Source organism: Triticum urartu, chromosome 1A (genome assembly GCF_056163025.1).
Source record: "Triticum urartu cultivar PI428250 chromosome 1A, HENAU_Tu73, whole genome shotgun sequence".
Classification (NCBI taxonomy): domain Eukaryota; kingdom Viridiplantae; phylum Streptophyta; class Magnoliopsida; order Poales; family Poaceae; genus Triticum; species Triticum urartu.
The window spans coordinates 44,359,494-44,467,501 of NC_141873.1; the positions used below are offsets into that span (position 1 = coordinate 44,359,494).

Sequence of the window (108,008 nt, forward strand, 5' to 3'; positions counted from 1 at the left end):
AGAATCGGGACTTCAAAGACGTTTTGAACGTCATGGATCATATGAGATGTTCCAAGAGTTGAAGTTAATATTTCAAGAAAATACCCGAGTTGAGAGATATGAAGTCTCCAACAAGTTCTATAGCTAAAAGATGGAGGAGAATAGCTCAAGCAGTGAGCATGTGCTTAGATTGTCTGGGTACTACAATCGCTTGAATCAAATGGGAGTTAATCTTCCAGATAAAATAGTGATCGACAAAATTCTCTAGTCACCATCACCAAGTTAGTAGAACTTCATGATGAACTATAGTATGCAAGGGATGACGAAAATGATTCCCGAGCTTTTCATGATGATGAAATCGATAAAGGTAGAAATCAAGAAAGAGCATCAAGTGTTGATGATTAACAAGACCACTAGTTTCAAGAAAAGGGCAAAGGGAAAGAAAGGGTACTTCAAGAAGAACGGCAAGAAAGTTGATGCTCAAGTGAAGAAGCCCAAGTCTGGACTTAAGCCTGAGACTAAGTGCTTCTACTGCAAAGGGACTGGTCACTGGAAGCGGAACTGCCCCAAGTATTTGGCAGATAAGAAGGATGGCAAAGTGAACAAAGTTATATTTGATATACATGTTATTGATGTGTGCTTTACTATTGTTTATAGCAACCCCTCAGTATTTGATACTAGTTAGGTTGCTAAGATTAGTAACTCGAAACGGGAGTTGTGGAATGAACATAAACTAGTTAAGGGTGAAGTGACGATGTGTGTTGGAAATGGTTCCAAGATTGATATGATCATCATCGCACACTCCCTATACTTTCGGGATTAGTGTTGAACCTAAATAAATGTTATTTGGTGTTTGCGTTGAGCATGAATATGATCTGATCATGTTTATTACAATACAGTTATTCATTTAAGTTAGAGAACAATTGTTGTTCTGTTTACATGAATAAAACCTTCTATGGTCATACACACCAACGAAAATAGTTTGTTGGATCTCGATCGTAATGATACACATATTCATAATATTGAAACCAAAAGGTGCACAGTTAATAATGATAGTGCAACTTATTTGTGGCACTGCCGTTTAGGTCATATTGGTGTAAAGCACATGAAGAAAATCCATGCTGATGGGCTTTTGGAGTCACTTGATTATGAATCAGTTGATGCTTGCGAACCATGCCTCATAGGCAAGATGACTAAGACTCCGTTCTCCGGAACAATGGAGCGAGCAACTGACTTATTGGAAATAATACATACTGATGTATGAGGTCTGATGAGTGTTGGGACTCGCGGCGGGTATCGTTATTTTCTGACCTTCACAGATGATTTGAGTAAGATATGGGTATATCTACTTGATGAAACATAAGTCTGAAACATTTGAAAAGTTCAAAGAATTTTAGAGTGAAGTGGAAAATCATCGTAACAAGAAAATAAAGTTTCTACGATCTGATCATGGAGGAGAATATTTGAGTTACGAGTTTAGTCTTCATTTGAAATAATGCGGAATAGTTTTGCAACTCACGCCACCTGGAACACCACAGCGTAATGGTGTGTCCGAACATCGTAACCGTACTTTATTAGATATGGTGCAATCTATGATGTCTTTTACCGATTTACCACTATTGTTTTGGGTTATGCAATAGATACAACTGCATTCACATTAAATAGGGCACCATCTAAATCCGTTGAGATGACACCATATGAACTATGGTTTAGCAAGAAACCAAAGTTGTCGTTTCTTAAAGTTTGGGGTTGCGATGCTTATGTGAAAAAGTTTCATCCTGATAAGCTCTAACCCAAATCGGAGAAACGTGTCTTCATAGAATACCCAAAGGAGACAGTTGGGTACACCTTCTATCACAGATCCGAAGGTAAGTTCTTTGTTGCTAAGAATGGATCCTTTCTAGAGAATGAGTTTCTCTCGAAAGAAGTGAGTGGGAGGAAAGTAGAACTTGATGAGGTAACTGTACCTGCTCTCTTATTGGAAAGTAGTTCATCACAGAAATCTATTCTTGTGACTCCTACACCAATTAGTGAGGAAGCTAATGATGATGATCATGTATCTTCAGATCAAGTTACTACCGAACCTCATAGGTCAACCAGAGTAAGATCCGCACCAGAGTGGTACGGTAATCCTGTTCTGGAGGTCATGTTACTTGACCATGACGGACCTACGAACTATGAGGAAGCAATGATGAGCCCAGATTCCGTGAAATGGTTTGAGGCCATGAAATCTGAGATGGGATCCATGTATGAGAACAAAGTATGTACTTTGGTTGACTTGCCCGATGATCGGCAAGCCATAGAAAATAAATGGATCTTCAAGAGGAAGACGGACGCTGATAGTAGTGTTCTATCTACAAAGCTAGACTTGTCGAAAAAGGTTTCGACAAAGTTCAAGGAGTTGACTACGATGAGACCTTCTCACCCGTAGCGATGCTTAAGTCTGTTCGAATCATGTTAGCAAATTGCCACATTTTATGAAATCTGGCAAATGGATGTCAAAAACTACATTCCTTAAAGGATTTCTTAAAGAAGAGTTGTATATGATGCAACCAGAAGGTTTTTGTCGATCCTAAAGGTGCTAACAAAATGTGCAAGCTCCAGCGATCCATCTATGGATTGGTGCAAGCATCTCGGAGTCGGAATATACACTCTGATGACTTGATCAAAGCATATAGTTTTATACAGACTTGCGGTGAAGCCTGTATTTACGAGAAAGTGAGTGGGAGCACTACTGCCTTTCTGATAAGTATATGTAAATGACATATTGTTGATCAGAAATGATGTAGAATTTTCTGGAAAGCATAAAGGAGTGTTTGAAAGGAGTTCTTCAAAGAAAGACCTCGGTGTAGCTACTTACATATTGAGCGTCAAGATCTATAGAGATAGATCAAGACGCTTGATAAGTTTTTTCAATGAGTACATACCTTGACAAGATTCTGAAGTAGTTCAAAGTGGAACAGTCAAAGCAAGAGTTCTTGCATGTATTACCGGGTGTGAAATTGAGTAAGACTCAAAGCCTGACCACGGCAGAAGATAGAAAGAGAATGAAAGTCATTCCCTATGCCTCAGCCATAGGTTCTATAAAGTATGCCATGTTGTGTACCAGATCTATTGTGTACCTCACCAAGAGTTTGGCAAGAGAGTACAATAGTGATCTAGGAGTAGATCACTAGACAGCGGTCAAAATTATCCTTAGTGGAATAAGAAAATATTTCTTGGTTATGGAGGTGATAAAGAGTTTGTCGTAAAGAGTTACGTCAATGCAAGCTTTGACACCGATCTGGATGACTCTAAGTCTCGATCTAGATACATATTGTAAGTGGGAGCTATTAGCTAGAGTAGCTTCGTGCATAGCATTGTAGACATAGAAATTTGCAAAATACTTACGGATCTGTATGTGACAGACCCGTTGACTAAAATTATCTCACAAGCAAAACATGATCACACCTTAGTACTCTTTGGGTGTTAATCACATAGCGATGTGAACTAGATTACTGACTCTAGTAAACCCACTGGGTGGTCACATGTCAATGTGAACTATGGGTGTTAACCACATAAAGATGTGAACTATTGATGTTAAATCACATGGCGATGTGAACTAGATTATTGACTCTAGTGCAAGTGGGAGATTGAAGGAAATATGCCCTAGAGGCAATAATAAAGTTATTATTTATTTCCTTATTACATGATAAATGTCTATTATTCATGCTAGAATTGTATTAGCCGGGAACATAATACATGTGTGAATACATAGACAAACATAGTGTCACTAGTATGCCTCTATGCTACCTCTTGAGCACTGCGTTGGTTTTCCCCGAAGAGGAAGGGATGATGTAGCAAAGTAGCGTAAGTATTTCCCTCAGTTTTTGAGAACCAAGGTATCAATCGAGTAGGAGGCTACGCGCGAGTCCCTCGTACCTGCACAAATTAAATAAATCCTCACAACCAACGCAAGTAGGGGTTGTCAATCCCTGTAAGGCCACTTACGAGAGTGAGATCTGATAGATATGATAAGATAATTTTTTTGGTATTTTTATGATAAAGATGCAAAGTAAAATAAAGGCAAAGTAAATAGCAAAGGGAATAACTAAGTAGTAGGAGATTAATATGATGAAGATAGACCCGGGGCCATAGGTTTCACTAGTGGCTTCTCTCGAGAGCATAAGTATTCTATGGTGGGTGAACAAATTACTATTGAGCAATTGACAGAATTGAGCATAGTTATGAGAATATCTAGGTATGATCATGTATATAGGCATCACGTCTGAGACAAGTAGACCGACTCCTGCCTGCATCTACTACTATTACTCCACTCATCGACCGCTATCCAGCATGCATCTAGAGTATTAAGTTAAAAAACAGAGTAATGCCTTAAGCAAGATGACATGATGTAGAGGGATCGACTCATGCAATATGAAGAAAACCCCATCTTGTTATCCTCGATGGCAACAATACAATATGTGCCTTGCTGCCCCTACTGACACTGGGAAAGGACACCGCAAGATTGAACCCAAAGCTAAGCACTTCTCCCATTGCAAGAAAGATCAATCTAGTAGGCCAAACCAAACTGATAATTCGAAGAGACTTGCAAAGATAACCAATCATACATAAAAGAATTCAGAGAAGATTCAAATATTATTCATAAATAGACTTGATCATAAACCCACAATTCATCGGTCTCAACAAACACACCGCAAAAAGAAGATTACATCGAATAGTTCTCCACAAGAGAGGGGGAGAACATTGTATTGAGATCCAAAAAGAGAGAAGAAGCCATCTAGCTACTAACTATGGACCCGTAGGTCTGAGGTAAACTACTCACACTTCATCGGAGGGGCTATGGTGTTGATGTAGAAGCCCTTAGTGATCGATGCCCCTCCGACGGAGCTCCGGAACAGGCCCCAAGATGGGATCTCGTGGATATAGAAAGTTGCGGCGGTGGAATTAGGTTTTTGGCTCCGTATCTGATCGTTTGGGGGTACGTAGGTATATATAGGAGGAAGGAGTACGTCGGTGGAGAAACAGGGGGCCCACGAGGGTGGAGGGCGCGCTTGGGGTAGGCAGGCGCGCCCCCCTACCTCGTGACCTCCTCTTTTCTTTCTTGACGTAGGGTCCAAGTCTCCTGGATCATAATCTTCCTAAAAATCACGTTCCCGAAGGTTTCATTCCGTTTGGACTCCGTTTGATATTCCTTTTCTTCGAAACCCTAAAACAGGCAAAAAACAACAATTCTGGGTTGGGCCTCCGGTTAATAGGTTAGTCCCAAAAATAATATAAAAGTGGATAATAAAGCCCAATAATGTCCGAAACAGTAGATAATATAGTATGGAGCAATCAAAAATTATAGATACGTTGGAGACATATCAAGCATCCCCAAGCTTAATTCCTGCTCGTCCTTGAGTAGGTAAATGATAAAAACAAAAATTTTGATGCGGATTGCTACTTGGCATAATTTTAGTGTAATTCTTCTTAATTGTGGTATGAATATTCAGATCCAAAAGATTCAAGACAAAAGTTCATATTGACATAAAAATAATAATACTTCAAGCATACTAACAAAGCAATTATGTCTTCTCAAAATAACATGGCTAAAGAAAGTTATCCCTTCAAAATCATATAGTCTGGCTATGCTCTATCTTCACCACACAAAATATTTAAATCATGCAAAATCCCGATGACAAGCCAAGCAATTGTTTCATACTTTTGACATTCTAAAAACTTTTTTTCAATCTTCACGCAATACATGAGCGTGAGCCATGGATATAGCACTATAGGTGGAATAGAGTGGTGGTTGTGGAGAAGACAAAAAAGGAAGACAGTCTCACATCAACTAGGCGTATCAACGGGCTATGGAGATGCCATCAATAGATATCAATGTGAGTGAGTAGGGATTGCCATAAGTATATGAAAGCTCAAAAAGAAACTAAGTGGGTGTGCATCCAACTTGCTTGATCATGAAGATTTAGGGCAATTTGAGGAAGCCCATCATTGGAATATACAAGCCAAGTTCTATAATGAAAGATTCCCACTAGTATATGAAAGTGACAACATGAGAGACTCTCTACTATGAAGATCATGGTGCTACTTTGAAGCACAAGTGTGGTAAAAGGATAGTAACATTGTCCCTTCTCTCTTTTTCTCTCATTTTTTATTTTTATTTTTTATTTTTTATTTGGGCCTTTTCTCCTTTTTTTATGGCCTCTTTTCTCTTTTTTTCGTCTGGAGTCTCATCCCGACTTGTGGGGGAATCATAGTCTCCATCATCCTTTCCTCACTGGGACAATGCTCTAATAATGATGATCATCACACTTTTATTTTTCTTACAACTCAACAATTACAACTCGATACTTAGAACAAAATATAACTCTATATGAATGCCTCCGGCGGTGTACCGGGATATGCAATGACTCAAGAGTGACACGTATGAAAGAATTATGAATGGTGGCTTTGCCACAAATACAATGTCAACTACATGATCATGCTAAGCAATATGACAATGATGGAGTGTGTCATAATAAACGGAAGGGTGGAAATTTGCATGGCAATATATCTCGGAATGGCTATGGAAATGCCATAATAGGTAGGTATGGTGGCTGTTTTGAGGAAGGTATATGCTGGGTGTATGATACCGGCGAAAGGTGCATGGTATTAGAGAAGCTAGCAAAGGTGGAAGGGTGAGAGTGCGTATAATCCATGGACTCAACGTTAGTCATAAAGAACTCATATACTTATTGGAAAAATCTACAAGTTATCAAAGCAAAGTATTACGCGCATGCTCCTAGGGGGATAGATTGGTAGGAAAAGACCATCGCTCGTCCCCGACCGCCACTCATAAGCAAGACAATCAATAAATAAATCATGCTCCGACTTCATCACATAACGGTTCACCATACGTGCATGCTACGGGAATCACAAGCTTCAACACAAGTATTTCTCAAATTCACAACTACTCAACTAGCATGACTTTAATATCACCATCTCCATATCTCAAAACAATTGTCAAGTATCAAACTTATCATAGTATTCAACACACTCATAAGAGAATTTATTATTATTAATCTTGCATACCAAGCATATTAGGATTTTAGGAAAATTACCATGCTATTAAGACTCTCAAAATAATCTAAGTGAAGCATGAGAGATCAATAGTTTCTATAAAACAAATCCACCACCGTGCTCTAAAAGATATAAGTGAAGTACTAGAGCAAAATTATATAACTCAAAAGATATAAGCGAAGCACATAGAGTATTCTAACAAATTCCAAATCATGTATGGCTCTCTAAAAAGGTGTGTACAGAAAGGATGATTGTGGTAAACTAAAAATCAAAGACTCAAATAATACAAGATGCTCCAAGCAAAACACATATCATGTGGTGAATAAAAATATAGCGCCAAGTAAAGTTACTGATAGAAGTAGACGAAAGAGGGGATGCCTTCCGGGGCATCCCCAAGCTTTGGCTTTTATGTGTCCTTAGATTATCTTAGGGGTGCCCTGGGCATCCCCAATCTTAGGCTCTTGCCACTCCTTATTCCATAATCCATCAAATCTTTACCCAAAACTTGAAAACTTCACAACACAAAACTTAAAGTAGAAAATCTCGTGAGCTCTTTTAGCGAAAGAAACTAAAAGACCACTTCAAGGTACTGTAATGAACTCATTATTTATTTATATTGGTGTTATACCTAATGTATTCCAACTTCTCTATGGTTTATAAACTATTTTACTAGCCATAGATTCATCAAAATAAGCAAACAACACACGAGAAACAGAATCTGTCAAAAACAGAACAGTCTGTAGTAATCTGTACCTAGCACAAGATCTGGAACCACAAAAATTCTAAAATAAATTGCTGGACGTGAGGAATTTATCTATTAAATATATGCAAAAATAATTAACTAAATATAACTTTCCAAATAAAAATGACAGCAGTTCTCGTGAGCGCTAAAGTTTCTGTTTTTTTACAGCAAGTTCAACAAGACTTTCCCCAAGTCTTCCCAACGGTTCTACTTGGCACAAACACTAATTAAACACAAAAAACACTACCAGAACAGAGGCTAGATAAATTATTTATTACTAAACAGGAGCAAAAATCAAGGAATAAAAATAAAATTGGGTTGCCTCCCAACAAGCGCTATCATTTAACGCCCCTAGCTAGGCATAACAAGCAAGATTAGATCTAGGTATTGCCCTCTTTGGTAGGAAATACATAAGTGGCTCTCATAATAGATTCATAAGGTAATTTAATTTTCTTTCTAGGAAAGTGTTCCATGACTTTCCTTAACGGAAATTGGAATCTAATATTTCCTTCCTTCATATCAATAATTGCACCAATCGTTCTAAGGAAAGGTCTACCAAGAATAATAGGACATGAAGGATTGCAATCTATGTCAAGAACAATAAAATCTATGGGCATATAATTCCTATTTGCAACAATAAGAACATCATTAATTCTTCCCATAGGTTTCTTAATAGTGGAATCCGCAAGGTGCAAGTTTAGAGAGCAATCATCAAAATCACGGAAACCTAACAAATCACACAAAGTTTTTGGAATCGTGGAAACACTAGCACCCAAATCACATAAAGCATATCATTGATGATATTTAATTTTAAAAGTTGGTTCCCACTCATCATAAAGTTTTCTAGGGATAGAACTTCAATTCAAGTTTTTCTTCATAAGATTGCATCAAGGCATCAACGATATGTTTAGTAAACGCTTTATTTTGACTATAAGCGTGAGGGGAATTTAGAACGGATTGCAACAAGGAAATACAATCAATCAAAGAGCAATTTTCATAGTTAAATTCCTTGAAATCCATAATAGTGGGTTTAGCAACATCTAGGGTTTTAATTTCTTCAATCCCACTTGTATCAAATTTAGCATCAAGATCAACAAATTCCGAATTCTTGGAACGCCTTCTAGGTAAATATGGATCATATTCAGTCCCATCATTATCAAGATTAATATTGCAAAACAAAGATTTAATAGGGGACACATCAATAACTTTTAGATCTTCATCTTTATTTTCATAGGAACTAGAAGAACACGCTCTTATAAAGGCATCTTTCTTAGCACGCATCCTAGCGGTTCTTTCTTTGCACTAATCAATGGAAATTCTCATGGCTTTGAGAGACTCATTGATATCATGCTTTGGTGGAATAGATCTAAGTTTCAAAGAATCAACATCAAGAGAAATTCTATCAATGTTCCTAGCCAAATCATCAATCTTAAGCAATTTTTCTTCAATCATAGCATTAAAATTATTTTGCGAAGTAATAAATTCTTTAATATTAGATTCAAAATCAGAGGGCATCTTATTATAATTTCCATAAGAGTTGTTGTAGGAATTACCATAATTATTAGAGGGATTACTAGGATAAGGTCTAGGGTTGAAATTTCCTCTATACGCGTTGTTACCAAAATTGTTCCTACCAACAAAATTCACATCCATAGATTCATTATTATTCTAAATCAAAGTAGACAAGGGCATATCATTAGGATCAGAAGAAACACTCTTATTAGCAAATAATTTCATAAGTTCATCCATCTTTCCACTCAAAAACATTAATTTCTTCTATCGCATGCACCTTTTTATTAGTAGATCTTTCAGTATGCCATTGAGAATAATTAACCATAATATTATCTAGGAGTTTAGTAGCTTCTCCTAAAGTGATTTCCATAAAAGTGCCTCCCGCGGCTGAATCTAAAAGATTTCTAGAATCAAAATTCAATCCGGCATAATTTTTTTGTACAATCATCCACAAATTTAAACCATGAGTAGGGCAATTACGTATCATTAGTTTCATTCTCTCCCAAGCTTGTGCAACATGTTCATGATCAAGTTGCTTAAAATTCATAATGTCGTTTCTAAGAGAGATGATCTTAACGGGAGGAAAATACTTAGAGATAAAAGCATCTTTGCACTTGTTCCAAGAATCAATACTATTTTTAGGCAAAGCTGAAAACCAAACTTTAGCATGATCTCTAAGCGAAAAAGGAAATAGCTTCAGTTTAAAAATATCATTATCCACATCTTTCTTCATTTGCATGTCACACAAATCAATGAAGCTATTTAGATGGGTAGCGGCATCTTCACTAGGAAGGCCGGAAAACGGATCTTTCATCACAAGATTCAGCAAAGCAGTATTAATTTCACAAGATTCAGCATCGGTAAGAGGAGCAATCGGTGTGCTAATAAAATCATTGTTGTTGGTATTGGTGAAGTCACACAATTTAGTATTATCTTGAGCCATCGTGAAAAGAAAGCAAACTAACACACAAGAAAACAAAAAGCAAGCGGGCAAAAAGAGGCAAATAGATAAAGAGAGGGAGGATAGAGAGAGAGGGCGAATAAAATAGCAAGGGTGAAGTGGGGGGAGAGGAAAACGAGAGGCAAATGGAAAATAATGTAATGCGGGAGATAAGGGTATGTGATGGGTACTTGGTATGTTGACTTTTGCGTAGACCTCCCCGGCAACGGCGCCAGAAATCCTTCTTGCTACCTCTTGAGCACTGCGTTGGTTTTCCCTGAAGAGGAAGGGATGATGCAGCAAAGTAGCATAAGTATTTCCCTCAGTTTTTGAGAACCAAGGTATCAATCCAGTAGGAGGCTACGCGCGAGTCCCTCGTACCTGCACAAAACAAATAAATCCTTGCAACCAATGCAAATAGGGATTGTCAATCCCTATAAGGCCACTTACGAGAGTGAGATCTGATAGATATGATAAGATAATTTTTTTGGTATTTTTATGATAAAGATGCAAAGTAAAATAAAGGCAAAGTAAATAGCAAAGGAAATAACTAAGTAGTAGGATATTAATATGATGAAGATAGACCCGGTGGCCATAGGTTTCACTAGTGGCTTCTCTTGAGAGCATAAGTATTCTATGGTGGGTGAACAAATTACTGTTGAGAAATTGACAGAATTGAGCATAGTTATGAGAATATCTAGGTATGATCATGTATATGGGCATCACGTCCGAGACAGGAAGACCGACTCCTACCTGCATCTACTACTATTACTCCACTCATCGACCGCTATCCAGCATGCATCTCTAGAGTATTAAGTTACAAAACAGAGTAACGCCTTAAGCAAGATGACATGATGTAGAGGGATAGACTCATGCAATATGAAGAAAACCCCATCTTGTTATCGTCGATGGCAATAATACAATACATGCCTTTTTGCCCCTACTGTCATTGGGAAAGGACACCGCAAGATTGAACCCAAAGCTAAGCACTTCTCCCATTGCAAGAAAGATCAATCTAGTAGGCCAAACCAAACTGATAATTCGAAGAGACTTGCAAAGATAACCAATCATACATAAAAGAATTCAGAGAAGATTCAAATATTATTCATAAATAGACTTGATCATAAACCCACAATTCATCGGTCTCAACAAACACACCGCAAAAAGAAGATTACATCGAGTAGTTCTCCACAAGAGAGGGGGAGAACATTGTATTGAGATCCAAAAAGAGAGAAGAAGTCATCTAGCTACTAACTATGGACCCATAGGTCTGAGGAAAACTACTCACACTTCATCGGAGGGGCTATGGTGTTGATGTAGAAGCCCTCCGTGATCGATGCCCCCTCCGGCGGAGCTCCGGAACAGGCCCCAAGATGGGATCTCGTGGATACAGAAAGTTGTAGTGGTGGAATTAGGTTTTTGGCTCCGTATCTGATCGTTTGGGGCTACGTAGGTATATATAGGAGGAAGGAGTACGTCGGTGGAGCAGCAGGGGGCCCACGAGGGTGGAGGGCGCTGCTACGTCTTGAGCTTGCGTTGGATTCCCCCGAAGAGGAAAGGATGATGCAGCAGGGTAGCGTAAGTATTTCCTTCAGTTTTTGAGAACCAAGGTATCAATCCAGTAGGAGGCCACGCTCAAGTCCCCCGTACCTGCACAAAACGATAGCTACTCGCAACCAACACGATTAGGGGTTGTCAATCCCTTCACGATCACTTACGAGAGTGAGATCTGATAGATATAATATTTTTGGTATTTTTGGTATAAAGATGCATAGTGAAAAGTAAAAGCAAAGTAAAAAGTAAAGCAAGATTAAAGTGATGGAGATTGATATGATGAGAATAGACCCGGGGGCCATAGGTTTCACTAGTAGCTTCTCTCAAGAGCATAAGTATTCTACGGTGGGTGAACAAATTACTGTTGAGCAATTGACAGAATTGAGCATAGTTATGAGAATATCTAGGCATGATCATGTATATAGGCATCACGTCCGTGACAAGTAGATCGAAACGATTCTGCACCTACTACTATTACTTCACTCATCGACCGGTATCCAACATGCATCTAGAGTATTAAGTTAAAAATAGAGTAACGCCTTAAGCAAGATGACATGATGTAGAGAGATAAATTCATGCAATATGAAATAAACCCCATCTTGTTATCCTCGATGGCAACGATGCAATACGTGCCTTGATGCCCCTTCTGTCACTGGGAAAGTACACCGCAAGATCGAACCCAAAGCTAAGCACTTCTCCCATGGCAAGAACTACCAATCTAGTTGGCCAAACCAAACGGATAATTCAAAGAGACTTGCAAAGATAACCAATCATACATAAAAGAATTCAGAGAAAATTTAAATATTATTCATAGATAAACTTGATCATAAATCCTCAATTCATTGGTCTCAACAAAGACACCGCAAAAAGAATATTACATCGAATAGATCTCCACAAGAGAGGGGGAGAACTTTGTATTGAGATTCAAAGAGAGAGAAGAAGCCATCTAGCTACTAACTATGGACCCGAAGGTCTGAGGTAAACTACTCACAATTCATCGGAGAGGCTATGATGATGTAGAAATCCTCCGTGATGATGGCCCTCTTCCGGCGGAGCTCCGGAACAGGCCCCAAGATGGGATCTCGTGGATACAGAAAGTTGCGGCAGTGGAATTATGTTTTTGGCTCATGTTCTGTTCGTTTGGGGATACGTAGGTATATATAGGAGGAAGGAGTATGTCGGTGGAGCTCCGAGGGGCCCACAAGGCAGGGGCGCGCCCTAGGGGGGCGCCCCCACCCTCGTGACCGCCTCGATTGTTCCTTGGATCAGGGTCCAAGTCTCCTGGATCACGTTCGGTGAGAAAATCATGTTCCCGAAGGTTTTATTTCGTTTGGACTCCGTTTGATATTCCGTTTCTTCGAAACACTGAAATAGGCAAAAAAACAACAATTCTGGGCTGGGCCTCCGGTTAATAGGTTAGTGCCAAAAGTAATATAAAAGTGGAAAATAAAGCCCAATATAGTCCAAAACAGTAGATAATATAGCATGGAGCAATCAAAAATTATAGATACGTTGGAGACGTATCAGGCATCCCCAAGCTTAATTCCTGCTCGTCCTCGAGTAGGTAAATGATAAAAAGAGAATTTTTGATGCAAAGTGCTACTTGGCATAATTTCAATGCAAATCTTCTTAATTGTGGTATGAATATTCAGATTAGGGAGATTCAAGACAAAAGTTCATATTGACATAAAAATAATAATACTTCAAGCAAACCAACAAAGCAATTATGTTTTCTTAAAGTAACATGGCCAAAGAAAGTTCATCCCTACAAAATCATATAGTTTAGTCATGCTCCATTTTCGTCACACAAGAATGCTCTCATCATGCACAACCCCGATGAAAATCCAAGCAATTGTTTCATACCTTAATAATTTCAAACTCATAAACTTTCATGCAATACATGAGCGTGAGCCATGGATATAGCACTATAGGTGGAATAGAATAATGATGGGGGTTATGTGGAGAAGACAAAAAATGAGAAAGTCTCACATCAACGATGATAATCAATGGGCTATGGAGATGCTCATCGATTGATGTTAATGCAAGGAGTAGGGATTGCCATGCAACAGATGCACTAGAGCTATAAATGTATGAAAGCTCAACAAAATAAAACTAAGTGGGTGTGCAAGCCAGCGGGGAAGTGGATTCGGGCGGGCAAGCAAAGAAGATGGCGTGTGTGGCCGAGCAGTGAGCGGGGGGATATGGTACACGCGAGCTACCAAGGAAGATGGTGCGGGCGGGCGAGCAGTGAGCGAGGGGAAATGGTGTGCGGCCGACGATGGGGAAGAGAGGAGGAAGAAGAGTGAAAGACGGGGAAGAAAGTGCATTAAGTCTCAATTCTACTAGTACTACTACCAGGATATACCGTCCTTCAGAGTGTAAATAGTTACGCCGATGACATGTGGGTCTACCTCAAGAGGGCCCATATGCCAGTTAATGGAGGAGAGAGGTGCGTAGTCGTATTTGCGGAAGCGTGCTCCACTGGCAAACATGATGGCACTACTAGGTAAGGCTGATTTAGTAACACCAACAAGCTGGTTCAGCTTCTTAATTAAGTGTCCCATCTACTGCGGCGTGTATTATCATTTCACTGTGAAGACTAGTTGAATAGTTCTCTCTGACCGAGATGGGGAATAATGGATCGCAAAGACTTCCAACCTACAGTATCCCTATGCCTATACGCTCAGGCCCCTCCCAATGCTCTGCCTTGTACATGTGCTAAGGCTGCTTGTAATGGGAGTATCATAGGTAGTATCATCCGTGCCAACTAAGCAATTTTGATGAGGTGACATAGAATTAAATGAAAAAAGAGAGGCTTGAGTATCATATCATGATACCATATCATATTAAATGATGTTCTATTTTGTGTCATGCATGGCAATAAATGTAATCAACTATGATACTATGCATTACGGATGAAGTATCATAAACTAGTATCAGTACATGATACTAGTATATGATACTCCCCATTACAACCAGTATAAGGCTGCCATGTAGGAAAAAAGTCTGATGTGGCAAGGTAATTAAGAGTAGAGAGATAAGTGTGGTGACCCCAGTACTAAGCGCGAGAACCTAGACAAAAGACTTAAATGGAAGAATCCCACCAATGCATGAAGAACTTTAGTTATAAAATCATTAAATAAAGGATGTTTAGCACCAACAAGTTAAGCACCTATGCATTGAGAGCTTTAAGTTGCTAAAGTTTATAATGTGCTTAGCACCCCATGTAAGTACCGATGCATTGCAAGTAGCCTCATCCTGTCCAACGAGATGAAACATTGGCCAAGGCACCCGACGCCAATAATGTAGGAGTACTAGTAGTACTACCTCATTTCCGGTTTATAGGGCTCAATTCAAAAATCTCATCAACCAAGGTAGATGATGAGTGGTGGAATAATTTTTCTAGTTTGCGAAAACACTCAATTAATGCACTCGTTTTCCTCAAAAAATTATGTTTACCAATGCATTAATTTTGTGTCAAACTTTGACCATCTACTCCCTCCATCCAGGTGAATAAGTCATCTTTGGATGTGCACGTGTACTATGTGGGACATCTTTGGTCCCACATCCAGGTGCATCGCACCATCTACTCCCTCCATCCACGTGTACTATGTGGGACCACCCTCCATCACGCCACCCACCAAAGATGACTTAACAAAACTCCTGTCGCGCATGCGTAAAGTTTTGTTAATTGATTTCTTTGCTCTGCCAACTGACAGGTGGGACCCAGAAACCAGGTGACAATTTAACCAGTCAACAAAGTGCCACGTACACTATGTGGTCGGTCAGTAGGGTGCAATACGGTGCTCTACGATGAGCTAGTGATTGTATAATCACCGCAAAACTATATATAATGACCGTAAATAGCATATTGTTACATACATTGACCGTCGGTGTATTTTTCTCATTTCAAATCAAGCCATATTAACAGGAAAGGACTAGTACTAGTACTGATTTGATGTGTCCCGTCAACTCGCCGAACGAGGAGAAGCTTGCTTACTACGGCTCTCCCTCGCCCACGCACGCAGTGGCTCACAGGACGAGGAGAGGGTTTTGACTACAACGCCCTCTCCCTCTCCCTCTCGCTCGCCATCGCCCACGCGGTGGACCTGCAGCAGTTCAATCGGTGTCAGATTGCCAGAAGCATATTGTATTGTAGTATCATCATTGTTGGACCTTCCGAAGAGGAGAAGAGCCAAGTGCAAGGTTCACGAGAGTACGAACTGTTGAACCTCCCGAAGAGGCAAAGAGCCAAGCGCAAGGTTTTATAGGAGTTGTCGTCCTAGTAGGAGTATTACAACTATAGCGAACGATGCTATTGTATGATACCACCACGTCACCTATATCCAAAGCTGTGCCACCTTTTTTCTCAAAGAGCATGTTGGAGCCAGTGCAACAACCACACAAGTTGCACGTACACATAACACATTTACTAGTAATAAATTCTAATGGACAAATGCCAGTATGCCACACAAGTTCATCTCCAATTCATGTGATAAATTTGTGCACGACTAGTTTACATATATTCACAGCGCTACTGTTCACAATTTACCATACTCACTTACACGTTATAGATGGGCTACATGTCCTCCTCTAGGTTCCAGTCCCAGGTGTTCTTCATGGATGGCACGATCCATAGCGGTGGGCAATGGGAATCATTGTCGCAGCTTTCCAGTCCGGTTCCACATGATGGAGACTCATCCAAGCTAAAGCGGCATAAATCAAGGATAACGTGTCCCAGCATGTCGTTCATCCGGCGGTGCGCACTAAAGACACAACCATGCTTCATGAATGGCAGGCCTTCGGTGTCGTGCATGGAAGGTGGCATCCGCTTCACAATGGGGGTAGCTGTCCCCAATGAAAAGCGAGTTCTCTCCAAGAGTGTTCCTGGGCACCCACGTAGCATCACGGGGGTCGAACTCGACGCTGTTCATCTGGTACATGTAGCATCTCAGATCTGGACTCATGGTGACGTAAACAGTCAAGCTCCATGCATAATAATGTTGTGCTCAATTATGTCGGTCAGTAATACTGTGCAACAAATAGTACTACTCCGGTATAGAGGAAGTAAAATAACCGGCTTATTATATATAGCCACTCTTGTCTACATGGATGAGATAGTAAGACATGGAAAAACAAAAATGGTGGCAGCTAGTGGGTTCAAGTCTTCAAGGGCCTAGCTAGCTATACACGTCCTTCAAGGTAAAAAGTACTCCTACTAGTACTAGTAAGTAAGTAGTACAACAACGAAAGAGAAGGCGAGAGGGTTAAAAATATAATACTAAATGGAATATCTGGGTAGATGGTGACGGTCCGATCGTGGTAGATTGTGTGACCATGGTGCACATCAATGGTACCATGGGTAATGGCTGCTAAGATAGTTGATCCCTATATGCCAAAGTCAGATACAAGGTTCCAAGTTAGACCGAATCGCGGATGCAAATGCACATCCAGGATCGGCGATCCTATTTTGATCGGGGGATGACTGGTCCCTGCAAAATAATGGAGTACCGTTAGGGATGCAAATGATGGTTTGTGCATTCCATTTGTAATCTCCCGTACCGTAGGATGGCAACCAGATGAAACAAGTCCCTGGCTTGTCACCGCAAAGATGCGACCTAGATGGCGCATGGCATCTTCGAACACCGCGATGAGATAGTAATCGTTGTAGCCGCGTCGCTTTGTCGGTAGGTCCGCAATCTGCCACGGCCAACATGCGCCAGCCTCTGCCGTTACTGCCTCTTGTATTTATGGCAATCCTTATGTCGAACACCGCGATGAGATAGTAATCGTTGTAGCCGCGTCGCTTTGTCGGCGGGTCCGCAATTGCTATCTTCTTCAATCTCATGTAGGCATCATCATACGTATTCAAGCCCAGCCAGTCCGGAAGGCCAATCCCAATGGTTGAAGGGGTCTATAGGAACGGCCGCACTGCTGTGGATGTTGTGCAAAATTATGGTGGTATTCGGCCGGAGGTATGCAAGCCAATCTTCGTTGGCACCGACCCAGACCTATATATAAGACGGTGGGCAGCGGAGAAATTACGGGATGGAAATGGAATAACTAAGTACTACATGATCAAACTCCATGACTGACCTGCTCATCGGACGAAATCCGACTACCTCTCAACATCGGCAACTCTAGCGGAGTCAACGTGCAACCATGGCCAGGGAGCGGTGGACTGTTTGAAGGATTGTCCCATAGACGAACCTTCTCCTCGAGGACGCATGGAAGACCAACAAGCATGGCCTTTTCCCAAGCCTGTTTAAGCACCGTCTTGAAAAAGTTGGTGCAGGAAGCATCGAGTCTTGCGGTGGTGAGGACGTCGCAGCGGCGTGTGATTTCTCCCAGAGGATCGTCGTCCAAGGTCTCCCAGCCCCGACGAGGAGGAGAACCGCCTGGCGAATCCATGGGAGCAGCGATGAACTGCCTTCTCTTTGGGGGGAGGGGAATTGGCGAGGAGGAGATAAGAGCGTAGTAACCATAGGGCCTCATCCCTTCCAACTGTACCTCCTCGATCGTTCCTTAGCAAAGGGGTGAGGCTATTATTTACTACGTACTCTTACTATAGTACTACTAGTACTACTTTATCAACTAGCACTACTGCAGGATGCTGCTAACGCAACACCACGATCAGAGACCCTTCAAAAAACTGTGTGCGATGCAATAATCGCAAACGGTGGTGTATGACAACCATAAAAAAAGTGCAAAACGTTTGCAATGGAGGATGCATCAAACACGGTTCAGATTTTAGTTGCGTGTGTGATGAAGGGCATACGGTTCAGTTCAATTAACTGTTTGCGATGAGGAGGAACAAAAGAAACGGGCAGCCATATGAAGGCATGTGCGATACACAACATATGGTTCACTCGGATGAACTATTTGTGATTAGGCAAAACAAAAGAAACGGGCAGCCAGATGAAGGTGTGTGCGATATACAGCATACGGTTCACTTGGATGAACTGTTTGTGATTAGGCAACACAAAAGAAACGGTCAGCCAGATCAAGGTGTGTGCGATATACGGCATGCAGTTCACTCGGATGAACTGTTTGCGTTGACACAAGAGAACAGAAACGGTTCAACTTAACAAGACGTGTGTGTTGTGCGATGGGATTGCATACAGGACAACACACACACACATACACACACTTATAAGGACATGCTTGCATAACCAAATTAAACATCCACTTACATAGGTGGCTACTACAACCATGGCATTTGCACACACCAATGTAAACTATTACATGCATAATTACATAGGTGGCTACTACACACATGATATTTCCACACACCAACAATAAACTAAACTATATATTACATGCATGATTAACTAGCATAAACGATCATCTGATCATCATCTACTTCTTGTGACGCTTGCTCTGCTTGTGGCTCGACCCGGGCTCGTCGATTTTGGTAACGAGGCACTTCCTCATGTCAACGATCCGCATGTGCATCTCGTAGCATGTGTACACGCTCTTGGCCGTGAACCTGAGGTGAGGTTCATCCAGTTGCCGCATCCAGGCCCCGTGCCAGGATACGGGACTTGTTATCTGGGCATCCTGCTTCATCTTTTCGTAGTAGGGGTCGGTGATGGCCGAGGCGAGTTCGACCAGGGAGTCCTTCTTCGTGCTATCCCAGACCCTATAGTGGTCGCGGATTTCAACAAGGTTCTTGCAGGCCAAGCCCATAACACTGAGCGCTTTTACATTGTTGGTGGTATCCACCGTGGCGAACTTGTAGTCAGTGCTGTTGACAAACCTGTTGAAACGGTCACAAGGCTCTGTGGCCATGCAGTAGTGGTAGATGAGGACATGATGGCGCACACACAACTAGGCAACGGCAACCTTCTGATGTGTGCTGGGACGAGCGGCAGTGTACTGGAGGTCGATGCCGTCCACCTTGTACTTGTCTCCAGCAAGCAACTGCTCAACGCTGTTGATGTAGTCGTCCACCACGGCCGGGGCGATGGTGTACACCACCGAGAGATCCGTCTCCCTCGCGTGGGTCTCCACTCTATGCTCGCCGAACTCCATTGGAGCGCCGCTGGACATCCCCTCTCTATGTGTCGTCGTGGGTGTGCTTGTTGTGTTGTTGGGCGCGATCGAAAGGTTGAAGAGACTAAGGTTATAATGGCCGCGGGAATTAAAGGGGAAGCCGGATGACTAGGAATATCGGCAGGCCCTGATGGTAGTTCTAATTTGCAGCGCATAACTCCAATGTGACGCACGTAACTGCATAGCGTGGCAATGCGCGTGGCACAACCGCATGCATATGGGGGCCTTGACGTGATCGTGCGCGTGCCCAACCACTGGCAGGGCGCGCGCGGAGGGATGCGAGCAGAGCGCTCCGCGGTCGCCTCAACAGTGATCAACCGTCTCTATCTCTACCCTTGTAAAATACCGAGTTGGTGATGATGGTGTGCCTCCCATCATGTAATATAGACCGTCCGATCTATATCTGAAGGTTAGAAAGGCAACTATGACAATTTTGCAAAAAAGATACCCGCACCTCTCTCCACAGTTGCAGATAAGTACTTCTCTCATTCATCCTTTTCTCTCACAATATAAACTACTCATACAAATGTATCTTGATGTTCCATGCAATGCACGGGCATCTTGCTTGCATATATATGCACATAGCAGTTGAACGCGCAAGGAAAAGCTGTCCACAAGCCGAGCGCCCCGACGGTTGCGAGCAGAGCGTGCTAACGGACGCGACAGAGCATGCCGCGGCGCCTAATAGCGAGCAGAGCTTCCCAAGGGACGCGAGTAGAGGGCGGCACAGTGATATGTGGCAAATAAGACGAACTGTGCGAGCGGTGTCGGAGACATCAAGCACGAATCAGATTAGAGTTGCGTGTGCGATACGTGGCATACAGTTGATCCACCCGAGTTGTTTGTGATGGAATAAGCCATGTGTGTTGCGGGAAAACGCTTGCTGGTATATAACCTTAAGTTTAACCAAAACAGTGTTAATGCATGTTACAAAAATTGTATAGCTGGAAACTATGTTCAAATATGACTCCAACGATATAATCTTTGGCGACATGCATTCATATTTTATTAGTTAAATCCTACTTATAAACCAGGACGAGGGTATAGTAGGTAATTAAATCGCAAACGTTAATTTATTAACCATGTCCTCTCACACATCTTGTCACCCCACTGCCACAGATGGCTTACAGCGCAAGCTTGCCCAGCGCACGGGGGCGTCTTTGGCCAAACGGTGGCGCCAATGAATCGTTGGTGAGCCTGTTCCCGCGCAACCTTGCCCAGCGCGCGGGGGCGTTTTTGGCCAAACGGTGGCGCCAATGAATCGTTGGTGAGCCTGTTCCCGCGCAACCTTGCAGGTTCCCGCGCAAGCTTCCCGCCCGACTCGATGAAATCCCCCAAAATCGCAATGCTTACCGACCTGCTATAGAAACCCTCACGGCCGGCGAGTCCTACGTCACATTTTCCCCTCCCTCCATGTAGCTTATCTTGTCTGCTTCTCCCACAATCGCCAATGGCACAGGTCCGTCGTTATCGCTCAGCCAGTCTGCCGTCATCAGAGGACAGCTCCAGCTGGGAGGCTACACCGCGACGGCGGCGCAGTCCCTGGCATAGTGTAGTGCACGTGGCGTCCCTGTTGGGTGTGCGCGGAACACCCACCACACGCCCCGCCGCCGCTGGCCACCGGCAGCTGTTGCCGGCCGCCGTTGCCGCCACACCACCGTCGAAAGCCAGGGCCATCTCCTGCTCCGCCACCGCGGCCCGAAGGCAGAAGGTGGCCGTCGTGGCCGCCACCCCACTGCCGGCCACCGCGGCCCGAAGGCGGGAGGTGGTGGTCGTGGCTGCCAGCCCACTGTCGGCCGCTGGGATTATCACCCGCTCCGCCGCCGCGGCTCGAAGGCGGGAGGCGGAGGTGGAGGCCCGCATGTCCATCTGCGACCTTGCGCGCTACATTGAGTTCCTACGGGAGGAGGAGGAGCGCCTCGTCGAGCACGCAAAGAGCCTTACCGTAGCCGTGGCCGTAGCACACACCGACGCAGAGGCGAGGAATCAGGAGATCTACGAGCAATCCATCTGGTTCGAGAGGGATCGTCTGGAGCAGCAATGGGCGTTCGAGCTGGCGAGCATCGTTGAACGTGCAGCATCGGCAGACATCGTATTGCATTTGTCCAGCTCGCCGATAGGCTCCTCCTCTGCCTCTTACTGAGGGGGTGAGCGCGCTCGGCAGAGGAGAGGCTGCCGGAAGTGGCACAAAGCCCCTCCGTGGTAGTAGTAGTATTTAGGGGCTATTTTGTTTAGTTCATCTGACTATAGATCTCTGGTCGAACTATACAACGTACTTAAAATTAGCTAGTATATATAGTTGAACTAGCTATTTCAGTACGTGGTTGACAACAATTTGGGAGAAGTTTGGTCGGTTCAGCTGTCGAGTTGAATTGTTTGTATAAATTAAGAATGACTTCTTAATCTATGAATGAAATCTATGCTTAATTACTGAATTTTAATTGCAAAAATTAGATAGTGCTAATGATTTCTAGCTGCATATTTTGACAAATCGTAGTGTTACAAGGATTGACAAATGGCAACGTTACTAGATCAAAAAATGTAAATCTTTCCAGTTTGACAAACGGCAACATACCCAATAATTGTTTGTAGGTGGTTGCACACAGGTCATCCAAAACAATCATTTGCGTTGAAGGGATGCACAAATCCTGCGCTGCTCTAACTTTGCATACGGGTGTTCTATCTAAAACATTTGCGCTCAAGAGCTGCACAAATCCTGCTCGGCACATTTTCCCTTGGCTTCCTGGGGAAGCTGTCAGTTTGCATACGGGTGTTCTAACTAAAACGTTTGCGATGATTGTTTTATATTTAAAACCGAATTAAACTGGGGAAACCGAATTAAACCTGGGGAAGCTGACAATTTTTTTACCACGACATGTTGATGCTGCTCCATGATAGCATGCCAAGTTTCATAAATTTCTGATGAGTTTTGGATTTACTAGAATTTAAAAATCAGGTATCTCAATGTTTGCGGCCGAGTGACGGTGGCAGGGTGTTTGAAATTCATTCCCATTTCTTGCATGGGACCTAAGCATGCACACAAGGACACATATTTGATTTTTCAACCAGTTTATATGCACTGGAGAATGTGCATGTAGTTGAAATTTAAATTATGCGCATAAAATTCCTGGAAAACCCAGTTAATGTATAAAAATGTCCAAACGAACCCTGAAAAATTCCAAAATTGAACACAACACTCTTGTTGTTCTATGTTGACACTGGAAATTTTTTGAAAGCAATAAGAGGCAACAGATATCGTTTCGTCCCCAAAGGTGTCACGTTCCCTACCGAAACCATCACGCGTGTTGTGAGAAGCTCTGGTTTGTGAGAAGCTTATACCCAAACCTGCCGCAAGTGGGACAAATTTTTTACCACGGCATGTTGATGCCGCTCCATGATAGCATGCCAAGTTTCATGAATTTCAGACGAGTTTTGGGTTTACTAGAATTTAAAAATCAGGTATCTCAATGTTTGCGGCCGAGTGACGGTGGCAGGGTGCTTGAAATTCATTCCCATTTCTTGCATGGGACCTAAGCATGCAACCAAGGACACATATTTGATTTTTCAACCAGTTTATATGCACTGCAGAATGTGCATGTAGTTCAAATTTGAATTCTGCACATAAAATGCCTGGAAACCCAGTTAATGTATAAAAATGTCCAAACGAACCCCGAAAAATTCCAAAATTGAACACAACACTCTTGTTATTCTATGTTGACACTCGAATTTTTTTGAAACCAATAAGAGGCAACGGATATTGTTTCGTCCCCAAAGGTGGCACGTTCCCTACCAAAACCATCACGCTTGTTGTGAGAAGCTCTGGTTTGTGAGAAGCTTATACCCAAACCTGCCCCAAATGGGACAAATTTTTTACCATGGCATGTTGATGCCGCTCCATGATAGCATGCCAAGTTTCATGAATTTCAGACGAGGTTTGGATTTACTAGAATTTAAAAACCAAGTATCTCAATGTTTGCGGCCGACTGACGGTGGCAGGGTGTTTGAAATTCATTCCCATTTCTTGCATGAGACCTAAGTATGCAACTAAGGACACATATTAGATTTTTCAACCAGTTTATATGCATTGTAGAATGTGCATGTAGTTCAAATTTGAATTATGCGCATAAAATGCCTGGAAAACCCATTTAATGTATAAAAATGTCCAAACAAACCCCGAAAAAAAATCCAAAATTGAACACAACACTCTTGTTGCTCTATGTTGACACTCAAAATTTTTTGAAAGCAATAAGAGGCAACGGATATCGTTTCTTCCCCGAAGGTGGCACGTTCCCTACCGAAACCATCACGCTTGTTATGAGAAGCTCTGGTTTGTGAGAAGCTCTGGTTTGTGAGAAGCTTATACCCAAATCTACCCCAAATGGGACAAAAATTTTACCATGCATGTTGATGCCTCTCCATGAAGGCATGCCAAGTTTCATGAATTTCAGACAAGTTTTGGATTTACTAGAATTTAAAAACCAGGTATCTCAATGTTTGCGGCCGACTGACGGTGGCAGGGTTTTGAAATTCATTCCCATTTCTTGCATGGGACCTAAGCATGCAACCAAAGACACATATTTGATTTTTCAACTAGTTTACATGCACTAGAGAATGTGCATGTAGTTCAAATTTGAATTATGCGCATAAAATGCCTGGAAAACCCAGTTAATGTATAAAAATGTCCAAACGAACCCCGAAAAATTCCAAAATTGAACACAACACTCTTGTTGTTCTATGTTGACAGTTGAAAAGTTTTGAAAGCAATAAGGGGCAATGGATATTGTTTCGTCCCCAAAGGTGGCACGTTCCCTACCGAAACCATCACGCGTGTTGTGAGAAGCTCTGGTTTGTGAGAAGCTTATACCCAAACCTGCCGCAAGTGGGACAAATTTTTTACCACGGCATGTTGATGCCGCTCCATGATAGCATGCCAAGTTTCATGAATTTCAGACGAGTTTTCCATTTACTAGAATTTAAAAACCAGGCATCTCAATATGTGCGGCCGACTGACGGTGGTAGGGTGTTTGAAATCCATTCCCATTTCTTGCATGGGACCTAAGCATGCAACCAAGGACACATATTTTATTTTTCAACTAGTTTATATGCACTGGAGAATGTGCATGTAGTTCAAATTTGAATTATGCGCATAAAATGCCTGGAAAACCCAGTTAATGTATAAAAATGTCCAAACGAACCCTGAAAAATTCCAAAATTAAACACAACACTCTTGTTGTTCTATGTTGACACTCGAATTTTTTTGAAAGCAGGCAACTGATATCGTTTCGTCCCCAAAGGTGGCACGTTCCCTACCGAAACCAGCACGCTTGTTGTGAGAAGCTCTGGTTTGTGAGAAGCTTATAGCCAAACCTTTCCCAAATGGGACAAAAATTTTATGACGGCACGTTGATGCCGCTCCATGATAGCATGCCAAGTTTCATGAATTTCAGATGAGTTTTGGATTTGCTAGAATTTAAAAACCAGGTATCTCAATATGTGTGGCCGACTGACGGTGGCAGGGTGTTTGAAATTCATTCACATTTCTTGCATGGGACATAAGCATGCAACCAACGACACATATTTGATTTTTCAACCAGTTTATATGCACTTGAGAATGTGCATGTAGTTCAAATTTGAATTATGCGCATAAAATGCCTGGAAAACCCAGTTAATGTGTAAAAATGTCCAAACGAACCCATAAAAATTCCAAGATTGAACACAACACTCTTGTTGTTCTATGTTGACACTCGATTTTTTTGAAAGCAATAAGAGGCAACTGGTATCGCTTCATCCCCAAAGGTGGCACGTTCCCTACCGAAACCATCACGCTTGTTGTGAGAAGCTCTGGTTTGTGAGAAGCTTATACCCAACCTGCCCCAAATGGGACAAATTGTTTACCATGGCATGTTGATGCCGCTCCATTATAGCATGCCAAGTATCATGAATTCCAGATGAGATTTGGATTTATTAAAATTTAAAAACCAGGTATCTCAATATGTGCGGCCGAGTGACGGTGGCAGGGTGTTTGAAATTCATTCCCATTTCTTGCATGGGACCTAAGCATGCAACCAAGGACACATATTTGATTTTTCAACCAGTTTATATGCACTGGAGAATGTGCATGTAGTTCAAATTTAAATTATGCGCATAAAATGCCTGGAAAACCCATTTAATATATAAAAATGTCCATACGAACCCCGAAAAATTCCAAAATTGAACACAACGCTCTTATTGTTCTATGTTGACACTCAAAATTTTTTGAAAGCAATAAGAGGCAACGGATATCGTTTCTTCCCCGAAGGTGGCACGTTCCCTACCGAAACCATCACGCTTGTTATGAGAAGCTCTGGTTTGTGAGAAGCTGATAGCCAAACCTGCCCCAAATGGGACAAAAAATTTACCACAGCATGTTGATGCCGCTCCATGATAGCTTGCCAAGTTTCATGAATTTCAGACAAGTTTTGGATTTACTAGAATTTAAATACTAGGTATCTCAATATGTGCGGCCGACTGACGGTGGCAGGGTGTTTGAAATTCATTCCTATTTCTTGCATGGGACCTAAGCATGCAACCAAGGACACATATTTGATTTTTTAACCAGTTTATATGCACTAGAGCATGCGCATAAAATGCCTAGAAACCCAGTTAATGTATAAAAATGTTCAAACGAACCCTAAATAATTCCAAATTTTTTGATGACACACCTATAGTTGCATGTTCACTGCAGATAAAAGTTCTAGCAATTGAAACACCGCCCATGGCCGTTGTGACCCCATTATGTAATTCAAATCAAGACGAAAAATCAAGTAGATCTCACATAGTTTATTACAACCAACCGTGTGAGATGCAGCACAAAATATCTTCGGACCGTGTCTGAATAAGGTGCCGTATCTGATGACACTTTACGCGCCAGTTTTTTGGCTGAAGCGATTCCAAATTTTCGGCTTACGTGGAAATATCTACCTCCCCACCCCTCCCCCTTACCAAAAGCCACATTTCCCCTGTTTCCGCCTTCTTTGCCAAGTTGAAACCTTCACTCCTTGCTTGCAGCGCTGCCGCCTCCTCGCCGGTGACCCTCCTTCACGTTGCTCGGCCTCGCCTATCTAGGCAGGTAATCCACACCCGACCCCCATCCTCCTCCTTCCACATCCCACATGCCTCGACCGTCGGCGCAAGCGTGACACCTTCCACCCAAATCACTGACCCCTCCACCAAATAAGCACCGGCCTAAGCCATGGTGCACGCAGTATAGCCAGGACCTCAAGGAGCATTTGGCAGCAGAGAAGAAAATCGCGGTCGCACGCGTGGATGAGGTCGTGGTGGCTGCCATTCGTGCCGACCCCCAGATCTTGAAGGAGAACCTTGCCATTTGCTAGCTACGCCGGTTAAGCATGCTTGGTTTACCCGTTGTGTGTGCTGCTCCTGCCTTTTCTTCACAAATTCTAGTGAATTGTGCTATCTAATTTTACCATGCAATCTGTTGCTCTAGTGTATATGTTATATATGTCGTGCAGTGTGGTGCTCATTTATTAACTATTTTTTAATTAGTTGTCGTCTTTAGTTAACTGTTTGGTTTAATTCTACAAATGTGATGTTCAATTCTTCAGGCTGCAATTTTGTATTGTCTTCCATGTGAGAAATAAATCAAATTTATCTTTACAAAATACATGAGAAACAAATACAATTTCTATATTTCCAAGTTGTCAAGCATGCTTGGTTTGGTTATACATTGTGCAATGTGGTGCTCAGTTAACGTTTCGTTCATTTGTGTTGTGGTGTTTAGTTAACTGTTTGGTTCAATTCTGCAATGCGATGTTCAATAGTTGTGGGTGCATTATATTATTGTATACCATGTGAGGAATAAATTGAATTTGCTGTAGTAAATACATGAGAAACAAATACAATTGCTACAATTGGCTATAGTTAACTGTTTGGTTAACTGCCCGATCTTCTATTAGGAGTATGTTATATTGTGCAATGTGGTGCTCAGTTAATGTTGGTTCATTTGTTGTGGTGTTTAGTTAACTGCTTGGTTCAATTCTGCAATGTGATGTCCAATTGTCGTGGGTAGAATTTTGTTTTGTTGTGCATGTGAGGAATACATCAAATTTGGCTGCACTTAATACATGAAAAACATATACAAGTGCTATATTTCCTAGTTATTAATCATGCTTGGTTTGGATAAATGGGTTTTCTGTGTGGCTTGAATTAATCTGATGAATATGCAATGTTCTTATTTTTCATCGACATATTTTACTGATAGCATGCGAACCCTTACTTAACCTAATGACTAACTACCGTATATGTGTTGCAGGGAAACAATGGAAAGCACCGAGGTTTACAATCGAGGTTAGCACGTGCATGGTCAGTTGTATAATAGCACATTATTGTCCAATTGCAAGAACCATTCTAATATTTAGGTTTTTAACAATTTGGTCTTGCACATGTAGGTCCTGCTGTTAGAGGTTTTGACCCACTGTTCGACCCTTTTTGCATATGGGTAAATGAGTTGTCCATGAATATCAGTCAAGTCAAGAAACTCAGAAAGATTGTTAGGACAAAGAAATTAGCGACAAAAATAACAAGATCTTTGTCTGCACAATGAACAAGACATCAGTTCACTATAGGATGGTACTAACTATTATACCTTGCGTTTTTATTCCTTTGCCCCATTTCCAATATAGAGAAGATATTTATGCACATCCTTGTTTTTAGGCCTTTCCAAAGCAGTTCACTGATGATTACCTCTCAAACCACCTGTATGGTCAGGAGGCGAGGAAGGTATTCATACAACACCCACGGTTCAATATGAAGTGTTCCTAAAGAGGACGGAGGATGGACGGTCAATCATCCACAGGCACTGGCCTAAAGCTACAAAGAACTTCAACATCAATGAAGGCTCAATATTCGCCTTCTGCTTCAGCAGTTTTCTAGATGAGATACATATGTCTATGTACCGTCTATGATGCTAATTTTCAAAGTTTATAGATGTTGCATGTGAAACCTCGTCCTCGTGTAGTTGTGTAATGGGGTAGCTGAGTGCTGAAGCTATATGATGTTGTACTCTGATGTATTTCAATTATGAAAATGAAACATATTGTGTGCTTAATATGAAATGTCAATTATATTAATAAATGGATTATGAATAATTGGATAATTAGCCTGCTAATTGGGTTTTTCTATTGCAAACGATTGTTGAAAAAATACCGTGGGCGATGACCTCAGGCAACGCACACAGTTTCTAGGAATAAATCGTGTTGGATCAATGAAATATCGCACATGACTTTCTCTTGAAAACTGTTTGTGTTAGGCCACCTTGCGCAAACGTTTACCACATAAAAACTGTGTGATGGAGAGCCTTTGCCACACAGTTTCTTCTATGGACCGTGTGTGATACATTCAACGCAAACGATTTGCCGGGAAAAAATGTTTGTGATGTACCTGTGAACGGAAATGTTTTCCTTGGAGCGACTATGTGGGATGTACATATGAACGGAAACGTTTGGCGGGGACTGACTGTGTGGGATGTACTTACAACCAGAAACAATTTCCCCGTATAATTGTATTTTTTAGCTCTACTATATGTATTTCCGTATTTGAGTGCTCGCCGGTCGCACACATTCTCATTTTGCCGAGTGTGCCTGCCAGGAGGGCATATCTCAGACGGTTTCTGGGTCGTGTGGGAAGGACCCCCCTATCTGTTGCGGAACGAAGTAATTTCAAAAAAAATCCTATGCACACACAGGATCATGGTGATGCATAGCAACGAGAGGGGAGAGTATGTCCACGTACCCTCATAGACCGAATGCGGAAGCGTTAGAACAACGCGGTTGATGTAGTCGTACGTCTTTACGATCCGACCGATCCAAGTACCGAACGCACGGCACCTCCGAGTTCTGCACACGTTCAACTTGATGACATCCCGCGAGATCCGATCCAGTAAATCTTCACAGGAGAGTTTCATCAGCACGACGGTGTGGTGACAGTGATGATGATGCTACCGACGCATGGCTTCGCCTAAGCACCGCTACGATATAACCGAGGTGGAATATGGTGGAGGGGGGCATCGCACATGGCTGGAATAGACCAACTGATCAACTTGTGTGTCCTAAGGTGCCCCCTGCCCCTGTATATAAAGGAGCAGGGGGAGGCGGCCGTCCAGGAGGAGGGCGCGCTAGGGAGGGAGTCCTACTCCCACTGGCAGTAGGACTCCTCCTTTTCCTTGTTGGAGTAGGAGAGGGAAGGAAGGGAGAGAGGAGGAGAAGGAAAACGGGCGGCGCCGCCCCCCTTCCTTGTCCAATTAGGACTAGAGGGGGAGGGGCACGCGGCTGCCCTAGCCGCCCCTCCTCTTATCCTACTAAGGCCCATGAGGCCCAATTAACTCCCCCGGGGGGGGGGGGTCCGGTAACCCCCGGTACTCCGGTTTTTATAAGAAACCACTCGGAACACTTCCGGTGTCCGAATATAGTCGTCCAATATATCGATCTTTACGTCTCGACCATTTTGAGACTCCTCGTTATGTCCGTGATAATATCCGGGATTCCTAACTACCTTCGGTACATCAAAACACAAAAACTCATAATACCGATCGTCACCAAACTTTAAGCATGCGGACCCTACGGGTTCGAGAACTATGTAGACATGACCGAGACACGTCTCCGGTCAATAACCAATAGCGGAACCTAGATGCTCATATTGGCTCCTACATATTCTACGAAGATCTTTATCGGTCAAACCGCATAACAACATATGTTGTTCCCTTTGTCATCGGTATGTTACTTGCCCGAGATTCTATCGTCCTTATCTCAATACCTAGTTCAATCTCGTTACCGGCAAGTCTCTTTACTCGTTTCGTAATGCATTATCCCGCAACTAACTCACTAGTCACATTGCTTGCAAGGCTTATAGTGATGTGCATTACTGAGAGGGCCCAGAGATACCTCTCCGACAATCGGAGTGACAAATCCTAATCTTGAAATTCGCCAACTCAACAAGTACTTTCGGAGACACCTGTAGAGCACCTTTATAATCACCCGGTTACGTTGTGATGTTTGGTAGAACACAAAGTGTTCCTCCGGTAAACGGGAGTTGCATAATCTCATAGTCATAGGAACATGTAAAGTCATGAAGAAAGCAATAGCAACATACTAAACGATCAAGTGCTAAGCTAACAAAATGGGTCAGTCAATCACATCATTCTCCTAATGATGTGATCCCATTAATCAAATGACAACTCATTTCTATGGCTACGAAACATAACCATCTTTGATCAACGAGCTAGTCAAGTAGAGGCATACTAGTGACACTCTGCTTGTCTATGTATTCACACATGTATCATGTTTCTGGTTAATACAATTCTAGCATGAATAATAAACATTTATCATGATATAAGGAAATAAATAATAACTTTATTATTGCCTCTAGGGCATATTTCCTTCAGTCTCCCACTTGCACTAGATTCAATAATCTGGATTACACAGTAATGATTCTAACACCCATGGAGCCTTGGTGCTGATCATGTTTTGCTTGTGGAAGAGGCTTAGTCAATGGGTCTGCAACATTCAGATCCGTATGTATCTTGCAAATCTCTATGTCTCCCACCTGGATTTGATCCCGGATGGAGTTGAAGCGTCTCTTGATGTTCTTGGTTCTCTTGTGAAATCTGGATTCCTTTGCCAAGGCAATTGCACCAGTATTGTCACAAAAGATTTTCATTGGACCCGATGCACTAGGTATGACACCTAGATCGGATATGAACTCCTTCATTTGTTGCTTCCAAAGCAGCAATGTACTTTGCTTCACATGTAGATCCTGCCACGACGCTCTGTTTAGAACTGCTCCAACTGACAGCTCCACCGTTCAATATAAACACGTATCCGGTTTGAGATTTAGAATCGTTCGGATCAGTGTCAAAGCTTGCATCAACATAACCATTTACGATGAGCTCTTTGTCACCTCCATCAACGAGAAACATATCCTTAGTCCTTTTCAGGTACTTCAGGATGTTCTCGACCGCTGTCTAGTGAGCCACTCCTGGATTACTTTGGTACCTCCCTGCTAAACTAATAGCAAGGCACACATTAGGTCTGGTACACAGCATTGCATACATGATAGAGCCTATGGCTTAAGCATAGGGAACATCTTTCATTTTTTCTCTATCTTCTGCAGTGGTCGGACATTGAGTCTTACTCAACTTCACACCTTGTAATACAGGCAAGAACCCTTTCTTTGCCTGATCCATTTTGAACTTCTTCAAAACTTTGTCAAGGTATGTGCTTTGTGAAAGTCCAATTAAGCGTCTTGATCTATCTCTATAGATCTTGATGCCCAATATGTAAGCAGCTTCACCGAGGTCCTTCATTGAAAAACTCTTATTCAAGTATCCTTTTATGCTATCCAGAAATTCTATATCATTTCCAATCAACCATATGTCATCCACATATAATATTAGAAATGCTACAGAGCTCCCACTCACTTTCAGGTAAATACAGGCTTCTCCAAAAGTCTGTATAAAACCATATGCTTTGGTCACACTATCAAAGCATTTATTCCAACTCCGAGAAGCTTGCAGCAGTCCATAAATGGATCGCTGGAGCTTGCACACTTTGTTAGTACCTTTTGGATCGATAAAACCTTCAGGTTGCATCATATACAACTCTTCTTCCAGAAATCCATTCAGGAATGCAGTCTTTACAACCATTTGCCAAATTTCATAATCATAAAATGCGGCAATAGCTAACATGATTCGGACGGACTTAAGAATCGCTACGGGTGAGAAGGTCTCATCGTAGTCAACTCCTTGAATTTGTCAAAAACCTTTTGCAACAAGTCGATCTTTGTAGACAGTAACATTACCATCAGCGTCTGTCTTCTTCTTGAAGATCCATTTATTCTCGATGGCTTGCCGATCATCGGGCAAGTCAACAAAAGTCCACACTTTGTTCTCATACATAGATCCCATCTCAGATTTCATGGCCTCAAGCCATTTTGCGGAATCTGGGCTCATCATCGCTTCCTCATAGTTCGTAGATTCATCATGGTCTAGCAACATGACCTCCAGAATAGGATTACCGTACCACTCCGGTGCGGATCTTACTCTGGTTGACCTACGAGGTTCGGTAGTAACTTGATCTGAAGTTTCATGATCATCATCATTAGCTTCCTCACTAATCAGTGTAAGTGTCACAGGAACCGGTTTCCGTGATGAATTACTTTCCAATAAGGGAGCAGGTACAGTTACCTCATCAAGTTCTACTTTCCTCCCATTCACTTCTTTCGAGAGAAACTCCTTCTCTAGAAAGGATCCATTCTTAGCAATGAATGTCTTGCCTTCGGATCGGTGTACCCAACAGTTTCCTTTGAGTATCCTATGAAGACACATTTCTCTAATTTCTGTTCGAGCTTATCAGGTTGAAGCTTTTTCACATAAGCATCGTAGCCCCAAACTTTAAGAAACGACGACATTGGTTTCTTGCCAAACCATAGTTCATAAGGTGTCGTCTCAACGGATTTTGATGGTGCCCTATTTAACGTGAATGCAGCCATCTCTAAAGCATAACCCCAAAATGATAGTGGTAAATCAGTAAGAGACATCATAGATCGCACCATATCTAGTAAAGTACGATTACGATGTTCGGACACACCATTACGCTGTGGTGTTCCAGGTGGCGTGAGTTGCGAAACTATTCCGCATTGTTTCAAATGTAGACCAAACTTGTAACTCAAATACTCTCCTCCACGATCAGATCGTAGAAACTTTATTTTCTTGTTATTATGATTTTCCACTTCACTCTGAAATTATTTGAACTTTTCAAATGTTTCATTAAGTAGATATACCCATATCTGCTCAAATCATTTGTGAAGGTGAGAAAATAACGATACCCGCCGCGAGCCTCAATATTCATCAGACCACATACATCAGTATGTATGATTTCCAACAAGTCTGTTGCTCGCTCCATTGTTCCGGAGAACGGCGTCTTAGTCATCTTGCCCATAAGGCATGGTTCGCAAGTACCAAGTGATTCATAATCAAGTGATTCCAAAAGTCCATCAGTATGGAGTTTCTTCATGCGCTTTACACCAATAAGACCCAAACGGGAGTGCCACAAATAAGTTGCACTATCATTATCAACTCTGCATTTTTTGGCTTCAACATTATGAATATGTGTATCACTACTATCGAGATTCAACAAAATAGACCACTCTTCAAGGGTGCATGACCATAAAAGATATTACTCATATAAATAGAACAACCATTATTCTCATATTTAAATGAATAACCGTCTCGCATCAAACAAGATCCAGATATAATGTTCATGCTTAACGCTGGCACCAAATAACAATTATTTAGGTCTAAAACTAATCCCGAAGGTAGATGTAGTGGTAGCGTGCCGACGGCGATCACATCGACTTTGGAACCATTTTCCACGCGCATCGTCACCTCATCCTTAGCCATTCTTCGCTTAATCCGTAGTCCCTGTTTCGAGTTGCAAATATTAGCAGCAGAACCAGTATCAAATACCCAGGTGCTACTGCGAGCTCTGGTAAGGCACACATCAATAACAGGTATATCACATATACCTTTGTTCACCTTGCCATCCTTCTTATCCGCCAAATACTTGGGGCAGTTCCGCTTCCAGTGACCAGTCTGTTTGCAGTAGAAGCACTTAGTCTCAGGCTTAGGTCCAGACTTTGGTTTCTTCTCCTGAGCAACAACTTGTTTGCTGTTCTACTTGAAGTTCCCCTTCTTCTTCCCTTTACCCTTTTTCTTGAAACTGGTGGTTTTGTTGACCATCAACACTTGATGCTCCTTCTTGATTTCTACCTCCGATGCCTTTATCATTGCGAAGAGCTCGGGAATTGTATTATTCATCCCTTGGATATTATAGTTCATCATGAAGCTCTTGTAGCTTGGTGGCAGTGATTGAAGAACTCTGTCAATGACACTATCAACAAGAAGATTAACTCCCAGTTGAGTCAAGTGATTATGATACCAAGACATTTTGAGTACATGTTCACTTACAGAACTATTCTCCTCCATCTTACAACTATAGAACTTATTGGAGACTTCATATCTCTCAATCCAGGCATTTGCTTGAAATATTAACTTCAACTCCGGGAACATCTCATATGCTCCATGACGTTCAAAACGTCGTTGAAGTCCCGGTTCTAAGCCGTAAAGCATGGCACACTAAACTATCGAGTATTCATCAGCTTTACTTTGTCAGTAGTTCTTAACGTCATCAGCAGCATCTGCAGCAGGCCTGGCACCCAGCGGTGCTTCCAGGACGTAATTCTTCTGTGCAGCAATGAGGATAATCCTCAAGTTATGGACCCAGTCTGTGTAATTGCTACCATCATCTTTCAACTTTGCTTTGTCAAGGAATGCATTAAAATTCAACGGAACAACAGCACGAGCCATCTATCTACAATAACATAGACACGCAAAATACTATCAGGTACTAAGTTCATGATAAATTTAAGTTCAATTAATCATATTACTTAAGAACTCCCACTTAGATAGACATCCCTCTAATCATCTAAGTGATCACGTGATCCATATCAACTAAACCATAACCGATCATCATGTGAAATGGAGTAGTTTCAATGGTGAACATCACTATGTTGATGATATCTACTATATGATTCATGCTCGACCTTTCGGTCTTAGTGTTCCGAGGCCATATCTGCATATGCTAGGCTCGTCAAGTTTAACCCGAGTATTCTGCGTGTGCAAAACTAGCTTGCACCCGTTGTAGATGAACGTAGAGCTTATCACACCCGATCATCACGTGGTGTCTCGGCACGATGAACTTTGGCAATGATGCATACTCAGGGAGAACACTTTTATCTTGAAATTTAGTGAGAGATCATCTTATAATGCTACCATCAATCAAAGCAAAATAAGATGCATAAAAGATAAACATCACATGCAATCAATATAAGTGATATGATATGGCCATCATCATCTTGTGCTTGTGATCTCCATCTCCGAAGCACTATCATGATCACCATTGTCACAGGCGCGACACCTTGATCTCCATCATAGCATCGTTGTCGTCTCGCCAACTAATGCTTTTACGACTATCACTACCGCTTAGTGATAAAGTAAAGCAATCACAGGGCGATTGCATTGCATACAATAAAGCGACAACCATATGGCTCCTGCCAGTTGCCGATAACTTTGTTACAAAACATGATCATCTCATACAATATATATAGCATCATGTCTTGACCATATCAAATCACAACATGCCCTGCATAAACAAGTTAGACGTCCTCTACTTTGTTGTTGCAAGTTTTACGTGGCTACTACGGGCTTAGCAAGAACCGTTCTTACCTACGCATCAAAACCACAACGATAGTTCGTCAGGTTAGTGATGTTTTAACCTTCTCAAGGACCGGGTGTAGCCACACTCGGTTCAACTAAAGTTGGAGAAACTGACACCCGCCAGCCACCTATGTGCAAAGCACGTCGGTAGAACCAGTCTCGTGTAAGCGTACGTATAATGTCGGTCCGGGCCGCTTCATCCAACAATACCGCCGAACCAAAGTATGACATGCTGGTAAGCAGTATGACTTCTATCGCCCACAACTCACTTGTGTTCTACTCGTGCATATAACATCTACGCAATAACCTGGCTCGGATGCCACTGTTGGGGAACGTAGTAATTTCAAAAAAAATCCTACGCACACACAGGATCATGGTGATGCATAGCAACGAGAGGGGAGAGTATGTCCATGTACCCTCATAGACCGAATGCGGAAGCGTTAGCACAACGCGGTTGATGTAGTCGTACGTCTTCACGATCCGACCGATCCAAGTACCGTACGCACGGTACCTCCGAGTTCTGCACACGTTCAACTCGATGACGTCCCATGAGCTCTGATCCAGTAAAGCTTCACAGGAGAGTTTCGTCAGCACGACGGCGTGGTGACGGTGATGATGATGCTACCGACGCAGGGCTTCTCCTAAGCACCGCTACGATATAACCGAGGTGGAATATGGTGGAGGGGGGCACCGCACACGGCTGGAATAGATCAACTGATCAACTTATGTGTCCTAGGGTGCCCCCTGCCCCCGTATACAAAGGAGCAAGGGGGGAGGCGGCGGGCCAGGAGGAGGGCACCGGGAGTAGGACTCCTCCTTTTCCTTGTTGGAGTAGGAGAGGGAAGGAAGGGAGAGAGGAGGAGAAGGAAAAAGGGGGGCGCCGCCCCCCCTTCCTTGTACAATTTGGACTAGAGGGGGAGGGGCGCGCGGCTGCCCTGGCCACCCCTCCTCTTCTCCCACTAAGGCCCATGAGGCCCAATTAACTCCCCGGGGGGTTCCGCTAACCCCGGGTACTCCAGTTTTTATCCGAAACCACTCGGAACACTTCCGGTGTCCGAATATAGTCGTCCAATATATCGATCTTTACGTCTCAACCATTTCGAGACTCCTCATTGTGTCTGTGATCATATCCAGTATTCTGAACTACCTTCGGTACATCAAAACACAAAAACTCATAATACCGATCGTCACCAAACTTTAAGCGTGCGGACCCTACGGGTTCGAGAACTATGTATACATGACAGAGACACGTCTCCGGTCAATAACCAATAGCAGAACCTGGATGCTCATATTGGATCCTACATATTCTACGAAGATCTTTATCGGTCAAACCGCATAACAACATACGTTGTTCCCTTTGTCATCGGTATGTTACTTGCCCGAGATATGATCGTCGGTATCTCAATACCTAGTTTAATCTCGTTACCGGCAAGTCTCTTTACTCGTTCTGTAATGCATCATCCTGCAACTAACTCATTAGTCACATTGCTTGCAAGGCTTATAGTGATGTGCATTACCGAGAGGGCCCAGAGATACCTCTCCGACAATCAGGGTGACAGATCCTAATCTTGAAATACGCCAACTCAACAAGTACCTTCGGAGACACCTGTAGAGCACCTTTATAATCACCCAGTTACGTTGTGACATTTGGTAGCACACAAAGTGTTCCTTCGGTAAATGGGAGTTGCATAATCTCATAGTCATAGGAACATGTATAAGTCATGAAGAAAGCAATAGCAACATACTAAACGATCAAGTGCTAAGCTAACGAAATGGGTCAGTCAATCACATCATTCTCCTAATGATGTGATCCCATTAATCAAATGACAACTCATGTCTATGGCTAGGAAACATAACCATCTTTGATCAACAAGCTAGTCAAGTAGAGGCATACTAGTGACACTCTGTTTGTCTATGTATTCACACATGTATCATGTTTCCGGTTAATACAATTCTAGCATCAATAATAAACATTTATCATGATATAAGGAAATAAATAATAAATTTATTATTGCCTCTAGGGCATATTTCCTTCACTATCGCCCACACTCACTTGGTGAAGGTTCCAAATGCCATCGTGGAAAGGGGTTAAAATCGTTTGTTTAGGAGCTCGTTGTACTAGTGTAGTAGTCGATGTAGTACTGTACTTCTAGTATAGTGCACAAGTTTTGAACTCTGGAATCTCATGGTCAAGGAGCTATAGTTGGAAGTGGAGGGTAGTACTATTCTCTAGAACCATCGCTGTACTATCAATGCAGGGAAAGTACACCTGCGTAATGGGTAGTCTCGGTGCTCTATTCCAGCGCGTAGTGCTACCTCTTGAGCACTGTGTTGGTTTTCCCTTGAAGAGGAAAGGGTGATGAAGTAAAGTAGCGTAAGTATTTCCCTCAGTTTTTGAGAACCAAGGTATCAATCCAGTAGGAGACCATGCTCAAGTCCCTCGTACCTACACAAACAAATAAGAACCTCGCAACCAACGCGATAAAGGGGTTGTCAATCCCTTCTCGGTCACTTACGAGAGTGAGATCTGATAGAAATGATAAGATAATATTTTTGGTATTTTTATGATAAAGACTAAAAGTAGAGAAAGCAAAATAAATAGTAATCGAAATAATGATAGATTAATATGATAGAGAATAGACCCGGGGGCCATAGGTATCACTAGTGGCTTCACTGAAGATAGCATAAGTATTACGGTGGGTGAACAAATTACTGTCGAGCAATTGATAGAATTGAGCATAGTTATGAGAATATCTAGGTATAATCATGTATATAGGCATCACGACCGTGACAAGTAGACCGTCTCCTGCCTACATCTACCACTATTACTCCACACATCGACCGCTATCCAACATGCATCTAGAGTATTAAGTTCATAAGAACGGAGTAAGGCTTTAAGCAAGATGAAATGATGTAGAGGGATAAACTCATGCAATATGATATAAACCCCATATTTTTATCCTTGATGGCAGCAATACAATATGTGTCGTTTCCCCGACTGTCACTGGGATCGAGCATGGCAAGATTGAACCCAAAGCTAATCACTTCTCCCATTGCAAGAAAGATCAATCTAGTAGGCCAAACCAAACTGATAATTCGAAGAGACTTGCAAAGATAACCAATCATACATAAAAGAATTCAAAGGAGATTCAAATATTGTTCATAGATAATCTTGATCATAAACCCACAATTCATCGGATCTCGACAAACACACCGCAAAAGAAGATTAAATCGAATAGATCTCCAAGAGAATCGAGGAGAACTTTGTAATGAGATCCAAAGAGAGAGAAGAAGCCATCTAGATAATAACTATGGACCCGAAGGTCTGAGGTAAACTACTCACACATCATCGGAGAGGCTATGGTGTTGATGTAAGCCCTCCGTGATCGATGCCCCCTCTGGTGGAGCACCGGAAAAGGCCCCAAGATGGGATCTCACGGGTACAGAAGGTTGCGGTGGTGGAAATAGGGTTTTTTGGCTACTCCCCTAATGTTTTCGGGGTACGTAGGTATATATAGGAGGAAGAAGTAGGTTGGTGGAGCTACGAGGGGCCCACGAGGGTGGATGGCGCGCCCAGGGGGTAGACGCGCCCCCTGCCTCGTGGCCTCCTCATTGATTTCTTGACATCCACTCCAAGTCCTCTGGATCACGTTTGTTCAGAAAATCACGTTCCCGAAGGTTTCATTCCGTTTGGACTCCGTTTGATATTCCTTTTCTTCGAAACATTGAAATAGGCAAAAAAACAGCAATTTGGGCTGGGCCTCTGGTTAATAGGTTAGTCCCAAAAATAATATAAAAGTGTATAATAAAGCCCATTGAACATCCAAAACAGATAATATAATAGCATGGAAGAATCAAAAATTATAGATACGTTGGAGACGTATCACGTAGCTGGCCTACTTAGCCGCTCCTCTCACGCACACACTAGCAGCATGTTTATCAGCGACGGTTACTGCGGGGGCAGAACATTTGAGTTATTTGATACAGCGAGATTAGGCTTCTCGCTTCCATTTGTGGAGGTGTAATGGATCTCATCAAACTTTGTTAGTAGTTCCTTCTTCATGAATGAGATGAGGTAAAGCTTTTGCGTCTGTTTCAAAACAAAAAAAATCATGTCAAGAGGAATTTCTTTTATAGAGCCGATAATGGAGTGAAGTCCATGCGTGCAACACCACAAGCTACAGAGTAGTAGAGTACTAGCACTTTACGTACAGAGCCATATTGCATAGTTCCCAATACCGCGCCAGGCTTTTCTGGCTCCTCGGGCTTAATTGGGAGGTTCTAGTTTAAATATGCTACTAGCTGATGAGGAAGCTGCAAGCGAGGTGCGACTAGGGCAAGCACGCGAGCCATGAGATGATGGGAAGGAAAACCAGTTCACATGGCTGGGCTATCCAGTGCACCCATATTGTGGTGCGACACGTCCGTTCGACTTCAAAACTCAAACTACCCGTGTACAATATTGGCTCGCAGCGAAGTTACTATTTAAAAAAAAGGCCGCCGTGCGTTCGGCTGGGATCGAACCCACAATACGAGGTATACACTCCTGCGACCACTAGTAGTACTCGTTGGAGTACAACACAACCTAGAATCGCCTTTTGTTGCTAGTAGTACATTTTTCCTTACAGGAAACCACTATAATGCCAAGAAACCACTAATAATGTCAAGAAACTACTACCACTTGTATACGTGGTAGACTTAAGAAAAGACTACATTATCAACCATTGTACATGCCCTTACCATCCAGCCCTACCAAGAAACAACTACTCTACAAAGTGTCGTTATAGGCACGTTTCAACCCATGTCGCCCCTTAAGTCAACGCCTTATATTCGACCGGCAAGTTAGGCGTTATGACTTATGGGACCTACATGTCGGTCTGCACAAAAATCCCCGAGTGACCTCCTACCTCCGGCCCGTCCACCTAGTCATCCTCGGCCATGGGACGCAGCTACCGTCACCGGCAGAAGGCGAGGTTAAAACCGCCGGCAGTGCGGAGTCCATCTTGCGACAGCCCGGATGCCAGCTCCGTCTGGCGCTCGTGGCTGCTAGCTAGCCAAGATAGCTCTGTCCAGCTTCTTGTCTGCAAGGTTTGCTAGCTAGATTGACACGGTGGCACCGTGGCTTGCTCACGCGCGCCGCGCTAAGGCCAGTCATCTGGCTCGAGCGAAGGCCAACGCGGTGGCTTGCTCGCACGTCAGTCATGCTCGGGCCAGCCTACCAACCCGTGCGGAGGCCAGCGCGGCGTCCGGCCTGTCTGGCGGAGCGGCGGACAACTCCCTCATCACCGGCGGCACCGATGAACACGCATCAGTAGTGTTTGAAGTAATGTGCAGGAAAAATAATGATTTAAGGGGAAATATAACAGGATAGAAGGTCAGATGTGGGTCCCTCGTGTCAACGGTCAAACAAAATGTGTTGGTTTAAGTTGCCTCATCAGCACGGATGCGTGGGCCAACCCTGACATAAACGGGTTTAAACGAGCCTAATCGGCACTAGGTAGTAGTTTTTGGCACGGATTAAGAAATTTTGGGTATGTTTTGCTATTTTTTGTACAATAGAGTCTTCCTATGGCTGGTTGAAAGTGGTAGTTTTTGTTAAATACTCTATATATTGTAAGTAGGAGTGAAAGTTAAGCTTTGGAAGCCAATAATAAGCAAGGCTATTTACATAGTGCCTATGTGTACGTGATTGAAAGTAAATATCAACCATGAGTGACTAATATCTTGATGGAAAACTCAAAACTATGGAAATACTAGCATTTTTTTGGAATGGTTGGAAATACTAGCAATGTTCACGTGGTTGCAACGGATCATAATTAGAATAATACTTATTCACAAACTTGATACAAAACACTCTAATTTTGATATACATATATCACTAGAGATATATTATGTTTCAATCAGAAAATATTTCTTGGGTTGTTTTGGTGAGGTGAGGGAGGGGTGTGGCTGGTTTTAAGATACTAATTATGGGTTTTTCCGCAAATTGGTAGAGAAGTGGGATGTTGGTGAGAAAAGGCAACAACTTACCTCACAGTCGTTAGATGTAGATCTAATGGTCAGAAATGACGGATGGCACACACACCACCATCACCAACTTAGTCTTCTATAGGAGTACTAGCAAGATGTCCGTGCATTGCATGGTACATCAAGATGCATATTTTTATAAAACACTTGTTGTGATTGAACCATGCAGGAGTAATCCCATGTGTTAAAACTAATGATATCTCCAGAAAGAGGAGATAAGGTGAAGTGGAGTGGGGCGTGGTGATGATTGGTGGTCGGACTGAGCGGGGGCAAGGGGATGGACGACGTCGGCAGCGGTCACCAGGCCAGTTTGTTCCAAAGGCTTCCTTTTTTAATTGCTCAACAATGAGGTTGTTGGAGATAAGGATGAACGAGGGAAGGCCTTGTCTGCAAATGTGAAGAGAGGTGCGGGTATCTTTTAGTTTAATTTCCATCCGTCAGATATAGATCGGACGGTCTATTGCAAGATGGCACGCATACCATCATCACCAACTTGGTTTTTTATAAGAGAAGAAATATAAGTATGGAGATACAAACGTATTACCGATACTTGTTTCCGTAAACTAGGATCTACATTCTATTCACCGGCTCAGCATGTGGGGCCTTAGCACAATGACTTCTCGACTGTGTAAAACAAATGTTTTCCCGTCGCCAATAAGGAGGGGGGCGATGGGGCGCTTTCGGCTTGCTCTAGTCCTAGTAGTCATACTAGGTGGTCTACGCACGTGTAGATTTGTTCTTTTTCACGTCAAGTGTTCGCCGTACTGCCACGACTGTTGATGAATAGACGGTAAGTTATTCACAAGGAAACCCTTGTTGAGCGTGTTTGAGAGAGAGAGAGTGCGTGTGTGATATGTCTAGAGACTGATGCAATGATAAGAGATTCTTTGTGTCTATGTGTGTGGAGGACAGAGAGAGGCATGTACATGGGGCTTTGTGTTGTGTAACGTGGAGACACATAGACATAGCCAGAGAATGAGTGTGTGAGATAGACATGCGAACATGGGGAGAGATGTGTGATTTGGAGAGATGGAGAATTTTGGTGTGCATCTCAGCTAGAGAGGGGGGGTATATACATATCTAGAGTTGTAGAGAATATGCAAGTGTGTGTGTCTTAAAAGAAGGATCCAAATAGCTAGATGGGTGTTTGTGCATGTCTGTGTGTTTGTGCGCGTGTTTGTGTGTGAGAGGTAGTGTGTGTATGTGGAGTAGAGAGACCACTAATGATGTAAACCTAGTGTAAGGGAAGGGGGAATGGTGTGACATGTGTGTCAAAGAGAGAAAAAGGCATGTGTAGTAGCAGGATAGCATGGGTGCTGGCGGGGAGCAGACTATTTGAAAGAGACATCGAGCGCTTTTGTTTTATGTGCTGGCACCGTAAAGATGTTTTCATCTGTGATTGCCTGTGTCAAATAGTTGTTGTTGACTTTGTTATATATTCTTAATAACTTCCTTGTTTCTGGTATGAAGCATAAGGAATGCAATTCTACCTTATGGGAATTTGTTAATTTCAGTTCTCAAAATATATTCTGACAAACCACTATAAAAGGAGAAAAATAATCAAATATTTATAGCTGATCCTGTTTCTTCACTAATTCTGGTTACATGACATTTTTCTTTTGTAGGATGATGATACATGTCTCCACATGGACTTGATTGCTGGTCTTGCTAATATGCATGTGAGGAACTATGGTATGCAAGAGGTTGACAAGCTATAAGTGCATCTAGTGCCCCTTAGTGATTTTGGTGTATTGAAGACTTATAGGTTAAGGGACTGATGCGTTTGTGAGTGTACACAGGTCTATAAGTCTATGAGGAGTTTGATATTTACAGAGGAAGTCGACCCCTAAAAATGAAGTTCTTCAGCTGAAGGCTTTGGATTTCTGAAGACTTTCTGAAGACTTTGAAAGTGAAGAAATTGGTGTGATCTTGAAGACTTGGTATTCATTCGAGGAACATGAAGCGTGAAGACTTTTGTTTTTGTAGTTTCATTTTCTCTTTCTTGAGTCATAGGAAACAGCGTACTATTAAAGGGGGTCGAGGAAATACTAAGGAAAAATTTCCAAGTGATGCTCAACTCAAAATCCTACACCTACCAATCCCTTCGAGTGAAGCCATTGGAAATCTCATATAGTTCAGTCAATTTCATCAGTGACAGAGACGAAGCTCTTTTGGTCTATGAGGAATTTTTTCTGACTGAGGAGTTAGGAATTCGCCAGTGCGGATTGCCTACAGGAGTGGAACATGATAGCCCTGAGGAATTTGTTAGTCAAATTTCCGACCGTTGCTGTGCTACGCGCCAGCTGTCCCAAAATATCCTTCCACCTAACGGTCATATCATTGAAGGGCATTTATGTCTTATCATGTAGGGCTGCTCCCTAGGCTATAAATAGCTGCCCCATACAACCACTAGCTGGTTGGCTACTCTGAGAGAAACTGACACTTGTCATTTGAGAGCATCCCATCCTCCGAGGACTTTGAGCAAAAATCATCAAGTGAGGAAAACCCAAACCCAAACACCTTCAAACCCAAAGTGATTGAGCATCACTAAAGAGATTGATCCTGTGTGGATCCGACGCTTGTCACCTTTGAAGACTGTGCATCTTCCAGACGGTTAGGTGTCATGGTCTAGAGCATCCAAGAGGAAATTGTGGATTGTCGAGTGACCGAGTCTGTGAAGGTTCGGAAGTCACCTGAAGACTTACCATGAGTGATTGGGCGAGGTCTGTGTGACCTTAGCTCAACGGGAATACGGCGAGGACTGAGTGTTCTGGACTGCGTGTTCAGGACTGGGTGTCCGGGACTGTGTGTCCTCAGGTTTGAATACCTAGCCGCCCTAACCAGATGTACAACTGTCACAACAGTTGGAACTGGTCTACCAAATCATTGTCTTCACCGAGCTAACTAGTTCCATTTCCTCAACCCTTTCATTTCCTCATTTCTGTGTTGTGTGCTTGTTCATATCTGTTTGAAGACTTTGACTGAAGACTTTCTCTATTTCCTCAGTTCAATTTCTTTAGTATGTTTGTCTTCATTCTGTTTATCCTGTGTTTACGCTTACTGTAATTTGTGCTTGTTTTCATTTCATCATGAAGACCATGCTTATATTCTATTATGCTTACTTCTGAGTACTTATTCCGCTGCAAGTAGTTCTTCACTCAGGAATTTCCTCACCCTGAAATTCCTCAGTGAAGAATTCATAAATATCGCCTATTCACCCCCCTCTAGTCGACTTAACACACTTTTAATTGGTATCAAAGCAAGGTACTCCCTTGTTCTATGTGATTTTGGTTTAACCGCCTGGAGTTTTAGTTATGTCGACCGCAGGTAAGATCAAGGTTTCTTCCGGGTGTCCTACCTTCGATGGGATGGACTACCCCTACTGAAAGAATAAGATGCGCATGCATCTTGATGCAATTGACAACGATCTCTGGTACATTGTGGAAAATGGCGTTCCCTCTGTCACTCCTACCATCAATGCTGCTGATGTGAAGAGATTCAAGCAACTCGACTCTCAAGTGAAGAACATCATATGTGGCAATCTGAGCAAAGGGCAGTATGGCAGAGTGAGTGCTTTGGAAACAACAAAGCTTATGTGGGACATGCTGTCCAAGGTCAATGAAGGAGTCTCAACACAGCTTGACTCTCGAGTTGACGTTCTTTGCAATCTCTTCAACCGCTTCAAAAGACTCGACAATGAAAATGTTCTGCAAACCTTCAATCGACTCACTGACATCTCAAATGAGCTTCAAGCACTTGGTGCCACTGACATCATCGACCATGAGGTGGTGAAGAAATTACTGAGATCACTTGATTCCTCATTTGATACTTTGACATTGATGATACAAGAACATGGAGACTATAAGTCACTTGATCCCGCTGGTATCCTCGAGAGGCTAAACACTCATGAGTTCCAGCTTGCTGACAAGAGAGATCTCTATGGACCAAGCTATGGCAGATCACGAGCTCTGAAGGCCAAGGCAGTGTCTGAATCTGAAGGTGAAGATTCTGGTAGCAGCCTTGGTGACCCTGAAGAACTGAGCCAGGAGCTAGCAATGCTCGTGAGGAAATTCCAGAAGTTCTCAAGACGTGGTCGTTTTGGAAAATCCTCAAGAAGTGGTGACTTAAGATCAGATTCCTCATTCCATAATTACCAGAAGAGACTCTGACATAAATGCTAGAAAACCGGTCACTACATTCAAGATTGTCCTCAGTGGGAAAAGGAATCAAAGAAGAAGAAGTACAAGGACTACAGTTCTGATGGTTCAAAGAAGAAGAAGAAATCTTCAAAGTCCTCTTCATCAAAACCTTCAAGGTCTTCATCTCACAAGAAGAGCGGCTCCAAGAAGGCTCGGGCATTCATTGGCAAGGAAATGGACTCTGAAGCTGAATCTGAGGAAAATGAGGAAGAGGAGGAATCTGAGGAGTCGGACTCTGGTGTGGCGAGCTGTGACGCCCCCGATTTGACCGTACACTAATTATGCACACAAATGTGTACGATCAAGATCAAGGACTCACGGGTAGATATCACAACACAACTCTACAAATAAAATAAGTCATACAAGCATCATATTACAAGCCAGGGGCCTCGAGGGCTCAAATACAAGAGCTCGATCATAGACGAGTCAGCGAAAGCAACAATATCTGAGTACAGACATAAGTTAAACAAGTTTGCCTTAAGAAGGCTAGCACAAACTGGGATACAGATCGAAAGAGGCGCAGGCCTCCTGCCTGGGATCCTCCTAAACTACTCCTGGTCGTCGTCAGCGGGCAGCACGTAGTAGTAGGCACCTCCGATGTAGTAGGAGTCGTCGTCGACGGTGGCGTCTGGCTCCTGGACTCCAGCATCTGGTTGCGACAACCAGAATGAAAGGAAAGGGGGAAAAGGGGGAGAAAGCAACCGTGAGTACTCATCCAAAGTACTCGCAAGCAAGGAGCTACACTACATATGCATGGGTATCAAATGGAGTAAGGGTATCATATGTGGACTGAACTGCAGAATGCCAGAATAAGAGGGGGATAACTAATCCTTTCGAAGACTACGCTTCTGGCAGCCTCCGTCTCGCAACATGTAGAAGAGAGTAGACTGAAGTCCTCCAAGTAGCATCGCATAGCATAATCCTAACCGATGATCCTCCCCTCGTCGCCCTGTGAGAGAGCGATCACCGGTTGTATCTGGCACTTGGAAGGGTGTGTTTTATTAAGTATCTGGTTCTAGTTGTCATAAGGTCAAGGTACAACTCCAAGTCGTCCTGTTACCGAAGATCACGGCTATTCGAATAGATTAACTTCCCTGCAGGGGTGCACCACATTCCCCAACACGCTTGATCCCATTTGGCCGGACACACTTTTCGGGGTCATGCCCGGCCGCGAAAGATCAACACGTCGCAGCCCCACCTAGGCACAACAGAGAGGTCAGCACGCCGGTCTAAACCTAAGCGCACAAGGGTCTGGGCCCATCGCCCTTAGCACACCTGCATGTTGCGAACATGGCCGGAAGCAGAACTAGCCCCCTTAATACAAGAGCAGGCTTACGTTCCAATCCGGCGCGCGCCACTCAGTCGCTGACGTCACGAAGGCTTCGGCTGATACCACGATGCCGGGATACCCATAACTACTCCCGAGTAGATGGTTAGTGCGTATAGACCAAATGGCCAGACTCAGATCAAATACCCAGATCTCGTTAAGCGTGTTAAGTATCCGCGAACGCCGACCAGGGCCAGGCCCACCTCTCTCCTAGGTGGTAACTGTGTAAAGTAACGTTGCCACCTGCCCCTTCAGCCCCCAACTCCGAACAATACCACAGGTAATGTAACTGTGTAAAGTATATTGTATATGCCCGTGATCACCTCCCGAAGTGATCACGGCCCAGTAGTATAGTATGGCAGACGGACAAGAGTGTAGGGCCACTGATGGAACACTAGCATCCTATACTAAGCAGTAGGATAGCAGGTAATGGTAACAACAGTAGTAGCAAGGACAGGCTATGCATCAGGATAGGAATAACGGAGAGCAGTAACATGCTACACTACTCTAATGCAAGAAGTATAGAGAAGAGTAGGAGATATCTGGTGATCAAAGGGGGGGCTTGCTTGGTTGCTCTGGCAAGAGAGAGGGGTCGTCAACACCGTAGTCGTACTGGGCAGCAGCGGCGTTGGTCTCGGTGTCTAGCGGAAGAAGAGGGGGAAGAAACAATGAATACAATGCAAACAGATGCATAACGATGCATGAAAAGACAAGTAACGGTGCTAGGGGTGTCCTAACGCGGTATGAGGTGATACCAGTGAAGGGGGGAAACATCCGGGAACGTATCCCCGGTGTTTCACGTTTTCGGGCAAAGGGGCCGGAGGGAGAAAGTTACGAGTTCGATAGGTTAGGGACGTGTGGCAGACGAACGGGTTGCGTATCCGGAATCGTCTCGACGTTCTGAGCAACTTTCATGTACAAAGTATTTTCATCTGAGCTACGGTTTATTTTCTATTAATTTTAAAAGATTTAAATCATTTTTAGGATTTATTTAATTATTTTAATGCAACATTATCCAGAACAGTGTTTGCTGGTGTCAGCATGACGTCAGCAGTCAACAGAGGTTGACTGGGTCAAACTGACATGTGGGCCCAATGGGACCCACCTGTCATACACTTTTAAGTTAATTAGGGCTAGGTTAAACTAAATATTGTTTAGTTAGACTAACAGGTTAATTAGATTAATTAAGTAGGATTAATTAACTTAATTAATTCCTTAATTAATTAATTAATTTTATTTATTTATTTATGTTTTTTTAATCTTTTTTTTAAACGTTCCAGGGGCATGGGCCCCGTTTGCCATCGGCACCAGGGAGCCTTAACGGGTCGGTAGAAACAGGAGCGGGCGCCAGCCCGCGAGGCGCGGTTGCGGGCAACGGGCGCCAGGGCGCGCGCTCGCCGGCGGGGAGTGTTGCAGGGCGAGGCCAGCGGCCAGGGTGCTGATGGCCGCGGTGGCCGACGGGGTGGCCGTGGGCGGTCCTGAGCAGAGGAGGCAAGCAGGGCGACATACGCGCGGCGGCGCGTTCGGGCGTTGATGGGGCGATGCAGAGCAGCGACAGGGGCGCGTCTGTGCGCGGACGAGGCCAGACGCGGCTCAGGCGGATGGGCGCGCACGGGGTGGCACGTGCGCCGGCGGGGCGTGAGGGCAGCAGCGGCAAACAACAGGCAGAGTCGGCGCGTCGCGCGGCTTGCGGCGGCCAAGCAGCCAGCGAGGCTGCGGAGGATTCGCGGACGCGATGCGAGGTGCAGGGGCATGGAAGACGGCGAACGCGGCGAGGCCAGAAGGGGCACGACCGAGCATGCTCATGGACGCGCAGTGAGCAGGGAGGGGGCGTAGCGGTGCGGTGAACGTGGGAAAAGAAGGAAACATGGGCGGCTCACAGCGTTGCCGAGAAGGGGGTCGACGTGGCTTGTGGAGGAGGACGAGGACGCGAGATCCGGCGATGACGGAGGAGCTCCGGCGAATGGCGCACGGTGATGGCGGTCGGGGCGGCGTCGAGCTTGGGGTCCGCGGTTGAGGAGGAGGAGGTCGGGGACGAGTGACGCAGAAGGGGAGGCAGCACCGACGATGGTGGGTGGCGGGGCGTCTCCGGTGGGGATTCCGGGCGGCGGCGGCGAACGCCCCCGATCCGATCTGGATCGGGGAGGGGGACAGAGGAGGAGTGGAGCGAGTAGGGGAGGTGGGGCGACTGGGAAAGAGGTTAGGGTTACGGGTGTGGGGAATATGGGGAGTGAGGGTGGCCGGTTGGGCCGGCCTGGTGGGTCGTGGCCCAGTCGGGCCGGTGGCCTGCTGGGCCGGAGCCTCGGGGGGGGAGGGTGAGTGCTTTCTCTTTATTTATTTATGTTTTATTTTATATTTCTGCTTTACTATTTTATTTTAGTTTCCTTTTGAATTTGGTTTTATAAACTACACCACTGGTCCCTAATTTAGTTTTAATAAGTATGCCACTGCCCTATAAGTTTTTGGCAATAAAACAAATAGTTTAATATTTTATCAAATTGAAAAGGGTAGTTAGTTTAATGTTTTGCTACTATTCAAATATTTTAGTGCACTTAATCCTTTTATAAAATTGTGGTTTCTCCACAATAATTACCTATGCATTATTTGGCAACACCCCAACATTTTAGTTTTAATTTTTGAAAATATTTTATTGTTTGCTTGATTTTGAATTTGAATTCGAACTGGTTTCGAACTAACGCGAGATTAGCAACAATAATCGAGGTGACGTGGCATCATTAACGTGGGATTACGGTAGCCAAATTACCCGGGCGTCACAATTCTCCTCCACTACAAGAAATCTCGTCCCGAGATTTTGGAGCGGCAATAAGGGGAAGGGATCTGGTTACGAAATTCTAACGATTCTTCTCGGTCATAGTTGCTCTTCTCGAAGAGGTCAATCCATTACATTGATGTGTTCAATCCTCTGCTTCAGGTCATCATGATGAAGTCATCATCCTTCCTTTAGGACCTTCAACGTACTTACGAAAGGATAAGAAGGGAAAAATCTATATGGATGGATTCTAACAAGATCGAGCATCAGACGGTTAACTCAGGGAAGAAGCATAAGTATCTCTTGATTTGAAACTTAAGAAGATATCGAGAGCAAAGTAAGAAGGTACCATGAGAAGTTTCAAACGGATAGGCAATCGTTCGATGCCTAATCAGAAGGTGAAAGGGTTTCAGGGCAACGAGAATAGGTATTGCGCCTCATACTAGAATAGATCACTAGAAAGGTGGTCCGTGAATTACATACGAATTCAAGCGCGAGGAATAACCTTGGGAACAGGTGGTGTTCAGGAGAGTCAGTTTTCGATCCTGTGGAACTATGGGTTATGGACCCACCATGTGGGTTAAAAGTAGGGAGGCGGTGACGATTTGCACGATCATGTAGGCAAGGCGTGTCAGAGGATAGCCTGTCAGCTATGTCAGCAACAACATCGATACCAAGGGCGAGGGACGAAGAGAACCATTTTCCTGCTCGTTGAACGAGGCGAGCCAATAGGCAAGGTTCTCGTCCATCGGTGGCTACCGAAATGTCATCAACAATAGTAACAGGGTCTTGCTGACAGAATTGTACACCGAGGTGTTTACATAAGCAGGAGAATATTACCGCTTAGATCATATAGATCACAAGACGCGTTAAACCAACCAATGGAAAGGCAAATATGATTATCAGATTAAACAGAACAATGGAAAGGAAAAAGGGTTTAAACACACATTTCAAAGGTATATCCTTCCCAAGGACAAGTAGAGCATGATATCCATGACAGGATATAATGTAGAAAACTCTTTAGGTACGGGAGAGAATTTTCATGACATTACCCATACAGCGGTGTTTGGATAATTGAGCAGGAAACATTTAACATTGGGCTTCAATTGTTCCTGTTCAAAATCGGAGTACCACAGACATGCTTCAAGATAGCATGGACATGGTCAACAGGTGAATATCAGACTTTGGAAACACAAAGGGTCTATTAGGAATAACTTGTAGAATAAGTCTTACAATTTCTTCATGGAAGAGTGGATAACCTTGCTGAAAAAGAAACTATAACAATAGGTCCTCCGGCCAGGTGTGCTAGGCATGACATCATCTTACCGGGTCATATAAGGACCAATGTTATGACTCTTGGAAAATATTCCAACCATCATATCTGACCGAGTTTCAGATCTGATTGGAGTCAGGATACCTCAGACTCAGGATGCCTGAGATAACAAGGTACGACAAGAATTGACGAGAAGACCTCGTAAGATTCTCGGGAAATGAACTATGGAAGCGAGTTTCGAAACAAGAGTTCATCAGTAAACCAAGGAGAGGATGAGGAGGTGGCTGATGAACTCAGTGACAAATCATTGGGATTTCCAAAAGATGGATTTCCACAATTATGCGAACAAAGAGATAACATTTGTCAGATCAAATGATATAGTGAGGTATGCTCGAGGAAAACATACACAATTAAACATTGGTAGAAGGTGCACCCGAACTACGGTCTTAGGTAGTATAATCAATGTTAGAAGGTGATTCGATAACAAATGGCCTAAGAATGAGATGTCGACCATTAAGTTCAAAGCAATAAGGTTGCTAGAAGTTTTAAAATTACTAGTCCATTTGTCGGTATTCCGGTTAGGAACAACACGGGGACCAAGACAAGAATGGTGATGGCGATAAGTATCACCTATATCAAGAATTATCAAGAGGTGATGAAATTCTCACGACATTCTTGACATAAAGGATGGTAATACTCCAAGGTAAAGGAGAACCAATGTTGGATAGCAAGGTATAACACAAAACACGAACAAGTTTGTGTTGAACGGAAGGCAATAAAGTGGTAGATGATAAAACAAATCATCGAGGGCAAGGATGGTATTTCTCATCATGAATTCAATTGATACCTTGGAAGGAGTCAATTGTTGATGATGATCACGACAAATTTTGTCGAGAGATTTCATGAGGATGTAATCGATCAGCGATGACACCAAGCCAAAGGAATGATGAAGCAAGAGGTTATTGGAACCACAGGTACAACACAAACTCGAAATCAAGCTTGTTGTTCAAGGCGAAATGGAATGATGAGGGAGATCGACGTAAGCTTAGCTCATCATCGAAAGTTGTGCTCCGGGGTTAAGGACCAGGTAGCACAGTTAAAATCGGCACGATAATGATATAGCCGAGGAGGTTAGGATTTACGTGATCGAGTTCAAATTCGTAAGTAATGAAGGTTACCAAGAGTTGTTTAATCGCGGTGTGAACTCGATTCAGTTATCGATGTCTTTGAGTGTTTATTAACTCAGAGCCCGTGAAAGAAAAAAAATTTGGAATCAGTGAGAATGTAATACTTGATGAAGAACGCATAAGAAGTTATGCAGTTCCGTGATAATCTCGAGATACCAGAGGGGGTAATACTCGACGAAAGATCAAAGTAAAGGTTAGAATGGTGTATTGATCCACAGAAGACAAGTACTTAAACTTGCCCGAGAAATGGGATCTAAGAAGAACATATGGTCGGAACCACGCTTGCAAAGGATCAATTCACCAATACCAAAGGATATTATATTAAGGAAATAATTATTATTACAAGAAGCTTCCATGATAGGATCTACATCGTGTCCATGGGCATGAACACAAAGGTCCAAGGTCGACTCCCACTTCTCCAATGCATAACCTTTCATTCACTTCTCACTTTCGAAGAAGTTGTAGTGTTGAAATTTCATCTGGCAAAATACTAGAAGTGTATGACTCGTGAAAACTTTCGAGTTCACATGGTTTTAGAGAAGGTTGTATAGGTTCAACCCATCGGGGTTTCTTAGAAACATATACCACAAGTTTCAAGGGTAAATATCACAAGCTCGAAAGTAGAGCATGGTTAGCAAAATAGAGGATACAATTTACCAAAGGCATTATGTATCGGAGAAAGAACTCACAAGGTGATTAATTATGAAGGACATTGTCGGATAATAATCCAACAGTGGATATGGTGATCCACAATGGAGCTGATGTGAGTACCGATACCCAATCAGAGGAAGAAAGAATGCAAATGCATCGTTTTACAGAACATCTGAATAATTCAACGTTTAAATAACAAAGGAATTATGATTTTCAAATCAAGGGATCAGGAGCAAACGCTCTGATCAAGGACGGACAAGTTGAATAGACTTAGGGGTACAATCGATGGCAATCTGATTGGCCGAGGACCAGCTCACGTTTTAAATGACATCTGAGCTGGAAGGATGAATTCTATGATCTGAGTGAGGATTGCGAGAATTTGCAACATATTGAGTCAATGGACTAAAAATGATATTGACAAAGGTTGCCAATAAGATTACTATACTTATGGGATTAACCATAATGCAAGCAAGCAAGAATTTCAGGAGCAATAGGTTGCTCAGGATTTTCGGAAGACCGAATGGTATTTCGAAGGATTTTGTGAACTGCATGAATATCTGGGGATGAGCGGATACTCGATAAATGCGAGTAATTATCCGTAGTGGTATGCATGTGGCAAAGAACTGCAAGGCAGTAGGCACAAAGTATTCTCGGGGTATCTTATAATAACAAGATCGACTGGGAATAAAAGTAAGCACGTCAGGTCTAAATACTTATCCATAGGGATATTTCGGTGGTAGGGAATTGCAAAAGCAATGGCATAAGGATTCGGGAGAACATCGGAGAGTATTGTCAGAATCTTCTGTTGAAGCAGTCGATCATCTCTAATGAAGGGGCTCTTCGGCAGGAAGTGGTAACGAGAACCTAGAGTTAGATTTTAGCAAAATCATTTAACCCGAATAGAAGAGAGATCAGAGTCCCAGAGTATAGACAAGGAGTAAAAGATCCTAATACCACCCAATGGCGACGTGGGCCCGTAAGCCACACAGCCATATTAGTAAAAGTTTTTCAATGACTAGACTCGACTTCGGCTAAGGAGTTGGAAAGGGGGATTCCTACAGGCAGTCGGCTCTGATACCAACTTGTGACGCCCCCGATTTGACCGTACACTAATCATGCACGCAAATGTGTACGATCAAGATCAAGGACTCACGGGTAGATATCACAACACAACTCTACAAATAAAATAAGTCATACAAGCATCATATTACAAGCCAGGGGCCTCGAGGGCTCGAATACAAGAGCTCGATCATAGACGAGTCAGCGAAAGCAACAATATCTGAGTACAGACATAAGTTAAACAAGTTTGCCTTAAGAAGGCTAGCACAAACTGGGATACAGATCGAAAGAGGCGCAGGCCTCCTGCCTGGGATCCTCCTAAACTACTCCTGGTCGTCGTCAGCGGGCAGTACGTAGTAGTAGGCACCTCCGGTGTAGTAGGAGTCGTCGTCGACGGTGGCATCTGGCTCCTGGACTCCAGCATCTGGTTGTGACAACCAGAATGAAAGGAAAGGGGGAAAAGGGGGAGAAAGCAACCGTGAGTACTCATCCAAAGTACTCGCAAGCAAGGAGCTACACTACGTATGCATGGGTATCAAATGGAGTAAGGGTATCATATGTGGACTGAACTGCAGAATGCCAGAATAAGAGGGGGATAACTAATCCTTTCGAAGACTACGCTTCTGGCAGCCTCCGTCTTGCAACATGTAGAAGAGAGTAGACTGAAGTCCTCCAAGTAGCATCGCATAGCATAATCCTAACCGATGATCCTCCCCTCGTCGCCCTGTGAGAGAGCGATCACCGGTTGTATCTGGCACTTGGAAGGGTGTGTTTTATTAAGTATCCGGTTCTAGTTGTCATAAGGTCAAGGTACAACTCCAAGTCGTCCTGTTACCGAAGATCACGGCTATTCGAATAGATTAACTTCCCTGCAGGGGTGCACCACATTCCCCAACACGCTTGATCCCATTTGGCCGGACACACTTTTCGGGGTCATGCCCAGCCGCGAAAGATCAACACGTCGCAGCCCCACCTAGGCACAACAGAGAGGTCAGCACGGCAGTCTAAACCTAAGCGCACAGGGGTCTGGGCCCATCGCCCTTAGCACACCTGCACGTTGCGAACGCAGCCGGAAACAGAACTAGCCCCCTTAATACAAGAGCAGGCTTACATTCCAATCCGGCGCGCGCCACTCAGTCGCTGATGTCACGAAGGCTTCGGCTGATACCACGACACCGGGATACCCATAACTACTCCCGCGTAGATGGTTAGTGCGTATAGACCAAATGGCCAGACTCAGATCAAATACCCAGATCTCGTTAAGCGTGTTAAGTATCCACGAACGCCGACCAGGGCTAGGCCCACCTCTCTCCTAGGTGGTCTCAACCTGCCCTGTCGCTCCACCACAAAGTAACAGTCGGGGGCCGTCGAGAACCCAGGCCCACCTCTACCGGGATGGAGCCACCTGCCCCTTCAGCCCCCAACTCCGAACAATACCACAGGTAATGTAACTGTGTAAAGTATATTGTATATGCCCGTGATCACCTCCCGAAGTGATCACGGCCCAGTAGTATAGTATGGCAGACGGACAAGAGTGTAGGGCCACTGATGGAACACTAGCATCCTATACTAAGCAGTAGGATAGCAGGTAATGGTAACAACAGTAGTAGCAAGGACAGGCTATGCATCAGGATAGGAATAACGGAGAGCAGTAACATGCTACACTACTCTAATGCAAGCAGTATAGAGAAGAGTAGGCGATATCTGGTGATCAAAGGGGGGGGCTTGCCTGGTTGCTCTGGCAAGAGAGAGGGGTCGTCAACACCGTAGTCGTACTGGGCAACAGCGGCGTCGGTCTCGGTGTCTAGCGGAAGAAGAGGGGGGAAGAAACAATGAATACAACGCAAACAGATGCATAACGATGCATGAAAAGACAAGTAACGGTGCTAGGGGTGCCCTAACGCGGTATGAGGTGATACCGGTGAAGGGGGGAAACATCCGGGAACGTATCCCCGGTGTTTCACGTTTTCGGGCAGAGGGGCCGGAGGGAGAAAGTTACGAGTTCGATAGGTTAGGGAGGTGTGGCGGACGAACGGGTTGCGTATCCGGAATCGTCTCGACGTTCTGAGCAACTTTCATGTACAAAGTATTTTCATCTGAGCTACGGTTTATTTTCTATTAATTTTAAAAGATTTAAATCATTTTCAAGATTTATTTAATTATTTTAATGCAACATTATCCAGAACAGTGTTTGCTGGTGTCAGCATGACGTCAGCAGTCAACAGAGGTTGACTGGGTCAAACTGACATGTGGGCCCAATGGGACCCACCTGTCATACACTTTTAAGTTAATTAGGGCTAGGTTAAACTAAATATTGTTTAGTTAGACTAACAGGTTAATTAGATTAATTAAGTAGGATTAATTAACTTAATTAATTCCTTAATTAATTAATTAATTTTATTTATTTATTTATGTTTTTTTAATCTTTTTTTTAAACGTTCCAGGGGCATGGGCCCCGTTTGCCATCGGCACCAGGGAGCCTTAACGGGTCGGTAGAAATAGGAGCGGGCGCCAGCCCGCGAGGCGCGGTTGCGGGCAACGGGCGCCAGGGCGCGCGCTTGCCGGCGGGGAGTGCTGCGGGGCGAGGCCAGCGGCCAGGGTGCTGATGGCCGCGGTGGCCGATGGGGTGGCCGTGGGCGGTCCTGAGCAGAGGAGGCAAGCGGGGCGACATACGCGCGGCGGCGCGTTCGGGCGTTGATGGGGCAATGCAGAGCAGCGACAGGGGCGCGTCTGTGCGCGGACGAGGCCAGACGCGGCTCAGGCGGATGGGCGCGCACGGGGTGGCACGTGCGCTGGCGGGGCATGAGGGCAGCAGCGGCAAACAGCAGGCAGAGTCGGCGCGTCGCGCGGCTTGCGGCGGCCAAGCAGCCAGCGAGGCTGCGGAGGATTCGCGGACGCGATGCGAGGCGCAGGGGCATGGAAGATGGCGAACGCGGCGAGGCCAGAAGGGGCGCGACCGAGCATGCTCGTGGACGCGCAGTGAGCTGGGAGGGGGCGTAGCGGTGCGGTGAACGTGGGAAAAGAAGGAAACAGGGGTGGCTCACAGCGTTGCCGAGAAGGGGTCGACGTGGCTTGTGGAGGAGGACGAGGACGCGAGATCCGGCGACGACGGAGGAGCTCCGGCGAATGGTGCTCGGTGATGGCGGTCGGGGCGGCGTCGAGCTTGGGGTCCGCGGTTGAGGAGGAGGAGGTCGGGGACGAGTGACGCAGAAGGGGAGGCAGCACCGACGATGGTGGGTGGCGGGGCGTCTCCGGTGGGGATTCCGGGCGGCGGCGGCGAACGCCCCCAATCCGATCTGGATCGGGGAAGGGGACAGAGGAGGAGTGGAGCGAGTAGGGGAGGTGGGGCGACTGGGAGAGGGGTTAGGGTTACGGGCGTGGGGAATATGGGGAGTGTGGGTGGCCGGTTGGGCCGGCCTGGTGGGTCGTGGCCCAGTCGGGCCGGTGGCCTGCTGGGCCGAAGCCTCGGGGGGGGGGGGGGGAGGGTGAGTGCTTTCTCTTTATTTATTTATGTTTTATTTTATATTTCTGCTTTACTATTTTATTTTAGTTTCCTTTTGAATTTGGTTTTATAAACTACACCACTGGTCCCTAATTTAGTTTTAATAAGTATGCCACTTCCCTATAAGTTTTTGGCAATAAAACAAATAGTTTAATATTTTATCAAATTGAAAAGGGTAGTTAGTTTAATGTTTTGCTGCTATTCAAATATTTTAGTGCACTTAATCCTTTTATAAAATTGTGGTTTCTCCACAATAATTACCTATGCATTATTTGGCAACACCACAACATTTTAGTTTTAATTTTTGAAAATATTTTATTGTTTGCTTGATTTTGAATTTGAATTCGAACCAGTTTCGAACTAACGCGAGATTAGCAACAATAATCGAGGTGACGTGGCATCATTAACGTGGGATTACGGTAGCCAAATTACCCGGGCGTCACACGAGCCTAGCCCTCGCTACCGCGTTCGTCAGCAAGTCCATCTTCAAATCTGAGGAAAAGGACCTCTCCAACACCATTGACGACGGTGATGATGACTACGCTCCCACCTATTGCTTCATGGCAAAATCTCAAGCCTAGTTATTCTAAACTTGCTAAGATTGTTGTGAAACAACAAAAGTCTCTTGAAAAGGTTCAAAATATGCTAGACAAAAGCGATGATATGTTGGGTGATGAAATGGATCGCACTAAAATTTTGACTGAAAATCTTCAGAGACTTCAGTCCAAGTTTGACAATCTTCAAGGTTATCATAACACTCTCTTATCTGATAATGAGAAGCTTTCTTATGAATTTCTTCAAAGAAAGCAAGATCTTGAGCAGTTAAGAGTGAGTTATGAAGATCTTCAGAAGGAGCGTGATTCATTACTTGCTCAACAAACCAGCACTACTCAGGAAGAATTTATTCCTCCATGTTTGAAGTGCATTGAACGTGAATCTGCTAATTCTTCACCTGAATGCTCAAATACTTCCATTGCTGCAAACTCTTCAACTGTCTCTGCTATCACTAATTCCTCAACTGAGGACATTGCTAGTATCACTGATGATGTAGGGCGGAAGGAATTGTATATGACAGGCATGTAAAAAAGCCTCAAAGGGCATCAGGCTCTTTGTGATGTGCTTAAAAAGCAGATCCTCAATAGGAACCCTAGGAAAGAGGGTATTGCCTTTGAGAGGAAAATAGATGCTGATGGAACATACTGGAAACCTGAGCAGTATCCCAAAACCTCATGGGTTGCTGCAAAGGGACCTTTAGTGGATCCGTCTACTTTATCTGGCTTTACATGTGAATCTTCATATTCTTCTGATGAGTCAATTAACTCCAACTATAAACTATTCAAAAATCAGAATGGTAAAGTATATGCTAGATATGTTGGCACTAACTGCAGGAAAGTTCTCCTATGAAGAAAATCTGGGTTCCCAAAAGGTGCCTTGAAAGTCTTCAGGTGAATGCCATTGCTACCTCTTGAGCACTGCGTTGGTTTTCCCTTGAAGAGGAAAGGGTGATGCAGTAAGTAGCGTAAGTATTTCCCTCAGTTTTTGAGAACCAAGGTATCAATCCAGTAGGAGATCACGCTCAAGTCCCATGCACCTACACAAACAAATAAGAACCTTGCAACCAATGCGATAAAGGGCTTGTTAATCCTTTCACAGTCACTTACGAGAGTGAGATCTGATAGATATGATAAGATAATATTTTTGGTATTTTTTTGATAAATAGAAACCAAAGATGCAAAGTAAAATAAATGGCAATAGAAATAACTAAGTGTTGGAAGATTAATATGATAGAAGATAGACCCGGGGGCCATAGGTTTCACTAGTGACATCTCTCGAGAGCATAAGTATTACGGTGGGTAAACGAATTACTATCGAGCAATTGATAGAATTGAGCATACTTATGAGAATATCAAGGTATGATCATGTATATAGGCATCACGTCCGCGACAAGTAGACCGACTCCTGCCTGCATCTACTACTATTAATCCACACATCGACCACTATCCAGCATGCATCTAGAGTATTAAGTTCATAAGAACAGAGTAATGCTTTAAGTAAGATGACATGATGTAGAGCGATAAACTCATGCAATATGATATAAACCCCATCTTTTTATCCTCGATGGCAACAATACAATACGTGTCGTTTCCTTTTCAGTCATTGGGATCGAGCACCGCAAGATTGAACCCAAAGCTAAGCACTTCTCCCATTGCAAGAAAGATCAATCTAGTAGGCCAAACCAAACTGATAATTTGAAGAGACTTGCAAAGATAACCAATCGTACATAAAAGAATTCAGAGGAGATTCAAATATTGTTCATAGATAAACTTGATCATAAACCCACAATTCATCAAATCTCGACAAACATACCGCAAAAGAAGATTACATCGAATAGATCTCCAAGAGAATCAAGGAGAACTTTGTATTGAGATCCAAAAAGAGAGAAGAAGCCATCTAGCTAATAAATATGGACCCAAAGGTCTGAAATAAACTACTCACACATCATCGGAGAGGCTATGGTGTTGATGTAGAAGCCCTCTGTGATCAATGCCCCCTCCGGCGGAGCTCCGGAAAAGGCCCCAAGATGGGATCTCACGGGTACAGAAGGTTGCAGCAGTGGAATTAGGGTTTTGGCTCCGTGTTTGGTGTTTCCTGGGTATATGGGTATATATATGAGGAAGAAGTACGTCGGTGGAGCAACAAGGGGCCCACGAGGGGGGAGGGCGCGCCCAAGGGGGTAGGCACGCCCCCCTGCCTCGTGGCCTCCTCGTTGATTCCTTGACGTCCACTCCAAGTCCTCTGGATCACGTTTGTTCAAAAAATCACGTTCCCGAAGGTTTCATTCCGTTTGGACTCCATATGATATTCCTTTTCTTCGAAACACTGAAATAGGCAAAAAAACAGCAATATGGGCTAGGCCTCCGGTTAATAGGTTAGTCCCAAAAATAATATAGAAGTGTATAATAAAGCCCAATAAACATCTAAAACAGTATATAATATAGCATGGAGCAATCAAAAATTATAGATACGTTGGAGACGTATCAAGCATCCCCAAGCTTAATTCCTGATCGTCCTCGAGTAGGTAAATGATAAAAGAAGAATTTTTGATGTGGAATGCTACTTGGCATAATTTCCAATGTAATTATCTTATTTGTGGTATGAATATTCAGATCCGAAAGGTTCAATACAAAAGTTTAATATTGACATAAAAATAATAATACTTCAAGCATACTAACTAAGAAATTATGTCTTCTCAAAATAACATGGCCAAAGAAAGTTATCCCTACAAAATCATATAGTCTGGCTATGCTCTATCTTCACCACACAAAATATTTAAATCATGCACAACCCCGATGACAAGCCAAGCAATTGTTTCATACTTTTGGTGTTCTCAAACTTTTTCAATCTTCACGCAATACATGAGTGTGAGCCATGGACATAGCACTATATGTGGAATAGAATGGTGGTTGTGGAGAAGACAAAAGGGAGAAGATAGTCTCACATCAACTAGGCGTATCAACGGGCTATGGAGATGCCCATCAATAGATATCAATGTGAGTGAGTAGGGATTGCCATGCAACGGACGCACTAGAGCAATAAGTATATGAAAGCTCAACAAAAGAAACTAAGTGGGTGTGCATCCAACTTGCTTGCTCATGAAGACCTAGGGCATTTTGAGGAAGCCCATCATTGGAATATACAAGCCAAGTTCTATAACGAAAAATTCCCACTAGTATATGAAAGTGATAACATAGGAGACTCTCAATCATGAAGATCATGGTGCTACTTTGAAGCACAAGTGTGGGAAAAGGATAGTATGATTGTCCCTTCTCTATTTTTCTCTCATTTTTTTATTTGGGCCTTTTCTCTTTTTTATGGCCTATTTTTTTCGTCCGGAGTCTCATCCCAACTTGTGGGGGAATCACAGTCTCCATCATCCTTTCCTCACTTGGGACAATGCTCTAATAATGATGATCATTGCACTTTTATTTACTTTACAACTCAAGAATTACAACCCGATACTTAGAACAAAATATGACTCTATGTGAATGCCTCCGGCGGTGTACCGGGATGTGCAATGATTCATGGTGACATGTATGAAAGAATTATGAACGGTGGCTTTGCCACAAATACGATGTCAACTACATGATCATGCAAGCAATATGACAATGATGAAGCGTGTCATAATAACGGAACGGTGGAAATTTGCATGGCAATATATCTCGGAATGGCTATGGAAATGCCATGATAGGTAGGTATGGTGGTTGTTTTCAGGAAGGTATATGGTGGGTGTATGATACCGGCGAAAGTTGTGCGGTATTAGAGAGGCTAGCAACGGTGGAAGGGTCAGAGTGTGTATGATCCATGGACTCAACATTAGTCATAAAGAACTCATATACTTGTTGCAAAAATCTATTAGTTATCGAAACAAAGTATTACGTGCATGCTCCTATGGGGATAGATTAGTAGGAAAAGACCATCGCTTGTCCCCGACCGCCACTCATAAGGAAGACAATCAATAAATACATCATGCTCCGACTTCATCACATAATGGATCACCATATGTGCATGCTACGGGAATCACAAACTTCAACAAAAGTATTTCTCAAATTCACAACTACTCAACTAGCATGACTCTAATATCACCATCTCCATATCTCAAAACAATTATCAAGTATCAAACTTCTCATAGTATTCAACACACTCATAAGATAATTTTTATTAATCCTAAAAGCAATTGCCATGTTGTTCTAAAGGACTCTCAAAATAATATAAGTGAAGGATGAGAGAACAATAGTTTCTATAAAACAAATCCACCACTGTGCTCTAAAATATATAAGTGAAGCACTATAGCAAAAACTATATAGCTCAAAAGATATAAGTGAAGCACATAGAGTATTCTAATAAATTCCGAATCATGTGTGTCTCTCTCAAAAGGTGTGTACAGCAAGGATGATTGTGGTAAACTAAAAATCAAAGACTCAAATCATACAATACGCTCCAAGAAAAACACATATCATGTGGTGAATAAAAATATAGCTCCAAGTAAAGTTACCGATAGACGAAGACGAAAGAGGGGATACCTTCCGGGGCATCCCCAAGCTTTGAATTTTTGGTGTCCTTATATTATCTTGGGGTGCCATGGGAATCCCCAAGCTTAGGCTCTTTCCACTCCTTGTTCCATAATTCATCGAATCTCTACCCAAAACTTGAAAACTTCACAACACAAAACTCAAAATAGAAAATCTCGTGAGCTCCGTTAGCGAAAGAAAACAAAACACCACTTCAAGGTACTATAATGAACTCATTAATTATTGAATTATATTGGTCTTAAACCTACTGTATTCCAACTTCTCTATGGTTTATAAACTATTTTACTAGCCATAGATTCATCAAAATAAGCAAACAACACACGGAAAACAGAATCTGTCAAAAACAGAACAGTCTGTAGTAATGTGTAGCTAACGCAAACTCTGGAACCCAAAAAATTCTAAAATAAATTTCTGGACCTGAGGAATTTATATATTAATCATCTGCAAAAATAATTAACTAAATATCACTTTCCAAATAAAAATGTCAGCGATTCTCGTGAGCGCTAAAGTTTCTGTTTTTTTACAACAAGATTAAAAAGACTTTCCCCAAGTCTTCCCAACGGTTCTACTTGGCACAAACAATAATTAAAAACAAAGAACACAACCAAAACAGAGGCTAGATAAATTATTTATTACTAAACAGGATAAAAAGCAAGTAATAAAAATAAAATTGGGTTGCCTCCCAACAAGCGCTATCGTTTAACGCCCCTAGCTAGGCATAAAAGCAAGGATAGATCTAGGTATTGCCATCTCTGGTATGCAATCCATAAGTGCCTCTCATAAAAGATTCATATGGTAATTTAATTTAATTTCCAGGAAACTGTTCCCTGCCTTTCCTTAATGTAAATTGGAATTTAATATTCCCTTCCTTCATATCAATAATTGCACCAATTGTTCTAAGGAAAGGTCTACCAAGAATAATGGGACATGAAGGATTGCAATCTATATCAAGAACAATGAAATCTACGGGCACATAATTCCTATTTGCAACAATAATAACATCATTAATTCTTCCCATAGGTTTCTTAATAGTGGAATCCGCAAGGTGCAAGTTTAAAGAACAATCATCAAAATCGCAGAAACCTAACAAATCACATAAAGTTTTTGGAATCGTGGAAACACTAGCACCCAAATCACACAAAGCATAACATTCATGATCTTTAATTTTAATTTTTATTGTAGGTTCCCACTCATCATAAAGTTTTCTAGGGATAGAAACTTCCAACTCAAGTTTTTCTTCATAAGATTGCATCAAAGCATCAACGACATGTTTAGTAAAAGCTTTATTTTGACTATAAGCATCAGGAGAATTTAGCACGGATTGCAACAAGGAAATATAGTATATCAAAGAGCAGTTATCATGATTAAATTCCTTGAAATCCAAGAAAGTGTGTACATGGATATCTAAAGTTTTAACTTCTTCAATCCCACTTTTATCAATTTTAGCATCAAGATCTAAAAACTCCGAATTTTTGGAACGCCTTCTAGGTAAAGGTGGCTCATCTTCAGTACCATCATTATCAAAATTCATATTGCAAACCAAAGATATAATAGGGGACACATCAATAACTTTAAGATCTTCATCTTTATTATCATGAAAACTAGAAGAACATGCTTTCACAAAGCAATCTTTCTTAGATCGCATCCTAGCGGTTCTTTCTTTGCACTCATCAATGGAAATTCTCATGGCTTTGAGAGACTCATTGATATCATGCTTAGGTGGAATAGATCTAAGTTTCAAAGAATCAACATCAAGAGAAATTCTATCAATGTTCCTAGCCAATTCATCAATCTTAAGCAATTTTTCTTCAATCAAAGCATTGAAATTCTTTTGTGAAGTAATAAATTCTTTAATATTAGATTCAAAATCAGAGGGCATATTATTATAATTTCCATAAGAATTGTTGTATGAATTACCATAATTATTAGAGGAATTACTAGGAAACGGCCTAGGATTAAAATTACCTCTATACGCGTTATTACCAAAATTATTCCTACCAACAAAATTCACATCCATAGATTCATTATTATTCTCAATCAAAGTAGACAAAGGCATATCATTAGGATCAGTAGGAGCACTCTTATTAGCAAACAATTTCATAAGTTCATCCATCTTTCCACTCAAAATATTAATTTCTTCTATCGCATGCACTTTTTTATTAGTAGATCTTTCGGTGTGCCATTGAGAATAATTAACCATAATATTATCTAGGAGTTTAGTAGCTTCTCCTAAAGTGATTTCCATAAAAGTGCCTCCCGCGGCCAAATCTAAAAGGTTTCTAGAAGCAAAATTCAATCCAGCATTAATTTTTTGTATAATCATCCAAAGATTCAAACCATGTGTAGGGCAATTACGTATCATTAATTTCATCCTCTCCCAAGCTTGTGCAACATGTTCATGATCAAGTTTCATAAAATTCATAATATAGTTTCTAAGAGAGATGATATTAGCGGGAGGAAAATACTTAGAGATAAAAGCATCTTTGCACTTATTCCATGAATCAATACTATTTTTAGGCAAAGACGAAAACCAAGCTTTAGCACGATCTCTAAGCGAAAAAGGAAATAGCTTCAATTTAACAATATCATTGTCCACATCTTTCTTCTTTTGCATATCACACAATTCAACAAAGCTATTTAGATGGGTAGCGGCATCTTCACTAGGAAGGCCAGCGAATTTTCTTTCATGACAAGATTCAACAAAGCAGCATTAATTTCACAAGATTCAGCGTCGGTAAGAGGAGCAATCGGAGTGCTAGGAAAATCATTATTGTTGGTACTGGTAAAGTCACACAATTTAGTATTATCTTGAGCCATCGTGACAAGCAAGCAATCCAAAACACAAGCAAACAAGAAGCAAGCGAAAAAGAGCCAAATTGGGAAAGAGGAGCAGAAGGGAAAGAGAGGGCGAATAAAATGGCAGGGGTGAAGTGGGGGAGAGGAAAACGAGAGGCAAATGGCAAATAATGTAATGTGGGGGATAAGAGTTTGTGATGGGTACTTGGTATGTCTTGACTTGCAACAGCGCCAGAAATGACTCCTTGTCCGGAGTCAAATCTTGACTTGACTTGGCGCAAATCTCCCCGACAACGGTGCTAGAAATCCTTCTTGCTACCTCTTGACCATTGCGTTGGTTTTCCCTTGAAGAGGAAAGGGTGATGCAGTAAAGTAGCGTAAGTATTTCTCTCAGTTTTTGAGAACCAAGGTATCAATCTATTAGGAGATCACGCTCAAGTCCCATGCACCTACACAAACAAATAAGAACCTCGCAACCAACGCGATAAAGGGGTTGTCAATCCCTTCACGGTCACTTACGAGAGTGAGATCTGATAGATATGATAAGATAATATTTTTGGTATTTTTATGATAAAGAGAAATTAAAGATGCAAAGTAAAATAAACGGCAATAGAAATAACTAAGTGTTGCAAGATTATTATGATAGAAGATAGACCCAGGGGCCATAGGTTTCACTAGTGGCTTCTCTCGAGAGCATAAGTATTATGGTGGGTAAACGAATTACTGTCGAGCAATTGATAGAATTGAGCATAGTTATGAGAATATCTAGGTATGATCATGTATATAGGCATCACGTCCGCGACAAGTAGACCGACTCCTGCCTGCATCTACTACTATTACTCCACACATCGACCGCTATCCAGCATGCATCTAGAGTATTAAGTTCATGAGAACAGAGTAATGCTTTAAGTAAGATGACATGATGTAGAGGGATAAACTCATGCAATATGATATAAACCCCGTCTTTTTATCCTTGATGCCAACAATAGAATACGTGTCGTTTCCCTTTCTGTCACTGGGATCGAGCACCGCAAGATTGAACCCAAAGCTAAGCACTTCTCCCGTTGCAAGAAAGATCAATCTAGTAGGCCAAACCAAACTGATAATTCGAAGAGACTTGCAAAGCTAACCAATCATACATAAAAGAATTCAGAGGAGATTCAAATATTGTTCATAGATAAACTTGATCATAAACCCACAATTCATCGGATCTCGACAAACACACCGCAAAAGAAGATTACATCAAATAGATCTCCAAGAGAATCGAGGAGAACTTTGTATTGAGATCCAAAGAGAGAGAAGAAGCCATCTAGCTGATAACTATGGACCCGAAGGTCTGAAATAAACTACTCACACATCATCGGAGAGGCTATGGTGTTGATGTAGAAGCCCTCCGTGATCAATGCCCCCTCCGGCGGAGCTCCGGAAAAGGCCCCAAGATGGGATCTCACGGGTACAGAAGGCTGCGGTGGTGGAATTAGGGTTTTGGATCCGTGTCTGGTGTTTACAGGGTATATGGGTATATATAGGAGGAAGAAGTACATCGGTGGAGCAACGAGGGGCCCATGAGGGTGGAGAGCGCGCCTGGGGGGTAGGCGCGCCCCCCTGCCTAGTGCCTTCCTCGTTGATTGCTTTACGTGGACTCCAAGTCTCCTGGATCATGTTTGCTGAGAAAATCACGTTTCCGAAGGTTTCATTCCGTTTGGACTCCGTTTGATATTCCTTTTCTGTGAAACACTGAAATAGGCAAAAAAACAGCAATTTGGGCTGGGCCTCCGGTTAATATGTTAGTCCCAAAAATAATTTAAAAGTGTATAATAAAGCCCAATAAACATCTAAAATAGTATATAATATAGCATGGATAAATCAAAAATTATAGATACGTTGGAGATGTATCAGTCATCATGACACCACCTATGAAGAATAGGAACCCCAGATCAAATTCTTCATATGGATCAAATTCCTCAAAAGGATCAAAGTCCTCATATGAACATCATCGTGCTAACCCTTCTGTTTTGCAGGGAAGATCTAAGGATTATGGATATGTGCATTATTCTTCAAATCATTATGTTCATAAGTCCTCGAAGAATTTCTCTGCTTACTCTTATGCTTACCCTAACCCCTCTTATGTGAAACAAGGTGGATTGGCATCTATGCCACCTTTCTCTTATGGAGCTCGCAGAATGATGAACTCTTTGCCACCCCTTCAGATGTGGGTGGTGAAGAAAAAGAACTAAACTCTTATGCAGGGTCAGGTCTCCAGACGAACTTAATCGTATGAAGAATTTGCTGGAGACCTGAATATGCTTGAAAGGACGCAAGCTAATCATGAAGAAATGAATTCTCATTTCTCACGTCCTCATACTTTGTTATCTATTCTATTGCTTGACGAAATTGATCTGATGAAATTGATATCATATTCTTCACTGATGAAGTATATGAGTTCGTAAGCTGCACTAATTCATCTGCAGGATGATCAACCCAAAGCCACTGGGTGGGTCCTCGATAGTGGATGTACAAATCACATGACTGGTGACAGGAGCTTATTGATGGACTCTGCACTATCTCCATCACATCTGAAGCATATCACCTACGCTGACAAAGGAAAAAGCAAGGTATTGGGTCTTGGTAAGGTTGCAATCTCAAAGGATCAACACATGGACAAAGTCATGCTTGACGAGTCCTTAGGGTTCAACCTCATGTCTGTCTCAATGCTTTGTGATTTTGATATGGTTGTTGTCTTTGGCAAGTATCATTGTGTTGTGATCATGGAAGCTGACAATTCCAAAGTCTTTGAAGGCTTTAGGAGAGGAGATTTGTATATTGTTAATTTCTCTACAGGTCCACAACCTGCTACATGTCTACTTGCAAAAGCTTCAGAAGGTTGGCTATGGCATCGACCACTTGGTCATGCTGGGATGAGGAACTTGCACACGCTCGCGAAGAAGAAACATGTCATTGGCATCGAGGGCGTCAAATTCCTCAAGGACCATTTGTGTGGAGCTTGTGAAGCCGGAAAGATGACCAAGGCCAAGCATCCCTCAAAGACCATCATGACTACCACTCGTCCATTTGAATTGCTTCACATGGATCTCTTTGGCCCTACTCACTATGCCTCATTTACTAATGCTGCATCTTTATATGGCTTTATCATTGTTGATGATTATTCTCGATACACATGGGTGCATATCATCACTTACAAAACTGAAGTGCAGGAAGTCTTCAAACGATTTTTCCTCGAGGGCTTCAACCAACTTTGGTGTGAAGATCAAGCACATCAGAAGTGACAATGGAACTGATTTCAAGAACACTGGCCTTGATAACTATCTTGATGAACTTGGTATGACTCATGAGTTGTCTACTCCTTATACTCCTCAGCAGAATGGCGTCGTGGAGCGCAAGAACAGGACTCTTGTTGAGATGGCTCGCACTATGCTTGATGAGTACAAGACGCCTACTCGCTTCTGGCCTGAGGTAATTGATACTGCGTGCCACATCATCAACAGGGTATATCTTCACAAATTCTTCAAGAAAACTGCATATGAACTTCTCACTGACAAGAAACCCAATATGAGTTATTTCAAAGTCTTCGGTGCAATTCTAGATTAGAGATCCTCATCACAGTTCTAAATTCGCACTGAAAGCACATGAAGGTTTTATGCTCAGTTATGGTAAGGACTCACACACCTACAGAGTCTTCAACACCTATCACCACAAGGTTGTTGAAACTATAAATGTGCGGTTCGATGAAACTAATGGCTCGCAAACAGAGCACCTACCTCCTGTGATAGATGAAATACCTCATGAGGAATCTATTAAGTTCAAAGCTACTGAGGATGTCATTCCTACCGAAGAATCTGCTGAAGAAGTGTTCCAGAACATGAAGAACGTCATGTTAATGCACCTGAGGAAAATGGTGTTGAAGAAAATGCTGATCAAATTCCTCAACGACAACCAGCTCACCATCGCGTTCCAAATGAAGTGTAGATTGAGAAAATCATCAGGGACATCAACATTCTAGGTCCTCTCACATGCTCAAGAGCTTCACATTTATCTACCTTTTGTGGGCACTTTGCTTTTGTCTCTATCACATGGCCCACTAAGATAGATGAGGCATTCCTGGAGCCTGAGTGGATTCAAGCTATGCAAGAGGAATTACATCAATTTGAGCTCAACAACGTCTAGGAACTGGTCAAACGTCCAGATCCTCACAAGCACAATATCATTGGCACAAAGTGGATCTACCGCAACAAGCAAGATGAAAATGGCCTTGTGGTGAGGAATAAGGCACGGCTTGTAGCTCAAGGCTACACACAAGTTGAAGGAATTGATTTCGATGAAACTTTTGCACCTGTTACTAGACTTGAAGCTATTCGCATATTACTTGCTTATGCTAACCATGATGATATCATCTTATATCAAATGGATGTGAAAAGTGCATTCCTCAATGGTAAGCTTGAGGAAGAAGTATATGTTGCTCAACCCCCAAGTTTTGAAGATCCAAAGCATCCCGACAAAGTCTTCAGACTCAATAAGGCCCTCTATGGCCTCAAGCAGGCCCCTCGGGCGTGGTATGTTACTTTGAAGGAATTCCTCATGAAGAAAGGCTTCAAACCCAGTTCATTTGACCCAACTCTTTTCACTAAATCTTATGATGGTGAACTGTTTGTGTGCCAAATATATGTTGATGATATCATTTTCGGCTGTACTGACCAATGTTACAGTGATGAATTTGTCTATATGATGAGTGAAGAATATCAAATGTCTATGATGGGAGAATTGAAATTCTTCTTAGGTCTTCAGATTCGTCAATAGCACAATGGCATATTCATATCTCAGGAGAAATACCTCAAGGATGTACTGAGGAAATTCGGCATGCAAGATTGCAAAGGAGTCAAAATCCCTATGCCCACAAATGGCCATCTATGCACTGATGAAAACGGTATTGACTTTGATCAAAAGGTACACCGCTCCATGATTGGCTCTTTATTGTATTTATGTGTATCTAGGCCAGATATTATGCTTAGTGTTTGCATGTGTGCCCGATTTCAAGCTACACCGAAGGAATGACACCATAAGGCTGTGAAGCATATTCTTCGATATCTAGCTCACACACCAACACTTGGATTATGGTATCCCAAGGGCTCGGCTTTTCATCTCATTGGATATTCATACTCTGACTATGCTGGTGATCGTGTGGACCGTAAGTCAACATCTGGCACATGCCATTTCCTCAGACAATCCTTGGTCTGTTGGTCCTCGAAGAAACAGAACTGTGTATCATTGTCTACTGCTGAAGCCGAGTACATTGTTGTTGGTTCTTGTTGTGCTCAATTGCTATGGATGAAGCAAACCCTCAAGGACTACGACATCAACATGAAGAATGTGCCTCTCTACTGTGACAATGAGAGTGCCATCAAGATTGCTCATAACTCAGTTCAGCACTCGAAGACAAAGCACATTCAGATTCGTCATCATTTTCTTCGTGATCATGTGTTGAAGGGCGACATCTCTATTGAGCATGTGAAGACTGAAGAACAGCTAGCCGATATCTTCACTAAGCCCTTGGATGAGAAGAGATTTAGCATGTTGAGGTGTGAGGTAAATATCTTAGAATCTTCGAATGTCCTTTGAAAAGGACACACATCCTAACACTTATGCCAAATTGATGACTTAGATGTGCAACACACAAAGTAACGTTTTTCTTCAATCAATGAAGACTAACCCTCTAAGTGTAAAGAAATTAATGAAGAATTTGATTCTCAGAACCCTACGACAATTGTACGCGGTGTCTGAAATCATCATTCTTATACGGTGGTAACGCCGCCACCAAAAGTTGAAAATCCTCAATTTGAGTTTTTCCTCTCTGTGAAATTCCTCAGTTGTTTTTTACTTTGCATTGTCTTCACTTTTCGTTGTTGTTCTTCATTGGCTATATATAAGTTTATGTCCTCTACGGCATTCACTTATTGCTATTTCTTCAAGTTGCTTGTTCTGCTAAGTGAATGTGATTGGGCCCTTCCCCCTCTATGCTAAACTCAACCCAGTCTATTCATAAATTCTTCATGTGAGTTATATTTGAAACTCATTCAAAATCTTCACTGTGTTCTTGGCAGCTGAAGAAATTGCGAACGAAACTTTAAACTTATCTTATCTGAATTTTCGGCTTTTGCCGCTCAAACCGTTACACATTCCACGATAATACTTATCTATTCACCCATGATCGCACACGATCGTCGCCTCTCAGTACGTGGGTGACACATGTCACGCGAATGAGAAGGGTCAGGGGCACGTTCGTCCAATTTCCTCTGGCGAGCAGTTTTTCACTTCGGCTATAAATACCCCTCTCCCTTTCTCAATTTGTTTTTACTTCGCTCGACCTCACTCCCTCGCTGGAGCTCTCAAACCCTAGCGCCACTACTACTTCCATCGTCGCCGGTGAGGAAGAGCTTCACTTCCTCGACCTCGTCACCGTCGTAATCACGCCAGCCGCGGATTTATTCACTCTGCCGCCGCCGTAGCTGTCTTCCTCAGCCAAGTTAGGGCGTGGAAGATCTAATATGACGAGCTTCAAATCTACACTTCACAGTTCATCGTGTTCTTCATCATGGGTAATTAAAAGTTACTTTTACTGCCCTTGTTGATTCTGATGTTTTCTTCAAATCTTCAAAAGGTGTTTATTCCTCAACTCTTCACACACTAAACACCTCACATATCATCTGCTCTTGATCTGTTTCTCTAAGCAACATTTTTCTTCAAGATTCCTCAATTGTGTGGATTTTCAAATCTGTACAACTCTGGAACCTAAGTCAAAGAACGCTTAGTGAAATTCCTCAAGACTCATTCGGTCAAATTCCTCAAACTTGTTCTTTTTTGCAAAAACTTCTGAGAGCGCATATGACCTCTCCAAATTCTTCACACCTATACTCTGTTCACAGGTACACATGTCCGTTGCTGAATCTCTAGGTTCTCATCAACTTAACTCATTTGCAGCGTTCCTCAAAGAAAAGTTGCATACCTCTTCAAAGAACTCAATAGTTCAAAACCCTCAGCTGAAGAAAATGGCTGATGGCAAGAAACCTCAGAAGGGAGGAAAGAGACTGGAGGTTAACACTGCATTTGAAATCTGATGATATCTATGATGGATATTGCACACCCCCTGAGGAAACCAAGAATGAGCGCAAAGTGCACATCCAGAAGATTGAGAGGAGATGGGCACGGGAATGGAGGGAATATCGCTATGTCACTCCAAAATATATGAAGAAATTCTCTCTTCACCCTCCTTTCCCAAGACATCCATTAGCACCTGGCCAAGAAGCTGATCCCACTAGCCTCAAGCGCGGTGAGGACTATCCTGACGAATGGGCCAAGCGTCAAGCTAAGTTGGCCAGAGTAGTAAAAGAAGCAGTGAGGAAATTCAATGAAGACTCCGTTGCTGCTGCTGCCACTACTGAGGCCTCTGCTAGTAAGCCGAAGAAGGCCATGCCTAAGAAGCTCTCACACAAGCCCAGTGCTCCTTCTTCTTCAATGCCCTCACGGCCAACTTCTGCCAAGCCCTCACGGCCAATTCCTCAAGCCGCACCAGCTCCTTCAAATTCCTCAGCTCCTCCTTCAAAGTCCTCAGCACCTACGCATCTTGCCTCATGCCAAAGGACAACAAGCATCTCTATTGCCTCAAGAGCCTCTGCAAGTTCATCAGCTCCTCTGCACTCTACAACTAGCCCCACTCTGTTGAAGACCATGGCCACTGCAGGACGAGGCACTAGACCAAGTCCTCAAAAGAAGCAGGTCGCCTTCCAAGTACCGTCCGATGACGACGAAGTTGATGATGAAGAACTCGTTGAAATCATCAGAGATAGGCAGCACCGGGCCGCTAGAGACAAAGGCAGTAATGTGCCATTGATGCTGGATCCAAAGTTGATCCTCGACTTCATTGACTTGTGGCACAAGGACCCCAACACACCTCTACCTGAGCTGAACCTCACTCCTGGTCGAATTCATGTGTTGACTCACTTCATTGATGAAGAAAAATAAAAATATGAAAGGGGAGGAAGGTGAAGAAAGCGCAATACAAGAAAGAGTGCTTTCTGAAGCAAAACTTCTTGAAGCTTTTACCTAAAGAACTTGTAGCTCTGCAATCAGAGATCAAGAAACTGAGTGGTGAATTTGATCGCTACTATGCTGACTGGCTTGGAGCCAAAGTCGGATTTGTGAACATAACTGAAAAGTTCACTACCAATGTTGCAGCCCCTACGCAACAAGAAACTCCTCAGGCTGAAGCATCTTCTCAGCCTACTGAAGAAAATGCCAGCACTGCTTATGATAATCAGGCTGCTGAAGAAAATACTAGTACCATGGTTGATGAATGCATTCCAGCCGCTGATGAAACTGCCAGGGCAACCTCTAATGTTGCACCTGAAGAAATTGCGAGGACAACCGAAGCTTCAACCGATGTGCCTGAAGAAACTGTTTCTACTAGGGCAACCACATATGTTGTGCCTGAAGACATAGACCCAATTTCCTCTGCTCCTCCTGCACCTGCACCAAGTCCAATTCTTCCTTCTGCATCAGAAGCTAAGAAGAGCAAGGCTGTGGAGCGTGCAGCTGTGAAGAAAAGGAAAGCATCAACTTCATCAGACACTTCAGCTCCGAGGAAGATGAAGAAATTGACCAGCTCGTTTGAAAATCCAATTGATGTTGTTCAAGTCTCAAGCATTCCATCAAAGGAACTCGTTCCTTTTGATGAAGAATACGTTATCCCAAGCGGATCCGATGAAGGCATTCCTTCTGCTGCTTCCTCAGAGCAGTTGGATGAAGAAATTGAAGTGGATTGCTACCTCTTGAGCACTGCGTTGGATTTCCTTGAAGAGGAAAGGATGATGCAGCAAAGTAGCGTAAGTATTTCCCTTAGTTTTTGAGAACCAAGGTATCAATCCAGTAGGAGGCTACGCGTGAGTCCCTCATACCTGCACAAAACAAATAGCTCCTTGCAACCAACGCGATAAGGGGTTGTCAATCCCTTCACGGTCACTTACGAGAGTGAGATCTGATAGATATGATAAGATAATATTTTTGGTATTTTTGTGATAAAGATGCAAAGTAAAATAAAAGCAAAGTAAATAACTAACTATTGGAAGATTAATATGATGAAGATAGACCCGGGGGCCATAGGTTTCACTAGTGGCTTCTCTCAAGAGCATAAGTATTTTACGGTGGGTCAACGAATTACTGTTGAGCAATTGACAGAATTGAGCATAGTTATGAGAGTATTTAGGTATGATCATGTATATAGGCATCACGTCCGAGACAAGTAGACCGACTCCTGCCTGCATCTACTACTATTACTCCACTCATCGACCACTATCCAGCATGCATCTAGAGTATTAAGTTCATGGAAACAGAGTAATGCCTTAAGCAAGATGACACGATGTAGAGGGATAAATTCATGCAATATGATAAAAAAACCATCTTGTTATCCTCGATGGCAACAATACAATAGGTGCCTTGCTGCCCCTACTGTCACTGGGAAAGGACACCGCAAGATTGAACCCAAAGCTAAGCACTTCTCCCATTGCAAGAAAGATCAATCTAGTAGGCCAAACCAAACTGATAATTCGAAGAGACTTGCAAAGATAACCAATCATACATAAAAGAATTCAAAGGAGATTCAAATATTGTTCATAGATAATCTTGATCATAAACCCACAATTCATCGGATCTCGACAAACACACCGCAAAAGAAGATTAAATCGAATAGATCTCGTGCCCAAACATTTCGGGGAACATCCGGAATCCCTTCGGGTGAATTCCGGAACCATTCCGGAGATCAAACACTACTATCCCATATATCAAACTTTATCTCCGGACCATTCTGGAGTTCCTCGTCATGTCCGTGATCTCATCCCGGACTCCGAACAACATTCGGTCATCAACATACATAACTCATATAGTACTACATCGTCAACGAACGTTAAGCGTGCGGACCCTACAGGTTCGAGAACTATGTAGACATGACCGAGACACCTCTCTAGTCAATAACCAATAGCGGGACCTGGATGCCCATATTGGCTCCTACATATTCTACGAAGATCTTTATCGGTCAGACCGCATAACAACATACGTTGTTCCCTTTGTCATCGGTATGTTACTTGCCCGATATTCGATCATCGGTATCTCAATACCTAGTTCAATCTCGTTACCGGCAAGTCTCTTTACTCGTTCCGTAATACATCATCCTGCAACTAACTCATTAGTTGCAATGCTTGCAAGGCTTAAGTGATGTGCATTACCTAGAGGGCCCAGAGATACCTCTCCGACAATCAGAGTGACAAATTCTAATCTCGAAATACGCCAACCCAACAAGTACCTTCGGAGACACCTGTAGAGCACCTTTATAATCACCCAGTTACGTTGTGACGTTTGGTAGCACACAAAGTGTTCCTCCGGTAAACGGGAGTTGCATAATCTCATAGTCATAGGAACATGTATAAGTCATGAAGAAAGCAATAGCAACAAACTAAACGATCAAGTGCTAAGCTAACGGAATGGGTCAAGTCAATCACATCATTCTCCTAATGATTTGATCCCGTTAATCAAATGACAACTCATGTCTATGGTTAGGAAACATAACCATCTTTGATCAATGAGCTAGTCAAGTGGAGGCATACTAGTGACATACTGTTTGTCTATGTATTCGCACATGTATTATGTTTTCGGTTAATACAATTCTAGCATGAATAATAAACATTTATCATGATATAAGGAAATAAATAATAACTTTATTATTGCCTCTAGGGCATATTTCCTTCAGTCTCCCACTTGCACTAGAGTCAATAATCTAGTTCACATCACCATGTGATTTAATACCAATAGTTCACATCACCATGTGATTAACACCCATAGTTCACATCGACATGTGACCAACACCCAAAGGGTTTACTAGAGTCAATAATCTAGTTCACATCGCTATGTGATTAACACCCAAAGAGTACTGAGGTGTGATCATGTTTTGCTTGTGAGAGAAGTTTAGTCAACGGGTCTGCCACATTCAGATCCGTAAGTATTTTGCAAATTTCTATGTCAACAATGCTCTACATGGAGCTACTCTAGTTAATTGCTCCCACTTTCAATATGTATCCAGATTGAGACTTAGAGTCATCTGGATCAGTGTCAAAACTTGCATCGACGTAACCCTTTACGACGAACCTTTTGTCACCTCCATAATCGAGAAACATGACCTTATTCCACTAAGGATAATTCTGACCAATGTCCAGTGATCTACTCCTAGATCACTATTGTACTCCCTTGCCAAACTCAGGGCAGGGTATACAATAGGTCTGGTACACAACATGGTATACTTTATAGAACCTATGGCTGAGGCATAGGGAATGAATTTCATTCTCTCTCTATCTTCTGCCGTGGTCGGGTTTTGAGTCTTACTCAACTTCACACCTTTGTAACACAAGCAAGAACTCATTCTTTGACTGTTCCATTTTGAAGTACTTCAAAATCTTGTCAAGGTATGTACTCATTGAAAAAACTTATCAAGCGTCTTGATCTATCTCTATAGATCTTGATGCTCAATATGTAAGCAGCTTCACTGAGGTCTTTCTTTGAAAAACTCCTTTCAAAAATTCCTTTATGCTTTGCAGAATAATTCTACATTATCTCCGATCAACAATATGTCTTTCACATATACTTATCAGAAATGATGTAGTGCTCCCACTCACTTTCTTGTAAATACAGACTTCACCGCAAGTATATATAAAACTATATGCTTTGATCAACTTATCAAAGCGTATATTCCAACTCCGAGATGCTTGCACCAGTCCATAGATGGATCGCTGGAGCTTGCATATTTTGTTAGTACCTTTAGGATTGACAAAACCTTTTGGTTGCATCATATACAACTCTTCTTTAATAAACCCATTAAGGAATGCAGTTTTGTTTATCCATTTGCCAGATTTCATAAAATGCGGCAATTGCTAACATGATTCGGACAGACTTAAGCATAGATACGAGTGAGAACTCTCATCGTAGTCAACACCTTGAACTTGTCGAAAACCTTTTTGCGACAATTCTAGCTTTGTAGATAGTAACACTACTATCAGCGTCCGTCTTCCTCTTGAAGATCCATTTAATCTCAATGGCTCGCCGATCAATGGGCAAGTCAATCAAAGTCCATACTTTGTTCTCATACATGGATCTCATCTCAGATTTCATGGCCTCAAGCCATTTCACGGAATCTAGGCTCATCATCGCTTCCTCATAGTTCGTAGGCTCGTCATGGTCAAGTAACATGACCTCCAGAACAGGATTACCGTACCACTGGTGCAGATCTTACTCTGGTTTACCTACGAGGTTCGGTAGCAACTTGATCTGAAGTTACATGATCATCATCATTAGCTTCCTCACTAATTGGTGTAGTAGGCACAGGAACATATTTCTGTGATGAACTACTTTCCAATAAGGGAGCAGGTACAGTTACCTCATCAAGTTCTACTTTCCTCCCACTCACTTCTTTCGAGAGAAACTCCTTCTCTAGAAAGGATCCATTCTCAGCAACAAATATCTTGCCTTCGGATCTGTGATAGAAGGTGTACCCAACAGTTACTTTTGGGTATCCTATGAAGATGCACTTCTCCGACTTGGGTTTGAGCTTATCAAGATGAAACTTTTTCACATAAGCATTGCAACCCCAAACTTTAAGAAACGACAGCTTAGGTTTCTTGCTAAACCATCGTTCATACAGTGTCGTCTCAACAGATTTAGATGGTGCCCTCTTTAATGTGAATGCAGCTGTCTTTAATGCATAACCCCAAAACGATAGTGGTAAATCGGTAAGAGACATCATAGATTGCACTATATCAAATAAAGTACGGTTATGATGTTCGGACACACCATTACGCTGTGGTGTTCCAGGTGGCGTGAGTAGTGAAACTATTTCACATTGTTTTAACTGAAGGCCAAACTCGTAACTCAAATATTTTACTTCTGCGATCATATCGTAGAAACTTTTATTTTTGTTACGATGATTCTCCACTTCACTCTGAAATTCTTTGAACTTTTCAAATGTTTCAGACTTGTGTTTCATTAAGTAGATATACCCATATCCGCTCAAATCATCTGTGAAGGTCAGAAAATAACGATATTTGCCGTGAGCCTTAACACTCATCGGACCGCATACATCAGTATGTATTATTTCCAATAAGTCAGTTGCTCGCTCCATTGTTCTGGAGAACAGAGTCTTAGTCATCTTGCCCATGAGGCATGGTTCGCAAGCATCAACTGATTCATAATCAAGTGATTCCAAAGGCCCATCAGCATGGATTTTCTTCATGCGCTTTACACCAATATGACCTAAACGGCAGTGCCACAAATAAATTGCACCATCATTATTAACTTTGCATCTTTTGGTTTCAATATTATGAATATGTGTATCACTACGATCGAGATCCAATGAACCATTTTCATTGGGTGTGTAACCATATAAGGTTTTATTCGTGTAAACAGAACAACAATTTATTCTCTTACTTAAATGAATAACCGTATTGCAATAAACATGATCAAATCATATTCATGCTCAACGCAAACACCAAATAACACTTATTTAGGTTCAACACTAATCCCAAAAGTATAGGGAGTGTGCGATGATGATCATATCAATCTTAGAACCACTTCCAACACACATCGTCACTTCACCCTTAACTAGTCTATGTTCATTCTGCAACTCCCGTTTCGAGTTACTACTCTTAGCAACTAAACCAGTATCAAATACCGAGGGGTTGCTACGAACACTAGTAAAATACACATCAATAATCTGTATATCAAATATACCTTTGTTCACTTTGCCATCCTTCTTATCCGCCAAATACTTGGGGCAGTTTCGCTTCTAGTGACCAGTCCCTTTGCGGTAGAAGCACTTAGTCTCAGGCTTAGGACCATACTTGGGCTTCTTCACTTGAGCAGCAACTTGCTTGCCGTTCTTCTTGAAGTTCCCCTTCTTCCCTTTGCCCTTTTCTTGAAACTAGTGGTCTTGCATATCATAGTTCATCACGAAGTTCTACTAACTTGGTGATGGTGACTAGAGAATTCTGTCAATCACTATTTTATCTGGAAGATTAACTGCCACTTGATTCAAGCGATTGTAGTACCTAGACAATCTGAGCACATGCTCACTGCTTGAGCTATTCTCCTCCATCTTTTAGCTATAGAACTTGTTGGAGACTTCATATCTCTCAACTCGGGTATTTGCTTGAAATATTAACTTCAACTCCTAGAACATCTCATATGGTCCATGACGTTCAAAACATCTTTGAAGTCCCGATTCTAAGCCGTTTAAGCATGGTGCACTAAACTATCAAGTAGTCATCATATTGAGCTAGCCAAATGTTCATAACATCTGCATCTGCTCCTGCAATAGGTTTGTCACTTCGCGGTGCATCAAAGAAATATTTCTTCTGTGCAGCAATGAGGATAAACCTCAAATCACGGATCCAATCCGCATCATTGCTACTAACATCTTTCAACTTAGTTTTCTCTAGGAACATATCAAAAATAAAACAGGGGAGCTAAACGCGAGCTATTGATCTACAACATAGATATGCTAATACTACCAGGAGTAAGTTCATGATAAATTAAAGTTCAATTAATCATATTACTTAAGAACTCCCACTTAGAAAGACATCCCTCTAATCTTCTAAGTGATCACGTGATCCAAATCAACTAAACCATAACCGATCATCACGTGAAATGGAGTAGCTTTCAATGGTGAACATCAATATGTTGATCATATCTACTATATGATTCACGCTCGACCTTTCGGTCTTAGTGTTCTGAGGCCATATCTGCATATGCTAGGCTCGTCAAGTTTAACCTGAGTATTCTGCGTGTGCAAAAACTGACTTGCACCCATTGTAGATGGACGTAGAGCTTATCACACCCGATCATCATGTGGTGTCTGGGCATGATGTGAAGGAAATATGCCCTAGAGGAAATAATAAAGTTATTATTTATTTCCTTATATCATGATAAATGTTTATTATTCATGCTAGAATTGTATTAACCGGAAACATAATGCATGTGTGAATACATAGACAAACAAAGTGTCACTAGTATGCCTCTACTTGACTAGCTCGTTAATCAAAGATGGTTATATTTCCTAACCATGAACAATGAGTTGTTATTTGATTAACGGGATCACATCATTAAGTGAATGATCTGATTGACATGACCCAATCCATTAGCTTAGCACCCGATCGTTTAGTATGTTGCTATTGCTTTCTTCATGACTTATACATATTCCTATGACTATGAGATTATGCAACTCCCGTTTGCCGGAGGAACACTTTGTGTGCTACCAAATGTCACAATGTAACTGGGTGATTATAAAGGAGCTCTACAGGTGTCTCCAAAGGTAAATGTTGGGTTGGCGTATTTCGAGATTAGGATTTGTCACTCCGATTGTCGGAGAGGTATCTCTGGGCCCTCTCGGTAATGCACATCACTTAAGCCTTGCAAGCATTGCAACTAATGAGTTAGTTGCGGGATGATGTATTACATAACGAGTAAAGAGACTTGCCGGTAACGAGATTGAACTAGGTATTGGAATACCGACGATCGAATCTCGGGCTAGTAACATACCGATGACAAAGGGAACAACGTATGTTGGTATGCGGTCTGACCGATAAAGATCTTCGTAGAATATGTAGGAGCCAATATGAGCATCCAGGTTCCGCTATTGGTTATTGACCGGAGACATGTCTCTGTCATGTCTACATTGTTCTCGAACCCGTAGGGTCCGCACGCTTAAGGTTACGATGAAAGTTATATTATGAGTTTATGCATTTTGATGTACCGAAGTTTGTTCGGAGTCCCGGATGTGATCACGGACATGACGAGGAGTCTCGAAATGGTCGAGACATAAAGATTGATATATTGGAAGCCTATGTTTGGATATCGGAAGTGTTCCGGGTGAAATCGGGATTTTACCGGATTACCGGGAGGTTACCGGACCCCCCCGGGAGCTATATGGGCCTTAATGGGCCTTAGTGGAAGAAGAGGAGAGGCAGCCAGGGCTGGGCCGCGCGCCCCTCCCCCCTAGTCCGAATAGGACAAGGACAGAGGGGGTCGGTGCCCTCCTCCTTCTCTCTCTCTCTTCTCCCACCTCGCGAGTCCTATTCCAACTAGGATTGGGGGAGAAGTCCTACTCCCTCCGGGAGTAGGACTCCTCCTGGCGCGCCCTATGTGGCCGGCCGGCCTCCCCCTCTTGGTCCTTTATATATGGAGGCAGGGGCACCCCAGAGACACACAAGTTGATCCACGTGATCTTATTCTTAGCCGTGTGCGGCGCCCCCTGCCACCATAGTCCTCGATCATATTGTAGCGGTGCTTAGGCGAAGCCCTGCGACAGTAGTACATCAAGATCGTCACCACGCCGTCATGCTGACGGATCTCTTCCCCGACACTTTGCTGGATCGGAGTCCGGGGATCGTCATCGAGCTGAACGTGTGCTAAAACTCGGAGGTGCCGTAGTTTCGGTGCTTGATCGATCGGGCCGTGAAGACGTATGACTAGATCAACCAAACGCTTCCGTTGTCGATCTACAAGGTACGTAGATCACACTCTCCCCTCGTTGCTATGCATCACCATGATCTTGCGTGTGCGTAGGAAATTTTTTGAAATTACTACGTTCCCCAACAGTGGCATCCGAGCCTAGGTTTTATATGTTGATGTTATATGCACGAGTAGAACACAAGTGAGTTGTGGGCGATATAAGTCATACTGCTTACCAGCATGTCATACTTTGGTTCGGCAGTATTGTTGGACGAAGCGGCCCGAACCGACATTACGCGTACGCTTACGCGAGACCGGTTCTCCCGACGTGCTTTGCACATAGGTGGCTTGCGGGTGACAGTTTCTCCAACTTTAGTTGAATCGAGTGTGGCTACGCCCGGTCCTTGCAAAGGTTAAAACAGCACCAACTTGACAAACTATCATTGTGGTTTTGATGCGTTGGTAAGATTGGTTCTTGCTTAAGCCCGTAGCAGCCGCGTAAAACTTGCAACAACAAAGTAGAGGACGTCTAACTTGTTTTTGCAGGGCATGTTGTGATGTGATATGGTCAAGACATGATGCTAAATTTTATTGTATGAGATGATCATGTTTTGTAATCGAGTTATCGGCAACTGGCAGGAGCCATATGGTTGTCGCTTTATTGTATGCAATGCAATTGCGCTGTAATGCTTTAGTTTATCACTAAACGGTAGCGATAGTCGTGGAAGCACAAGCTTGGCGAGACGACAACGATGCTACGATGGAGATCAAGGTGTCGCGCCGGTGACGATGGTGATCACGACGGTGCTTCGGAGATGGAGATCACAAGCACAAGATGATGATGGCCATATCATATCACTTATATTGATTGCATGTGATGTTTATCTTTTATGCATCTTATCTTGCTTTGATTAACGGTAGCATTATAAGATGATCTCTCACTAAATATCAAGAAGTGTTCTCCCTGAGTATGCACCATTGCGAAAGTTCTTCGTGCTGAGACACCACGTGATGATCGGGTGTGATAGGCTCTACGTTCAAATACAACGGGTGCAAAACAATTGCACACGCGGAATACTCAGGTTAAACTTGACGAGCCAAGCATATACAGATATGGCCTCGGAACACGGAGACCGAAAGGTCGAGCGTGAATCATATAGTAGATATGATCAACATAGTGATGTTCACCAATGAAACTACTCCATCTCACGTGATGATCGGACATGGTTTAGTTGATTTGGATCACGTAATCACTTAGAGGATTAGAGGGATGTCTATCTAAGTGGGAGTTCTTTAAGTAAATTAACTAAACTTAAATTTATCATGAAACTTAGTACCTGATAAGTATCTTGCTTGTTTATGCTTGTTTGTAGATAGATGGCTCGTGCTGTTGTTCCGTTGAATTTTAATGCGTTCCTTGAGAAAGCAAAGTTGAAAGATGATGGTAGCAATTACACGGACTGGGTCCGTAACTTGAGGATTATCCTCATTGCTGCACAGAAGAATTACGTCCTGGAAGCACCGCTGGGTGCCAGGCCTGCTGCTGGAGCAACGCCGGATGTTATGAACGTCTGGCAGAGCAAAGCTGATGACTACTCAATAGTTCAGTGTGCCATGCTTTACGGCTTAGAATCGGGACTTCAACGACGTTTTGAACGTCATGGAGCATATGAGATGTTTCAAGAGTCGAAGTTAATATTTCAAGCAAATGCCCGGATTGAGAGATATGAAGTCTCCAATAAGTTCTATAGCTGCAAGATGGAGGAGAACAGTTCTGTCAGTGAGAATATACTCAAAATGTCTGGGTATAATAATCACTTGATTCAATTGGGAGTTAATCTTCCAGATGATTGCGTCATTGACAGAATTCTCCAATCACTGCCACCAAGCTACAAGAGCTTCGTGATGAACTATAATATGCAAGGGATGAATAAGACTATTCCCGAGCTCTTCGCGATGCTGAAAGCTGCGGAGGTAGAAATCAAAAAGGAGCATCAAGTGTTGATGGTCAACAAGACCACTAGTTTCAAGAAAAGGGGCAAAGGGAAGAAGAAGGGGAACTTCAAAAATAACGGCAAGAAAGTTGCTACTCAAGAGAAGAAACCCAAACCTGGACCTAAGCCTGAAACTGAGTGCTTCTATTGCAAGCAGACTGGGCATTGGAAGCGTAATTGCCCTAAGTATTTGGCGGATAAGAAGGATGGCAAGGTGAACAAAGGTATATGTGATATACATGTTATTGATGTGTACCTTACTAATGCTCGCAGTAGCACCTGGGTATTTGATACTGGTTCTGTTGCTAATATTTGCAACTCGAAACAGGGACTACAGATTAAGCGAAGATTGGCAAAGGACGAGGTGACGATGCGCGTGGGAAACGGTTCCAAAGTCGATGTGATCGCAGTTGGCATGCTACCTCTACATCTACCTTCGGGATTAATATTAGACCTAAATAATTGTTATTTGGTGCCAGCGTTAAGCATGAACATTATATCTGGATCTTGTTTGATGCGAGACGGTTATTCATTTAAATCAGAGAATAATGGTTGTTCTATTTATATGAGTAATATCTTTTATGGTCATGCACCCTTGAAGAGTGGTCTATTCTTGATGAATCTCGATAGTAGTAACACATATATTCATAATGTTGAAGCCAAAAGATGCAGAGTTGATAATGATAGTGCAACATATTTGTGGCACTGCCGTTTAGGTCATATCAGTGTAAAGCGCATGAAGAAACTCCATACTGATGGACTTTTGGAACCACTTGATTATGAATCACTTGGTACTTGCGAACCGTGCCTCATGGGCAAGATGACCAAAACACCGTTCTCCGGTACTATGGAGAGAGCAACAGATTTGTTGGAAATCATACATACAGATGTATGTGGACCGATGAATATTGAGGCTCGTGGCGGATATCGTTATTTTCTCACCTTCACAGATGACTTAAGCAGATATGGGTATATCTACTTAATGAAACATAAGTCTAAAACATTTGAAAAGTTCAAAGAATTTCAGAGTGAAGTTGAAAATCATCGTAACAAGAAAATAAAGTTTCTACGATCTGATCGTGGAGGAGAATATTTGAGTTACGAGTTTGGTGTACATTTGAAAAATTGTGGAATAGTTTCGCAACTCACGCCACCCGGAACACCACAGCGTAATGGTGTGTCCAAACGTCGTAGATCAACCAGAGTAAGATCCGCGCCAGAGTGGTACGGTAATCCTGTTCTGGAAGTCATGCTACTAGATCATGATGAACCTACGAACTATGAAGAAGCGATGGTGAGCCCAGATTCCGCAAAGTGGCTTGAAGCCATGAAATCTGAGATGGGATCCATGTATGAGAACAAAGTATGGACTTTGGTTGACTTGCCCGATGATCGGCAAGCAATTGAGAATAAATGGATCTTCAACAAGAAGACTGACGCTGATGGTAATATTACTGTCTACAAAGCTCGACTTGTCGCAAAAGGTTTTCGGCAAGTTCAAGGGATTGACTACGATGAGACCTTCTCACCCGTAGCGATGCTTAAGTCTGTCCGAATCATGTTAGCAATTGCCGCATTTTATGATTATGAAATTTGGCAGATGGATGTCAAAACTGCATTCCTGAATGGATTTCTGGAAGAAGAGTTGTATATGATGCAACTAGAAGGTTTTGTCGATCCAAAGGGTGCTAACAAAGTGTGCAAGCTCCAGTGATCCATTTATGGACTGTTGCAAGCCTCTCGGAGTTGGAATAAACGTTTTGATAGTGTGATCAAAGCATTTGGTTTTTTACAGACTTTTGGAGAAGCCTGTATTTACAAGAAAGTGAGTGGGAGCTCTATGGCATTTCTGATATTATATGTGGATGACATATTACTAATTGGAAATGATGTAGAATTTCTGGATAGCATAAAGGGATACTTGAATAAGAGTTTTTCAATGAAAGACCTCGGTGAAACTGCTTACATATTAGGCATTAAAATCTATAGAGATAGATCAAGACGCTTAATTGGACTTTCACAAACCACATACCTTGACAAAATTTTGAAGAAGTTCAAAATGGATCAAGCAAAGAAAGGGTTCTTGCCTGTGTTACAAGGTGTGAAGTTGAGTAAGACTCAATGCCCGACCACTGCAGAAGATAGAGAGAATATGAAAGATGTTCCCTATGCTTCAGCCATAGGCTCTATCATCTATGCAATGCTGTGTACCAGACCTGATGTGTGCCTTGCTATAAGTCTAGCAGGGAGGTACCAAAGTAATCCAGGAGTGGATCACTGGACAGCGGTCAAGAACATCCTGCAATACCTGAAAAGGACTAAGGATATGTTTCTCATATATGGAGGTGACAAAGAGCTCATCGTAAAAGGTTACGTTGATGCAAGCTTTGACACTGATTCGGACGATTCTAAATTGCAAACCGGATACGTGTTTACATTAAATGGTGGAGCTGTCAGTTGGTGCAGTTCTAAACAAAGCGTAGTAGCGGGATCTACATGTGAAGCGGAGTACATAGCTGCTTCGGAAGCAGCAAATGAAGGAGTCTGGATGAAGGAGTTCATATCCGATCTAGGTGTCATACCTAGTGCATCGGGTCCAATGAAAATCTTTTGTGACAATACTGGTGCAATTGCCTTGGCCATTCCAATATATCAATCTTTATGCCTCGACCATTTCGAGACTCCTCGTCATGTCCGTGATCACATCTGGGACTCCGAACAAACTTCGGTACATCAAAATGCATAAACTCATAATATAACTTTCATCATAACCTTAAGCGTGCGGACCCTACGGGTTCGAGAACTATGTAGACATGACCAAGACACCTCTCTGGTCAATAACTTATAGCGGGACCTGGATGCCCATATTGGCTCCTACATATTCTATGAAGATCTTTATCAGTCAGACTGCATAACAACATACGTTGTTCCCTTTGTCATCGGTATGTTACTTGCCCGAGATTCGATCGTCGGTATCTCAATACCTAGTTCAATCTCGTTACCGGCAAGTCTCTTTACTCGTTTCGTAATACATCATCCTGCAACTAACTCATTAGTTGCAATGCTTGCAAGGCTTAAGTGATGTGCATTACCGAGAGGGCCCAGAGATACCTCTCCGACAATCGGAGTGACAAATCCTAATCTCGAAATACGCCAACCCAACAAGTACCTTCGGAGACACCTGTAGAGCATCTTTATAATCACCCAGTTACGTTGTGACATTTGGTAGCACACAAAGTGTTCCTCCGGTAAACGGGAGTTGCATAATCTCATAGTCATAGGAACATGTATAAGTCATGAAGAAAGCAATAGCAACAAACTAAACGATCAAGCGCTAAGCTAACGGAATGGGTCAAGTCAATCACATCATTCTCCTAATGATGTGACCCCGTTAATCAAATGACAACTCATGTCTATGGTTAGGAAACAAAACCATATTTGATCAATGAGCTAGTCAAGTAGAGGCATACTAGTGACATACTGTTTGTCTATGTATTCACACATGTATTATGTTTCCGGTTAATACAATTCTTGTTGGAAATATGCCCTAGAGGCAATAATAAAATGGTTATTATTATATTTCTTTGTTCATGATAATTGTCTATTGTTCATGCTATAATTGTCTTATCCGGAAATCGCAATACATGTGTGAATACATAGACCACAACACATCCCTAGTGAGCCTCTAGTTGACTAGCTCGTTGATCAAAAGATAGTCATGGTTTCCTGACTATGGACATTGGATGTTGATAATGGGATCACATCATTAGGAGAATGATGTGATGGACAAGACCCAATCCTAAGTATAGCTCAAAGATCGTGTAGTTCGTTTGCTATAGCTTTTCCGAATGTCAAGTATCATTTCCTTAGACCATGAGATTGTGCAACTCCCGGATACGGTAGGAGTGCTTTGGGTGTGCCAAATGTCAGAACGTAACTGGGTGACTATAAAGGTACACTACAGGTATCTCCGAAAGTGTCTGTTGGGTTGGCACGAATCGAGACTAGGATTTGTCACTCCGTATGACGGAGAGGTATCTCTGGGCCCACTCGGTAATGCATCATCATAATGAGCTAAATGTGACCAAGTGGTTGATCACGGGATCATGCATTACGGTACGAGTAAAGTGACTTGCCAGTAACGAGATTGAACAAGGTATTGGGATACTGACGATCGAGTCTCGGGCAAGTAACGTACCGATTGACAAAGGGAATTGTATACGGGATTGATTGAATCCTCGACATCGTGGTTCATATGATGAGATCATCGAGGAGCATGTGGGAGCCAACATGGGTATCCAGATCCTGCTGTTGGTTATTGACCGGAGAGTCGTCTCGGTCATGTCTACGTGTCTCCCGAACCCGTAGGGTCTACACACTTAAGGTTTGGTGATGCTAGGGTTGTTGAGATATTAGTATACGGTAACCCGAAAGTTGTTCGTAGTCCCGGATGAGATCCCGGACATCACGAGGAGTTCCGGAATGGTCCGGAGGTGAAGATTTATATATATGAAGTTAAGTTTCGGCCATCGGGAAAGTTTGGGGGGTAATCGGTATTGTACCGGGACCACCGGAAGGGTCCCGGGGGTCCACCGGGTGGGGCCACCTATCTCGGAGGGCCCCATGGGCTGAAGTGGGAGGGGAACCAGCCCCTAGTGGGCTGGTGCGCCCCCCCCCATGGGCCTCCCCTGCGCCTAGGGTTGGAAACCCTAGGGGTGGGGGCGCCCCACTTGGCTTGGGGGGCACTCCGCCCCCCTTGGCCGCTGCCCCCCCTTGGATATTGCATCTCCTAGGGCCGCCGCCCCCCCCCCCTAGGGGTCCTATATATAGTGGGGGGAGGGAGGGCGGCCGCACCCTAGCCCCTGGCGCCTCCCTCTCCCTCCCGTGACACTCCTCCCTCTCCCTGAGCTTGGCGAAACCCTGCCGAGATCACCGTTGCTTCCACCACCACACCGTCGTGCTGCTGGATCTTCATCAACTTCTCCTTCCCCCTTGCTGGATCAAGTTGGAGGAGACGTCTTCCCAACCGTACGTGTGTTGAACGCGGAGGTGTCGTCCATTCGGCACTAGGTCATTGGTGATCTGGATCACGACGAGTACGACTCCATCAACCCCGTTCTCTTGAACGCTTCCGCGCGCGATCTACAAGGGTATGTAGATGCACTCCCCTCTCCCTCGTTGCTAGATGACAACATAGATTGATCTTGGTGATGCGTAGAAAATTTTAAAATTCTGCTACGTTCCCCAACAGTGGCATCATGAGCTAGGTCTATGCGTAGTTTCTATGCACGAGTAGAACACAAAGCAGTTGTGGGCGTGGATATTGTCAATTTGCTTGCCGTTACTAGTCTTATGTAACACCCTCGATGCGACTATATCTCCCACGTGTCGGGGCACGACTTAGAGGCATAATCGCATTGAAGGCATATGTCGCAAGTAAGGCAATCTTCACAACATCCCATGTAATATAGTTAATAACAGGGGAGATAACATAGTTGGCTTACACTCGCCATGTCAATCAAGTACATAAATAACATTACATCATCCAAACACTCATGGCCCGACTACGGCGCAAAAATAAAAGATAACCCAACATGCGACACGGTCCCAATCAACCCCAACTGGGAACCACTACTGATCATCAGGAAAGGAAACATAGTAACATTGAGAGTCCTCGTCGAACTCCCACTTGAGCTCGAGCGCGTCACCTGGAGCGGAATCATCAGGCCCTGCATCTGGTGTAATAGTAATCTGTGAGCCACAGGGACTCAGCAATCTCGCACCCTCGCGATCAAGACTATTTAAGCTTATAGGTAAGGCAAGGTAAAAATATATGTGGAGCTGCAACAAGCGACTAGCATATATGGTGTCTATCCTGTTCGCAAAAGAGAGCGAGAAGAGAAGGCGAAGCGCGAGCGAGAAGCTAGAGAACAACCTGCGCAAACATTACTCCAACACCGTGTCCGCTTCCCGGACTCCGCCGAGAAGAGGCCATCACGGCAACACACTCAGTTGATTCATTTTAGTTAAGTTAAGGTTCAAGTTATCTACAACCGGACATTAACAAATTCCCATCTGCCCATAACCGCGGGCACGGCTTTCGAAAGTTCAAATCCCTGCAGGGGAGTCCCAACTTAGCCCATAACAAGCTCTCACGGTCAACGAAGGAATAGACCTCCTCCCAAGACGTTCCGATCAGACTTGGTATCTCGGTTCTTCAAGACACTTCGACAGGTTAAAACAAGACCAGCAACACCGCCCGAATGTGCCGACAAATCCCGATAGGAGCTACACATATCTCGTTCTCAGGGCACACTCAAATGAGACTAGCTACGAGTAAAACCAACCCTCAAGTTTCCCCGAGGTGGCCCCGCAGGCAGCTTAGTTCGGACCAACACTCAGAGGAGCACTGGCCCGGGGGGTTTAAATAAGATGACCCTCGGGCTCCGGAAACCCAAGGGAAAAAGAGGCTAGGTGGCAAATGGTAAAACCAAGGTTGGGCATTGTTGGAAAAGCTTTAATCAAGGCGAACTATCGAGGGGTTCCCATTATAACCCAACCGCGTAAGGAACGCAAAATCCGGGAACATAACACCGATATGACGGAAACTAGGGCGGCAAGAGTGGAACAAAACACTAGGCGAGAGGCCGAGCCTTCCACCCTTTACCAAGTATATAGATGCATTAAGATAACAACATAATATAATGATACCCAGCAAGTAAATAAATGTTCCAACAAGGAACGGCCTCCAATCTTCACCTGCAACTAGCAACGCTATAAGAGGGGCTGAGCAAAGCGGTAACATAGCCAATCAACGGTTTGCTAGGACATGGTAGGTTAGAGGTTTGACATGGCAATTTGGGAGGCTTGAAAGCAAGTGGTAGGCATCGTAGCATTGGCATAGCAAAAGAGCGAGCAATCTAGCATAGCAAAGATAGTAGTGATTTCGAGGGTATGATCATCTTGCCTGCACAGTTGTCAGAGTTGACTGGATCCTCGACAGCAAACTCAACGGGCTCCTCGTTAGTGAACTCGTCTCCCGGATCTACCCAAACAAGACAAACAAGCAACAAGGACACAATCAACCACGTGCAAGACTCAAACAATATGATGCAAAGATGGTATGCTATGCGGGATGCGATGCGGGATGCATATGCAAGATTTGACAAGGGATGCATGAACCTGGCCTCAACTTGGGAATCCAAGTGTGCCAATGGAAAGATGAGATGAAATCGCTTGAAAACTATATAAAGAACGCCGGAATCGGAGTTACGGTTTGGAAATGGCAAGCGATTCAAATATGACACCGGTCTGCGATTTACAGCAAGTAGCCATCTAAATGCAATGAAATGAACATGTTACGGCACCCAAACATGACAACAAAATACATGGCAGGGATGCATTCAAGATTCTTAACAAAAGTCTAGCACTGAGCTACGGCCAATTCATCCATTAACAGGTTCAAACAAGCATGGCAAAAATGCATATGACAAACAGATTTCAGACTTAGTGAAATTAACGCTTGTCTGAAATTTCAGATCAGGTAGCACTCTTCGGAGCAACAAAACTACATGCTACAGGACTTTAACATGGCAAGGTAAAGCATGGCATGGAGATACTCAAAGAGCTTAACAAAAGTCCCTTAGTGACCTTGAGCCAAAAGGGATCAGAAAATACAATTGCAAGCATGTGAACATGGCAAAAACATAATCAGTTCTCAGACTTAGTGAAAACTGGCACATGCTGAAAACAGATATCAAGTAGGCATGTTTACGAGCTCGATGCACTCACCACAGAGAAAGTCATGAAAATCTAAGCATACACCCATCAAGAATACACAAAATTCAAGCTATACATGGCAAGATCAATAACATAGCATGCACGGATCAACTACAACATCATCGGCAAAATTGCAAACAAGTTGACAATCTGCCCAGATTCACAAAGTAGCAAAAGTAGAGCTCGATTGACTCAAGCTAGGTTGCTCCATAATTGCAAAAAAAGACATGGATGGATAGAGCACTACAATATTAACAAAACATCCTTACTGATCATCCTCAAAAGAGGCACGGATCTCTAGGAAACAATATGAACATAAGGCCATATGAGATAAACAGCTCAAGGACTTGGTGGGAATGCTAAGTCCCTGAAATCAGCACTAACAAGTGCCTCACTTTGCAAGCTTGTGCTAGTCACCACACACATCACAAAATTACATGGATTGCACCTCTGGAAATATGGCAAAACCCTTAGCAAAACACATGTAGAACTCATGGGCATATCATGCACACAATAATCATGGCAAAAATGACAAATATCTAAATGGAGCAGCAGATCTACAAATATCTCAAGTAGCCCTCTTCTAACAGCATTTCGGGCATCAAGATGAACTCAAATGAAAATGATGCAATGGAATGAAATGATGTACTCTCTGAGATGAACATTTTGATATGCCATATGCATGAATCGGAGCTATGGATGCAAAGTTACGGCACGATGAACATGGGCACTTGAAACTGGAAAAAATCGGGGACTTAGTAGAATTCGACCTCCGGATCTAGGGTTTGACCGCGGCATGGATTTCAAAGATGGCCGGAATCTTCGCCGGAATCACTATAGACGATCGGATCCGGCGACGTGGGACTTGCCGGTGACCGGACTTGGCGAGGACGGCGATGGCCGCGACACCGCCGGGCGGTGAGGCGCGGTGGCCTCGGGGCGGCGCGAAAGCCGAGGCGAGGCGGGGCGGAGTGGCGGCTGGAGATGACGGCGGTGCGCGGCGAGGCTACGACCGGCGATGGCGGTGGCGAGGCGGCGCAGCGAGGCGCGGGCGGCGGGGAGCGAAGGAGGCGGGCAGCGGCTTCGGGGCCTCGGGGGCCGGAGCTGGGCCTGGCGGGCCCGCGCGGGTGGCGGCGCGGCGATGTGGGCACGCTGCCACATGGTGGTGCGGGATTGGCCCGGGTGGGGCGGCGGACGTGTCCGGCCGGGGACGGACATGTCTGGCCGGCGCGAGGTGGATTTTTCTAGGGTTTCGGGGAGGGGATCCGAGATTTTCGGGGAGGAGGCTATATTTATAGGTAGAGGGAGCTAGGAGAGTCCAAATGAGGTGCGGTTTTCGGCCACGCGATCGTGATCGAACGCTCTAGATGATGGAGAAGGCTTAGGTGGGTTTTGGGCCAATTTGGAGGGGTGTTGGGCTGCAACACACGCGAGGCCTTATCGGTCCCTCGGTTAACCGTTGGAGCATCAAACGAAGTCCAAATGGTACGAAACTTGACAGGCGGTCTACCGGTAGTAAACCAAGGCCGCTTGGCAAGTCTCGGTCCAATCCGGAAATGTTTAATCCCCACACACGAAAGAAAGGTAGAAATGACCACCGCAGGAGAACGAAGCGCCGGAAAGCAAAACGGACAACGGGGAAAATGCTCGAATGCATGAGATGAACACGTATGCAAATGCAATGCACATGATGACATGATATGAGATGCATAACAACGACCACAACACACGGAGGCAAAAACCCGAACCCGAGAAAATAAAATAACTTAACGCCGGAAACGGCAAGAGTTGGAGTACAAATTGGGAAAGTTACATCCGGGGTGTTACATCTTATCTTGATTCGGCGGCATCGTGGGATGAAGCGGCCCAGACCGACCTTACACGTACGCTTACGTGAGACTGGTTCCACCGATTGACATGCACTAGTTGCATAAGGTGGCTAGCGGGTGTCTATCTCTCCCACTTTAGTCGGATCGGATTCGATGAAAAGGGTCCCTATGAAGGGTAAATAGAAATTGGCATATCACGTTGTGGTTTTGGCGTAGGTAAGAAACGTTCTTGCTAGAAACCTATAGCAGCCACGTAAAAACTTGCAACAACAATTAGAGGACGTCTAACTTGTTTTTGCAGCATGTGACGTGTGATGTGATATGGCCAAAAGGATGTGATGAATGATATATGTGATGTATGAGATTGATCATGTTCTTGTAATAGGAATCACGACTTGCATGTCGATGAGTATGACAACCGGCAGGAGCCATACGAGTTGTCTTAATTTATTTATGACCTGCGTGTCAACATAAACGTCATGTAATTACTTTACTTTATTGCTAAAGCGTTAGCCATAGTAGTAGAAGTAATAGATGACGAGACAACTTCAAGAAGACACGATGATGGAGATCATGATGATGGAGATCATGGTGTCATGTCGGTGACAACGATGATCATGAAGCCCCGAAGATGGAGATCAAAAGGAGCAAATGATATTGGCCATATCATGTCACTATTTGATTGCATGTGATGTTTATCATGTTTTGCATCTTATTTGCTTAGAACGACGGTAGCTTAAATAAGATGATCCCTCATAATAATTTCAAGAAAGTGTTCCCCCTAACTGTGCACCGTTGCGAAGGTTCGTTGTTTCGAAGCACCACGTGATGATCGGGTGTGATAGATTCTAACGTTCGAATACAACGGGTGTAAGCCAGATTTACACACACAATACACTTAGGTTGACTTGACGAGCCTAGCATGTACAGACATGGCCTCGGAACACGGAAGACCGAAAGGTCGAGCATGAGTCGTATAGAAGATACGATCAACATGAAGATGTTCACCGATGTTGACTAGTCCGTCTCACATGATGATCAAACACGGCCTAGTTGACTCGGATCATGTTTCACTTAGATGACTAGAGGGATGTCTATCTGAGTGGGAGTTCATTGAATAATTTGATTAGATGAACTTAATTATCATGAACTTAGACTAAAATCTTTACACTATGTCTTGTAGATCAAATGGCCCACGCTAATGTTGCCCTCAACTTCAATGCGTTCCTAGAGAAAACCAAGCTGAAAGATGATGGCAGCAACTATACGGACTGGGTCCGGAACCTGAGGATCATCCTCATAGCTGCCAAGAAAGATTATGTCCTAGAAGCACCGCTAGGTGACGCACCCATCACAGAGAACCAAGACGTTATGAACGCTTGGCAGTCACGTGCTGATGATTACTCCCTCGTTCAGTGCGGCATGCTTTACAGCTTAGAACCGGGGCTCCAAAAGTGTTTTGAGCGACACGGAGCATATGAGATGTTCGAAGAGCTAAAAATGGTTTTCCAAGCTCATGCCCGGGTCGAGAGATATGAAGTCTCCGACAAGTTCTTCAGTTGTAAGATGGAGGAAAATAGTTCTGTCAGTGAGCACATACTCAAAATGTCTGGGTTGCATAACCGCTTGACTCAGCTGGGAGTTAATCTCCTGGATGACGCGGTCATTGACAGAATCCTTCAGTCGCTTGCACCAAGCTACAAGAGCTTTGTGATGAACTTCAATATGCAGGGGATGGAAAAGACCATTCCTGAGGTATATTCAATGCTGAAATCAGCGGAGGTGGAAATCAAAAAGGAACATCAAGTGTTGATGGTGAATAAAACCACTAAGTTCAAGAAAGGCAAGGGTAAAAAGAACTTCAAGAAGGACGGCAAGGGAGTTGCCGCGCCCGGTAAGCAAGCTGCTGGGAAGAAGTCAAAGAATGGACCCAATCCTGAGACTGAGTGTTTTTATTGCAAGGGAAGTGGTCACTGGAAGCGGAACTGCCCCAAATACTTAGCGGACAAGAAGGCCGGCAACACTAAAGGTATATGTGATATACATGTAATTAATGTGTACCTTACCAGTACTCGTAGTAGCTCCTGGGTATTTGATACCGGTGCGGTTGCTCACATTTGTAACTCAAAGCAGGAGCTGCGGAATAAGCGAAGACTGGCGAAGGACGAGGTGACGATGCGCGTCGGGAATGGTTCCAAGGTCGATGTGATCGCCGTCGGCACACTACCTCTACATTTACCTACAGGATTAGTTTTAAACCTCAATAATTGTTATTTAGTGCTAGCTTTGAGCATGAACATTGTATCAGGATCTCGTTTAATTCGAGATAGCTACTCATTTAAATCCGAGAATAATGGTTGTTCTATTTATATGAGAGATATGTTTTATGGTCATGCTCCGCTGGTGAATGGTTTATTATTAATGAATCTTGAGCGTAATGTTACACATATTCATAGTGTGAATACCAAAATATGTAAGGTTGATAATGATAGTCCCACATACTTGTGGCATTGCCGCCTTGGTCACATAGGTGTCAAACGCATGAAGAAGCTCCATGCAGATGGACTTTTGGAGTCTCTTGATTATGAATCATTTGACACGTGCGAACCATGCCTCATGGGTAAAATGACCAAGACTCCATTCTTAGGAACAATGGAGCGAGCAACCAACTTATTGGAAATCATACATACTGATGTGTGCGGTCCAATGAGTGTTGAGGCTCGCGGTGGCTATCGTTACGTTCTCACCCTCACTGATGACTTGAGTAGATATGGGTATGTCTACTTAATGAAACACAAGTCTGAGACCTTTGAAAAGTTCAAGGAATTTTAGAGTGAGGTTGAGAATCAACGTGACAAGAAAATCAAGTTCTTGCGATCAGATCGTGGGGGAGAATACTTGAGTCACGAATTTGGCACACACTTAAGGAAATATGGAATAGTTTCACAACTCACGCCGCCTGGAACACCTCAGCGTAATGGTGTGTTCGAACGTCGTAATCGCACTCTATTGGATATGGTGCGATCTATGATGTCTCTTACCGATTTACCGCTGTCATTTTGGGGCTATGCTTTAGAGACTGCCGCATTCACTTTAAATAGGGCTCCGTCGAAATCCGTTGAGACGACACCGTATGAATTATGGTTTGGGAAGAAACCTAAGCTGTCGTTTCTAAAAGTTTGGGGATGCGATGCTTATGTCAAGAAACTTCAACCTGAAAAGCTCGAACCCAAGTCGGAAAAATGCGTCTTCATAGGATACCCTAAAGAAACTATTGGGTATACCTTCTACCTCAGATCCGAAGGCAAGATCTTTGTTGACAAGAATGGATATTTTCTAGAGAAAGAGTTTCTCTCGAAAGAAATAAGTGGGAGGAAAGTAGAACTCGATGAAGTATTACCTCTTGAACCGGTAAGTGGCGCAGCTCAAGAAAATGTTCCTGAGGTGCCTGCACCGACTAGAGAGGAAGTTAATGATGATGATCATGAAACTTCAGATCAAGTTGCTACTGAACTTCGTAGGTCCACAAGGACACGTTCCGCACCAGAGTGGTACGGCAACCCTGTCTTGGAAGTCATGTTGTTAGACAACGGTGAACCTTCGAACTATGAAGAAGCGATGGCGGGCCCAGATTCTGACAAATGGCTGGAAGCCATGAAATCCGAGATAGGATCCATGTATGAAAACGAAGTATGGACTTTGACTGACTTGCCCGATGATCAGCGAGCCATAGAAAATAAATGGATCTTTAAGAAGAAGACAGGCGCGGATGGTAATGTAACCATCTATAAAGCTCGGCTTGTCGCTAAGGGTTATCGACAAGTTCAAGGGGTTGACTACAATGAGACTTTCTCACCCGTAGTGAAGCTGAAGTCCGTCCAAATCATGTTAGCAATTGCCGCGTTCTATGATTATGAGATATGGCAAATGGACGTCAAAACAGTATTCCTTAATGGTTTCCTTAAGGAAGAATTGTATATGATACAGCCGGAAGGTTTTGTCGATCCTAAGAATGCTGACAAGGTGTGCAAGCTCCAACGCTCGATTTATGGGCTGGTGCAAGCATCTCGGAGTTGGAACATTCGTTTTGATGAGATGATCAAAGCATTTGGGTTTACGCAGACTTATGGAGAAGCCTGCATTTACAAGAAAGTGAGTGGGAGCTCTGTAGCATTTCTCATATTGTATGTGGATGACATACTGTTGATGTGAAATGATATAGAATTCTTGGAAAGCATAAAGGCCTACTTGAACAAGTGTTTTTCAATGAAGGATCTTGGAGAAGCTGCTTATATATTAGGCATCAAGATCTATAGAGATAGATCGAGACGCCTCATTGGTCTTTCACAGAGTACGTACCTTGACAAGATATTGAAGTTCAAAATGGATCAGTCAAAGAAGGGGTTCTTGCCTGTATTGCAAGGTACGATATTGAGCACAGCTCAATGCCCGACCACGGCAGAAGATAGAGAAAAGATGAGTGTCGTCCCCTATGCCTCGGCCATAGGGTCTATCATGTATGCTATGCTATGTACCAGACCTGATGTAAACCTTGTCGTAAGTTTGGTAGGAAGGTACCAAAGTAATCCCGGCATGGAACACTGGACAGCGGTCAAGAATATCCTAAAGTACCTGAAGAGGACTAAGGATATGTTTCTCGTTTATGGAAGTGACGAAGAGCTCGTCGTAAAGGGTTACGTCGATGCTAGCTTCGACACAGATCTGGATGACTCTAAGTCACAAACCGGATACATTTATATTTTGAATGGTGGGGCAGTAAGCTGGTGCAGTTGCAAGCAAAGCGTTGTGGCGGGATCTACATGTGAAGCGGAGTACATGGCAGCCTCGGAGGCAGCACAAGAGGCAATCTGGGTGAAGGAGTTCATTACCGACCTAGGAGTCATACCCAATGCGTCGGGCCCGATGACTCTCTTCTGTGACAACACTGGAGCTATTGCCCTTGCCAAGGAGCCCAGGTTTCACAGGAAGACCAGGCATATCAAGCGTCGCTTCAACTCCATTCGTGAAAGTGTTCAAAACGGAGACATAGATATTTGTAAAGTACATACAGACCTGAATGTGGCAGATCTGTTGACTAAACCTCTCCCTAGAGCAAAACATGATCAACACCAGAACTGCATGGGTGTTCGATTCATCACAATGTAACTAGACTATTGACTCTAGTGCAAGTGGGAGACTGCTGGAAATATGCCCTAGAGGCAATAATAAAATGGTTATTATTATATTTCTTTTTTCATGATAATTGTCTATTATTCATGCTATAATTGTGTTATCCAGAAATCGTAATACATGTGTGAATACATAGACCACAACACGTTCCTAGTGAGCCTCTAGTTGACTAGCTCGTTGATCAAAAGATAGTCATGGTTTCCTGACTATGGACATTGGATGTCATTGATAACGGGATCACATCATTAGGAGAATGATGTGATGGACAAGGCCCAATCCTAAGAATAGCTCAAAGATCGTGTAGTTCGTTTGCTATAGCTTTTCCGAATGTCAAGTATCATTTCCTTAGACCATGAGATTGTGCAACTCCCGGATACCGTAGGAGTGCTTTGGGTGTGCCAAACGTCACAACGTAACTGGGTGACTATAAAGGTACACTACAGGTATCTCCGAAAGTGTCTGTTGGGTTGGCACGAATCGAGACTAGGATTTGTCACTCCGTATGACGAAGAGGTATCTCTGGGCCCACTCGGTAATGCATCATCATAATGAGCTCAATGTGACCAAGTGGTTGATCACGAGATCATGCATTACGGTACGAGTAAAGTGACTTGCCGGTAACGAGATTGAACGAGGTATTGGGATACCGACGATCGAGTCTCGGGCAAGTAACGTACCGATTGACAAAGGGAATTGTATACGGGATTGATTGAATCCTCGGCATCGTGGTTCATCCGATGAGATCATCGAGGAGCATGTGGGAGCCAACATGGGTATCCAGATCCCGCTGTTGGTTATTGACTGGAGAGTCATCTCGGTCATGTCTGCGTGTCTCCCGAACCCATAGGGTCTACACACTTAAGGTTCGGTGACGCTAGGGTTGTTGAGATATTAGTATACGGTAACCCGAAAGTTGTTCAGCGTCCCGGATGAGATCCCGGACGTCACGAGGAGTCCTGGAATGGTTCGGAGGTGAAGATTTATATATAGGAAGTTAAGTTTCGGCCATCGGGGAAGTTTCGGGGGTAATCGGTATTGTACCGGGACCACCGGAAGGGTCCCAGGGGTCCACCGGGTGGGGCCACCTATCCCGGAGGGCCCCATGGGCTGAAGTGGGAGGGGAACCAGCCCCTAGTGGGCTGATGCGACCCCCCCCCCATGGGCCTCCCCTGCGCCTACGGTTGGAAACCCTAGGGGTGGGGGCGCCCCACTTGGCTTGGGGGGCACTCCACCCCCCTTGGCCACCGCCCCCCCTTGGAGATTGCATCTCCTAGGGCCGGCGCCCCCCCTAGGGGTCCTATATATAGTGGGGGGAGGGAGGGCAGCCGCACCCTAGCCCCTGGCACCTCCCTCTCCCTCCCGTGACACTCCTCCCTCTCCGTGAGCTTGGCGAAGCCCTGCCGAGATCACCGTTGCTTCCACCACCACGTCGTCGTGCTGCTGAATCTTCATCAACTTCTCCTTCCCCCTTGCTGGATCAAGTTGGAGGAGACGTCTTCCCAACCGTACGTGTGTTGAACGCGGAGGTGTCGTCCGTTCGGCACTAGGTCATCGGTGATTTGGATCACGACAAGTACAACTCCATCAACCCCGTTCTCTTGAACGCTTCCGCGCGCGATCTACAAGGGTATGTAGATGCACTCCCCTCTCCCTCGTTGCTAGATGACTCCATAGATTGATCTTGGTGATGCATAGAAAATTTTAAAATTCTGCTACGTTCCCCAACAATTCTAGCATGAATAATAAACATTTATCATGATATAAGGAAATAAATAATAAATTTATTATTGCCTCTAGGGCATATTTCCTTCAAAGGCGAAGTTCATTGCAGGAAGAATCATTCCAGCTATTGCAACTACAATGGCCATGGCCACATGCCTTGTGTGCCTTGAGCTTTACAAGGTTCTGGCAGGTGATCACGCAGTTGAAGACTATCGCAATACATTTGCAAGCTTGGGACTACCAATGTTCTCCATGGCTGAACCTGTTCCGCCCAAGGTGGTGAAGCATCAAGACTTGAGATGGACAATGTGGGACCGATGTCTATCAAGGACAACATTACTGTCGCCAGAACTACCTAAGCGGTTAAGCGGCAAGGTCCTGACTACTTACAGTGTCTCTTGTGGCACATCCTTGCTATACCAACACCATGGTCCCGATGCACAGGGATCTAGATAGATGTTCTAGCATACAGGAAGCATTTTGATTTTGTTGTGGCTTGTGAGGATGATAAGGGGAACGACATTTATCTCTCCCTTATCTCCATTTACATCCGATAGGCAGGCGTTGTCACTCTATTGTGAGGATAGACGATTGTGCAAAGAATTCATGTGGAGAGATGTTTGAAACATTCCTACTCTTCTTGGTCGGTTTGGTTTCTTTTTGCATTGGTAGCCTAGATAGATATCCATGACGTTTTGTGTGGGTCCTTCCGCTCTGTTGTTGCATGCCAAGTATTTGCATGTGTGCGATGTTGTCTGATATTTTGATGAATGAACCATAGCCTATCCACTGGGTAGCATGGGATTGATATTTTGGGGTTGCTTGAAGATGTGTTCATCGAGTCATTACAATTTTTACCTCACATACATCAGTACCTCACTGCAACCATCACTTTATTCTTCTTTATCCCTGGAGTTAAGCTATGAACATACTGTTGTTGTGGTTAAGCAAAACTGTATCTAGCAGTTTTGCAAAAAAATCAACTTGGCTGATCCCTTTTCATTGCTTTGACATAATGGAAATACAAGAGCTAGCCAATTTGTAGCCAGCAAGTTCAAAGCGAGGTTCAGGAAGCAGGAAATGGAAAAGAGTTGAGTTTCTACATGTGCCAATCCAAACACATGCTATGGAGCCAAAACTTAATGGCAACAAATGCTCCCCTCGGCCGACACCACCCCTCGGGAGGCGGCAGACCCATGTGGCGGGGAGGTGCGACGGTGTTGGTGGTGGCTGGGTCCGGACGGAATCGGTCGGATTCAGTGCGGCAGCGGCGGCGACAGGATTTGGCTACAGGGGGCTGTGGTAAAGAGGCGGTTGGGCAGCGAGGGGTTGATTGGCATTTTTGGGCAGCAACCTTGCATATATGTAGCCGGTTGTGCCCTGTTTTTTGGGCTATGCTACGCAAAAACGTTTTTGACCATGTTGGAGTTTTTGGGCAGCTATTAGAGAGGTTTTTTGGCCTCCAGAAGCCTAAAAGGGCAGGGTTGCCCTATTGTTGGATATGCTCTTATGAGCATGGTTACTATATACCGTTTTGTATGGCATATGCACGGTTTTAGGTTGTCAATTTGACTACTGAAACACGTCTTGCACGTCATTAAAAAATATATCCTTAGATTCGTTGTAGAATGAAGCTTTAAAGTGTTCTTTTAATAGGATCATTCCAACATGAAGGTAAATGTGTAGATCAGCATTGCATTGTATGCAATTTTTTCCCTACGCAGGAAGGTACATTGCAAGATTAGTTTTAAAAACGGTGATCCATACAATGGTCTAGAGGGAGAAATTCATAGAGAAATGGAGTGTACACACATGACTTTCTCCCGAAAAAAAAGAAAGTAAACATAAAATGGCAAAAACACACTGTTCCATAAATAAATCCCCAAAAAAGACATAAAGCATAGGGGGAAACCTCATTGTACCCCCCCCCTGAATTCACGCGTACACACGCTCTCACGCGTACACACGCTCCCCCCCCCCCCCCCCCGGTTACTTATCAATGACACATCCATCTATTTCCCCTTTAGCCCATGCTTTAAATGCCGCAAGCAAACCCACCCTCGTCCTCTCCGTATCTTAGATCTCGTCCTCACCACACCCTTCTCATTGTCGCCGCAGCCAGATCTAGATCGGCTGCAAAAGCGGCGATCGTGGGCACGACATCGCCCCCGGCCATGGTGAACTCGGTGGAGCCGTCGCCTGCGGCTTTCCCATCAGATCTCACCAAGGAAGGTGGGGCTAGGGGGGCAGGTGACGGAGCCGCAGAGGTAGATCCAACACCGTCGAGTGCCCACCGAGGGAGGCTGGTGTCACTGCCATCAATGCTCAAGCCATGGGGGAGTCAACGGCGGCTGCGGTGCGTTCCCGTCAACCGCCATGGCAAAATTATTGCCTCGGACACGGGATCCTCCTCGAATCAGCAATATGATGTCAACGAGAGGCTACAGCTTGGCCTTGGCAAGGTGGCAGAGCCATCGGGCACCGGCAACCCCGTAGTCGACAAGTACCCTGAGGTCACCGAGGCGGTTTCTCCACAGCCGTTGAAGGCACGCCCTGGTCGCCCACGTCGACTTGCGATGCCATCCCTCGTGGCCACGACCGCTGCGAGCGCGTCACAGCAGGCGTTTGAGCGCGAGCGGCGGTCGGTCCGCGCAGATGCGCTCAAGAGGCCGCAGTTCTCCGTATCACTCTCCGTGAAAGAGATTGAGGAAGACATCTACGGCCTCACCGGTGCACTCCCGTGTAGCCGCCCTCGCGGTCGGCCCCGCAAAGTGCAAAAGCAGATCGATGTGAGTTCCCGTGCCTCCTCTGCTCCCTCCCCTGACCCCCTTACATTCCAGCCCCTGCTGCTCCTCCCTAGGAACCCATTTTAATTCCATAAACGCTCTTGTCCCCAGCTGCTATTTCCTGGCGCGCGGTTATCGCAGATCAACGTGGAGTCCTACCGGGTGCCGGACAATCGCTGACCCTGTCAACTCAACAAGCGCCTCGACCCAACAGTAAGCAAGCAAAGTGGATTCGCAGATCACAATTCACCTTCAATTGGGTGCTGCCATTGTTAGCTACATAATCCATCGATTAATTGTTCAGATAGAGTCAGAGTTGGTATGTATGGATCCCACCAGGAAACTAGTTGTAAGCAGCAAGTGATGACTTGTTAGTGATTTCTAATTTTGAGTTGTACTCTTTGATATTCATTTCCATAATAGCACTAGTGGTGGTTCGTTACTTTGGTATCATCAGCAATTGGAAGGACGTAATGTGGTGTACTAGTAATTGCATTTCTCTTGATGCTCGAGTTAGTATGTTCGTTGATGATAGTACATTCATTCATATACATCCCTATTGCAATCTCAATGCTAGTACCAGCTTCAGTGCATACAATTTCTTGCTATTTTTTCTCTAGAAGATGATTTTGCTAGCTAACTGCTATGGCAAGTGCCGGTACTGCTTGGTCGCATTGTAGCTGGTTGACATGTGGGGCCGGGACCAAAAAGTTTCGAAAACCCTGGCACCGCGTGGCCTTGCCAATGGGTGATGCGTAGTTCGTCACTTGTTTCCTGATTCCTCATGGGGTTGGCGTGTCTGGGAGACCCGAGTGAGGTAATTGAATGACATACATGTATCCAAACCCTTGGTGGTCCCTATCATCGTCCTGGAGCGTCCCAGGGTTCGATGACGCCGCATGGTTCATGCGCTTTCTGGGTGTGAGTGGGGCTGATGGATGGGCACAGTTCGTGCACGCGTTTTTGATGGGATCAAGGGGGGTTATTTCTTTGTTTTACCAAAGCGACTATTCCTACAGTTTTCATGTCTTTTGTGACAATGCTATGTTTTGCACTTCCAAACCTATCAGATTCATTTGTTATTCATATTCCTAGTACCTTTGATTCATCTCAAGTCATTTATTGTCTATTTGAAATTATGTATTTCATAATACATTCCCATGCAACTCGACCCAAAAGATTCGTATCATATCTCCAACCCAAAATAGGCGGCATAAACTTCAAACGATTTAACCAAAGCTCGCAAATGAATCAAACTTCTAATCTTGCCCCTCTAAATTGTGGTAGAGAGTAATTATAGGCAATCTATGTGAGGAGGCGATTAATGATCTAGCTTTTACATCCGATGTGTTCTCTCTCCTCACATCTCACACTGATCCCTCTCTCAGCCATCAATGGCCTGCTTTTCCTCAATTTTGGCAAGATTTCACGGCCGCAATTAAGACCTAGTGGGAGCATCTCAATCAAAAATCGGTCTTTCTGCTGCCCACTATCTTCATAAAAAATGCGCCAAATATTGTGGGTGGTGGGAGTATAAGTTGTTGATGTAATCCCCTACTCATTTGGGATATGAAATCTAAGGCATGTTCAGATAGCACAAACTTGTGCACGACTCCACCATATGATGGTGCGCTACACCTAGGGTGGCTCGTCGGATGGCAAGCTGGATGTTGGGCTGGCCCTAGGGGCCAGCGGGCCGTAACAATTCAGAAGGCCTCCGACTAACGCAAGGAACCCTCGCCAAGAAAGTCTAGTACCTTGGCAGGCACGCAAAGGACTCCACCGAGCATGGCTTTAGGTCAGTAGGATTCTTGTAACCCTAGGCCTCGTCCACCTTTATAAGGCGAGGACAGTGGATAGGTCAGGGAAGTCAACGTTTTGGTAGATAGTACCTCCATCCGGGTTTATTAGCCCCCCTTGTATTTTGGATCCAACTTTGACTTTCTATTTGACTAAAAACTACAAATTATATAACATGCGCTACACCTTGGGTGGCCCGTCAGATGGCAAACTGGATGCTGGGCTGTCCCTAGGGGCCAGCGGGCCGTGACAATTTAGAAGGCCTGCAACTAATGCAAGGAGCCCTGTGCAAGAAATCTAGTACCTTGGTAGGCACACCAAGGACTCCCCTACCGAGCATGGCTTAGGTTGGTAGGATTCTTGTGACCCTAGGCCTTGCCCCCCTTTATAAGGCGAGAAGATAGGTCAGGGCATCAACTTCATAGTCATTGTCTTGTAGATACTACCTCCATCCGGGTTTATTAACCCCTCTTGTATTTTGGATTCAACTTTGACTTTCTTATGACTAAAAAAATACAAATTATATTTTATAAAAAGCATATTGTTAGATTTGTATTTGAAAGAGATTTTTCATGGTATATTTTGTGTGACATATAAGTTAAATTTTATTAGTTAAAACTCATGTCAAACTTTGACCAAAAATAAAAGGGAGCCTAATAAACCCCGGACAGAGAGAGTACAATGGTGGCTTGCCTTCGCCAATCCATGGGAGGTGGATAAAGGTGAGTTTGAATCCATGAGATAAGAGAAATGGCATTTTATTAATATTTGAAGAAATGTTGAATGTCATTTTACTAATATTTAACGGATTTAATGACACCATAATTGTGATGATTCCGAAGGTAAACTCACTGGAGTTACTGTCACAATTCCGACCTATAAGCTTGTGTAATGTATTGTATAAAATTGCGGCGAAGGCACTGCCCAACCGCCTCAAAGTGGCGCTGACTTTTATGATCTTGGAGGAGCAAAGTGCCTTCGTTCCCGAAAGGTTGATAACGGACAATGTTTTGGTGGCATATGAATGTGTGCACGCCATTAGGACACACAAGAGGAGGAAACCATTATATGTTGTAAAGCTAGATATGATGAAGGCGTATGACAGGGTAGAACGGGATTTCCTTAATAAAATGTTGATGAAGTTTGGCTTCTCTAGTCACTGGACGGAGATGGTCATGAGGTGTGTTAAAACAGCAAAATTCTCTGTAAAGATGAATGGATGACTCTCCAACAGTTTTGTCCCTTCAAGAGGGCCTCGGCAGGGAGACCCCCTATCCCCATATCTTTTTCTTTTTGGTGTGGAGGGGTTTTCGGCGCTGCTAAGGAATGCACAAAGGGAAAGGGAAATAAAGAGAGTATCGTTTGGGAGCAACAGCCACTGTTACTCATCTTCTCTTTGTAGATGATAGTGTGGTGTTTCTAGAGGGAACTCAACAAAACTTTGCTTCACTCCGAGCCATTCTGCAGGACTATGAGGTTGCCTCAGGTCACAAAGTTAACTTGCAGAAGTCATCAATATTTTTTGGTAAGGGGAGCACGGAGGAGAGTAAAGAGGACCTCAAACGGGTGATTGGGATAGCTTCCGAGGCCTTAAGTGAGAGATACTTGGGGCTCCCTACGGTGGTAGGGAGATCCAAGGACGGGACTTTCAAATATGTCAGTGAGAGTGCACGTGAGAAGGTGGCAGGATGGAAGGGCCAAGGGCTCTTCAAGACAGCAAGGGAGGTACTTGTCAAGTATGGGCTCCAATCTACGCCGACTTTTACTATGAGCTGCTTTCAACTCACCAAAAGAATGTGCGGGAACCTTTCTTCTATCTCTTCGAACTTCTGGTGAGCCGTTTTTTTTCTTTCACGCGAGTCACGGTTTTGCTTCCGCGAAAGGCATAGTTGTGCTTTCGCGAGAAGCATGGCTGTGCCTCTTCAGAAACGAAAAAAACGCGTTTTCTCTTTTTTTTTCCTTCCACGCGAGTCACGGTTTTGTTTCCGTGAGAGGCACGGTTATGATTTCGTGAAAGGTACAGGCATGCCTCTTTCAGAAAGGAAAAAAAACCCGTGTTTCTGGTTCGGTTTTTTCGTCTGTTTTTTTTCATGAAAAAAAATTTCGTTAAAACTTATCAACATGGGATCTAGTTTTGAAAATCTTGACATGAGGAATCCAACGATGAAAGAGATTCGAAGACGCACGGTTTAAAAGATAAAACGTTTTGAATAAACGGATCTATAAAAAAAGAAAAAACTTTCAGGTTATGACAAATGGCGCACATGCAGCGCGCCACTTGTCACAATCTGGAAAGGTTGAAATG

The 108,008-nt window shown here is 43.5% G+C and overlaps 1 protein-coding gene and 1 pseudogene across 1 annotated transcript; both read left to right on the plus strand.

Moving 5' to 3' along the window:
• Window positions 1–43,826: 43,826 nt before the first annotated feature.
• On the plus strand, window positions 43,827–101,674 carry LOC125532665 (ubiquitin-activating enzyme E1 3-like; annotated as a pseudogene).
• Window positions 101,675–103,139: 1,465 nt separating this feature from the next.
• LOC125550065 (uncharacterized) lies at window positions 103,140–104,452 on the plus strand. Its single transcript, XM_048713015.2, has 2 exons — window positions 103,140–103,906; window positions 104,015–104,452. Exons 1-2 carry the CDS (start codon window positions 103,157–103,159, stop codon window positions 104,081–104,083), a joined length of 819 nt encoding a protein of 272 aa, XP_048568972.2. The 5' UTR covers window positions 103,140–103,156; the 3' UTR covers window positions 104,084–104,452.
• The last annotated feature ends 3,556 nt before the right edge of the window (window positions 104,453–108,008 follow it).

Excerpts from the sequence above, each read along its gene's own strand:
- LOC125550065 (XM_048713015.2), top strand. The coding sequence starts at position 103,157 with ATGCCGCAAGCAAACCCACCCTCGTCCTCTCCGTATCTTAGATCTCGT. Across the intron at positions 103,907-104,014 it reads AAGTGCAAAAGCAGATCGAT|CTGCTATTTCCTGGCGCGCG; the intron begins GTGAGTTCCCGT and ends TCTTGTCCCCAG.